The sequence below is a fragment of the Calonectris borealis genome, chromosome 4 (assembly GCF_964195595.1).
Source record: "Calonectris borealis chromosome 4, bCalBor7.hap1.2, whole genome shotgun sequence".
NCBI classification, from domain to species: Eukaryota; Metazoa; Chordata; class Aves; order Procellariiformes; family Procellariidae; genus Calonectris; species Calonectris borealis.
In genome coordinates, this window is record NC_134315.1 from 37,034,717 (window position 1) to 37,156,612 (window position 121,896).

Here is a 121,896-nt window from a genome sequence, read left to right on the forward strand (position 1 = left end):
CCGGACATGCTGGAACTTCAATACGAACTGGAGTCAAAGGCAGCCAAGTGGTACGCCACCATTGATATCGCTAATGCATTCTTCTCCATCCCTTTGGCGGCAGAGTGCAGGCCACAGTTTGCTTTCACTTGGAGGGGCGTCCAGTACACCTGGAACCGACTGCCCCAGGGGTGGAAACACAGCCCTACCATTTGCCATGGACTGATCCACACCACACTGGAACAGGGTGAGGCTCCAGAACACCTGCAATACATTGATGACATCATCGTGTGGGGCAACACAGCAGAGGAAGTTTTCAAGAAAGGGGAGAGAATAGTCCAAATCCTTCTGAAGGCCGGCTTTGCAATAAAACGAAGTAAGGTCAAGGGACCTGCACAGGAGATCCAGTTTTTAGGAATAAAATGGCAAGATGGACGTCGTCAGATCCCAACAGATGTGATCAATAAAATAACAGCCATGTCTCCACCAACTAACAAAAAGGAAACGCAAGCTTTCTTAGGCGTTGTAGGCTTTTGGAGAATGCATATTCCAAATTACAGTCAGATCGTAAGCCCTCTCTATCACGTGACCAGGAAGAAGAACGACTTCAGATGGGGCCCTGAGCAACGACAAGCATTTGAGCAAATTAAACAGGAGATAGTTCAGGCAGTAGCCCTTGGGCCAGTCCGGGCAGGACAAGATGTGAAGAATGTGCTCTACACCGCAGCCGGGGAGAATGGCCCTACCTGGAGCCTCTGGCAGAAAGCACCAGGGGAGACTCGAGGTCGACCCTTAGGGTTCTGGAGTCGGGGATACAGAGGATCCGAGGCCCGCTACACTCCAACTGAGAAGGAGATATTGGCAGCATATGAAGGGGTTCAAGCTGCTTCGGAAGTGGTTGGCACTGAAGCACAGCTCCTCCTGGCACCCCGACTGCCGGTGCTGGGCTGGATGTTCAAAGGGAGCGTCCCCTCTACACATCATGCAACTGATGCTACGTGGAGTAAGTGGGTCGCGCTGATCACACAACGGGCCCGAATAGGAAACCCCAGTCGCCCAGGAATCTTGGAGGTGATCACGAACTGGCCAGAAGGCAAAGATTTTGGAATATCCCCAGAGGAGGAGGTGATGCGTGCTGAAGAGGCCCCACCATATAACAAACTACCAGAAAACGAGAAGCAATATGCCCTGTTCACGGATGGGTCCTGTCGCCTTGTGGGAAAACATCGGAGATGGAAGGCTGCTGTATGGAGTCCTATACGCCAAGTTGCAGAAACTGCTGAAGGAGAAGGTGAATCGAGCCAGTTTGCAGAGGTGAAAGCCATCCAGCTGGCCTTGGGCATTGCCGAACGAGAAAAATGGCCAGTACTTTATCTCTATACTGACTCATGGATGGTGGCAAATGCCCTGTGGGGGTGGTTGCAGCAGTGGAAGCAGAACAACTGGCAGCGCAGAGGTAAACCCATCTGGGCTGCCGCATTGTGGCAAGATATTGCTGCCCAGGTAGAGAACCTGACTGTAAAAGTACGACACGTAGATGCTCACGTACCCAAGAGTCGGGCCAGTGAAGAGCACCAAAACAACCAGCAGGTGGATCAGGCTGCCAAGATCGAAGTAGCTCAGGTAGATCTGGACTGGCAACATAAAGGTGAATTATTTATAGCTCGGTGGGCCCATGACACTTCAGGCCACCAAGGGAGAGATGCAACATATAGATGGGCTCGTGATCGAGGGGTGGACTTAACCATGGACACTATTGCACAGGTTATCCACGAATGTGAAACATGCGCTGCAATCAAGCAAGCCAAACGAGTAAAGCCTCTTTGGTATGGAGGACGATGGTTGAAGTATAAATATGGGGAGGCCTGGCAGATTGATTATATCACGCTCCCACAAACCCGACAGGGCAAGCGCTATGTGCTCACCATGGTGGAAGTAACCACAGGATGGCTGGAAACATATCCTGTGCCCCATGCCACCGCCCGGAACACCATCCTGGGCCTTGAAAAGCAAGTCCTGTGGCGACATGGCACCCCAGAAAGAATTGAGTCAGACAACGGGACTCACTTCCGAAACGCCCTCATAGACACCTGGGCCAAAGAGCACGGCATTGAGTGGGTATATCACATCCCCTACCATGCACCAGCCTCCGGGAAAATCGAACGATACAACGGGCTGCTAAAGACAACACTGAGGGCAATGGGTGGTGGGACATTCAAGCATTGGGATACACATTTAGCAAAGGCCACCTGGTTAGTGAACACTAGGGGATCTGTCACTCGAGCTGGCCCTGCCCAATCCAAACCCTTACGTGCTGTAGAGGGGGATAAAGTCCCTGTCGTGCATATGAGAAATATGCTGGGGAAGACAGTCTGGGTTGCTCCTGCCTCTGGCAAGGGAAAACCCATCCGTGGGATTGCTTTTGCTCAGGGACCTGGGAGCACTTGGTGGGTGATGAGAAAGGATGGGGAAGTCCGGTGTGTACCTCAGGGGGATTTAATTTTGGGTGAAAATAGCCAATGAACTGAATTGTACGATGTTAGTTATTACATAGTACTGTATGTCATCACTTTTATGGTTACCATATGCCATATTAACAGTATTACAGTAAGAATCACCCAGATTAATTTAGGATGAACGCCGATGAAACTGAGCAAGGTGCAACAATGATAGAACCAGACGAGCGCCCAGAACTGGCCTCCGCATGCAAGAGCCCGACACCACACACCATCTCTCCTGCCCTGCAAGACTGTTACGACAGGTGGAACCCGAAGTCATGGACTAAATGAACTCAACGGACGTTTTAGAGGGATGGCCCATGGACTAAGGGAATGATATCTCTGTGTGCGTATATATCAAAAGGCAGGGAAAAGGAGCGGTGACTAATTGGAATGTATGGGAAAATGTGAGACCTGGGCATGATGTAGATGGTATAGAATAAGGGGTGGATATTGTCCTGGTTCCAGCTGGGACAGGGTTAACTTTCTTCCCAGTAGCCTGGGGGGTGTGCTGTGTTTTGGGTTCGGTGTGAAAGGAGCGTTGATGGCCCATTGATGCTTTGGCTGTTGCTGGGTGATGCTTGCACCGGGAGGGGGGAGCACAGCCGGGGTGGTGGACCCAGCTGGCCAATGGGGTATTCTATACCATGTGACATCTGCTCAGTATAAAAACCAGGTGTGTGGGGGGGCTCGCCCCCCGTTCGTGACACGCGGTCGGCGGTCGGTGAGCGGTTCTGTTGTGCATTGCCTGCTTTGTGTATTCTGTTATTGTTGTTGTTCTCACTGTTATTATTACTGTTCTACTTAGTTTTATTTCAATTATTAAACTGTCTTTATCTCAACCCGGGAGCTTTCCTACTTGTGCCCTCCCAATTCTCTCCCCCATCCCACCGGGGGGGTGGTGATCGAGCGGCTGCGTGGTGTTTACTTTTGCTGGCTGGGGTTAAACCACGACATTCTTATTTTTACAACTTGAAGGAGCCCCTGTTCTTCTCATCCCCGGCAGCATGCAAACAGAAAGCAGAAAAGAGAGTCCCTCCCCTCCTCAGATAAACTCTGACCTAATTTGGGCTAATCCTGGGAAGGGCAAGTGCTGCCGAAAGCTGCTGGGGGGCGTCGAGAGGAAGAGGACACAGAAGAGCTTTGTGTGACAGTCCGACGCAAGTCAAAGCTTAGTCACGTATTAGCTCAGCGTTGATGACATTAGCCACTCTACGTTCAGCCTTAGCTTCACTCCTTCAGATGTTTTATTGTTTTGGAGGGTTTCTCTGATGGAGAAAGATCAGATAAAACATCAGCTTCAACACATCATTCTGCTCAAAGTAACCAAAAATCCCCGTCCTACCAGTAGTTTTCGCCTGAGCATGGATATTGCAGACCTTTTTCTTGCCAATTAGAAGAGAGAATCTTTTTTGCTTCCTTTTGTTATGATCACCGAACAGAGGTGAATGAGCACGTTTTGTGCCCTGGCTCCAATTATACTGTGGCAATCCTGAAAGGCTGCGGAGCGCACAAAGGTCTGAGCGTTGTTTTAGAAATAAGAGGTCTCGATGCTGAGGTATTAGTAAGCAGGGAAAGGCCAAGGGTTAAGTTCATCACACTGCCGTGCACTTGAATGTGAGACCTGCTAGCTTTGATGCTGAGTCGACAGTGTGATTCAAGTTGTGGTGTCCCTACGTCATTTCTAAGGATGTCTGCAAGAAAAGAAATTCAGGAGTTTGTTGAGCTGTGAGCAACAAGAGAGTAAAAAAAAGTCTGTGCTATAGTGGGAAGACTAGTTTTTATTGACTACTATTGCAATAATCTTAAATATCAAATACATTTTATACAATGAAAAAGGTTGAAGCTGACAACTACAAAGTAAACTAGAGTACTGACATTCTGCTTTAAAAATTGTTTTATCACTTCTTGTGTTTTTAAGAAAAGTACTTGATATTGGGAAATGAGTAAAACAATGTTCAGAGAATGGGTGGTGGTTTCTTTTTCTTTTTTTTTTTTTTTTTTTAGCCAGTGACTCAAGAAGTGCTAAAGGGAGTTACGAAAATACCAAAAATACCAGCTGCAGCAATCCGTCCTGAGAGGAGCAGCGCAGCCAAGTCTGGGGAAGGAGTGTTTTGCCAGGGCACTTACTTACCAGTGTGGACATGGCAAGACTCCTTATTTTTCTGGGTGAAATAAACCATGCCAGCTCTTTTGAGTGTCGTCATGTTGACACCAGGGACCCTTGCCAGACTGTGTTGATATGGGATTGTATCTTTTGCCACCTTTCCCTGAATTACATCAGGGAAGTTTTGCAACATAGATCTGATCTGTTTAATTTGAAATAGAAGGAAAGATCCTTGGTTTTTCAGGCTTATTCTCTAATAGTAGGGACCGGAGTAACAGCGAACAAATACATACTTTTATCTTGCTACTTTTCATTCAAGCCTTAGTAGCAGGCACAGAGGCAGAAATATTTCTGGGTTTTGCTCATATTCTTGGTATTCATTTTGCTGTGTGGGCAAATCAGTGCACTTCTCTTTGCCCTTCTTTCTCAATCTGTGAGATGGAGATAACACTGCTCTGAGATTCGAGATGGCTGGGCAGTGCCATTGCAGGCTAAATCCCAGGGCAGTTTCAGAAATCTAAAGGAGTCAGCATCACTGTGACTTAGTTGGGAACAGTCCTGGTTTGGTCTGGGTATGTGTCAGCAGAAAAAATTGACCTCGGGAGGGTAAGTCTGAAACTGTGACTTTTCTACTAGTGATGATAACACCGTGAAATACGAGGGAAGATCTGCATTGTTAAAGGAGATGTGCTTTTGATGTAATCAAAGATGTAAATGTCTTGTGGTTGGTTCTGTGGTAGCTGTAGATCTGGAAGGAAATTAGGAAATGTGGTTGTGAAAGAAAAAAAGATGTTGACCAGAGCACTAGGAGACGATTACCCTCTTTTCTATAGGAAAACAGGAATTGACTGTTTTCTTTAATGATTGGAAATAAGATACACTCAACTTCAAAGGGAGTTCTTGAAAGACTGGCTCAGTTATACCAACCTCTCTCTCCTCAGTCACACTCCAGCTTGCCCTCTGGGCAGCCTTGTAAAGTTGTCCGTGGTTTTTTATAGCCCCACCACCTCCGGTCTAAGACTGGGAGGAGATGCTGGAGAGATAGCTGAACCTGCAGGCAGTACCTGCACTGCGGGAGATCTTTCTGCCAGAGTGGAGGCTCTTAAGCTCCCATACTGTTGCTCTCGTTTCTCTCTGCTTTGAAGGGACAGCAGGTATCTGAATGACTCCACTTGCGTTATATGCAGACTGTATGGTTTCTTAAAACTACCCTGGCAGCAAAACCAGATCAGACAAAATCTCTGCATAAAAGATTTCATGTACTGTAGGGCTTTGGTCTAACGTGAAACGTTACATGAAAAATACAAACCCAGAGAGCATTTGTTGGAGAGACAGGACAATGGTGTCCTCGCAAGTACTTGTTTCTAGTCCTCCATTGCCCACGCAAGCCCTGCAAGGACTCTGTGCCACAGCTTTTGCTGCGTAGCCGCTGGCTGATGTAGCTGGTATACTCTCAGTTTCTCTCTGAATGGTGCTTGGGGTAGGAAGGGGTCGTCAGAGAAGCGATGCATACAAGGAGTGAAATTATAGCTGAAAATTGTCTCCTTTCACTTTCAAGTCATTAGGGTTTGCAGGTTCCCATTGACCACACTTGGCTGGCTGCACAGCCCCCAGGAAGTTTCTTAACAGAAACTTGTGCTGACAGAGAATGGGTCAGGACTTCCTCTGCTCCCTTACTGCGTCACATGCGTAAGAGGCTGATGATCCGTTGCACCATGCTGTGGAAGCTGCTGCAGATCTGTCTCCAGGAGCTAGTCCCAGAGTTACTCCTGGGTTGTACCTCCGTGCACCTCAGAGCTCGCCTTGATGCAGGATGGTATGGACCAGAGCCTGTCCTTATACCTCTCTGAAAAGGGAGGAGGGGGACGTGTAACCTCACTGAATGTAGGGCTCTGGTTTTGTAAGCTGTAGCACAAAGGAGAACTGGGCTCGGGGAGCGCGCTGGAAGGAGCGTCACGCTAGCGCTCATGCTGTGGATTCTCCCCACCATGTCCTCAGGGCTTTGACTGGGATGTGCTCGGTCCCTGCCAAGCAGAGGCCAGAGCTGCTGCTGCTGAAGTGCATCACATTGGTGTCACTCTTGCTCCCAGAAATTTGTAGTTCACATTCTGATCTGAAGTGGGAAGGGAATTAGTGATCTTTTTCTTGGGTGTTTATTCTCCCCTCTGTATGTCCGGACTGCTCTTAGAGCAAGGGACAAAAGGGTTTTATAGCCTAGATGTGTGCAAGGGTCAGGTACTGCCCCATCTCCCAAATTCCTGATTTCTGCATCGGGTGTTATTGCTGTTCCTGTTTCAAAACTGTAATAAATACTTTAAAAAACAGAGTCTGTGCACTTATTTCTCAGGTGCGTCCAAACTTTTCTGACCTTACTGCAGTGCATAGGTGTCTTTTGCTTCTTACTCTGTTCATCCTTCTCTGATGGCATTGAAAGCTTTCTCCCTTCCTCCTGCACTGATGTGTAAATTAGCTGAGTTTACCTGATTGCTTGAAGCCTAGTCAGGACAGTTTGGTCTCGGGATTGCTGTAGCAAAACTTAATCCAGACAGACCTCAGACCCCTGGCTTGCATCACAAGAGCTCTCGGAAGCAAAAGGAGTTCCTCCTTAAAGGCAGCTGTAGTATTAGTACATCTTTGTAGCACAGAGGACAGCTCAGGACTCCTTGTTTTTGACACGTCCTTGAACAAACATGCCAGTGCATATAAAAACCTGAACAAATACTATTTTTCTTGGACTTTCACAGGGAGCACGGACGAATGCATGGCTCAAGCCCTCGCTGTATCAGACTGCTCTGGTGTGAAGTGCATGGCAGTAGCATGGCTGTAAAGTGGCAAAGCTATGAAACACCACTGCAGAGAGAGGTGGTGGATTCAGAACTTGTCTGCTCCATCCTTTCTGAAGAGATGTCAGCCCTATAAACAAATCTTTCAGCGCTAAGTTCCTCTCTCCAGCTGGGAAAGGGAAGGAATAGCCCGCCTGCAAACAAATTAACCCTAAGCACTTTTCCGCTTCCCAACTTATTAACATACAAAATTCTTGAACTGACCCCAAAGTAGATTTTTTACCCAGAAGAGAGGACCAGTGCCAAGGGTTCAGTGGACTTTTACCACTAGTGTTGAATTTATGTGGAAGATGGTCTGGTTTTGATGGCTGTGATCAGAAACGTGAGAGAGATGCCTTTGGACGTGGTGGGTTTAGAGTTGGGGGCTAAATCTCTGATGAAGTTCCTATCACTATGTGCACCTGTGTAAGGAGAAAAGCAGCAAGAGGTACGTAATTACAGTTACAGTTAAAAATGGAAAATAATTTCCAACCCATCATCTTTAAATTACTTTGTAAGCCTTGCAGGTTCTCAACTCCGCTGTCTGTAAACACCATGCCTGTGTGGTGTGGATGTGAGTGGGTAACCATAAAAAAGAAGCATTAGTAATCCACACTGAATAAGCTGATAAAGCTAATCCAGGGGATTAGGAGCTACTCGAATACATTCTTCCAACATATTAATGTAGCTAACATTTTGTTTGAGTAGTCATGGAGTTTTTCCTGCTAGCTGGGCTAGTCAGGAGGTAAGAGACGGACTACTGTGTACAGAATGATGTAAAAGGGTAGATCAGAGTTGCGGTTGCTACCTATGGAGACTAAAGGCTTGCTTGCAGGTGTAGTTACAACTGTCTTCACTCTCATGCTCTCCTCTCCTGTTGTGCTCTGGCCAATTGTATGTGATGGACTATGTTACAGCTCTTAAAACATTGCTCCCCTATCACCTCGAGGGTATTGCCTCTAGGTTTTTATGGTTTTGCAGTGCTGTCTCCCCCAAGGGATAGTGATCAAGTGCCCTGCCACTGTTGAAATGCCACAATCAGCTGAAAATCGGCATTGCTTTTTCTCTTGTTCATCTCAACCAAGCCCCAAGTGCTCTTCCTCCTGTGTGCTTGAGATTTTGGGTTGTTTTGTTTAAAGTGATAACGTCTTCATAATAAAATCGGGGCTTGCATTTTAACCCGTTAGGACCTACCATAGAAAGGAGGTCCTAAATAATTATGAAGATTGTTGATGGTTTGCTAAAACGTAACACTGTCAGAACAGCCCTTCCTATGAGTCAGAAGGCATCTGGGGCCATCTGTCCTCAGGTCTAACCCAGCACTATAGCACCCACTCCTGCCTCACTGGGGGCTTAATACTTGTGAAGTGCTTTGATGGTAAAAGACTCTAGGTGTTTGAGATACAGGTATCAATATTATACTCAGAAGTCATCAATCATCTGTCTGTAGATGCTTTGCGCTAGTTACTTCCTAATGAAAATGGAAGCGCATTTCCTGGAAAATGGTAGCATAACTGGTAGGGGAGTAGAAAAGGAATAAGGAAGCTTGCCAGCAAAGCTCATGAGTCCAGGGGTTGTTGAGCCTTGCATTGTATAATGGAAGTTGATGCTGGGTTTGGATGTGCTGATTGAATGTGACCTTTCACAAACAGATGTGAAGAACGTGAGATAGCAAAATATAAATATTCAGGTGAGCTAATATTACAGTATTTCCAGCAAAATAATGCTCAGACACTTGGTCCTTTCAACAGGTGAGCGTGGCATGCTTGTGCATGTATGAGGTTTCAAAAATTAAGTTGTTGTGTAAGTGAAGCTGGGTAGGGGATTAGGGAAGAGTAGTCTGTTACTGCAAAGGGTTGGTGTCATTACATATGTCTTTGGAGGCCGGGGGTGATTGAGCTTCGCGTTGGGCTCAACTCATTGTGTAGAAGAGAGGATTGCTGGAAAGAACAATTACTGATCCTAATTTCTTTTAGAACTTAAAGTTTAAAGAACAAGTTTAGTCTGTATTCTCATAAAAAAATGTTTGCAAGCTTTTTGAGGAGAAAACTGCATGCTTTCTTGAAGGAATTGGGGAGTAGTCAACTGCACTGACATACAGTATTTGGCATTCCACTGTGCCTGAAGGCACTGCAAGGTGTGGGATGCTGCAGAGGGTAGACCATGTTGGAAGAATTCCCTGCAGTTGGAGACACCTCTGCTTTTCCCTTCCTGCAGGACAGTAGGGATGGCACTAACCAACTTCCCATCTTCTAATGGCCACAGATGACAACGAACAACCCTCTATGCTCGTGCAGTGGTGCTGGCTTGGAACTCAAAGCAAAAGCAAGTCTTTGCTCATGGCTCATCTGCTGCTGTTCCCTTGCAGGTGATCCACGCTCAGTTCTGCACAGCCTGCTACGCTGGGTCTTGGATCTGCCATATTGGAGGAGAATAAAGCTAAAGCATGGTCTGGGGCACAGGGACGGTCTGAGGAGCTGCACCGTGCCGTGTTCTGCTGCGACAGGGAGATAAACGGCCACTGAAGGCTGAGCCTCTCCAGCTCCTAGTGACTGCAGAGAGGGAACTGTGTTTGTTGCGCTTCTCAGGTCATGCTCGTTCTACGCAACAACACTGGCTAATCAGCTATTCAAAGCCATCTGGACTCGTTTGTCTATTTAAGTAGAGTGTCAGCTCTGCGCTAATCTTGCCAATCATCTAATCATCTTGTGCCACTGAGAGCACTGGCGCAGAGATGTCTCTGTAGCGCTTATTCATTTGGGTGGTTTTTACTCAGTTTATACCTACGCTTCCTTTATTTTGCTGCACCATGTGAAGATGCATGTGAGCTGCCTGCAGGACCTGGGCAGACTGAGCCTGAATGGAGAGGCTCTGGAAGGCTTCGCTGGGTCAGGGTTTTGCACCCACAGTGCAGGATGGAGGCTTTGTCACGAGAATGATGATTTTCCCCTAGCTTGCGGACAGGTCCTTGGTTTTCTGTCCTTATAACCTTGTTTAACCCAGCAGCTGCTCATGAAGGTTTTAGTTTCTGATTTATCTCTCCTGGCTTGCAGCCACGCTCCTGAGAGCCAAATTGGGAGTGATTCCCAGTCCAGCTGTGGTAGTAGCTCTCTGGGGAGCCCTGCTGCAGAGAGAGAAGTGGAATATATGGATGGTTTTAAGTAACCTGGTGACGTTGGTCTCAGAAGTCCTTGCTGGCTTGCTCTTTTTATTCAGTCTGGGATTTGGATTACCCAGCAGTGCATGTGTCAGCTCAACCCTGTTACTGGTTACATAGCATAGTCCCCTACAGAAGCCTCAGATAAATGTTGTTTTAAACACTGCATCTTTCAACTTGGTCCACAACTTACCAATGTGATATACAACCTGTGTAAGGTTGATCATTACTAACGCTATAGAATAAATGTTGATGCCAAGACTGGCCCATTGTCCTGGTGTGGGAGATGTGGAATAACTGTGCTGGGGTAGCAGTGCAGCGGAGGAAAGGGCTCCTCCTGGAAAATGCGGTCGTGGTGTGACAACAGCATGCAGACTGTCAATGCACAGACTCTCGCTGGAACAAAAAACAAGTTAGGAAGTAATGATTACGATATTAAAACAAATTTTCATCAAGTAATGGGTTTACCCTGACAATACTTTCTTCCTATCCACAATCCAAAGATTTTGCTGTTGCTATTGACTGTACCTGGAAAGCACTCTGGATATTATCAGGACAAGCAGCCTGATGAAATTTAGGATGGATATACTGTTAGATGCCTGGTGCTTTAGTTATGATGTTACAATACTGATAACGTGTGTAGTCACTACATCCTGTACTTATTTGCAAGCCCGTTCAGTCAGGGTAAGATACCGATTGCATGCTTCTGAATTGTGCAGAGATCTTTTGATTAAACATCTCTCCATAATCTTTCTGAATTTCATTCGCACTATGTACTTTCAGGCACTGTACATATAAACGTCAGTCCCTTGACAAACCTGGATATTGGTTGAACATTTTTTTTTCTTTCCACTCAACCCAAATATTCTTGTCGCTTGTGAAATTTTTAGCAAGTCTAATATTATTAAATACATGTAGATTTCTGAATAAGTCTACTTTAAATGTATGCACACAAACTGTGTATGAATAAAACAGATAAAGGAAAATGGAAGTCTAAAAGATGGCATCATGTTGAAAATGAATGTTTCATAACCATCCTGAAACACAGCGTATGAGTCCTAGACTTACTTCTAATACTTGCAAACAGGGAAGAGAATTACTAATCCTGACTAATCTATCCCAAGCAAGTGCTTTTCTATGACCTGAAGGACTGAAATAAAATCCATTTGTTTGCTTGCTTTGGAAAAGAATCACTTTTTCTGTGTGGAAGGAGGCAGGACAGAAATAGCTCCCGGGGAAGAAAGGGGAATTTCACAAGGCTGCAAATCCCCCCTGGTTCTCCCCCTGACCACATCTTCTCACTTTTGGCTCTCTTCCTACTTTGCAAGAAAAAAAAGAATCCTAATACAAGGTTTTATAAAAAAACCCCCACACTTTCCCTAACTGAGAAGCTGGAACACTTTTGTGCCAGAAAGTTACTGAAAGAAGGAGCAACCGTACATTGAGTGGAGCAAGGGTGTCTGAGGAAGAAGAATGAACTCTTTTTTTTTTTTTATTAGGGATTTAGGTCTGGATTTGGAGCTGCTGGTTCAAAGAGGAAACATTAAGCAAATTGGAGATGGCCTTCTTTTTACCAGACCTTACCATGTGGAAAACCAGGGGAATCTTGTCCTGGATTTCGGTGGAAGTAGGCTCAGAGAGTCAGACTAACCTGAGAGTCCCTCAGCACCAAAAGTCAACTTGTTTCTGTTGGACTGTGAGTCATTTGTAAAGAATTTCAATGCACAAAAATAATTACATAAATCTTAATATTGGAGTGTTATCTGAAAGACACAAGTAGCTTCCTATAAATTTGAAACAGTATTTTTGACCTTTCACTTTGATTTTGTTTCATGTTTTTATTTCTTAAGGATAATTAACATTACTTCTACAGTTGTGGTCTCAAATGAGTAAAAAACAAGTCCCTCCCTCCAAAAAAACATAGCTAGAGTTCTGCTTCCCAAGATTTAGACTGCTCTTTTTCTAACCAGAGGTGCTACACAATTGCAATTTGGTGAGGAGGCCCTTTGGTATTTGCACGTCCTGCAGAGAAGTCCCTGCTTGGCGGCAGGGTGCTGCTGCTCTGCCAGCACGCCACAGGCTCCATCAGTGGAAAAGCTCAGTAATGGGTCTCTCTTGAGAAATTTTTTTAATATCATGAAGAGTTTGGATACTTGAAGTTTTTAAATTGTCAGGGACACTTTGGTCAAACCCATTTGCTTTGGTACTGTAAAACTCTGTGGGAATCCTTTATGGATGCTGAAGGGAATTTTTTACTTGCTGGAGAACTTGCATTTTAAGACATACATATTCTTAAGTTATATGCACCTTTAAAATCTGATTGTACCAAGGGTAGATACGAGTGTGGAAAACCAGTCAGCCATCTTACTGTAGATAAAAACTCCCTAAGCAGCAATAGATCTTCTAGGCAGTACACTGCACCTGCTGTGAATTATTAATATCCTCATCTAGATTCTGTTGAAGCTAGGGGAAAGATTTTCATCAACTCCAATGAAGCTCTTAGCTGGCCCCAGTGTTCATGTGCGTACATAATCACGCTAAAGGACTGCTAAAAATTGAGTGCTGGCTTATTAGTTACTATAGTGACAAGGAGGAGACCATTGCTGTATATGGCCTGTTTGGACTGGTTGAAAAAAGTTGAAGACAATCTCTGCATCCCCCTCGGCCCGTTGTATTTCCATTTCACAATTCTTATCAAATTAACCTATCAGAAATGTCCTTGTGGTTTGCCACCCTATGCTAGAGTGGGTGATAACAAATTTCAGGAAACATCTGTTGCCATGCTTTAGTTGGGCAGATTTTCCTGAAGTTTAGGATGATGTAGCTTTTACTTTGTGTTCTGAATGACTGCACGATGCTGGACACTGACACATTTTTGTGGTGTTCGAGGCAAGCTCAGACCACCTTCTCATGGGAGGGAAAACTCCTTCTGCAGGGGGCAAAGCCATGCCCTCCACCGCTTTCTGGGAACATGGTAAAGGTCCTTTCATCCCTGTGAAAGCAAGATCTCTGATAACTCAGCATAGTTTATGACTGTGGTTGCTCCAGGGTTTATAGCCTGGGCTTTGAAAGGTTTTTTTCTGTGCTTAGTGGAAGCACTTCCACTCGAGAGGAAGTTGCATTCTTCAAGTCTTTGAAGGGAAAAAAGAGAATACGGAGTGTACCGAAGGAACGTGAATGAACTCATATTTTTACAAAGCTAAAAGATATCTTTCAGCTCCAGCAGTTATCACCGACGGTTCAAGATGAGTCAGTGCATAGTAAGAGGGACTGGCCACAGGATGCGCCTGGTGTAACACTGCTTTCTTTCCAAAGGCGGTACAGAACGTGAGGACCTTGCGTGCTCAGCTGCAGGGCGCCCTGCAGCCCCGGCCCGGGAGGCCGCCCCGCCAGCTGAAGGCAGAGCGGAGCTGTGACGTTACAGAGGGTAAAGCAGTTGCCATGAGGGGAAAAATATTATCCCACTTTCTGGAAAGGTTACTAGCTCTTGGTTTTTTTTTTCCTTTATTTTTTGTTAACAGCTGATTTTCAATTTCTAAATTTTCTAATTTGTTCCCAGCTAATCTCTAAATTGTTATCTAAAGGGTACCTCTGCTTTATATTGCCTGTGAAGGTGCGTCAGTCAAAGAGAGCAAAGGGAAGTTTGCATTCGCACTCTTGTAATGTGAAAGAGCCTATCCAACCTGCACATTTGCAATTTTTTTGTTTTTAATGTCAAAATCTGAAGGGGAAGTATAGGATGCTGAACTTTTTACTACATTTGAGGTTTGCTAAACAATTGTGAAGTTTGTGGTTTCACTCTAAGACACCGTGGGTTTAGTGAAAAGAGCAGCACCTGTATTTAACCTTGTAGGTGTGCAGTTAATAACCTAAACACAGAAACGAGTAAGCAAAAGCTTCGTTGTCTGGGCTTATTAGATAATTTTCAGCTTGTCTTTAACTCAGTCAAGCCAAACTGATATCTGCTGCATTCCTCAGTGATTTGTGCCAAATCATATGTTTCAACCCTTAGTAATTTCAGCTGCAAGTCTATTTTAATCTTGCTATTTTTTTTAAATGTACTCAGCGCTCCACACTAATACCCCTGGGTCCTCGTTCTCCACGGTCACTTCAGGCCCGAAATGCGTGGTTTTCTGAAGTTCTGCCAGCAAATCCTCATATAATGGAAACCGCAGCGGTACCTGGGAACGCGGATGCAGTTTTTGCTCCCTGGCCAGCTGGGGGGCACGGCTCCGCCACCGCCTTGGGGCGAGCGTTGCCACCTGTCGCCCTCTCCGGGGAGAGGCCAACAGAGCCCAGGAGGGCGGTGAAGCACCCTGGCAGAGCAGTCTGGTTTAGAGTACACAAAATGCTTGCGACTGGCACAAGAACCCCGGGCTTCGCGCATTGTGACGGCGGGGAAGAGCCCCTGCCTGCTGGCCTTGCACGTGCCGGCCCCCAGGTGCCTGCATCCAGCACTGCTGTTACCACAACCAGATCCGGCAGGCACTGGTGCTGGCTGCTGCTGCAGGGAGCATAGATTAAAATTGCTCTTTCAAATTGATTGGTTGGTTGTATGATTTCTCTTTAAACACCTTTATAATGTTAATTAACTTCAAAATACAAATAATGAATGGGGGATCAAACAGGAAAAGAAATTGTAAACTGTCTATGTATCTTGAAGTAAGATAATTGCTTTTAGTTGAGCTAATCTAAACTTAATTTTGGCTTAATCAACTTAACTTAAATAATTTTTATTTAACATTAAACTTCAAGTTTAAGTCTGAACTTAAAATCGTTGCTCTTTTCACCTACTGTATTGATCTATTAATTTCTTAGCTCCTAACTCTGTTTCTCTCCTCAGTCAGGGAGAATATATATACCTTGCCATGCTGTCTTTGCCTTGTGGAAAAGAAAGTCACTATCTAAATAGTGACCCAACTGCTGGGGTGTTTGGCCTGTATATAAAAATTCAGGCCAGTCACTTGTTTTCAAAGGTGCTATATGGTTTTGTTGAGAACAGGTCCTGGCCACTGAGAAGCAGTGATTGTACTGGGTTGTTTGGTGATATCCAGGACTCACTAGCCCGTTCCAGAGGCTCTAGTTCTATTTCCTTAATTGGTATCTTAAAGTTTGAAGAGTCAGGGACCACCATCCTTACTGATTCTTACAACAAAAAGATTCAGGTATCATAAAAGCAATGAAAAAACTAGTATGGAGAGAGCCTGGTTAGGATTTTGAGGTGCTCGCATGTTGCTCCAGCCAGAAGCTGGCCGGCGTTGGTCTGCCTGGTCTGCTGGCGGACGGCACGGCACTTGCAGCCAGAGGAAACCTGTCTGTGTGTTCTGTAACATGCTGTAAGTGCCATTGTACTTCATTTTAGGGTCTCTGTGTACTCTATAAATTCCAAATTTATGGTAGTGATTAAAAGACACTTTTTTTGAGAGAAATACATGAGAGATGTAGTCATATAAAATGTGTATTATCACACAGAGGTTAAAAACCTTGAAATGGGATCTGTTCATAGCAGAAAATGTAAGGAAGGAACTTAACGTACTTATTTTTGAGATAGAACAATTTAGGTTTCTTTGTCTCTAGTAAAGTTGCTGCTAGGTATTTCTAGACAGAGATTTTGGAAAACCAGATTTGTAAAGTACCAATATGTAGATGTCCACAAATGTTACATAAAAACAAAGTTAGGCACTTCAAATAATAATGTTTAATAACATTAAGCAGTTTGTCACATGAAGTAGTGCTCAAATATTCCTCCAGGCCCCATATCTATATGAGAAATAGGGATTTCATTACCCGGCTGCTAATAAAAGATATTTTTCCAAAGATAAATACCTACTTAGTGCTTTAAACAGTGTTGGATGTAGCTGACTCTAGGAGGTTTGCATCTTAAAATGTAAGAAAACAACATAGAGAATAAACTTAAACCATTAAAATATCCCTAGACACATTCATGAGCCTCTCCCACAAGACAAGAGGTTGCACATCACCTCCTCACTGAGTGACTCCTCAGCAGCGACCGCCGATGTGCAGCCTCCTGTCTTGCATAGGGTAGGAGATAGGAAGCAACCCCAAGCAGCCTCCCACGTGCGTCTGGGCAGGAGCTTGAACGCTGGCGAGGGGAGGACAGCTGGCAAGGACAAACGTGCTCCTGTGTGGGGCAGAGGCTCCCGCATCCCGTTCCAGGGATCCCTCTGCACCAGCAGGTGCTGCGTGAGGCGACGGAGGGTGGCACTGATGGCAGGCTATGGCTGGAGCCGGGGAAGATCAGGGGTATGATAAAGTGAGGTCTCTGAGGTGGGTAGTTGGGGTGGTAGGTGTCATAAGCATGGAAGTGGGACGGGCTGGGGAAGCACCAGGTCAGAAGTGATGGCTTGACCGGCTCATGCTGTTCAGGAATGGGATAGGGGAACTTCATTTCCAAGAACGACTCAGTATCCCAACTGTAAAGCTTGCTTGGGTCCATGCACTATGGCAGAGGGCACGCGAGCCAGTGCTCGCCGGCAGGGAAACGGCGCCCATTACCTCGTAGCTATTTTGTGTAGACAACTGGATATATGCTTAACATGTAATTTCATTAATGGTGGTTCCTGATAACATGGACATGGCCAAACAATGCTTATTTTCCACTTATTAACACCATTTTACCAAGGAGAGGCATATTTAGCCTGCTTTTCACATCTACTTCCTATAACTGCGAGTTTGCATAGGAAGGTTTGTTATTCACAAGCCAGACCTATTTGTTTTCCTGTGCAGCGCAACTCAGTGAATCACACCATCCCAGTGTGGAGGGTGGAATTGTTTCCACCCATTTCCAGAGACAATACAGGTGATTTATGATGAAGGGCCTTGACAAGTTGTTCTTTTAATCCCTGGATTGGCTTTTATCCCAAATGAAGATGTAGTTTACTGACGTACCTTGTTGTGGAATACTTTAATGGGGTGTATGTTGGCCATGCTGATCTTATCCACGTCCTACGAGCTTTTTATTAAAAATATTCCCAGGGCTCGTCTTCCCCACAGCGTTAACTTGTGTGTTGGCTCTAGCTCTCACCCTATCTAAACACAGCCTTGCAGCGAAGCGTGAAGGAGTGTGCAACCTCAGTTTTGTAGCCAAGGAGAATTAACTAAAGCCTGAGCTACTCCAGCTGCCAACCTGAGCTCCCTGCACTTAGTCCCCCTTTCCCACAGGAGCCAAGCACTGGAGCAGGGCTTGCCACACGTGGGAATCGTAAGGTTTTTCCAGAAGCCTGTGTTTCAGCAACTTTTTATGCTCAGTGGCTTACATGGGTGGCTCCTGTGAATCTTCTCCCTCTGTTGAAGCTAGGCAGTTGATAACCTCCAAGGCCTGTTCGCCCATCATCTTGGACTGGCATCTGCAGGCTTGCCTTGTTCGGCACTTGATGGGCTCGGGCAGATGAGATGTGGGGCCGTCCTTTCAAAAGCAGAGCTCTGTTCACACACATGGTTTAAGCATTGTGACATAGGCGTTATATGAAAATGCAAATGGCAGAATTGGTGTACATGTTCCAGTATGCAGACGTGTTTTGTAAGAAATAAGGTTCGTTGAGGCTTTTTTGAATGCTAGGCATGAATTTAAAAACAGAGCATCAAAATCACTATGTACAAGCTCTTTGGCTTTTGGAAAGGGTTTGGTCCTCATTAATTCTTTCTGTGTTCCGTTTCTGGCCCCTGTAGGCGCTAACATTGAGTTGGAGGAGCCCAAATGAATCGTTGCAGTGTTGGAGCACACTGGTTAGCTGGCAGGTTTGGGGAGGTGAGCACACTCAACTTGAGATATCCTTTAAATGCAGATGTTCCTTGCCATGACATCTGGCCTTCTCCTGGGGCTGAACTTGTGCTGGTGCACCAATACCCATTAGAAGTAGTTGCGAGGAGGTGTGGGTATGTGAAGAATGTGAAAACATGCATTTGGAAGTCATTGCTGGCGAGGGACATTCAATATACTGTAGTCTGGCACTACTTGGAGCTCCGCTGTTCAGTTTTGTGTTAAACGTGTGCTAGTGAACTGTGAACTGTAGCAAATAAAACAACTTACTTCTTTTGTCAGCCACAAAAGGTTGTGCTCAGCCGAAGAGATGGTATTTTATTTTTTGACACAGACATTTTGTTTCTTAGTTGGAGTTTGAACATAATAAATATTTAACTTCTGAGCTTTCTTGCTCTGATTATCTCTGTGTAATATTTTACTTACTATTCAGTTAAGCAAACGGAACTTTATGTATTTCTGTAATGTAGCTTTATACATTGCAGCTTCTGTTCTCATGTAGATTTTAGAAGTCAAGAATGTAAACTTTCATCTTTTTTGTGTGATGCCTTTGACGCTCCTCCAAAGGATAGATATGCAGAGGAACGGTGATTGGGGAAAATATTTTACAAGAGGAAAAGTGAACAAACGGGCACAGTTGGCTTATTCTTATTGTGCTGGCAGAAACAAACAGCAAAACATCCTTCTTATGTTTGTGGGTTTACTTAAATAACTCTCGAATTTGAAAAGCTTCATGTTGATCATTTGGATGAAGTAGTAAACTTGCTAGTAAACTTGCTCACATGTACAGCTTGGAGGAGGAAGGGGGGAAATGCAGCCTGTGACCCAAAGTTCAGAGAAAGAAAAAGGACTGGTGGCAAACGAATTGGCTTTAGCACAATTTAATCTGCTGTTGCTTTATGCTGACTTTACATGCTTTATGCTGTGTCATTACGTAGGTACCTTATCATTTGAGGAATAAAATTCTTGTTAGCCTGCCATAAGCAAGCTGAATCAATTATGGCCAGGTTGTCTTCTTTTTACTGGACAGAAGACTATTTCCATAGGACTCCTCTATCTCCTTCCTATCTTCTGGGGCTCAAACTGACACCCCTGTGCTGTGGGAAGGGCAGTTCCTGTGTGCTGAGTGTGAACTAAAAGGGGTCTTTGTCAGTTCCTACCAGCTGCTGGTCATGAGAAGACCCCAAAATATAAGCTACGTGTTTTTCTTCGAGGGAGTAGGGGGCAGGAGAATGAGAAATAGTTGATAAACAAAGACAATAACAGAAAGTGGAAGGAATGGTAGGCATAGCTAAAAAATCCTTTCTGTATTTAAAACCCCCACAAAATCCTCAAACCCCAACAAAATAATCGCACGTTTGAAAACATATATTTGCTATTTAAGTTGGCTTTCTAGTTTGTGTATGTATGTGTATATATATTGCATCTCTTTTCTGGTTTGCAATAGAAGTTTTTTTCCTGTGCTTTTGTACAGAGGATTTCATAAACACTTTATTTTTCTGGCTAGATATCTCAATGTTTAGAAGACCTGTATTTAATGGAACTCATTGCATTCATGACTTCCTTACTTCTGCCTTTCTGAATTGAAGAATTATGTAAGGTAACATAACAAGTGTGACCAAAGCATGGTTTAGGCTGGCCCTGTGCAGACCTTCATCTGCCAGTACAGTGCATTCATGAGTTTGAGTTTGCGTTCATTCGTGTGTAAGGAAGACAGATGACTATGGTCTTCGGGAATCACCCCAAATATATTTTTCTCTCTGACCCAGGACAGAATTTCTTACTTCTGGGAGGCTCTTACCTTTGGGATATTTGCTGCTGTGCCTGATACGATGTGTTGTTTTTTTCAGGTGAAAATGCACCTGTATAGTGAGATAGACTTGGAAAAAAATGGCATAGAAATAACCAGATTCAGTTGTCCTAAACAAACCAGTCATCTGTTGCAAGCCCACAAGATCTTATTCTAGTCTCTTCTTCACATAGTACCTTTTTGTCCAGCTCTAGCTGTCTTACAACCTCAAAGAAGCTTAGGTCCCCATGTCATCACTGTCTTTCAATGTGTGGCAGGAATACTCTGGGTGACATGCAACCAGACACACGCCATATAGTTTTGTAAGAGCAGGGTGCACTGGTGTCTCTGCCAGCCCTGGGGACACCTGAAGACCTTAATGGCCCTGAGCAGTCTCGCCTGGAACCCCCACCCACACCCCTGCCCAGTGGTCCAGGGGCTCACTTAAGCTCAGGCTTGGGCCATGCCATTACCGGCACTGTTCCTTGCTCTCCCAGCTTCCTGATTTGTTTTTCCTGGATGGAGCCTGGAGGGACATTGCAGGTAGCCTGTCTCCAGCCCTGTCTCCTGGATAAGCCCTAGACATGTGTCCGAGCCTTGTCTTCAGTCCTGGTGCTGGCTCCTGCTGCTCCCCACTGGGTCTCTGTGTGGACCCCAGCCCTGACTCGTTACCTCAATTTGCCGGGGACTGTCAGCAGAACCGGTCGGTGTCACCTACATGGGTGCCCTGCGACTGCTCCTTGGAGGAGAGCATCGCCTCTGCCTCGGCTCCTTGCTCACTCCCCACTATGAAGTGACACCATTCCGCCTTCCTGCTCCCTGGCATTTCCTATCAGGATTTATATTCCCTTTCTCAAGTGTATGAAACAGTTATGAATGCAAAATGAACATTATTCCATTTCGCACTAGGAAAAGGGTGGACAAGACATAAGTAACTGTGCCTGCTCCACGGACCCGGTAGTTCATGTTTTTTAGTTGCAATATATGCTAGACATTTTGAAGTGCTTATTTACATAACATTTCTTTGTTTTTCTTCCCTTGAGATTCCACACAAGTGTTAGCAGATGCAGATGCAGTATGGTAGAAGGCTAGGCAGTCTGTTTTGTATAAAAATAATACACTTGGGATGGCTCTCAAATGGTACACTTGGGATAACCCAATTCAGTAGAGTGATGTGCATGCCCTGTAAATCAAAATAAAAAGAACGCAGCTAAGTGATTTTTTTCCTGGCAGATGCTTGATTTACATTGTTAATGATAGCCAATACATGTATATAAAATCAATACTTCAATATCAGTATTATTTGGAAAAGCAAATGCTGGTGCTGAAAATTCTATAATATCCATACATTGCTGAAATGGAAATCCTATGTTTTGGGTAATCTATTTACAGGATAATTGCCCTGTTAATTAAATGGCCCTAGGGAGAAGAGAGGTCCAAGAAAGCTGGTTGATTTTTCAGGGATCACCTTCTCCAAGCTCAACAGTGGTCCATCCCCATGTGCAGTAAATCAAGCAGAGATGATCCTTCCCCTCTACTCAGCACTGGTGAGGCCACACCTGGAGAGCTGCGTCCAGTCTGGGCTCCCCAGTACAAAAGAGACATGGACTTACTGGAGATAGGCCAGTGAAGGGCCATGAATATGGTAAAGAGACCGGAGCTTTCCTCATACAAGGGGAGGCTGAGCAAGCTGGGATTGTTCAGCCTCAAGAAAGGAAAGCCTGAGGGTAGGGGGGATCTTGTTGGTGTGTATAAATACCTATTTTGGGCATGGGGGGGGGGGGGGAGACGGAGGCAAACACTTCTCAATGGTGCCCAGTGAAAGGACAAGAGGCAATGGGCTCAGAATGGAATACAGGGAATTCCCCTTAAACAAGAAAGCCAGAATCTCCTTTTGGATCTCTTTATTCACTTATTTGGTTTATCTGATGTACTTAATGAGAGCAGATTTCCCTAGTGAAATGGGTTTAGAGCCTGTATGCCCTGTACATTGATAAAAAGAGTTGATGACATCTGAAATGCAATTTAAAATGCAAATGTAGTTCTTAAAGGGTCCTAGCCCACGCTGATCCCCAGGAGCCAGGTTCCTTAGCTGCCCTGTGTACGACAGTCCAATATTGTCATTGTAGATTTTGTTTATGTACAGTTCCTACTTCCCTCTTTTCCTGTTTTCTATATATGTTTGGCTGAGACTGGGTCCCTCTCTTTTCTGATCAGCTGGAAAAAAGCCAATTTCAGAAAGTAATATAGTCCCTGGATGTATAATCTGGTGAGTGTCCCGGAGAAATAGAGAGGTGATACCTTGCATTAGTGAGATACCTATTTAAATATTGCATAGGTGGGACTTTTGCAATTTCATGTTGATGACAGCATTCATTAAAAGGTATGTACAAAAAAGAGAGACTTTTTAGAAACCCTCTTTCCAGTGAGAGGCAAGAGAAAATCAGTTCACTGGAGTTTCTCTGAAAGAGGGCTAAAACGTGGTTTATGGCCTTTAGAAACCCAGATGTGGAGAAAGGTGTGATAATGAAGGATTAATTAGCATAGTAGGTAAAATCATAACGAGTTTTGCTGGTTGGCAGATGGAAGCTAGACGCATTCGGGACAAAACATGGCGTCGCCAGTGCCTGAGATGGTGTATTTCTACATCACTTGATTCCTTCATCCAAAACCCTGGACGTGATGCGAAAATCACTTGACAGGGTCTGGCTGTGTCTACATGAGCACGAAGTGTGGTGCAACAGGAACAAAGCAGCAGAGCCCAGCCGTGGCAGAGCAGCTGATGTCCGTGTTGCCTGTGCTTTGGGGCTTTATTTGGACTAGCTTTAGTGGTGCTACGGACTCTGTGCCTGTTAGCAGCTGCAGTCAATCCGATGCACTCCTGGATTACATGCTTCCATTTCCCTTCCTGAGAAAGGAATTTATTTTCTATTTCTGAGCCCCTCCACAACGTGAACCCAAGTGCGATTAAGTGGGGACTATCAGCAGCTTCGCAAGTGCCCTCCTCCTTCAGTGCTAAAAACTGAATATAGTCTCATTCCTTTGTTAAAAACTCTGTTTTGCAGGAAGTCCTATGCCTGGTACACTACAGTATAAACTGAAGCATCAGGAAGCAGCGGTTGCCTTTATGTAAAATAAAAGTACCTCCAATAATTTACAGAGTATTATATATATATGAATATGTATAATCTCAACCCACACACGCTTAAAATAACCCAAATAATATCCACGAAACACAGGAAAAACTATGCCAATGCAGAGCGTGCAACATAGCGGGACTTTGAGATGCGGGTTGATGATTTACAGGTCGCACGGACTGATGGAGCACACAGCCAAACCAGTTAAGATAACTGTGAGGGGTCACTGACATGGCCCCAAGTGCCTCTGCCTGACCAGGATGCACCTCAAACCCACAGCCCCCGCACAAGCAAAGTTTAGTGGTGGTGAACAGATGACTCCTCGGATTGCAACACGGTCATCGTCCTCTTCCAGTGCTGTCACACTGAAACGTACGTCCTTTTAGCCTATTTATACCGGATGCAGACGTCTTTTGCAAACTTCCCTTGCCAGCTGTCATCTCCGATTTGTCAGGTATGAGGCGATGCGCCCTGCAGTGCGTATGCTCTTCGCACTTGCTTGTGATTTCCCTGTCATTTGTGCCCGCACGTACAGGATTTCCCCCACCCTCACCGACGCTTTGTATGAATTACGGTAGCAGACCTGCACTCCCAGACGGTGCTACGGGGACTGCCCGGGCGGCAGGGGGGCGGACGCGGAAGGCGGTCAGGCGAGCGGCCGGGCCGGGCCGGGCCGGGGCAGGGGCCGGGAGGGAGGCGCGGCGGCGGCGGCGAAGCGGCCGGGGCTGGCCGGGGCCCTAGCGCCCGCCGGGCGGCGCGGGCGGGAGGGCGGGCGGAGGAGGCGGGCTCGGCACACGCACACGCCGCTCCCGCCGTGTTCGGCTTAAATAGGGCGGCGCCGGCGGAGCCGCGTACAGCCGTAGTCGTTGTCGCCGCCGGGAGGTGAGCGGGGCTCGGGGATGCCGCCGCCGGCCGGGGACGCGGGCCCGGCCGTGCTGAGGGGCGGGCGGCGCTGGCGCGGGGCCGGGGGCTGTCAGGGACGCGCCGGCCGCAACCTGCCCGGCCGCCGCTGAGGCGGGCTGGCTGCGCTGGGGCCTGCCGGCGCCGCTGCCGCCCGGCCCTTCAGCGCGGGGCTGGGGCGGCCGCTGTCACCTGCGGGGCCGGGCGGTTGGCGGTGAGGGGCGGCGGGTGCCGGCGGGGCGGTCCCGCCGCCGATCCCCTCAGGCTGCCTCTGAGGCTGCGGGTTTTCCCTTCCGCCCCGCGCTGGGATCAGCGTCCGCTGGAGCCGGCTTGGCTTCCCCTCGCACAAAAGCCTTCGGGAACGCGTAGCCGGCTGTCTCCGGCCTCCCCCCGGCGCTGCGGCAGCTCCGGCTGGCAGGGCATTGTTCCGGCTCCTGCGCTGCCCTCTCCCCCGGCACGGCCCGGGCCGGGGTAAACAACTCGGGCCGCGGGGTGGTCGCCCCGGCCGGCCCCGCTCCCGGCGAAGCAGACCCCGGCGCTGCCCGGCCGAGCAGCAGGCAGCAGACTGGGGAGCGCACTGCTGTGTATTAACCTTAGGGGTTTAATGTTTAGTTGCTGGACCTTGTCTTCAAGTAGGTTGTTCTTAGGGGCATGAATGCAGCATGTACTTGAAGCAGCTTTTTTTTTTTTTTTTTTCTTTTTAAGCAGTTGAGAGCGTGTATGGAAATGTAGTGTGAGGCAAACTGGCCTAAAATGGAAGGTTGAGTGACTTTGACTTTGTAGGCCTCCTCTGTGCTCTTAGGTAGGACTTGCAGTGCTCCAGCGCAGGGATTCAGCCTGGTTACACGATGCTTTTGTTCTAGGATGCATATATTTCTCGTTCCTGTTGAACAGGAATTGCAACACTTGAAGCCTTCTGAATTTCTAAAGGGCATGTCTGTGAGCTGTCTGGGGTATTATAGACATCCTCTTGGACCTAGTAATCCATCTAAACATACCCCTTGCTTGGGTTAGAGTCTGAGATATGATGGTCAGGTCCTGTGATAGGAAAGAGTGACATCTAAAGAAACTGCTGTTGAAACCCCATGGTTCTATATCTGTACCTGGACCACAAAGCTATTCCGTGTGGTGTTAGATTTTTTTCATCCACATTGCTTTACAGGGAACCATGCAGTCTCCTGAGCCTGCTCAGGAGTGTTTGCAGTCCCCTCTCTGCTTTGGAACATGCTTTTAAACTCACAAGCTGCGATTTCTCAGCTCAAGAGATTTGGATCAGATTTCTGGGATCAAGAAATTCTGAGTGTAAGAAGGCATTGAGTTTACTGAAAAATACCTTTCTTTTCCTCTTGCAGCAATAGCAGTATTAATAATGCAAAACCTGAAATACAAAGTTCCTCATGGAACCATACTGTGACTGCCTGGTTCTTTAAAGTCCAAGGATATCTTGCTTCCTTGTATTGGAATATGAAAATGTCTGACAATGGCTGATGGGGAAAATCTAAAGCTTGTAATTACAAGTAGCTGTTGTGTGTAGTGTACTCAATTCAAGGTCTTGAGCAAACGGCCTTAGCCTATTCTGAGGACTGCATGATTATAATGAATTTAAAAGGCAGCTTCTAAATTTGGTAGATGCTGTTTTACAACTACAAATCAGCCAACATGAGGTTGGAAGTAAGTCTTCAGTTCTTGAGAAGCAAACCCCCAAGTAGCCTTTTGCTTCAAGGGCAAGTACAAGGTTGGTATCAGTGGAAAAACAAAGCCAGTAATTCAAAATGGAAGGAAAGACAATTTAAAATACTTATCTGGTAAGTGACTCTCCTGTTTCTTGAGCAAAGTCTCTGTAGCTGACTTTCCTACCTCATGGGATTTTTCGGGGGAGATAGAGGTGGGTTATACCTTCTCTGTCCTGGGTGTGTTGATCTCCAGTGGGGAAGAGTAAGCAGTTTCTTCTCTCTCTTCTCTCCAAGAAAACACCACTTCGACTAATGTGAGCAATAGAAGATAGTAGTAGGTTATTGTGTTTTGTTTTGGGTTTTTTTCCTAAATCTTGGTACTACAGTTGATAGAAATGGGTAGACTCAAAAAGGCTAATAGCACCAAATTTTTCAAGTGTGCAGCAGAGAGGGAGAGAGGTTCTGGCCCAAGGGGATACGTTGCTTGATAAATTGGGCTTCTGGTAGTCCAATGAATAGGCTGCCTGCTACCTTCTACTTCCCTGCTGTGCTAAATTACAAGTTCAGATATGTTAAATATTTTAATGTGTTAAATATAACCAGTGGTAACTCTCCAGAAATCCTCACAAATAGGAGGGGCGGTGATTTGGTCATTGGTTTTGCGTGGACGTTTACAATGCCATGTGGCTGAAGGAAGCACTGCTGTCATTGACCTTTACAGGCAGTAGGCTGAACTCTGGCTGCAGAAGGGGGGCTTGCATTTCTGCAGGTCCCGCCTGACTCCTGAAACAAGGACACTCGATAACACAAAGCTTCTGCTCTCTCTTGCTGCCTTTCATGTTGGGAGATACTCATCTACAGAGAGTAAAATGGGATAATAAAATGCTCCTTTTTGGTTAGGATTTGAACCTTAGTAGTACTGGTAGTTTGTCCAGAACTGACTGAAAACAGCTTGCATGGTTTTATAGAGATTAGAGGAAAAATGTTTTTTGTTTTTGTAGTTGGACCGTTTAAGGGTTATAGCAGAAGTGCATGATGTCCTGTTTGCAGAAGAGGACTTCTGGCTTTTTATATGAATTATTGTTCTTAAACTCAGAACTGTGAAGCTTTTTAGTTTGATACTGAATGTGTCTTGTTTTGAAAACTTGGCCTCTACAATTGGGCCGCATTAATAGCCTGGTGAGGATGGATTAGTTTCCTAGGAAAGCTGGAAGAAAATGCTTACCATCACTGACTCAGGGGAAATACAGGGATACCTTAATACCGGAGATCAAGAGGTTGCTTGGTTTGTCATACTCTTTCTTGTGATGCTGGTGTTGGGAGGTCACTCGGTGAACCAGTTGTTTCTGGTAAGTACTTACTGATTTGTCGAGTCTCATAGTGTTAAGGGTTATGTCTTTTTAAAACATCATTCTGAATATAAACACTATCTAGTGTGATGCAGTGTGGCTTAGTGTGCCTGACCCAGGTTGCCTTCTGCTAGACTTCAGGTGACAGAAGTATGAGTAAGAAACTCATTCTTGCAGAGTCTTAGGTGAGCACTTGAAGCATGTGTTAACTTGATGTTGCATATTGGGCTTCCTGAATAGTAGCCCTTTCCTGGGAGGAGTAGAATGAATAAGTTGGTATGATCTACTCAAGCTGTTAACGCTACAAGAAAGCTGCTGATTTGCAGCAATTTGCTTCTGTAGGATGATTTTTCATTTAAACTGTATTTGGATTGAGGTTAAATTAACAGAGTAGTGCCATGATGTACTTGCAAATCAGTTGTAGGGATGCAATTCTAATGGATAGTAATTTAGGCTGCAAAATAGAGATTTGTAAGCATCTTCTGTGGTCTTTGAAGATGAGAAACTGATAACTGTTTAGTGACACATTGTGTGTGTATAGGCATGGATCAAAGGAAACTTATATCGATCACTGTCTCAAAGGTTTTAGTGGGAAGTATTGGGTTTCCTTAATATACAGGGTTACCAAGTGCTGCTGGAGGACTGTAGTTGCACAAAAGGCATTGAGCAGGTTCTTGTCACGTGGTTCAGCTCCTGAACTTGAATAAACTCCAGTGACCTCATTGGTGTGCACTCAGATTACTTGTTGGACATCATTAAGAGGCAAGAATCCAGGTGTTGTTCCGTTTGATTGCAAGAGAATTGCAGCCAAACGTCTGAGGACAGGGCTGTGACTTTCTTTGTAGATGGGGACAGAGCCTTGACAGATCAGTATCAGATGTAGTGCTCCTTAAAGGTTGCAGCAAGAGTCTTAACTTTAGTTGCAGCTTATGAAGTAAATCACCATGGCCCAACTGATAGGTTTGAATCCAGCTTCCATGCTGCTTCCCTCTGGTCCTTCCTTGTCCCAAATGCAGGAACAGAAACTGAACTAGCAGAGGCAACCTGAACCACTGCATGATGCCCTGTGGTTGCTCAGAGCCAGACTGGGGGGGCTAAAGGGTGGCTGGAGATGGGAGGTGAATATTAAGGACCTGCTGGTTCCTTTCTGTGCATGGGATGGGTTCCTCACTAACAGCTTTTTAGTTCCTCCCTCTACTGCTGCAGAAAAGTGAATCTGTCAGTTACTGCTTTACAAGGAGGGTTTATAGCTCTGAAGCCTGGCTGGGCGATCTAGGTGATTCTGGGTAAGATGAGACATTTAGTTTTTTAATTATGGGGGGTGATGGAGGAGGAGGGCAGAGTGGTGGATTAGACAGTTCAACAGTACTTGGTTTGTTTGGGGAAGTCCTTTGTGGCTAAGGAGAGACTGTCATGCCATACGTGACACAACAGGCTGCACCACAGGAGACATCTTGCTGTTGAATTTGTGTTACATGAGGCTTAAACTGAGGATTCTCCTTCATAAGTAGATTCTCATTCTACCTATGCTCCTTTGCTGTATCTTGAGAGTTGTTGTGATTTCCTTGCTGGTTACAGTTTGGCTCTGTCACAGGTGGTTGCAAGACCTCGGTCAAGTTACTGCCTTGACTGCATGGTAGAGGGAGAAAATCCTGGGAGGGCTCGCATGCAGTGTTTGGAGTTGCATGCTTAAGGTGTAGTATTATGACAGTCCATCCCTTTCCCCAGCTGTGCTGTCTTGTTTCCTTCTGGGAGCTAATGGCTCTCTGGTCATCCAGACAGGAGTTGATCAAGCTGAGAGCTAGCATCAGAACTAGCCCAGGAAAATTGCCAGTTCACTCCCCTAGTGTGATGGCACAATGAGATGAGAGCCTGGCCAGGATGAAGAGGGTTGTGGGAGGATGCATCTGGGACAGGTTGGACTGACTCAAATTTAAGCTGATTGTAAATGCACTCTTAGATTAGGATTATGTATTTTATTCAGACAAAAGGATTTCTCTTGTTAATAGCCAAAGCTATTTGTTGCACCCTCTTTTATACTCAATATTAAGGAGCTAGGACATGATTCTGCACTTGATCTTTCAAAGGATGAGTGGAGAAAGACTTAAGTAAAAAGATCTGTGGGAGCTGTGCAGCGTAACCTGTAACAGTAAGAAAACAACAAACTGCAATGGCAAGTAGCTGTCAGGGTAACTCAAAGGTATATAGGTGGCTGATCCCCTGCTCCAGCATATCACAATGAAAACATCTTAGTGCATTGCTCATAATAAGAGAGAGCTTCGAGACAAGTTGCCTTTCTCCTGCCTGTAGAAGTAACACAGCCACTTCTTTTACACAATGTGATGGACCTGCCTTTATGGCAGGCCACTGCAGTGCTGGTGTGCTGTCCATCTAAATATTAGGATAGAGAGGAAGAGAGGCTGTTGGTTCTTGGGGTTGTTTTCTTGGCAATACAGAAGCTGACGGCTGCTCTCCTGTTCTCTTCCGTTGCACTCGAACGATGTCTGGCTATGGATGGACAATAGGCAGGCTGCTGCCCGCTGTAAATAGCCCATTGTACGCCAAGAGTAGGAGCAGCAAAGAACGGTGGAGTCCTGCCAACTTGGGTTGTTGCCTTGAGATACTGGCTGTGCCGTAAAGAATGAGTCTTGGGTGCTGTGGCGTGTGTGTGTGAGCAGAGAGCTGGCTTTGTCTGAGCCGTACAGAACTCCTTAACTGAATTGATACCATGAGTTCAGAGGGATGCTTTCATGGGCTGGATTTTAGGAACTGTAGTTTCTGTGGAGGTGGCCAGGACAGGTAATTATCTCTGAAGCGTTTTGCCCTGTTATTAAAACTACTCTCCCATATCTGTCTGGCTTTGTTTCTAAACTTACAAACAAACAAAGGTCTGCTGTTGCATTGAGGAAAAAGTGCTTTTGACCTCAAACATCGTCCATTCTGCTCCAAGTTTTTTGCTACAGGTAGCAAACTGAGTATCACAGACTGGTACTTCTCTTATCCAGGATCTTCTTCCTTTGGGTCTCCAGCTGTGACCTCCAATCATTTGTGATGTCCTGTCTTGCACGTTCCTTGCGGTCCAGATCCAATCTGTATGAGAAGCAATTGCAGGACCTGAGTTTGTGAAGAGAGCATGGCTTTTTTGCTTGTCTTGAGTGAGTGGAGTTAGCTGGGTCCTTCCTTGAGGAAAAGGACTGAAAGCCAGATCCTAGCTCCACTGGGCAGATCTTTGTATATCAATCTAAAGGCTCTAAACTGCGCTCCGTGGTCACGGTAAAGATCCTGGATGTCTGATGTGATTGGAGCATGAGCCAAGTAAACACTGAGATGGATCAAAGAAGGCTGGGAGGCATTGAAGCCTCCTTTCTTGATGGGGCATATTTGGATGCATATGTTAAGAATGTGAATTTATTCTCCCTGTTGCATCTGGGTTTGTCTTAAATGCAGAAAACAAGAGTTGACATGACTTAGCAGATAGTGTTAAAGCTAGGAATTGCTTAATCTTGTAGAAAACTCTCTCCTAACCTTGTTTTTTGTGCTGATGAGGCAAAAGATGTAATAAAAAAAGTCATCCCTCGGTATAAACCTAAGCAGTAAAATGTATCATTACGTAACTGAACTTGCGGTATGACTGCTCAAGAAAGGTTTTATGTTACAGGCTGCTCTGTAAACAACTGGCTGAGGAAATGAAAAGTAGTGGTGAGCATCTCTTTTCACCTAGGCCGAAATCATAGCAGCTCCTTGACTACAATGGGACTCGTGTGAATGAAATGATCATGTTTACTTCAGTTCTTGTTAGCTGCAATGGAACCACAGCCTTTTGAAAAAGTAATTCTCTAATTACATTGCATTCGTAAATCATATAGTATGTGTGCAGGACACATCATGACTAATGCAGAGAGGAGAGCAAGTATCTGTTGTTTTAAAAGTTAAAGGTGCTTACAGTGGGGCTTGAGGAAGAAAGAGCTAAGCTTGCTCTTAGCCCTTACATACATTATAGTCCCCTTTTTTCTAGTTTCATAACATGGTGTCTGTGATATACCCAAAATTAACTTGTAAGCCAAAACTTCTTTGTTGGAATGACTTTTTATTCTTCCTGTTAATCTGTGTATATGAAAACTTAAGAGGTAGTTTTCATGCAATGCTAATAAGTGTGATTTGATGAAAGCAACAGCATGGTAATCCTAACTATTAAGTCAGTAACTGATTTTTTTTTTTGAGTTTTTTTATGCCAAGGGAAGATTGAAGAGGTTCCTTGTTAATATAGTCAGTTCTTCTCAGCCTTCCATTATTACAGCCTGATGTGTTGTGGATTTTGAGTATAGTCTGCTGCGTATCACAGCGCAAATAACCAAAAGGCATTTCTGTAGTGGCCCTGCACTGCATATCTAGGTGATGGAGTCCTGTACCCTGAGGCTATGCCATAAGAGCAAAGAAAAGGGGGGAGGACGGGCAGTGCCTGCGGGGTGGGGAGCTCTCGATGGGTCGGGAACCCTTCCAGAGATGGAACTTGATTCCATCCTGGCGCTGCCCCCATCTGTGACCTTACTTCAGCCTGTCCTTCTGCTAACATTGTGAAACCATGGGCCCTTTGAACTATTTTTATGGCTTTTTTGCTGTCTATAGCAAATCCTTGTCCAAATACTAGTTTAGACTTTTTGTGAACTAGACAACTCTTTGTGTTGCCTGGTTGAATAACTGATTGCAGCAGTAAAGATTTCAAGGGCAGACTGTAAACTAGAGATTTTCCTGTAGAAGTATGAAATTTTAGGCTGGTATGGTTGGCTTTAAAAATGAAGAATATAATTTTGCCTGTTTGGATTTCAGCGTCTCCTGCGCTACCATCCTGCAGCCGTGTCTTGTTACACAGTATGTTCTAGCTATTCAAACACACATTTTGACATTCTGTAGGTCCTTTGTTAAATTTTGTTGTCCATAAGAAATGGCTGGGCCTAAATTACCTGCGTAAATACGTCTCGGCTCTTCAAGCAAGTAGGGCTTAATACAGGAGAGCGTTGCTCCCCCCCGCCCGACAGCGGGCGTTGTCAGCGGTGGCTGGGTGGCAGGAGGCTGAGCTGGTGCCAGGCGCCTGTGAGCGCCGCTGCCAGCCGGGCGGGCGGGGCGGGCCGGCGCCCCTCAGCGGGCGGTGGGGTGACGGGGTGCGGGTTGCCATTGGCCCCGGGCAGGCCGGCTGCCTGCTGCTTACCTCTCACCTAGTGGGCAGGAGCTGGTGGCTCTGGCATGTGACAAACGTCCCCGGAGACCTTGGCTGTAGAGAGCAGCAGCTGAGCTGACTGCAATCGCCTTTTTCCGCAGCTGGTTCTTGCTGTGGAATATCCATGTCAGCGAGTGCTGGCGGGGAGCAGCTTCTTTCGGCTCTTCCTTCTGTGTGAACATGACAAATCAAATGTGCTTCCTGCGCTTGATGATATTGCTGTGGGGCCTCCTTAGATGCTGCTGTAGTCTGCCTCATGACCGGAGATAAATTGCTGGCATGGTGCTGGGAGAAATAGGAAGCTTGCTAGCGTAGAGGAGCTATGGGAGGGTATCAGCTGTGAAGGCAGCTCGCTGTAGTGAGCTTTCTGTGCATGACTGAAGGCAGAGTAGAAAAGAGAGAGTGAATTTATTTAATGGACTTATGAGACAAAAAATCCTGCTCCTGCTGTGCTACTATAGGATTAGGATGCTCTCTGTTAGGTTAATGCAGGCAAGTTAATATCTTATACCCCAGCCCTCCCTCTCCCTGACTTCCCTGTTTGACACGTACTGTTTAAACAGTCTTATAGTATAGCTACTCTACAAATAAATATTTAGCATTTGTGAAGTGCTGTCCTTAACAAATCTTTTGCCTTTTTTTTTTTTTTAAAATGCACTGTCTGTTAAAAGCAATATTAAAACCTTGCAGAAATTGCCTCCTGTCAGCCCCACCTGCTTTTCTAGAGTATGAACTAGTAATTGCTTGCTTACTTAGTTGCAGCACTGAAGTCTAAAGGTATTGCCTGCCTAATGGCAGATCAAATTTATTTTGACAGTGGGAAGCAAGCAGGACAAAGCATACATTGCTGTCCTACAACAACAGTGAATTGAAAGGGGATTTCAAATTTTTGTGTGTAACTTTATTTCATATCAACAGATTCCAGCATCAGGACAAGTGCACTGAACTGCAATGCAAGCACATGAGTTGTTTAGATACCTACGAATGCCAGAACTTGGGGACGTCAGACAGTATGTGCGCACCCTTCCGACAAATACGCTGATGGGCTTCGGTGCTTTTGCAGCTCTCACGACCTACTGGTATGCAACAAGACCGAAAGCACTAAAGCCACCATGTGATTTAGCAATGCAATCTGTGGAGGTAGAGGTAAGTTACACTTAATGGTTGCTGTCCTAAAGGCAGCGTTGAGAGAGACCAAATGCTGATTTACATAAGAGTGTTTCTAAACTCAGTTTTTTGGCTTTCTGAATTTGAAAACCAATTTGAGGGTTGAGGTTGTTGTGATGTTAACTAGCACGGGAGAAAAAGACTTTGTGCTGAGAAAACTGAGCTTCTGATCTGACTGGTGGGAGGAAACTTGCGAATGTTAGAATTAGCACAGTGTAGTTTTCGGTTCCTGGACATGTGCTTAGGTGATGACCTATTAAATTAGGTCTTGGGGTCAGAGTATGCATGCTGGTGCATACTGATTAGGCTAATACTTTTCTGTTATAATACTTAGTTTATAACAGCTGACAGATGAGACTTTATATTGGGTTACAAGCATGAAGAGGGTACTAGCTGTCCTCAGATGGCCTGTGGAAAGATATATTAGTCCTGCCGAGGGATCCCAGCCGTAAAGTAAGTTGAAACTAAAGCAACCACCTGCTAAACTCTGGATATGCTAGCTTAGCTTTTGTTTTATGTTTTTTAGAGGCAGACAGAGTTGCTGTTAGGTGGTGGGTTTTTTAATAGTGAAGTCAAGTATGGAAACAGTCTGGCTGGGAGGAACTGTTGCTTAGAAGCAAATATAGACAACTGATTACATGGCTAGGGTTTGCTGAGCAGCAGTTGTATCAATTTACTCATTTGCCACAGAATCAAGATTTTTACCACTTATTTCATTCTTTCAAGAGTGCCTGTGTATTTCTTCAGGGTAGACAAGGTGTTTGCTTTTTTGAAGTAAGGAGACAGCTTTGAAAGGTTGTTATCTTCAAGAGAGATACTTAAAAAATGTAGAATTGTAAGGCTGCCAGTTTCTTGCATTATTCTTGATAGTCAGAAACTACCACTATAGATTTTTTTTATATATACTTGCAACTGAAGTCCCCCTTTACAGCACATTCTTCTGTGTGGATAGACTGCATCCAGTTGTCCTGTATCAAGTGCAATTAACATGGCTGCTTCTTGTGCTTAAGAGTAGATAACGACTACAAACTGATTTAAACAAATGTGGCAGAGCAGTTTGAAATTGAAAAGTAGGTAAACTTTCATGAACTTTAGCAAAGCACACTGTTATCATAGCCTCAAATCAGGCGCAATGTTTCATGATACTGAAATTGAAGAATGAAGCATTAGCTGGCCCCTCCATTCAAAAGTTCAGTTAGTACCACTTACTTCCTAATCTTCCCAATATGGTATACAGTAAGCTTACTGACACGTCATGTTACTATAGCAAGTAATGATCTGCTATTAGAATTACACAAAGGGGAAACAAATATGCTCTGGCAACATGATAATTGCCAAAAACATCTCTTTTCAAGGAACACATGTAGAGTAAGGATCCAGAGGTTATATCTTACTTCTCTTGGTAAGCTTTCCCAGTCTTGACAGCAGCCACTTAGACAGTGGGTGGAATAGTCTTGTAAGGCAGCATGTTTTTGTGGCTGTAATAAAGTAGCGGTGAAAGCTTTCCAGCTGTGGAGGAAAAGCTTCCATTTCTATACTCACTAGTCAGTATAGACGTCAGCGGATTTGGGGGGCTTTGCATTGGAAGATGTTAAAACAGTGGCTCTTAACTGGCCCATGAAAGCAGTGACAAATGCTTATTTGCCTGAGACTCTTGACAGCAGTCTCAGTTCACTGCCTTTATCTCTTCAAGCTAAATTGCTTGGCACTGCTGGGTTCTGTGATTGAAATCATCGTTTGGTAGTATGAGACTTCACTAAACCAGTTAATGTGTCATTGATCCATATTGTACTAGTTAACATCATGTCTCTGATCGGAGCAAGATAGGTATAACAGCATTTTTTTCATTGCCTTTTCAGAAGATACATTTTAATAGGAAGACTGGACAGTAGTAAAACTTAAATGAAAAACAGCTGAGTGTGTTAGCATGTCTTGGTGATGAGAGCTCGAACTTTGAGAACATGTTGAAATGACCAAGATTTATCCAGTTTTGTTTATTGAGAGTTCAGATACAGCCCTTATGTAATTTCGTAAACTGTACCAAACTGTAATCAAATGAGAATGTATGTTTTGAAGCAAGTTTCAAGTGTCTTGTTCGAATTGGTACTTTTATAACAGTAACAAGAGTGTAATACAGTGCTTGGGATTCAGTTTCTCACTACATTTCGCCCAAAATTTCACTTCACTTACTCCATTCTTATACATGTGTTAAGATGAATTGTCACTTCCACAGAACAAAAATATCAAATACTGCTCTCAAATTATGTCTTAACATTTTTTCTGGCTAAGCAATACAATATTAAAAGGTCTAGGGAGTAAGCAATATGCTCCAAAAAAGACATGGCAGACTGCAAGTCCTCTTCTCTACCGTTTTAATATCTAATCTACTTGTTCATTAATGATAAAAATTTTGAACTATAAATAAGCTTCTGCTTAATTCTTACTTGTGACTTATTTCCTTGGCCTCCTACAAAGTTAAATGAAGTCGGTGACTGGAGTAGTTTTCTACATGTTCTGATAATAAATCCTCATAACTTTACATGGGAGGAAAAAGATTCTATTTAATGCTGTTCCAGGTCACTTCCCATCTCTGGAAAGCTTTGATTTGGTAGGCCAGCACCCAGTGACCCATTTTAACCATCACTGAGTGAGCATAAAGGTAGCACGCTTAGTTGAATATTGGTACAAAGAATTATTGAAAGTATCAGCTCTTCTAGAGTAGAATTAAAAGATGTGGAGTACGCTCTTAAAAGTATGCATACTATAGTTACATTTAACTGAAAGAAATCCTCTTGTCTTCAAAGGTCCCAGGCTGATCTCTCTTCAGGGGAACTTCTCAGAGGTATAGGTGAAAATCTTTCAGGAGTGACTTGAATCCCTTGTCTGTAGGAGGGGAGACAAGATTAATGAAGAGGAATTCTAAATAAAGTCTGACTAGTGTGAGACTGCATTGCTGAGATTCATGCTATACTCAATCATGCACTATGTTGTTAAGAATTTCAGTGCTACAGTAATGGTAGAAATAGGGCATTGAGTCCTGTGGTTTGCAAAGCTTGTGCATCCTTAATGTCTGTAATTGTAGGCACATCTGGATCTGTCTGCTTGTAGATTGCTCTTTCCATTGGTGACTGATAGCTGAACAACTTTGGCTATTGATTTGAGTGCAGGTGTATGGCTGTCAAATATATTAAATCTTGCTTTAAAAACCCAAATACTTCTATTTGGCTCAAGCTCTGCTAAAGCATATAGAAGGATAGCATATAAATAAACAGTAGGATGTCAGTGTTTTCTAGTAGTAAGAATTTGGATTTGTGACTCTGACTTTTTTCTTCCCTTAAGAAAAGACATTCAAATACAGAGAGAAGTATTCAACTCATGAAAACTTGTAAACTTGCTTGCATTCTCCTGATACGTTACCAGAACTTTAGCTTGCCTTGTCTTTCAAGAATCACTTGATTAGACATGTTCTTGTCTCCCTATTAAGTGATCAATTTTAGCTGTTGTGTGCTTACCTAGGGATTAGCATGCTTAAAATTATATGGCTGGCTTGAAGACTATAGTTTATACTTCCTGCTGCTTGGAATATGCATGTTGGTGACCTAAGCACGACTTGCTGGTGTACTTTCCCTCTCAGGAAAATGGAAATTGGGTCTCTTGCCTCTGAGGCATGGTGGAGCCAACAGTGTGTTTTGACATTACTGCTAATCCTAAGCAGCCTGTGTCAACAAGAAGCAAACCCACGGCTTGAACAAAAGCAGCTCTCTTGTGACGTGACCCAAATAGGCATTGATAGAGTAATATATGCCTCTGTTGTAGAATAAATTTGTTTCCTTCAGCTGCTGCTATTCTGAAGGAGTGCTGAGGTTTTGCTTCATGTCCAGCACTTGCTGTGTAATGGGTCGATTTCCTGCAGCTCCCTGAGCTGCTGCAAGGGCTGCCTTACATTAGTAATCAGAGGCTGTTCTTGCATTAGTAGGATTTTATTGCCTAGCTCCTTAAGAACACTTTGGTAAAACTGACAACCCTTTTGAGTGCTTACCTTTGTTCTGGGCAGATCTGTTAGATCCCATTCAAATAACTTGTGTGAAATCAGCCAAACATTCCAGTCCTGAGATTCAGGTGTTTGGTGGTTGTAATGACTTTCCCTAATATTGCACAAATATTCTGGATAAGGACCCTTTGGACAGGCTCTTAGAGTAGCAAAAACTACTATTTTCAAGCAACGTGTAGACCAATACCATAATATTGCCCAGTAGATGAGTTCAAACTGGGAGCATATGGTAAGGTCTAAATGATCTTCAGCATATCCAGGTGTATTTCACTGCATCTCTGAAGAATAACACTGAACTCCTGGTGGCCTTCATACAAGGAGCTGGATGTTTTTTAGCAAAACTTGCTCTAGGGCTGTTGAAAAATTCAGTTAAATTCACTTTACTTTGCAAAAAAGGATAAAGTAAGCAGAACTAGAAGTTGGTTATGTTTCCCTTTACTGAAAACTGATGGGAACTGATGGGGTCTTTGTGATAGTAGTCTGTTAGAGTTTCTGGTTTTTTCAGAAGGACAGTGCAGTCAGTCTTGTATCTAAGCAGTCTGCTGTCTGATAAGTCTCATCCTCAAATTTGGTTAGTGCCTCAGGCCCTGCAAAAACAGCTTTTGTGGTGCTGAATAATAGGGCATGTAAACAAAACAGTAGTAGCTCAGTTGAGGAGAAAACAAGTATTTCTTGACTGTTGCCAAGGAATGGCTTAAGATACGATATTTCACTTGGTGCAGGAACTATAGCACATCAAACATGGAACTGATGCATTGCATTTGTTGACATTACCTATGACTGTGGCTACAAACTACATTGTGTGATCTTCCTCAGGTTAGCTCCAGAGGTGGTAAAACTGGGAAAATCTAGAAGCTGCCCTTGGTTATCAAAGATCTGTGAAACCAGCACAATAAAGCAAGCAGTCTTGCCTTTTTCTTTAAAGGCAGAGACGTGTACTAGTGATCTGTTCATTTCCTATAGAGTAGATGTTGGTCTGAGTGCAAGTAAGCTCTTGAATTTCTAATGTTACGAATTTTTAGAGGTAAACTAGTCATTAACTTGTTCTGGGTCATGTTCAGTGTACGTTTCTGCTCACTGTCAAAGGAGTGGCAAGCACTGCATTACGCATAGTGTTTTGCTAAAACAAGTTAGACTGGTTTTAGTGTTAAAATATTTTTCTCCTCTCTGATGTGCTTTTAATGTGCTAGTTCCTTTCTGTGGACGTGGGCAATAGACATCTTCTGCAGATCAACCTGTGTTTATCTAGCTTAAATATGAACAGATGCTTGCTGGTCTTCTAAGGTACTTTGAAAACAGGAAAATAAACCAATGGCTGGGAAAAGCCTACGATTGCATATGAATAGGTTTTTAACATTGTGGATGATGGCACAATTCAGGCACAGATTTAGTTAGTCCAGGATTTGATTTGGTGAAAGAGCCGGGAGTTGACTACAACCACTGATAGAGACAGCATCTTATGCAATGTTTACCCAGGACCCTCTGTTTAACCAGCTAGGCTCTTCCTGCTAAGAACTTGCTTGTAGGTGTTTGTTGTCAGACCAGGACTAATAAATGTGGTCCAACAGTACTTGCATAACTGCAATTTGTGAAACTTGATTGATATAAAATGAGGTTATTTAATTAGTCACTCTAAAAAAGGCGATGTTAAAACTATGAACTATTAAATTCTTGTATTGACTTCGAATTGTAGCCTATGTAAATGCTCACCTGCTGAAAAATGGTGATTTTAATCCTCAAGGTAGTATTATGTTGACTGCCTCTAACTAGATCAGGAGGAAATCTTTTTTGTAAGATGGAACTTTAAATTGGATTAAAGGACTCAATTTTTATCTGGTACAGAGTATTTTACTTACAAGAACACTTGTTTTAGGGTGTTGTTGACCGCCCCTAAAATAATTTAGATTTTGAAACCACAGTTTGAAGTGTGATTGTGTTTTGTAATCTTAATTAGAAAAGGATAACATTGTATCTAGAGACCTCTGAGGCTGGAGTGATTTAGAAAGCTTGATGGAATTAATTATGCTATATACTGCAATAATAGAGTAAAACATTTCTTAAGAAAAAGCCTGTGTCTAGTAAGGACTGTCAGAGGGCCTTTTGTGGTTCTCGTTTGTTCTGTGCTATCATAGGTAGCTGAGGGATAAGATTTTGCCTGACAGGTTTTTAGTAATGCAGGGAGCAGTCTGACTCTAAACAATGTCCAGGGAAACATCACAGATCTCTCACCTGGTGGTGAAAAGAACTGAAGTTCTCTCAAGCAAAATTTGCCAACGCTTATAACAAAACTTAATGGATGAGGTGTTTTTATTCCTTCAGGAAATTCCTGTTCACTTACAACCAACAAGTGTGTCTAACCTTTCTAATTGGTTTTCTTAGGGTGGCGAGCATGCTCGAAGGTCCTCTCTTCTTAACAGCGATGAACTGTTGATTTACTACTACGATGATGTGAGAACAGCTTATGATATTTTCCAAAGGGGTGTGCAAGTATCAAGTAAGTCTAAAACTAAAGATAACTTTTTCGACAATATGTTAAGAACTGAAGGTCTGGGCTCTTTGAAATGCAGTTGAGGATAGGGGATGTCTACCTAGCAATATGATAACTATTGGATGTGAGTTTTCTTGAAGGCAAATTTAACTGTGACCTCTCGTGAAACAGAGTTGTGTGAATAAAGTCAGTGCTGTGTTTCTTAGCCTAAACCAACCTTGTTGCCTCTGTGTCCTTCCCCGACTTCCCTCCCCGCCCCCACTCTGAAAAAAAGGTTTGTCTTCTGAAGGTGTCTGCAAGGAATCTAGAGGCTTAACACTGAGAGTGTAGTTAGTGTGGTGTCAGGACAGAGGAGTCAGGGGTTAAATTTTGAGTAACTTTTGGTTATCATTTTTAGATAATGGTCCATGTCTAGGTGTTAGAAAACCAAACCAGCCATATGAGTGGATCTCCTATAAAGAGGTAAGTAGTCTCTCTAACTTAGTGCTAGACCTGCTTTTGCTTGCTGAGACCATTGATACAACATCCAGTACTGTGATGTAACAAATCTTAATTATTTATAGATATTTTAAAGTAGTAGCAGAATGTTGTAGAAAGATTCTAGTTCCTCTTAGAGTATCTTAAAGTAACAGCCTCAAATAATGTGCAAGGGGGAGAAAAGAATATCTCTTGCACTTACTTGGTTTATTAACAGTTTTATTTCAGAATTTTTTGGGATCATCTTGGCAGCTTTTAGCATCTCATTGCTGAATTGTTTAGAACTTGGACACTGCCTCTGAAGGGCTGCAGCTTTGAAGTAGTATTCAGGGACTCAGGCTGCTACTGCTTTAGGTGCTTGCTTCTGAGGAGCTCATTTTACACTAGGAAAAGTCCTATCTACAGATGTTACTTGTGCTTCTTGACAACTTGTCTCCATAGTGCTGAATGATGGTTGTATAGAGTGTTAACATGTATGCTTCTAACTAGTAGCGCGCTCCTTCATGATTGCTAAAAATATCTTTATGCAGATCTTTAACAGCTGTGCACTTTCAGCTTGTTCCTGATTTAATCAGTTATTGTCTTCAAATTTGCATAAACCTTGCCTGTTGCATACTATTAAGGTCATTAAACACCTTTTGTATGTAGCAGACCTCACTTTTTCGGAGGTGATTTAGCTGGGAACTTCTTAGGTGCAACCTCTCTTTAATAAAGCTTTTCTGTTTGAGTCATGTGACTAATATGGATTCAGGTCATGTGCTATATGGAAAGAATTTAAAGATTGCCTTCCCAAGCTTCATTTTATAGAACTAGCTGGGTTTTGCCTCCTTATTCTCCTGCTTTTTGAAGGGAGAAACGCTCTTCCCATAGGCACTGAATGAAGGAGGAGGATGGCATATGTAGTGCTTGTGATTGAGCAGAAATATAATGCTGAATCATTCCAGGGTCACTTCTGGGGTTTAATACAGATACACAGAAAAGGCTGTTTTGTTTTACGTGAGCTTAACATTTATACTTACACTTTCAAGTCCAACTGGATTAAGTGTCTCTTCTGCTGTGTATTGAGCTGCATATTGAGTGCAAGTGTAGTATCTACAATCAGTGCAGTGCAATGTTGAGGTTATCAAAGTCACAGAGGACATCCAAAATAGCCTAGAAAACTTCTGCCTACTTCATACCAGTTATTGGCCTTCTTTTTGTAAGTCTTACGGTAAAATAATGTTGAGGGGTGTCTACTGATAAGCTTGTTCTCAATTTTCTTTTGTCTTGTCTCTTTTTTGCCCCTCCAGGTTTCAGATAGAGCCGAGTGTGTGGGCTCTGCATTACTCCACCGAGGCTTCAAACCATCTCATGTTCAATATGTAGGAATATTTTCACAAAACAGACCTGAGGTAATTTAGTTGACAGTGTGTGTATTGGTGGTCTAGCTGTTATTGAAGTGGCCCACTCTTACATCTGTTGCTTTTTGGCAGTGTACTGAGCTTCCCTATTAAGAGTCCATTTGGTGTTGGGAAAAGGCTAAAGGCTGATATTGTAGACCCACAAGCCATAGACATGGCATCTTTAGCTAAGAACTAAAACTGTTAGTGTTTTATGTTGGTTTTTTGCTCCCAGAGCTGAATGCAGAAGGCTGGAGAGCAGGAAGAGAAGCAAAGAATCCAGAACTTAACTCATTCTCTTCTCTTTCCAGTTTATAGAGGAGGGCTGTTTAATGGGAAACTAATGTGGTACATAGTGAATATAATCACCATTTGCTTTCTCTTAAAGTGACATTGGAGTACAAGGTAATTGAAAGTGGTTTGAAGTCACAAGGAGATGTTTAGACCCTTCAAAACGCAAAGAAAGACTGAGTGATTAAATATTTGGACAAATAGAAGATGGCTAAAGGTGGTATTCTATCTCTGCCCTTCGCACAAAGATTCTGGGAAGGAGAACTGCTGATGAAGGCAAAAATTGAAAATTGCAGTTTATTAAAGGGGAAGAAAGACTAAAGAAAGTGACATGATTAAAGATCACCTGACAAAGCAAAATGATGTTACAAACCTGAGACAACTATAGGGATATTTAGATTGATTAGCTAGTGTCTATCCATTTTAACCCAGAAGTGGTTCTAGATTGTTGTTTCTAAAAATATTATGTAATATTCAGTAAATATTTGTTCTCTAGACTTGTTTATTAAATCTATTTAATAGGACTGAATTTCTCTAACTTATGTTTATGTGCTTAGTAGCTTGAGCTGGTACTTGCTGCATTAAGCTAGTTCAGTCCAAACCTGTGTTAAGACAGGAGACTAGTTCTTAAGTTTTGTCAATTTTAAGTTTGCTGTCCCTCTTGATTAAATACTCCCAGCTGGATGCCATTATCTAGAGCCATCTACAGTGTTGACAGGGTTAGAAGTTGTGTCAGTGTCTTGGTCATGCTAGACAACAGCTTGCTGTTGGATCTCTTCTGATTTCAGCTTGTCACTGAGCCTTCCCTGCTGTCATTAAAATGCAAGCTGTGTGACAAGTGACCTTGACCTCTCCTTCCTCCTCTCCAACCCATACCACAAAAAAAAAAAACCCTTAACTCTAGCCTTGTACAGATGAAGGAAAAAAAAACCCAGCATTTTTTCCAGACTTTTAAATCTGCAGTAGCTTGCTGCTCGGATTTTTCTGCTGGAATTCCAGTTCTAACAGCTACAGTTTTATTTCTGTAATAAAAAAGGCTGGGATGTCTCCAACTAGGAAGCTGTTAAATGACATGGTGTTACAAACTCTTCAGTTCAGTCTCCTGTGCTTATAACATTGTGAACTGGAAGTAAAAAAGGGAGCCAGATGATAGTGCTGTGCTAGTTTGAACTGTTTTTCTATAGACCTTTGGGTGCAAATTCTTGGGCTGCTGGGTCAGTGGATTTTCTGAAGGAGAGCACTGAACTATGGTCTGCTCTTGGATGACAGAGACAAAATGTGCTTGAGTTGCATTGCTCCAGCAGGCTTTGAGTTGGGTCAGGAATGAGCTAGAACGACTTGTTTAAACCAGCAATTTTAAATCTGGGATTTTCCCTGCTGAAAAATACTGGATGGGTGTTGTGACATCCACAACAAATCACTAATCCAGACAGGAGATTATGTGAAGTTTTTTTTGTGTGAAATGATTCACATTTTTCAGTTCAGGGAACAACTGCTGGGGAAATCCCCTAATGGGGAAAATCCTAGCATGTTACTTGCTTGAATGTTCACTAAAAACAAACTTGGATTTATAAATAACAAAAAATTACTTTCTCTTTGAGTAACTGGAAAACAGATGATCTCTTCTGCAAGCAAGGAAGTTGTGTTTTGGATTGAGAAAATGGGACAGTGAAATATACAGTGTCCATTAATAGAAGATCAGAGCCATGTCAGAAAACAAATTGAAACTTTCAGACTGCTGTCTGTATTCAGTCCTAGTTGCTTGCCTGGGCTTTGAGAGACAACTCAAGTGTCAAGGTTTGATATGGATACTTTGGAAGCTAAAATGGAAGAAAAATATCTTGTAGTCCAGAAAATAAAGATGTTGGTTGTTGTATTGAGAAAGATGGTGTGCAAGAGTTGTTGGAGGCTGCAACAGGAAGCTTTTATCACTGTGTGCAGCTTCTGAAGTCTACTGTAGTAGACTACCATCCTAGTAAAATAACTACTAAACTTCAGGCTGCTGAACAGCAATACAGCTGCCCCCTTGTTACATATACAGGTGGATGCTATCTAGGAAGAAATATTCAGTGGACCCTTTCATGGCTGGTATAGGCATGCCTGCTTAGACTTATCAGTATGTCTAATGTCTGCATGAAAGTCTAGTTACCTGTTAGCTGGCCTTGTACTAGTTTTATAAGAAGTCTTTTTGGACAAAACTTACCTATTGCGTAAATGCTTTCAGCAAAACTCCCCTGTGTTTAAGGCTGTCTCAATCAGTAGAGAAATTACTTTAGGAAACTTGCCTATAATAAACAGTTCATAAAAAATGAGATTTAGCAACTTTGTTAACATAGCCTCTATATTACATATTGCATGGAATAACCAGCTGAATGATGTTTAAACTTGTCATCATACAGGGGTGAGGTAACTGGCTAGTGTCCTGCAAAAACACTGGCGAGTGTGACAAAGTTTGGGGGTGGCGAAGGGAAACAAGCACCCTTGTTAGTGCAATCCTTGTTGAATTGTAAGTTCTGGTAACTTTTAAAGATGCATGTTGTTTTGTTCCTGGAACTCACTAAAGGTACGTGTTTGAGAATTTTTGTCACTCATCTTTGATGGGAAAAACTGAAACGTTCCAGTTCCACTGGCCTCTTCATGTGTCCAGAGGCTCCCGTTTCAGGAGTTGCATGCTGCCCTATATTTTGGCGTAGATAGTTGTTTACAAACTATACCCAATAGCTACTATCTGGAAAAAGAATTGCGTGACTGTTCTACCTTGATAGTACTTTGGATGAAATCAGGCTTGCTGTAAAGCATCGTCAGCTTGCATCACACAATAAGGCTGCAATATCAGTTATGTTTATTGAGTACTGCACTTGTTAGCAGGCAAATCCTTCTTATTGACGCTTGCAGCGATGTAGTTGCATTTTTTATAGAAGTCTTCAGATTAGATTCCTTTAAAGAAAAATGGTTAGTCTTGAGAAATGCTGAAAAACTTTCTGGGGCTGGCTTTCCAAAGGACTTCTGTTTTAACTGCATATGTTATGTGCATGTGTGGCCATTAAATGAGATGCAGATAATGTAGAGGTAAAAATACTGTGTATATAAATTTAATATGTGTCAAGACATGAGCAAGTCTTTTACTGATTCATATACGATGGTAATATAGAATATTGAAGGCTTTGGCTACCTCAAAAACCTAAAACCAAGAAAAAAATATTGTACTCTTACTCAAAGTCTCTTTCTGTTAATAGGTAAACTGAGGAGACAGTTAATGTTAGCTGTTCTTCAGAAGTACTTAAAATTATTCTTAGGGGCAGAGTTGAATTTTATTGGATTGGATTCTTTCCCATAGCTCCTTATTGTTTATTTTTTCTTTCCTCCTTCCACAGACAAAAATGTAGTAGGTCTTCAAAGTAAACAAGAGATACAAACTGCCACTTACTTTCTTTAGAAGGACTTGTCCAAATGAGCTTTGTCCTATTAGCTGCCTAGAATCCAAATATGAGTCTTTCTTGGAGGTCTGTTATGATAAGCAAACACGTAGTGACTTGCATCTCTTCTTTTTGTGCAGTGGGTTATCATTGAACAGGGATGCTACGCATTCTCCATGGTGGTGGTGCCACTCTATGACACACTGGGAACTGAAGCAATTGTGTACATTGTGAACAAAGGTAGGACGCTTTCAGTAGTTCAGCAACTGCATGTATGATGGCAGAGCTCACTGAGGGCAGACCTGTAGCCTTCTTCAGAAGAGTCTTCCATTACCACATTCTGAAGTATGTATGGATCTAGTCTAAACTCAACTTGTCATATTGATAATGTCGTTCTCTTTCATCAGCTGACTTGTCATTGGTTTTCTGTGACAAACCTGACAAGGCCAAACTTCTGCTAACGAGTGTGGAAAAGGGGGAAACTCCAATACTCAACACCATTGTTATCATGGAGTCTTTTGGCATGGATCTTGTGGAACGAGGCAAAAAGTGTGGGGTAGAAGTCTTCAGCATGAGAGAAATAGAGGTAAGCATGCTTAGCCTTTACTGCTTTCATCCCATTTACTTGTGGAGGAGGAAGACAGTGTCTGTTGAACAGCTTTTAGGACTGTGAACAAAATGTAGTGGATTAGTTTCAAAATACTTAACTATCTCTCGGATGGAAGTTTACACAAAAAATATTTAAAAAAAAAAAGAAGGAAGACAACTTGCTAATAGTATTTCACAATGGTCAAAATGTAGAAGTGTGTATGCCAAGATGACGGGATGAAAGCTTGTTAACAGAGTCCAGACCAAACATCAGATCTGAGTGTTAAGGCTTGCCCATGTGAAGCAGTAACATGATAATTAAATACTGTGTATTACTAATACTTCAGAAATACTTATTTCAAAAAGAGCCTAGGGGTTTTGGTCTTGTGAAAAATGGCATCTTCCCCTGTACACTGAATCTACAAAATGTTTTCTCGGGGAGGAGGAAAATGGCAGTAAACTGTTCCAGGATAAGCTTATGGTAGTGTAGGGAAGTGAGACTTCCAGGTTTTGGAAGTAGAAACCATTTTGCTCAGCCACCTGATGTTCAAGTCTTGGTTTTGCTTGTAGTTATTTTGTCTGCATAGATCTCTTATGCAGGTTTATTTCATAACTTCATTCATTATTGGAGAACTCTGTCCCAGGATCAAATTGCATAAAGTACATCTTTACTGTGAAATTATGAAACCGGGTTTAGCCTGGTTCCAGCTGGAGTTCTGGTGAAGGCTTGGCTCACTAGGACTTGAGTATCTCCAAATAAGTGTGCTTGTCTTGTGCAGGTGTCAGTAACTGCTGTGAAATACTTCATTTCACTGAACTTGTTTTCACAGCAGTCTTAACTGTGTTAACAGGGCCACCTTCTGGTAAAAGACATGCTGGCATTTTTGTACCTTTAAAAGATGATTAACTGTATCGTAGCTAACCAGCCTCAGCAAGACTGCCAGGTTGAAATGGGGCTAAAAGTATTATGCAGAGTAAGTGACTTTCATAGTGCTGTAGCTCACTGGCAAAAGGGTTGGGTTAAACTTGGAAAAAGATTGGCCCAGCTGTAAGTTGGTACACTAAAATCAGCTTCTTTCCTTGAGTTGCACTCCAGTTTTTGGCAGAGGAAGATGCTTTCCGCTGGATCTCCTAGCTACAGAAAACCAAAACCAGGGTGAATGTTAGCTTTAAGTTCAGATGCTTAAATAGTGACTTCCAGTAATACTTTGTAGCTCTTACTTACTAACAACACCTGATGTTTGGATTAATGCAGTAACAGGTGCTCCAAGAGCCTCTTGTCTAAACCTTGGAAGTTAGGCAAACTTAAATATTTCCAATAGTGTTTCAGTGAGCAGGAATAAGTTTTGTCACCTCTTTTTTTTTTTTTTTTAAAAGAGGTACAGGCTTTTAGTGTCTCCTGAAAGGCAACTATGAACTATTTATGAGCTTAGATTAGAATGGCATGACTATTTCTAGCTTTAAGTACTTGTTTTCTGGATTTCTGGCTTGAGCTTATTGCTCAGCTGTGCTTTATAGTCTATGTCACCAGTTCCTCTGTGTATCTCCCAGATGCCATAAGCTTGATTTCTGATGCCTAATATCTGTAAATATGCTGTGGTTACTTAAGAGCTGAGTAGCTGTGGATAAATGGCTCTTCAGTAGGAAGAGATATTGGAGTTTTGTTGTAGGAGATCAAAAGAAGTGTGGGAGATCTTAGCTGTATATTGAGTAAATATCAGATCTTACTCAAAACAGGCTATAGAGAAGTATTGAGCTTTTGGTGGTACTTGAAATGCAGATGCTGTTGTTTTGAGCAGACAGCTGTGTTGTCATAGTGGCAAATTTTTGCATAATGGCACTGTTTCAAAAGGGCAAACTTACCGTATGGGAATGTAACTGTGTTGCCAGACATTCCTCTTTTTCTTAAACCTCTGGGTAATCTAAGGGTTACATCATACTAAAGGAAGTCTAGGGCTAGTAAAGGAATGCAGGGTGCTATTGTTGTGTACTTGGAACATAAAGGCAATGGTGAAGTTGATGTGTCTGCTCTCAAAGGGTGCTTCCAAAGCTATACTTAACAAAAGGTCCATTTTAATTTGCTTAAGTCCTTAAGCTAGTATTGTTTCTAGTCTTAAAGAGGCATGACAGTAATAAGTCTTGATTTGAAACTTTAAAGCTCATAGATATTGAACATCAGCTTTCAAGTCTTTCCTCTTAATCACTATATCCTTGATGGTAAAAGGATTTTCTTGGTATCCATTCCCTTCTGCCTAAAGAACTATGGCATCGTTAATGGTCAGGCCTGAGTAATCGTAAGGAGGGAGAGCAAAAGAGAAGAGGTGCTGGTGGAGAGAATCTTGTGCTCTTCGCTCTTCAGTATAAAAGGAGTACAAACCATCAATGACCCTTCATGGGGAAACTCAGTCTTCCTTCTCACAAGCAGTGGTTTTGGTGCAAGGTGCTTACTGAGACAAATGTTGCTTCATCTGTTCAACGGTTGTCAGTGGCACATGTCTTCTGCATGAGGTATAGGATTGATTGCCTGCTGTGGCTAGTCATAGCACTGCTTAACCTTGAGCTTCTCTAGTGAGTGACCTCTGGTTTACTAGCTGGAAAAAAACCTATGAGTTTTAGATTAGTTATCACATTTGTAGAACATGGTAGTTATTCTATATATCTTTAAAACATCTTTTAAAGCCTTTGTTACCCTTTTATAAGTTAGTTACTCTTTTATAAGTTAAAATGCCTTAACAGACAGTCTAAATAATGGAATATGATGGTGTTTAGTAATGTTAGTCTGGTAAATTTAAAGCAAAAAAGGTTACATGCTCATGTCTAAACTTTCTCTCTCCCCTTTCTTTCTTTTCTGTAGGAGCTGGGAAGAGCACACAGGCAAAAACCTATGGTAAGTATGAAACTAGTTCAAGTTACTTAATCTGAAGCTGGGTAGCATTCTGTAAATCAAATTAGCAAATCTCCCTATCTCCCATAGCTCAAAAGTAACACTAGTATTGCAATAGTTTTGTCCAAGAAAAATCTTTTTCCTTGCTATCTTAACCATACTAATACTTTCTTAATTCTCATAGCCTCCAAAGCCAGAAGATCTAGCAGTCATCTGTTTCACCAGTGGAACAACAGGTACAGAATTTATTATCCTGTATGTGCAAAATTAATTCAGAAGCCCTGCTACTTTTTTTTCAAGACTCTCCCCTGCTGCTGCATCTTTTTGGCAAGTAGTAGCTGGGGAAGCTTTATGATAAGGCTCCCTTTGGTTCCCCCCCAACCTCCCCCCAATTGATCAATACAGAGTTGCAGTATTGGAGGGTGGAGGTGTTATATTTTTGGGCTTGGAAATAAGTACTGAACCTATATTTCCATTATAATAAGGACTCTGCATCAGACTTCAGGCTTTCAATTCTTCCATAGTGTTTTTTGTACTGTATTAGCAAAACTTGTTCCTTATTTCTATGCAACCTTGCTGTAAGACCAAAACAGAAAGACTACTGTCTAGATGTCACATGCTTTGACACTTGTGAGTTAATATCCAACACTAGCAGGGATCAAAAGGGAAGAGTACAATGACAAGCTACATTTTTAAAGCAGATGTGAGAACAGAAATTAGTCTGGGTTTTATAGGTGCAGCTTCACAGAAGTGTTGAATTTTGAATGAGAAGCTTATCCAACAAACATGACAATTTCTTAAGGATTTGCTCTCCTTACGAAATTTGAGGACTTCAACACAAACTTACTGAACTGTTAACAGCTATTCTTGAAAGTGTGTTAGCAAGTTCTCTGCCTTTGTTTAATTGATATACAAAGAAAGGTATTAATATCGAAGAAGGGACTGATTGATTGAAATGCTATTAGGTCAGTTTTACGACTGCTTGGTAACTTAAAGGATCTAAAAATTTCACTGTTGCATCCTGATGTGCTTCTTCCTTAGGAAGCCCCAAAGGAGCTATGATCACTCATCAAAACATAGTCAGCAATGCTTCAGCTTTTGTGAAAACTACAGAGGTAAACCGCAAAGGTTAACGTTGTGGATTTGCATGAAGGGAAGAATCTCATTGAAATCTCATTAACGTTTGGATCTTACTAAAAGCTAAAACCAGTAAAAATGTAACTTGACAGCTAAGTCAGAAGTCAATATTTACTGGTTTCTTCTGTCAGGGTCAAAATCCTGAGAGATTTACAATTTGGTCTGATCCAAGCAAAATGTTACAAAGATCCTGATGTAATTCTGCCTCAGGCTTATAGCATTTGTCATTAGTGCAAGCTCTGTATCAGAGGATTTTTTTCCTTTTCCAGTAAGGATGGGAGAAGCAATAATGTATTTTAACCACCCAAAATAATTAATGCCCTTGCATAAATGATCAAGAAGCATAACTCTGTATTTTTACTTGATACAGTGTTAACTTTTGGTTTACAGTAGACTACTAAAGTTCATCTGCAGGCTAGCTAAGACGATGGTTCTAAGTTCTAACACATGCAGATGTAGTTAAAAATACAATTGTACGTATTTTGCCAAGTACTCTGCATATAGAATTGTTTTTAAATTAAGCAATTAAAATTAGATCATATAAGGTACTTTTGATATCAACCTTATGGTAAATTGGATAAGCAAACTTTCTGATCTAAGATGGAAGTGTGTGTTTCTTTAAACCCCTAAGGCATACTGCTTTAACCTTTTTTGTTGCCCCTCCCTCCCAATGTATATAATGGAACTTTCTGTGGTTTCTCTCAGAATTTGTTTCTATTCATAATCATATGAATGATAAGTTGTAATAATCTGGTCCCTGTACTCAACTCTAAAAGACTACCGTTTCTGCAGTGTGTGTTTACTCATGCTAGAAGTCATTGCTGTAATCTTTTTAATGAAAGACAGACAATGCAGCTTCATTACAAACAAAACTGAAGCAAGGGCTGTGCTGTAGAGTTTAGACACTAGATTTCATTGTTCTGTTTAACTTAGGCAAAATAGAGAATCAATGAGAATTAAATTTAATTTTACTAACACTTTCAGAAAACACTTATGCCTTCCACTGATGATGTTCTGATATCATTCCTGCCCTTGGCTCATATGTTTGAGAGAATTGTTGAGGTAAGCATCTGTTTGTTGTACTGAACTATTGAGAAGCTTGCTTTTCTTACAGAATGCATGTCTCTTGAATCCCAGTGATACACGCTATTCCTTTTTGACTCTTGCACATGTGTATGAAAGCTTGAGGTAAGGTTCAGGAAAACAATATCCTATAAACAAAAACAATATCCCATAAACAATATTCAGTGAGTACTGGACAATTGGCTTTCATAATGAAATATGAACATTAACCTTAGAGTAAGGGCTAATAAGAAACTGGTTTACTAGAACATGAGAGAATGCCGTAGCACACGTACACTGCCTAGAAATTCCTTCTAATGTAATCAGTGCACTATTAAAAATCCATGCCGTTCTTTAGTCTGCAAACTTGAAAAATTTATTTTATAATATGGCATCCTGCTTGCTTACACAAAACTAATATTAATTTGGTTGAACTTACCATTGCTTCCAAGAAACTTCAATAAAAAGGGAGGGATTTTATTTCAGTGGAGTTCTCTTCGAGAAAATGAAAATGGCTTCGATGCCATTTAATGACAAACTTTGAAGTTCTCTCGGATAGCTTGTCTTACCATATAGCAAAACCTGGGGCTTCATTTTTGAGGATGAGGGGGCTCAGGTTGTCTGAATACTGGCAGTCTTAATAAGGACCTCTCAGCCCATAGTTAGGTGGTATGCATTATTGAAAGGATGCAATTTCCTCAAACTTCTTATGTACAGTAGAGGCACAGGTATTTAATTACCATACTTATTGAAGTTGAATTAACACCTCTCCCTTAGGTGAGATTGCAGATATGTATGTTGAAGGTAGTCATGTCCAAATTTATGTAGGGAAATAAACAGCCTCCATGCAAGTGTGAAAAGGCACATGGAGCTGGAAATTGTTCTGTGGTTTCAGTTATGAATCCTGAGCTTTCTACCAAAAAAGTCTGTCTATATACACATAGATAAAAATGCATATATGCATATGTGTCTGATTATATGTATGTTATGAAGATTAGGAATAGAGCTTAACTGAGGTGTACAGATGCCCTTAGGCTTTCAGTGCTCTTTTTTTTTTTTCTCCTGGTAACCTGGATACTGGTTATACTTCAGTGTCTGTTTTACTGATGCCTGCCTTGCACTAGAAGGTACAAGCTGTGTAGGTAACAGCTCTGCTCTTGATCATACAGTAGAAACAGGATGGGAACTTGTGTTCTGAAGGAAAAAATGGGAAGAAAGTGTTTGGATCTCAGTATTCCTCTGCTGTTTGAGGTCTTTACAAAGTAGGTGTTTACCTGTATATTTACATAAGGAGATTAAGCAAGGACACCTTTGGTAGGAAAGAGAAAATATTTGTTACTGTTTGGGGTAGATATGAACACAAATTCTGTGAGAAGCAGTGTTTAGAGTTTGCCGCTGTTGTTGAGTTCATGTTTGATGATTTTTGGCTTCCTAAGGAAGCTAGAGGGTCAGTGAACTTGACATGACAAAGGTGTTCCCACTTAGCAAAGGCAGTTGCTGCTCACTGCATCTGTACTGATGCATTGGCAGCTTTTTAGCAGATGGTGGCAAAGCACAGGTGAAGGGGAAAAGTGGCACTTTAGCATGTTTCATATGCAGAAAAGATGAGAATGGATGGCAGGGATTGAAGTAAGAGGTGTTACGAAGAAAGCAGAAGAAATAAAAACTAGTAGGTATAGAGAAACACAAGAAGAGTAGGAATGTTAGTAAAAAGAATAAAAAAACCCAAACAAAATAGGAAGAAAAGGGGTGTATAGGTGTGGGGGGTGGAGCTTCTAGACTGCAGAATATAGAGAATATAGAACATGACAGAATTGAGTCTGCCTTCCTTGGTGCAGGTCTGAAGTGATGCAAAAATAATCAGTAACTCTGCTAGAATCTTCCAAAGAGCATCTTGATCACCTAACAAGTCTGTTTGCATCAGTCTTGTGAAACAGGAAGGAAAACCAGAGTGCAAGAGAATGAAAAGCAAGTAGCACAAGGCAGAAATCCCTGCTGGACCAGTACATAGCATGTGCTGACTTTTTTAGTATATAGCAGGGAACAAAGTTCTAGTATTTTTAAATAAGCCTGATAAATATTTAAAATAGTAAAGTTCTGCTTTTCAGTCTCTTGCTACCTCTGAGTTGCTGGCATGGCCTTATTTGGCCAACTGCCCCTTTTTTGATAGCGGTTTTTGTGCTATATCTCATTCTGTCAAAGTCTTTGGCCTGTGTGCACTAGGCACATCTTGCTACTTGGTCTTTCCAGTCCCATCCTATAGTCTGAGAATGCTGCAGAACTTGTCCAGAAGCTGAGAGGACTTAAGGTGGATACTGCACTGTCCACTCTGCATAGGATTGTCATATACATATAGCTAGAACACATTATACATGCTGTGTTTTCAGACTTTTTTTACTTTTTTCTAACAGTGTGTGGTTCTGTGCCACGGAGCTCGGATAGGATTCTTTCAAGGGGATATCAGACTACTTATGGATGACCTAAAAACACTGCAGCCAACTGTATTTCCTGTAGTACCAAGACTGTTGAACAGAATGTTTGATAAGGTAAGTCTACAACCATGAGTCTAGACCTGCGCAGGGTTTTAAGAGACTTCATGAAGTCTGTGCTGACATGGTAAGAGAAACTGTTGTGCTCTGGGATGTTAAATTGGCATTCTAACAAATTGGTGTATCTCTTCCTAAAAGAGAGCTGAAAATGCAGGGAGTAGTACTGGTTGTATTAGAGCACTTTCAGGCAGCAAATACTAGTGTTGAAAAGCCTGACGAGGAGACCTGATTCTCTCTAGCTTGGTTAATGACTTACTGTTTTGCTCTGAGCAAGTTATTTAAGTCCAGTCTACAACATGAACCTGAGGCTTAGCATCTGCATGCCATGCTTTTAGCATCTGACTCATGGAGTGGAATTTGCAAACGAAGGTCAGGTGTTTGCCTATGCTTGCATGGACACATACAAGTTTCCTACACAGCAGCCAGCATATTCTATCAGGGAGAACTATAAACCAGCCAGTCCAGAGCGCTGGGGAGTGGGTGTGTCGGCAGCCCCAGGCTCTCCTGTGCTTGCTGCATGCCTGCTCAGGGTCATCTGAGGTGGGAATTCAGAAGTAGATTCTTTCTTGAACTTAAGATTTTAAATCATCCTTTTGCATGTGGATGACTGACTCTTCTTAGGATACAGCCAGAGGAGTTGAAGGATACCACAAGGAGTCCTGTGGCTGCTAAAGAAATGACAGACCTGTCTATGCTGTCTTAGCTAGGATGCTGCTCTAATCATGAGACTAGAGGAACAGCAAGTCATGCAAGGTTCTGTGTGGTCCCAGGAACAAATAGTGCAACTCCCATACATTTGGAGGGAAGGAAATTCTAAGCCCTGCCTGTAATGCTTAAAACTTAGCCCCTCATTCTGCTTACACGTTCTGGTACTGGAATTTGAGAAACGGGGCCGAAGCTTAGGACTCTCTTCTTTCATGATGTCATCTTGCTTGTTGACTCTGGTGCCCTGAGGATTTCTCACTTCTGTGGCGCTGTTTCAACCTCACCCAGCCTTGCAGTAACCTAGCATGTGAAGTTAAGTGGGAAACTGGGCGGCAGGGGGGGCCTAACACTGAAGAGCTGCTGGGTCTGTCTCTTTTCAAGTGAATATACTAATCTGTGGTCTGCTGCTGAGTCCACTCTGATGTGCTGAGAACAACCAGAAGGAGCCTTTGAAAAGTGATCTAAAAAGCAAGTTTATATGTGCAAGATGGATATCTCTGGTATTTCTGGAGGGACCTGCATCTCCTCAGAAAACCTTGCGTTACTTTACATATTATGATGGTGTGCTCTTTAGAATATGCTGAGGATTATACTTAATTCAGCTTTTGATCAAACTGGAATAGAAAGGTAAAACATCTACTTTCATTCATACATTTAATGAAGAAACTATACATTGAAAAAGCATCATACAAGAATTAAGTGCTAATTTTGGTGGACACCTCTTGAACTGAGGTGAAGAGGCCAAGATCAAATCCACAAGTATTTCTTACGAGAATTAGAATGCTTACCAAAAAAGTTTTTTTGATTTGTTTGGTTTTCACTGTTAAGAGTCTCTATGCATGCTTCTGTAAAAAAGGAAATGGTAGTCTGTGAGGCTTCTAACCACAGATCACTTTTCTTAATAGATTTTTGGACAGGCAGATACTTCATTAAAGAGGTGGATGCTGGATTTTGCTTCCAAGAGGAAAGAAGCAGAACTTAGAAGTGGTATAGTTAGAAATAACAGTTTCTGGGATAAAGTCATCTTCCGTAAAATACAGGTATGCTTGAAAGCCTCTGAGTCTAAGAGTCTTTGTATGGTGGATATTGGAACTTTTTTATTACATTATTTATTTGCTCGTGATTATTTTGAGAACAGAGCTCCAAATGTGCTTACTGTGTTACAGAACAGCCGTTTGACATGTGTTTTCAATATTGGAAGTGTGAAGCATCACTATATATGCTAGCTACTTACTAGTTTATAGGCATCAGTTTGCAATTGCTGGATTTCATATGAATGGTTATAATCTGGTATGGCTTTCATCACTGATTAAAGACTACCTGGCTACATGGAATAAAAACCAAAACTGTCATATTTCCAACTTCGTTTTTCAGTTTGCTTTGTTCTAATAATATCAGCTAACTATATTAGGGAGGTTTCTCTAAAACAGTCTGGTGCTTCCCTCTTACCACTTCGAAAGCAAACACTGTCCTTTTGAAAGAAGAACGCTAAATGTGACTTAGTGCCACCTGTAGCCCCTACTGTCTCCTCACTGTTGGTCACTAGTAAGTTATGCCTGCTATTATATCTGGCACTCACTTGCTATGGGCCTAACCTTGGTTGTACCACATGCCCATGTGGCTGCTTTTTATAGCATTCAGGATGTATGAGAAGCTGATAGAAGGCGGATAAAAATAGTCGTTGCTGTAAGGCCATGATTTAAGCTCTTTTAGACTTTTGGCCGAGTGTGCATTGCAGTGACACTACAGCATAGTCTTTGTAGATACTGTATGTTTGAGATACTGTTTCTTCCAGCCATTAATGCAATTAAAAACGCTGCAAGAAAGACAACTTGCAATAGGAGACCAAACTTTAATCTCTAACATTTGTGGGTGGCACTGTAGGTGAACAGTGGCTGAGGGTGGGATGGAAAAAGACTCTGGAAACTTCTCTAAAATGCTTTTGGTGTCCACAGTATCTTGTGTCTGTTGTAGGCAAGTTTGGGAGGAAAAGTAAGGCTCATGGTCACAGGAGCAGCACCTGTATCTGCAAGTGTACTGACGTTCTTGAGAACAGCTCTTGGCTGTCAGGTGAGTTTCCTGGCCTTAATCCTAAAACATAAAGATTTTAGTACCTCATTCCAGCTTTGATGTTAGAGCATTTCTAGTAGCCTGATTATACAGTTAACTCTTCTGGTATTCTTCTTGGAGACTATACAAGTGCATACTCCTTTCCAGAGTTTCTCTCTCAGTCCCCTGAGATTTCTATATTCATCCCAAAGTCTCTATTATAACTGAAGTAACCAGCTGAACTGTCTTAAGGGAAAGATTTTTCGGGGCTGCTGTAAGCAATAATTAATATTCTTGGATTAAGTTTCTGGGATGTGCCTTGCTTACAAAAGTATTTATAACTACTGTAGAGAATCCAATCAATGTGATGATATTGTAGTGTTGTTGCTTTGAAGATGAGACTGGGGACAATTGGATTGCACACAATGCATTTGTCTTCAGAGTCTCTTCAAAGTATATGCTTTTTGAGGTAAAATCTGAATAACAATGGCACAGGTTGGAACAAATATGTTGAAATAAAGTTCTAGAGGATAGAAAACACTCTAAAATGTGAGGCTTCTGTGACTTCTTGAAGTTCTTCAGTAGTGTGCTGGTGCAGCAACGCATTCTGCACAGAAAAGGGAAGCCTGTCTTGTACGTAATAATCACAGAGGGGTATAGGGATGGGGTATAGGGATTCCATTCCTAGCTGTCTTGGATGAACCTGTCCTTAAATGGTATAAATGAAGTCATTGCTAGTGCCAACGTTCTTCATTTCTTCCTCTTGCTCCCTCTGTTGCTTTCAGTTTTGATCTATATAGGTGTCACATAGCATGTGAAATTGAGTGAAACTGTGAGTAAATATTGGAACTGAAGGTGAATATTAGCACTTAAAATTGTGTATTGTGATAAAACTCCTAATATAGTGGTATTCTTTTTAGAAGATGATGAGGATTTTGCTAAACTCAAATTTAAACAACTAGAAAAAAAGCAAAATATTAATTTCATTTTAATGAAGAAACTATGTTGAGAAGTAAGAATTCTAAGTAATCTTTTGCTTTCACGTCCTAGTTCTATGAAGGTTATGGACAGACTGAATGCACAGCTGGATGCTCACTGTCACTGCCTGGTGACTGGACAGCAGGTATGGTGTTTAATGGTCTGCCTATCTATTAAATTTCAGGATACTATAGAGGTCCCTGATCACATTATGTAGTCTTCAGTACATCTATCATGAAGCATAAGATTCTGTTTTTCCTCAAGTGAAGTAAAAAACTTTTGAAGGGATCCCTTGAAGTTTCTACCCCTAAATAGCTAGGATTGTTCAGTAATCCAAACTATTAATAGGCTTTGTCCTTGTAAGTAGAAGTGGATTTAGGAGAGGGGAGGTCATAGTATCAACCCTTGTAACTTTTACAGAATAGGAATCTGCTGTGTATAAACACAGTGCTGGAAACTTAAATGGCATTTTCTTGGTGCTGGAACAAACAGTCTGCATTTCTGTCAGCTGTTACATCTCTACTTCCCTAACTGAAATAATACTGATAATTGAAACTATAGTGGGACTTCTGCTACTTAAATATGTCCATAGAATGAGGATTCTGATTATAAGAAAAAGCAAGCCTGAGTACATGGTTCAGCTTGTAACATTCTAGGGATATCTGAGAATTTAACGTTTCAGTCCCAGCCAATTTAAGCTATTGCTGTACTGGTATTGGTGTAGTATATTACCAGAAATCAGTTTTCAATCTCTTACTTTAGCATGTAACCAGCTTATTGTTTTAAGAACCTGACTAAAAAGCAGTTCAGCCTATTGAAGTGTTACTCTATTTCATAGGTCATGTTGGAGCACCCATGCCATGCAGTATCATTAAGCTTGTTGATGTACAAGAAATGAATTACTTGGCTGCCAAAGGAGAGGGTGAGGTAAGTAATTTCAAAAGGTCAATGTGAGCGTCTTATGAAATCTTGGAGAATGTTTGTTTGGTGTTTTTGGTTTTTTTTTTTGTTCCTGAAGTAACAAATAACTGCCTGAGTTTAGTAAAAGTGCTAAATGTGACCTGCTACCTAAAACCAATACCTGCCTTGCCTGCATGCAATGTCAGCTAACAATTCACAGAAGCAAAACAGAAAATAGTGGATTGGAGGGGAGAAAAAGCAGCTTACTGTGGGATGACAGATTATTATGTGTTTATGATTGTATGACCAACATGGCATCTTCCAGCTGTGGGATAGCTGAGAAGCTAGCTATCTCATACTGCATTTATCCTTCAGTAAAATGCTAGCAGAGGGCTTCCCCCCCACCCCCACTGCCAAGTGCTGGAGAACAGCTGATGCATGTAGCTTGTTACCCAGCTTGTGATGTGTGAGATGGGGTAATTTAAAGTGGCTGGAACACCATTAAGAGAAATGGAGATAAAATGCCATGAAGGCTGCTAATGATTTGTGACAACTGCCTGCACATTCTTCTGAACTTTTTTCTGCAGCCTGCACAAATCGAACATGCATGTTTTACAAATTGCACTTTGAGGACTCAGCTTTGTATGTAATGCTATATGCTGTCTCTTTCAATATTTTTTCCAAGTAAAATATATACAGCTTGAACTCTGTGTATAGACTTTGAACAGCTGTCCATGTAGTGACTTTTTTCCCCGGAACCCTGGAAGCAAATTAACTGTGGTGTTTTTCATATGCTTTCGAGAGGCCTTGAGGGCAGTTGGGGGTGAGAAATGGGTAAATAAAAAGTAGCTTAAGCAAGTAACTGATTTGTGACTGCAAACGATATACAATCTTTATTTGTTTTGGTTGTCACTTGCATGATACTAGAGACAAATCATTCGGCTTTAATTCCCAGAAATACTTGAGGCTTTAGTTGGGCTTGGTGGTGGGAAACTGTTTGCAAGTGGAGAACAATGTCAAGATTCTTCCCTGTCTTGCATATGACCTCATGTTTAGTCTTCATCAGCAATTTTTGCTTCACTTTAAATATGCTTTTAAAGCTTGGTCTGCTAGAGGAACTGAGTATAAATTGTCATAATGGAAACAGTTAAGTAGTTTTTTTTAAAGACTTCTAAAAATGTTTTGCTTGCACTTACTGTGAAAGCTTGCTGCTTTAGGAGTTACTTTGGACTTGAATAAATATGGTGGCCCCTTAATATATCAGGTACCATCTTAGTCTTTCAGTCCTAACTTCCTCAGTGTGAACTATTCTGAAATTAACAAGTAAGTGTGGTAACTTTTTTCACAGAACTGAAGGCCATAGCTATAGAATTGGGTCTCATTATCCTTTGCCTAAAATAGATCTTCCTCCTCATTGTCTGTCTGCTATTCAGCTGGATTAAACACTCTTAGTTCTCCTTTCTGAGAGTAAGCTTTCAATATTCTCTGTTCTCTCGGCCTTGCTTTTCAGTTTTGCCAGTTATCCATGTTCAAGAAAGATAAATTTATGAATAGAATTATATATGCTCATATGCAGATGAGGTCTTAGTGCCAGTTAGCAGGATACAAATAAATGGTTTGCTGTCTCTATTGGGAAAAGCTGTCACCTACTGCCATCCTGTGATTGTAGGAGCTATGAAAAATGAAATGTTAGATCAGTCAGCCTTTGACTTGACTGGGACATAGAGAGTTCTCCTTTACTCATATCCTTCCAGATAAACTCTGTTTTATAGCAGAAATGACTTGGTTCTTAGAACATGACCTCAGTTTGGTCACGAGTTTGGTACTGTCTCTACAAGGTCATCAGGACCCTCACTAATACTCTGATCTCCCTCCTGTTGACAACATCTCCTGTTCATTGTATTGTAGTTCATCAGCATGCCTGTATTTTATGCTGAGGTAAGCACTGAAAATACTTGGGATGAGTTTTTCAAGAATTGGTCTCTGAACTACATTAGTAATTCCTTCTAGTCTGAGAATTTATATTAGTGCCTGAAGATTCTTTAGCCAGTTCCTTGCCCATTTTATAATGGTACTAATCCCCTAGACTAATAGTTGGCCTAGTATTTTATCAGCCCCTATTGATATTTATTATCCGTTTTGCCTTAACTTAAAAATGGATTTTCTATCCCATTCTTCTGGATTTGTTCTAGATCCCTGATACTATTGCCCAGACCAGACTCTTCTTATTGTCTCCTGTCATCCACGCATGCCAAGCCACTCCCAAGCTGGTGGTTTGAATCCTTTGTTGCTTCTGAGGTCTCTTGCATAGCGCTTTCAGGGTTTTTGGACTCCTGATTCCCCAACAATGGTGTGCAGTGGGCATCTTTAAGTTTCGCTTCAATCTTGTTTATCTTGCCTATCTCTCTGTCCTCATTTCTAAGGAGGCATTTTATTGTCCTGCTGATCCTTAAGTAACAAGAGTCCTGTCCTGTGTCCCCCCTCTCCCCACCAAAGAAAACTTACACAACCTTGGGTGTTACGTTGAGAAGAAAATACTTAAATCTGGGATCAACTCTGGATACTTCAGGCTCTATCCCATGTTCCTGACTAGTTGCTTTACTTTTATGTTCTCTTACTGACAAATACTCTTCTAATTGTTTTAATTTAGCTTGTAAGGTCTGACCTGATTCTCTGGCAACCTCTTCACCTATAAACCTTTAATCTTCTTGGTCCTTTTCTCATACCTTGTAAGCACGTTTTTTGATCCTATTAATGCCTGTGCATCCGGTTATATATTAAGTTGTTCTTAGTTTTCTACTTGGTACACAAATCCCAGACAACCTTCAATTTGAAGAAATTGCAGGTTTCCATTATAAAGAAGTCTTGAGTGCTCTATGCCCTAAGGTATTAACTGGTTTACTTTTGGACAACAAACACGTGATTGCTTGATATACAGCTTTTTCTAGTTGTAGCAGAATGCCCCTGCTGCTTACCAAAGCTGAAACGAACACATTGCCAGGCTGAGGGGTAATATTTCTGATCCAGCAGAATTTCGTCAGATAAATAAAAATAATTTCCTCTAATAAATTCAGATTATTCAAATAGCAGGTAGGAACACTGCTGCTAGACTGGAAGAGAACAGATGCTTCCAACTGCTTCTTATTATACTTTATACCAATGGAAAATGTTAGGTCTCCAAAAACCATAAGTAGAGATTTCTGTACTAATGCATAAACTTCATCTTGGCTTTTTAGCGGGGGTTATTGAGAACCATTGGAGAAAGCATACATTGCAAATAGTGTTTGCAAACTTCCCTTCATAGTAGCATACATTAACAAATGGCTGTTTTCAGGTGTGTGTGAAAGGGCCAAATGTATTTCGTGGCTATTTGAAAGATCCAGAAAAAACAGCAGAAGCTCTGGACAAAGATGGCTGGCTTCATACAGGAGATATTGGGAAATGGCTGCCAGTAAGTTAACTTATATAGCTGAAATGTGCTTCTGTAGTTATTAGCAGTAACTTAACAAATAAAATAGAAAATATTTGGTATTAAACACAATGAATTAGGTGGAAGACAAGTAATTTTAGGAGGAGGATAATTACTGTTGTAGATGAATCTGTGTGCCTGGGGCTAAAAAAAGGATTAGCAGTGCCAATCTTGAGGCTTTCTCTAGTTTAGGTTAGATGTGTGCAGAGCCTGTTTTCTTCTAACATTAGTTTGACAGTACTCTGGCTCTAGACCTATTTTACTGTACCTAATCTAACTTAAATGAATAGACTGTCTTGGATCATTCACAGCATGTAAGTTTGTATTAAGCCGGAATTCAGGCAATAGCACTTCTGGCCTGTTGTTGAAAGCTTAACAAAGGTTGCACAGTAATATCTGAAGTAGAAATACATAGAAGCAAACTGTATGTTTTAATTCTGGTACATTATGTGATCTAGTGTGGCATGCTTAAGCTGTGTAGATTGGTTTTTCACTTGAAGTGCCTCTTCTGAGTGGAAGTGATTTCTGTCAACAGAATGGTACACTGAAGATCATTGACCGGAAAAAACACATATTTAAACTAGCCCAGGGAGAGTACATAGCACCAGAGAAAATAGAAAATGTGTATCTGAGATGTGAAGCACTTGCTCAGGTGTTTGTCCATGGAGAGAGCTTGCAGGTAAGCATTCTTCAGGTAATTTTAAAAATGAATGCAAGAGGAGACCGCAGAAAAGAGTTTTCCTTTCCTCCCTCCTCCCACCCCAAACTTTGGGACTGAAATCTTATAATTTTTTAACATTACACATTTTGGTTCTGAATGCACTTTCAACTCTGGATTTCATTTCAGACCAGGTAGTAGAGCCAGATTGATCTAACTGAGTATTAATGACTGTACATAAGTTGCTAACAGTGTGCAGGGAAAATAGAAAAACAAACAAACAAAACCAAACCAAAACCAAACCAAAAACCCCAAGATGTCAAGATTTTTGCAAGTGTAAATTGAAATGTGGGTCTTAACAAGAGTAATTCTCTTAAGTGCAAGCTTCTGAACTGCACTCCTGTATTCAAGTAGCAGAAAGCGACTGACTTCACAGCAGGATCAGATTGCTGTCCAAAACATAACTCTGACTAGTAAGAAATGTGTAGGAACTGAAGTGTTGAATTTAAAAAGAAAAAAAGGTTGACAAAAATTCCTTTTTAGTCCTTCTTAGTAGCTATTGTGGTACCTGATCCTGAGACTTTGCGCAAGTGGGCCAAGAAAAAGGGATTTGAAGGCTCATATGAAGAGCTATGCAAAAACAAGGTGAGTCATATCTAACTAAACAGTTAGCTGTTCTGCATCAACTGTTTCAAGCTATACAATGTATTCCTGTATCCACAGGACCTCAAAAAACACATTCTGGAAGACATGTTGAGGATTGGGAAAGAATCTGGTTTGAAGTCATTTGAACAGGTGAGATGCTAGGGAGAACCGAATACCTAATTCTTTAAACTTCTCAATACCAATATAATATGACTCTGCACAAACTGGTTTTAACTTGCATCTGGGAAATCTTTAAAGTGATGGGCTTTGTTATGATATCTCGGCAATCTTTTTAATAGACTTGTCTATTCCAAGGAATGCAGCTTCGCTAGTAACTGTTTATTTTCCAGGTCAAAGACATTCTCATGCACACTGAAATGTTTTCTATTGAAAATGGCCTGCTGACACCGACACTGAAGGCGAAGAGACCAGAACTGCGAAAATATTTCCAGTCGCAGCTAGAGGAACTTTATGCTAATGCCAAAATGTAACTGAAATGGACTGAGGAAAGTGGCACACATCTGATGTCTACTGTTGGCCTTCGTATCTGTAATTTGACTACAGCAAACATAGGGAAGGAAACTGTGCAATCATAAACTTGTACAAAAATGGGTACTTGCCATAGGAACACTGAAGAAATGGAACACTGCCTTACTGTCAAGTTGTGTTGCATACTGTTTTTATGGTGACCTACAATTTCCAAAAAGAGCCTTAACTATAAATGGTAACTATATGTAAGTTATTTAAGACTTCCTTGGCCAAAAATGGGACTCTCCTTCACCAAGGAGCTAAGGTTTTCTTATTGCCAGCATGTTTGCTGTCTGCAGTGTATTTTGCAGTTGTCAATTCCACAAAGGATTTGGCAGGTTTGAAAATGCCTCTAAGTATCTTGCATCCTCAGAAGGATTACTTAATCTGTTCAAAAAGAAAACCAACCACCAAAAAAAACCTCTACGGTTGTATAGCTGGTATCACATCTTGCATTAGTCCTAACACTAACTGGGGCAAGGCATCTGAGTGTTTTTTCTCCCTTCTATATCTGCAGCCAGTTCTGAGATGTACTTTTATAAGGTAGAGTTCAGAACTCCACACGAAGGAGACTGATAAATGCAAGTTCCTCAGAGTAAGTCTGCATATGGTGGTTCTGCACTGAACGTGTGGATGCAGTTAATTCAGCAAGCGTAGCCTTTGCTATGTTAACGCATATCCAGAGGAATGCCAGCCCTGTAAATGAACAGATCCTAACTGGCAAGAACGCTAGAGACCTAAAAACAGAATCATTCAGGAGGCTGGGCTATGCTAACAGTCAGGTAAACATTGCCCCTGTATTAGCCACGTTTCCCTGTAATGAATGTGTATTTAAAATGCATTTTTAAAAATGTGCCAGGTCCTCTATAAGCAGAAGAGCTTCTGACATAACCTCTCAGTTTTTTGTGTTTTATGTATGAGCCACTGAGTATTCTTCACTGAATAGCCAAATAGGTCAGGTAGAATGTTTTTGCCTGATGCTTTGCAGCAATTGGAAGTATTTAAGTATGCCAACAGAACTATGTGTTGGTACAGGATAGGTATTTGTTCAGGGATAAAAACCTAATTCCCAGATAAATTACAAAATAACTGGTTACCTTTTGTTTGAGAAATCAGCAGAAATAAGCCTTATTACAGCGTAAGTCTTGCTATCCTTAACAGAGTTGGTTTTGCATTAGCATTCATTGCTGTTTTTTGAAAACATGGATATATGTAAAATATAAGCACAACAAGGTTTGCACTAAGATTTGTGTGTGATTGTAATGCACTACTCTGTAGCGTAATTTCATACATGTGTGCAATTAAGGTACACAAATCCAAGTCAACTGTTAAAGCAGTAGTTTGTTACATTGGAATTCAAATTTTGCTTAGTGTTAGCTATTTCTATGTTTTATAAAACCAAAACAATTTTCGAAACCAATGAAGGAAACTAAAATAAATATTTCTGCATTTCAACTCAGTGAAGTGTTTGTTTATCAAGGAAAGATGCTGCTGACTAACAAGCCGAGGTGTAATTTGGTAACTCTGACAAGCAGTAAAATCCACTGCTACAAACGTACTAAATAGAGGAGGTTGTTGACACATTACTTCTGGAAGGTAACTTTCTGCTTTGGTATTTATGTGTAAGTTTTGGGCCGATATCTGTAAGAAAGAGATGCTGTTTTATGTAACTTGCTCCATCAGTAGTCTTAAACAACCACAAAAAAAATCTTTATATTTGTCTTCAGTATGGTTTCTGACAGTTAGGTAGTGTTCTTACTATCATCATAAACCAACTTTTGAGTGAAATGTGGAGTTTTCTTAAACTCTTATGCTGCTTTTGGGTGGTGGTGGTTGTCCTTCCTGTGTTATCATCATTCCTTCCCTTCCCCCTTACAGAATCCTTATACAATGCATCTGGCTTTAGTCAGTGGTATGGTATGAAAGATTTTGTGGACAGATTTATCAGACCATGGTAGATGAAGCATCACCACCAAGACAATGTTTAGAGCTGTCTTGATGTTACTGTGAAATAATAACACACTTCTGTTCCTAGTCATAATAGATTTTCTCCTTTTGAGTAATTTTGTGTGTTCCCCTGTACGTTCCTTCCCTACTTGAAGGAACTCTAAACCAAATTTTTCTCGCTTATTCAATACCATATTCAAATACATGTGTATGCTGCTTGGAAAGACAGAGTGAAGTGTCACCATGCCCCTCCTCACAGGGGTGGCTAAGAGGTGGTTGAGAGCTGGATCTAAGGTTTGTGTTCTTAATGCATCCCATCAAAGAAGGCTGTCCGGAAGAGCCACTTACCACTACAGAAACAAAGCTGTGCTGTATGTAGCCTGTACTGTTGCTTGTTACCTTCAGCTCATGGACTGCTAAGTGGGGCTGGGTGCTGTAGCCAGCAACTCCACCTGTTAATCCCAAAGTGATATTTCACTGGGTTTTAGCTTATTTGGTTGGGGGGGGGGGGGGAGGGGGACAGTAGCAAATCACTGGAAGAACACCCTTGCCTGGGGATGAAGAGGTGTGGCATGAAAAGGGCCCTTCCAACTAGTAAGACTTTTGTTGACAAATTGCTAAACCTCTTACTAACAATTAAATTGCTGGGTAACTAAATGCCAGAGATCTGGAATTACTCTTTTGGGCACGCTATTATAGCAAGTAATATTTTTGTATGTTTTGAATAGATTTCTTAACTGCTTCAAGTTTTTGACTTAGATGTCAGGTTATTGTCATAGAAATAATCCTGTTCACTTGTTTTTCTAGATAGGTAGGACAACTGATGTCATTTGACATTTGTCATGCCTTGGCCTGTTCATGTAACGCCACCCGTGCAAGCATGAGTTCATGGCTGGGGGGTGGGGTGGGGGGGTGTTTGGTTTGTTTTGCGTTGTGGGTTTTTTTTTTTGTAGTGTAGTTTGTAGGTAAAAATGGTCAGCAGAGCAATGGTCTAGTGAATTCTTACGGAACACTGAATCCAGAATGTGCTACTGCTCAGCACACAACTTGGATACGCTTGGGCATATGCTTGGAAAAAAATTCTTGATAGTTGGAATGAGGCAGTAGCTTTCCCCCTCATTCGTCTCTTTAAAATGAAAAAACGCAGCCGCTGGTGCACGAGTACCTGGTACTCCATTTTAAAACGACCCGTGAGCACCGAAGGTAGGCAATCCCCTCCCACGGGCGCCCTCCTTCCTCCTGGCAGTTGTTACCTGCCGGGGGCCGGCCCTGCCGCCGCACGGGAGGGCCGGAGCGGGAGCCCGCGCCGCTTTTCTCCCCTGCCTTCCCACCCGGGCCTCAGCGAGGCCCCGTGACGGCTGGGGGCGGCGGCCGGTAGCCGGTAGCCCGCCTGCGCTCGGAGGCGGGAGGCCGGGGGTGGAGCGGGTCTCTCTCAGCGCGGCGGCGCCGCCTCCGCCGCTGTCCCGGTTCCCCTTCCGGCGCTGCGCCGGCTCGTCGCGCCTCCCCTTCCCGCCGGCTGCGCGGCCGGTTTGAATCGCGGCGGGAAGGCGGTGCCGCTGCCGGCGGGTGGGTCCCCCCTGAGGGGGCCGGGCCGGGCCGGGCCGAACCGAGGGGCGCCGGTGTCCGCGGGGAGCACACGCCGGGCGGCGCGAGGCGGGGCAGGGGGAGCGGTGGGGTGGCCGCCCGCCTTTTCTCCTGCCGAGGCGGCGGGCGCCGGGCCGGGCTGGGCCGGGCCTGCCTGTCGGGGCCCGACCGCCTTCGGGCTGCTGGCGCTCGGGGAGGCGGGGACCTGCGTGAGAGAAACAGCAGCTCTGAGGCAAAAGTAGAGGTGTAAATAGCGTTGTGTGTTGTCCTGCTTTATCTTTTCAATATGTATGTCTTGTTACTAACTTACACGCGCTGCGTCAGGCGTTGGGCTGGTCTAATGAAGTGAGTTTTACTACTTTTAAAGTGAGTTATGCATCACACGTTGAATTGACAAAGATTTCCCGTCCTCTCTCAGGTATTGAGACAGGAAGCAGATTTGCATCGGGAACAATCTTTCCATAACTTTATCCTCGGTCGTGTATCTAATAGTATATCCTGAATAGTGAAATGTCCTCAAAGAAGAAAATGAAGAGAAATCATCCCGGAAATAAATTAAAGGTAAGTTTTGCTCGTTTGAGCAGAATTAAACCAGCAAGTGCGTTGTTGTTTTACTGTGCTTTTGTTGGCATCGGCGCTGGAGGTGGCCGGGCAGGTGTTGAGGGGGGACTTTGTGCTGCGCAGTCCCGGTGCAGGTTTGGGGTGCGTGGGTTTTTTCTTTTTCTATATTTTTTCTTTTAGGAGTAGTACATCATTGGGCAAAATGGGCCATTGACTTTCAAAGAGGCAAAAGTTTGAAAACAGTCCTGTAAATTTACAGAGAACAGCTTAAAGAGGAAACAGTTGATGTGTCTGTATTTGGTACCATAGCAAAACTTGTGAGGCGGTGCGAAGTGCTAGTAAAATTAAAAGCTCAGGAAGTTGGTGTTTTCTTCTTGTAATTCCCTTTCCATGCACACACAGAGAAATGAGTGAGGAAATTTACTCTCACACTTAGGGTGTGAATGACGCATTTACAAGTATTTCATAAACTAGTGCCATTCTCCCCTACCCGTCTGCTTTACAGAAGTGTCTGTTTAATAATTGACTTATAAATTCCACCTTTTATACGAAGTTGCACATAGCTTTTCATTTTTTTTAAAGTGAGAATCATTAAATTGGACAAGGATGGACATTCACATAATACAGAGATGAAAGAAGAAATATTTTAATGCCAGAAAAGAAAAAGGCCACAGAGCATAGAAAACGTAGATACTAGACCATTATAATATTTCTAAGCTTATACACTTAGTTTTATAAAATAAGACAAAGCTACAGTATAGTATCAAATAGCAGAAAATATCAGTTTTATACTATCACTTCTCTTAAGGAAAAAAAAAAGCCTGAGGAAAAAACGCATGCTTCAAATACTTGATGTCATAGCTCAGTAGTCAATATGGTCTGGGTTAAATGTATTTCTAATCAAACGTTCTTGAAATTCATTGTCATATTTAATCTGTTTTACACTCAAAAAGCTGGATGAACTAGTTATTAATGTCATGCCCATCCAGGCACACAAAGCCAACACCCATCCTCGCTGGAAATTGCTTCCACTTGAGGAACCAGATGTCTCAAGGATATTGAAGGTAACGGAAGCAAATGAACTTGAGGAGCTTGACGATTCATTTGGTTAGTATTAAATTCAAAGTCATTTAATGTATGATTTTCATGAACAAACCATCCAGGCAAAATATTTCAATGCTTACTTAGGAAAAGGTATTGGTTTTTTGCCAGAGAAAATTATGGGCAGGAGAGACAGAGGGTTTTTTGAGAGAGGTGTTATTTTCTGTCATTTAGGAAGTAACAATAATAACGCTGTAATATGTGCAAGTAAACATTGATAGGAAAATACTGGCTATTCAAGTTCTATAGTCTGGTAGAATTTCACGCAATATAACATTGCAATTGTGTAAAAGTTCACATTTTAAAAGGAAAGTTCAGTATCGTAAGTTATTCTCTATTAAATTACACAAATTAAGAAGTGAAATTTTTTGCTATTGTAAGAGTATGCATGGCAGCAAACTTAGACGTTCACAGGGATGTTGTTCTACTTAAAAAGTAACATCATAAAAACATACTATTTTTGGTGCAGCATTAAAACCACTTTCATGCTCCATATGGGATTTGTGCAATGAGGCCTCAGTATACTGGAAGAGAATCAGTTTAGATGGAATATATGCCCCTGTGTGAAGTTCTTTGTTATTAAATATATATAGCTGTTATATGTCAATATCGGTAAGAAAAATCTTTGAAAAACTGTCCAATTAAAAGTTACAGAGAAAATGCTAAGAGCTGTTTCTCAACTGTAATATTTATTACTCTAAGAAGATAATGGAAATATACATGTAACTAGTAGAAACAGTTGAAAATGACCTATAAAAAACAATATAGTAAAAGGATTGTCATAAGGGAAAGTCTGCAAAATGAAAAGCTCTTCTCTTCCTCACTTCTGTGGTATGTGTTAAAAACTATAAAAAGGATGCCCACTAACACTAATGTAAGCCAGCGCTAAATTTTTGCGTCAATGTGCTTGAAAAAAGAAATAATACTTTGGAAGGCAGGCTAAAACCTTAAGGTTCTCAGAGTTTTAATCTATTCTAGTAGCTAACTTCAAGAATTCTACATTTACAAACTTTCTGTAGCAGCTGGAACTGTCTCCTTATAGCATCCAATAAAGCAGCTAAAAATCCATATTTTAAAAAAAAAGGTAAAATTTAGAAAGTAGTTGTTTAAATGTATGGAAGAGTGATGTATGCCATAGCAAAGAGACTTTAAATAAACTGTACAAAATGTTTTGCTTGCTATATGCCGTATGTATATGCTGACCTGAGCTTTCATGCATCTTTGGTTTCTGTTTGTAAAGAAATAGCAGGTGGATGAGTATAGAAACTATGGAGCTTTTTGCTATATATGTTTTTCCTAATCCTCAAATAATACTTTTAACAAGACTTCCTTTGTATTAGTGAGCAAACCACAATTCTAACTAAATGCTGAATGGCAGGCAGTGCTAGCATGTCCCTGCTCTTTGCCTGAACAGATGGGAACAATTTTCATATGGCTTATTTTTTGTTCTTTATAGATCACCCTTTGCACAGTACTGCTGTGGATGCTTATGGAGAGGAACACTCACAGAATGAGTCACTTGGTCATGTTTCAGCTCCACAAAGGAAAAATACAGATAAAAGGTCTGGTGAAATATAATTGCCAGCACTTACTTTAATCTTTAGATTTTTAGATTAAATGGGAAAAATGTTCTGTTTGTCACGCGTCCCTGGTTGCTTATAAAACAGATGCTTTAACATAAAATTTCCCAGATGAAAAAAAAACCAAAAGAATAAGTAAGATTGGGGAATGCAGAAAAGAAATGGGAGAATAAATTACTGTGTACCTTCTGCAAGTAGTACATTGATTTACGTACTTGTTGTATTTTTTTTTCAAATTAAAAGATTTTAAAATATCTCTGAGATATTAATTAGTCCTCTAAATGATGGTGTCTTTAAAGTTAAAAAGTCAAAAAAATGAAAAATAGATAAAAGCCAGTTAAACTATATGTAAAAAAGAAAATTAATTTAAAAAAATCTTTTAATACAAGTTTTAGTATGCTTCTCATTTGTTAAATCAGCTTTGATTTAAATCTGAAATAGTTCTTATTTGAATGAAATAGCAAGACAATAATAAAGCTTGTATGAGAGTGTGTATTTTTTTGTTTTTTTTTTTTGATTTCTACCCCTGCCCCACCACCAAGAAAGCTGCCTCCTTTCCTACTAAAATATCTCAATAATAATTTTGTTTCTGTTTTGAAGTTTCTCCTCAAAACAACATGGCTATCCCAGTGGTCAGTTAGTAACGGCTTTCTAATTGTCGCAAGGGTTGCCGTTGAGGGATAAAGATTCTATTCCCTTTTTAAGCCATTTGCAAGTTTTTATGTAGTTGATTTAGGAGACACAAACTGAATGACATAACAATACAAAATGTTCCCCAAAACCTAAGATTTTGTTGTTTATATGGTTGAAGATGATTCTTTCTCAGTGTGTAGTGGATATACATGTGGATATTTTTCTCTTCCTAGTAAAAGACCGCATCGCTCGAAAACATCTGATGGTGATGTTCAGAAATTCAGCACAGCTGATCCTGAAGATGAGCCCCTTAAGGAGAATGTGGTATGGAGAAAGTTGCATGAGTGTATCAGTCAATCTAATTTTAACTTACTTCATGCCATGCCTGCATCAGAGAGGAGGGGAGAGCAAGACCTTTCCTTTGTTTCTTAGTACTTCCTTAGTACTTAATTGTGTCCCAAATAATTAATCCTCAAAGTATTCCTGTAAGATGGCCAAGTGAAATGCTTAAAGCTACAGTCATCATGTCAATGGGGAATATGATACCTGGGTGTTCCCGTGTTCTGTAGCCCGTTCTCTTGCTCATTTGGGAATATGTTCTTTTCTTCTTTCAAATATCTTCTTTATATCTGGAATATATGTTTTTAAAGAATGGCATACTAAATGGAATATAAATCCCTCGTACTTGTTCAGTATTGAAGTAAAAACATATTTATGAGAGAACTGAATTTTTCATTGACAAAATTAATTTTGAATATATATTAGAATTAGACAAAAAACACTTGGTTTTGAATGAGTGTTTTTCCACACTTAGACTGCAATTAGTGTAAAATGCTTTTGGCCCATTTAGCTTCCAGGTGTACAGAGGAAGAGTTAACTACCTGCAGACTTGAGAAAGTATGCCTTTGGTAAAAGAAGATATATAGTAGTTTGCATAAAAGTTTTTTACATATTGAAATTCATTGGAATTGTTGAAAATCCTTTTGTAAAATTTGGTACAGAGTGGTAGTCTCTCACCAGTAAACTGCATGTATGCAGCACTCTTGTGTTGGTGTCACAAAGTAGTCTAAGTAGAGAAAGAATTGGGACAAACGTGGGTGAAAAGGAAGGTAAGGAGGCACTGTTGATCAGAGAACTGTTAATACTGGGCGATGACTATGCTGAACTGAGGGGCCCTGTGCTGCTTAAAGTGTTCCTCCTGCTGCACGGCCAGTGGCAGACATGTCAGTCGGTCAGTGCAGTCAGGCAGCTGCTGTCCCGCAGCAGTGGGATCGCTGGGCTGTGATTCTGGCAAAATATCCCTAAGTAAATCTTACTGACGTTTCAGTCGTGAAAAGCTGAAATACTTCCATGTGTTCTGCCATCTCTCAGAATTTTAAATGAGTAAACCTAGAGGGTTTTTTGAAGTTAATCTGCTTTTTGTATCACAGAAGGCTCTGAATACCACTCAATGCCAGGCAAAAAAGAAGCAGCGGCCTTCAGAGAAGAACACATCAGATCCTTCTGGTAAAGTAGACTTTTCAAAACTCCCGTATGGCTTTTCCTCATTCAAGATGAGTGCTTTTCCGTAACTCAATGGTTTTAATTTCTGATACGTAGCAGCATACTGCTTCTAGAAATGGGAGGGTTTAGTTTCAGTTTGCTCTAGACACTCGTTAGCAGTGGTTAAATTGAGGAGCTGGTGTGCCACACAGCTCTGATCCCCATGGTTTGCAGGCCTGGACTTGCCTGTTACTCCCGTGAAGGGGAGAGCATAGGTGTGCATTATCCCTCGCACGCAGCCTGGTGCCCTTCGGAGGGAAGCCTGGGTCCATGGGTATAGAGCTGTAAGACACTTCAGTATGTTCCTTGGTCTGGAAGCCTGGAGCACCAGGCTGCGGGGCAGAGCTTGGAGCACCCCTGACTTACAGTGTAGGCACAGCTGGTAGTGTAAAGGCCTTTGAGATAAGGAGCTTCAAGACAGTGGCGTTTTTTGATATAGAGAAACTGTTTCTCGAGTGTCATCTTGCTTCCTTTGAACTGTACCCCGTCACATTCAAGCACTAGATTTACATTTGGGAGTGTGTGAAGAAACATGGTTTAAGGTTTTGTGGAATTAGCTAGTAATACTGTTGCAAAGTTTAAAGAAACATATTTGTATATAGCTTTTTTTGAAGCATATATGGTATTAATACAAAATGTATACAAATATGATATAACAACTCATGATTCTTTGAGTAATGCAGCTTGCCCAAACTCAGGCTAATAGTTTTTGCAGCACAAACAGCTATATCTAGAGTACACCGTATAGATTATCAATTAGTGTAATAATGTGCTCCTGGACTTGTTTGAAATGATGAAGAATAAGAAATAAGTTTTATATAATTGATCATCCAAATTCCAAAGTGTTCCCAGGTAAGTCTATCATAGTTGCTCAGCCAAAGACAGATGAAATAATTCATATTTCCCTCTTCTCAAGTTTCATATTAAAATATTCATAACTTCTAGATGGTTATTTTAATGGTGGGCACAATAACTTTTCTATTATTTTAGAACATGTACATGAATTGTACAATGCTTATCTTTATTCTGTCGTTTCAGTGGATAGCCCATGTTCTGTACAGGTTTGGTGTCCCAAAGAGCTGAAGAGATCTCCCAGAGATATTACAGAACTGGATGTTATTCTGGCTGAATTTGAGAAGATAGCAGCAAATTACAGGTAAATATTCTGCTTTTCTATGGCTGAATACTCAAAGTTTTAAAAACAAATTACCTGTGTTTTTGCTAATGGGCTGTCCTTTAGGGAATGTAGTATTGCATGGTTACATTCTGATGTTATTTTAATGATTATTAGGTTTCTGTGATACAAATATTTTTCATACGTGATCTTGAGGTGGTCTCCAGGAATTTGATATTTTTCCCAACGTAAGAACAACACATCTCAGCTGATGTTTTTCAATGTAGAAATTAAGCTATTGCTAGTACATGAAAGATCCGCAGTTGCCTGTGCTACTAGCTGCTTAACGTTGGGTTTTATTCATTACTCAAAGGAATGTTTTTGGGTGAGATTTCTCCTTTACTAGACCAAATGGATTGTGTTTTGTCCCTCTGACTTCTCCAGACAACGCATAGAATCAAACGTTTGCAGAAAAGCTATCAATGGCTTCTGTTCTGCTTTCAAGGATCAAATCACTGATCTTGTAAGTACACCATAAATAAAATAAATTTTGTGATTATAGAGCTGTATATTACATTGTAGTCAAAATGCCTATGGTTTTATATTGGATACTTTAAATTTTCTAATCTCTTGTCAGGATAAATCATATGAAAACAGTTTGTTGTGTGCAGCCTCTGTGCTGGCTTTGATGAGAATTGTCTTTAGACACAACACTGCTGTCATGCAAGTAGGTTGCAAAATTGTCAGCTTTTGAGAATAGGGAAACATTAATATTTGTCATATCTAAAGCATTGTGTAGTAAAACTGGAGAGCTGCATAATTTGAATGAGCAAACACTTACGTAAAACACTTTCAAAAGCTCAAGGACTAGAGTTTTAAAAGGTTGATGATTTAATCTTTATACTGCGTCTCCGTGACTCTTGTGTAGAGGCCTCTAACATATTTGAGGAAAAATCATCCTTTTTTAATTAACAGTTTGAACCTAACTGTAAACAGCTTATTAGCTTGGAAGACTAAGATTTCTTGTCACTGATTACAATGGGTAAAATAAACTCAGAACATTGTAGGAGTTGTGATAAGTACAACGGGTAAGTACTAAAACTATAGTTCTAAGTGATTCATTAGAATGGGCAAGTTTTAAAATGACTAGACTTACACATTTTGTATAAAGTTATATAAAAATTAAGCTAGGTAGTATTACATTAATTGGTACAAGAAGTATTACTTGCACTAACTGGTGCAAGGTGACTAATTTTGTGCAGCAGTCTTCCTCTGGCATGAGGAGAGAGGAAAGAATTGATACACAACTTATACACTTGTAATCTTCCTTTGAACCAGTGTTGTTTTTTTTAAATAGCTTTTTATGTTATTTCAAAGTAATTCTTGCAACCGTGTTTTTAGGAGGATAGAGATGAACTCAAGATCCACAGTCAATCTGTAATTCTTCTTTTCCTCTGTAGATAGTGGAAGTCCAGGAATTAAAGAATATGAAGAAAAAAAATGCTAAGGTAAATACATATATATCACTAGACTGTACAGCATACAGAAGTGGGCATTGAAATTTCAAGAAGTTGACTAGAATAAATAAAATAGTTCACAAAAAAGTGTACTGTACTACAGAATCAACTGCACAAAACCACCAGGGGTTTTTTGGAAAAGATCTGAGTAAATATGATTGATCGCAAACTCCATACGTATACTGCTATACTGGTGTAAAAAGAAGGAGTGCACATTAGAATGTGTAGATATCTATGCATGTGAATTACTCTTTTTTTAATGAGCACTGGTGAGGCATCTGGAGAGCCGATTAAATAGTGAGAGCTAACCTTTAAGAAACATAGATGAATATAAAAACTAGAAGACCAGAAAAGATGGCGACCAATGAGGATAGAATTGGATTGCTTAGTTTAAAGGAGAGAAGTCTAAGGGAGCTGCATTCCCTAAATATATGCAAAATTTTTGTTCAGAGGAAGGCAGTTCCTCTATTTATTCAGAGTGAGTAGTAGTTGACTGAAAATGCAAAAGGGGAATGTCAACGGGAGGAGGACATAGTGTAAGAGCAGAAAAACACAGTGGTTTCATCAGGAGAGAGGTGAATGCCCTACAGCAGAGATATTTAAGAGCAGGTTAGGCACTGTCTGCCAGACGCTTTCTGCCCAGATTAACCTCTTCTGCAAACTTTTCGATGACAAAATAGCTTTTAAGAAGTAAAGGCAGAAACTTTATTCTGGGAGATAGCAATTAATGTGCTAAAGTCTTCTTAATTTGAGGTGATATGGTAAGCTACTCTGCATGTAAAATGAAAATTTTAATACACATCTAGCAATTCAGAGTTATCCTTATTTTGCCTCTTTTTTTTAAAATCAGATTTGTAGGTGCTAAATTTAAATTTATTATTAATTTTGTTTTTTGTTTTTTTTTTTTTAATCGGATGTTGTATTAAAGAAATCTTAATTATGCTTAGTTCTTCAGTTATGGCAATCATACCGAACATACATCTGTATTCGTCTGCATTTTTAAAACAGAAACAAACAAAAACCTGTTAGAGTTGGTCATGTTTGAGTTCAAAATGTCATAAACTCCTTTTGTATGCTTGTAAATCCAGTGTTCCTTGAGAGAAATTTTGCATGGAGTTGAGAGTTTGACATTTTAAAGAGCTTTAAAATACAAATGTAAAATACGGCAGTTTATAGGGTCTGGTATCTTGGAATCATCCACACCCAGAATCAGAAACATAAAACCTCAAAGAAAAAAAGCTGATGAAATTTGAGTTGTTTGCCTTTGAAGTTACAGAAACTTTCAAAGACTTTCCTCACTATTTTTTTCAGGTAATAACAGACATCAAAAAGAAAAGGCAGCGACTGTTGCAACTCCAAGAAGAGCTATTTGGGTACGTTTCTAAAGATGCATAGTAATAATGTTACCTAATGTTGCCTAATGTTACTGTTGGGATTGCAAAGGTGATGAATCATAAATTTACAAAGGCAATACAGAGGGCTTTTTTGGGTTTGAGGCGGGAGAACGTACTTCACCTCTGCAACTTGGCAGGGATGTCTCCGAGTACATGGTTTGCTTGCTTCCATCTCATGTGGCCACACAATTCCCCTTCTGTAACTTGGCATTAATCTTAAGTATCATTTAGATACACAACACAGAAATGATGTTCTTTTGAAGAACCATTGGACTTCCCCAAATCCAGTTGGTTACTAGTGACAAGCTTTATGCTGAAGCTGTGTGTAACACAGACGCTGTAAGTTAACTCTGTAGGGAACCACGGGCTTGGATGCACAAAGGCAGATTAACCCTTTCTCCATCGCCATGAGAGTCTTGTTTTCTTTGCAGTATTATGGACAAACTTCACTCAAAGAGCCAATTAAAGGCATCCCTCAATATGGGTTTGAACCCCCTTACAGATTGAAAGCTGTCTTCACATTTTTTATTTGTTGTGTTTTAATCCTTTGAGCATCTTAAGCAAGCTTTTTTGCTATAACACTGCTAAAATGAAAATGGCAGTTGATGTTCATTTTTCGAAGTGCTAATTTAACAGATTGAGCCCTCCAGTTTACTTAGCAGAGGTGTATCTAGTTTGTAGACCCTGAGTATGCTTCAGCATAGGCACTGAACACCTCAGCCTGCAAGCAGATGTGTGCAGAGCAGAACACCGGGTACGTAAGAAACTTCACTTGAAAAACTTAAGCGCTTAAGAGAGAGTGACTACTTCGTCAGACTCAAAAGTGAGATGTGGAAAAAAGTTCAGGGTTTTTTGTGGATTTGGACCTGTGCTCCTGTTTAAATAATATGCTAGTTATTCTAATTTAACAGTATGTTATACTAACCTATGCTTTGTATTTCCGACCAACCTTTCCCTTAAGTCTTCTTCAGAGGAAATATGTTCATAGTACTCACGAAATAAATATGGAGATATAGTCACCAAAGCCTTGATCTTTTTCAGAGCTGAACCACAACTGATACGACTACAAAGAGAATATGCTGAGATACAGGAAAGGAAATCTTCCTTGAGGCAGGCAACTGAATTACTTACTGATTTAAAGGAGCTACAGCAAGACTGTTTGGATTACAGAGAAGAAAACCCAAAAGAAAAAGTGGTAGTAAGTACCTATTTTGTGTGTTTCTGAACTATTCTGGATCAGCTCCTTCAGCTCCTCCCCCCCCTTTATTTTTTCCTGGTCTAATGGGCATTTCTATGAATGTTTAACTTGCATTGAATAGCAGTATTTTGTTAATTGTCTTTGTGGAAGCAACTTGAGATTAACAGTGGGAAACAAGTAATCAGTCTCTTTGTTGCTATTGTTCAAAGGTAGGGAAAGCTCTGGTACTTGCATGTCTGTTCTGTAAGGTATTTAATACTAAGAACAGCGCTTGTATTTCATGACCAGATTAACTTCTCATGTACTCTTAGAACTCCTTCCCCTTTTACCGTGGCTCATGACCTGGTGTGGTGGTTTCTGTTGCTGATGCTACACACCTGCCATGCGTAAGGAAATCCTATCATTTCAGAAGACTCTCTGATGTTGGCTCTTCTTCACTCTTCAAAGTCGCGTTGCATCATTTCAGATAGAGGAAAAATAAATACAGATATGTAAGTGATTTTTCCAAGAGTTAAAAATGTTGCCTTGTAATTTTGTTTCCTTAACAACAGTATGGAACTTCCAGCCTACCTGCTCTTCTGGTGGAGTCACGGAGAATTCTAGGGGCAGAAAGACACTTTCAGAATATTAATACAAAACTGGAAGAGGCTCTGGCTGTACAAAGAGGGAAGTTATCGAAGAAACATTAGGTGTTTTTTAGTAGACTTTTTGACATTCATTAGGAACAATCATTAGAATGGTCAGTGCTTAAAGCTTGTTTAATCATTGTTGCTGTGTTTTGTTTCAATGTTTAAAAGAAGTCAGTGACTTAATCAGAGATTGTATCTTTCTATTGTCAAATAGTCTGTGTGAGAACTTACCTCAGAATGTCAGTGAAATTAATGAAATGGCAATTCCAGTTAAAGTAGTAAAACTTTTCTGTGGTCTGTTAACAATGTTGGTTTTTAATCTTGGGTTATTAAAGTAATGTGATCTTGAAAGCAATATAAACTTTTAAAAGAGAACACATAGACATTGGTTGAACTATTGATAGACAAATATTTTTATTAAATTTGTATTTGAAATAAGTAATTTCCTCTCATTTCCGGAAGTAAAGAGATCTATTTTACTTGGCTTATCAGAAAAGCTTGGACATACAGCTAACAAAATAGAAACCGCACAGCAGTGAGTGTTAAAAGTGCTAAACTTGGAGCAGCATTCACGACGAGTTTTCAGTCCAGTACTCTTCAGCCCCCGTATAACCTTCCATGATCTCTTCATGCTTGCTGAAGATCACCCAGTTGTGAAGATTCTTACTCAGTTCTTTGTCTTACAGTTCTGGAAGAGCATTTTTGAACTACATCGCAGTACCTTTCACAGAAGGCATGCGATACCCGCATTGTGTTAAAGCAGGTTTCATAGCTAGCGGTCTGTTTGCTAGCCAAGTCTGTGGTTAGCTGCTGCCTGTATTGCAAGTGTCCTGTTTCCTTAAAGCTTCCAAAAGAACTTCATCAGGAATTTCTTCCATGGCATAATTCAGACTATCATTTGCAGCTTCAGCTAGTTCCACATCTTCAGTAGCTTCTAGGAAACAGGCATCATCGCTTGCATTGTCCCACTCACTCTCTGACAACAGGAAGTCTGGAGACAAGCTTTTTTCTAGAGATACTGAGCTTTTTGACAAGTCGGACACATTAGAATGTGGTTTTACTTTTTCTTCTGTGTTCCCCCTTTCATCCATTAGTGTATACTCTTCTTCCTTTTAGAAACAAGAATACTATTTATTCCATATGAAAATGGTCTTCATACCTTTAACTGCTCTGATCTGGAAGTTTGAAACTTGTACTGTCACATATAATGGATACTGTAGAAAACTGGCCAACAAGACAGATTTTCCAGCATGTTTATTTACAGCCACATTACCCTGTGGAAGCCTATTTTAATAGGAATAGAAATTTGCTGTTTTTCTAGCAAGCTACAAATAGTCTGTTGTATACAGCTTCTTAAAATAATACAAGGTTAAAACTAATTTTAGTGTCTGTTTAAAGATACCGTCAGGATCTGAGAATGTATTTAAATTACACCTTCTATGAAACAACACTAATAGCTATTGATGATCTGATGAAGTAGAGCTTAACGTGCCATTCTGCAGTATGAAATTTAAACGTGTAAAGTGTAAATTTAAAAAGTTGCAAAGAGGCCAACTCTTATTGCCTACTCAGTGGAAAAACTATTGTGTTACGAGTTAGAATCTAGGTGCAGTATCAGGTCAGTTTAAATATTCTACCCGTGTGGGTAAGTATAACTGCTTCAATACACTAAAATGGAGTTAAGTGAACTTCCAATCTGAGGGTCACTGACTTCAGTGTGACTCTGACTGACTCAAGTGTTCCAGGAGCACTTCTGTTTTAGCTGGCCAGCATGAAGTCAAACATGCACAGCAGAGCTTAACCTGGGCAGTTTTTCCATTCTGCATCCATAGTGGGCTTGTGGTTTATGCACTGGGAACTGCTGTTTGGACCAAAACAGAAGAAAATCTTCAGTCCCAGGTGAAGTCAGGCTTTTCCAGCAACAGCTTTATCTGTGCTGACAGTTTTTGTGCTAGATCTGCTGCTGGAGAACTTAAAAATGAATATATGGAGCTACCACACCAGCACGGCTGCTCTGGTGTGGCTATAGCTATTGTACACCAGTGTAACTACTGTACGGAGCTCAACAGACTGCCTTAGTGGGGATTGTCGATGATTTTCACAGACAGCTTTACTCACAAGAACTTTCGTGTATCAGTAGGACAAAAACATACCTCTTTGAAAAGAAAAGGGAGACATATCCGAGGTGGTAATGGAAAACCTAAATCAAATATATGGCATTAATTAAAGTTAACATTCCAAAAAGTGTTAAGTATAATTGCTCTGAAATCACAGAATACACACTTTGTGATTTGAAGTTTTTTTCTCTGCAGACTGGATCGTGACACTTTTGATACCAGACTTCCTTCTTTAGATCTACCAGAATCCTAAGAATGAAATAATTTAGTTTTTAATAACAGTACATTAATGAAGTAAATGCATACAGTAGGAAACTGACACTAAATGAACAGGTGTTGTTTGTCCCCATCTATGGGTATTGCTTTCATACTCTCACATACTTGTATTACATACTTTTACATGCTTTGTACAGTGGTTTTTTTTCAATAAACTTCAGGCTTCTGAAGTTAAAAATATATTTCTTGTAAGACTAACATTCGAAAGTGAAATTTAGTCAACTTCATTACATTAAGCTTGGAAGAAAAAGTCATTAAAGTAAGATTACTATATGGGACCTAAGATAAGATTTTGTTGCTGCTGCTGTTACAGATGATTTCATTATAAAAGCCAGATAAAATCACTATTTCCTGTCAACTGATTCCTGTCAACAACCCAGCTTTTTCAGCTGTGCTTTAGAAACACCAAGTTCATCTAGCGTAGTGGCTGTGGTGTTTTTTTTAATACCTGCATTTCTCAAAAACACATTCCTTATCTTTCAGTTGTTATTTATTTAAAATGTTATGTAGAATTATTTTTAAGTTAAAATACTTCTACTAATGATATACTGCAATTCTAGCATCTAAAAAACCTGACTTTTTGACACTTATTTTGCTAAAACTGTAAAAAGAAATCCGAGTCCTTGTAGAGTCACTAGCAAAACTCACCTTGACTGAAGTAGTGGCAGAAGTTACCTTTGTCATTTTATTATGTTATTAACATGAGAAGGTAATTTAAGAAGCACTGTAAATTAATTTAAAAGTGGTCTGTTTTCTTTATTTTATTTCTGATTGTTCAGCTTCCTAGCTAAGAAGCATCAAAGCATAGCTTTAACATACTCTGAGTTCTATGTTAGCATCTTTAGGCATATATTTTAAATAGCATGAAGATTACTTCATAGAGATATTAGAAATACAAGTTCAGTTATCAAAAAGTAAATTGGGGGGAGGGAGGTGGTTTTTTTTTTTAAAAAAAAGCATTGTATCCTCACAGAGCAAGAGAGCAGAAATTGTAACAGGTGCTGATTCTATCCATAGGAGTTTTTCAGCATTTTTGTAGAATAACAGTTGAGCAGGAAAATAAATAAAGCTGTTTTAAAGTAAATAGTGAATAGTTAAAGAACATACATTATGTTGTTACTTTTGTGAGCTCTTCCAATATTTTCACACCAACGGTAACCAAAAATATCATATACAAGTATTTCTTCCACAGAGAAATAATTCCATCGTCGTATCCCTGGGGGGGGGGAAATCAATTAATTCTTTAAAAATACTGCTGCAGAATACTCATTTGTAAATAGTAAAGTGGTCTTTACCTCCTTGCACCCTGTCTTTATTAACCAAAGAACGAACAAAATAATCAATTTCTGGATATGGTGAATCCTGATAACCTTCCATGGAATCTGTTAGAACAAAGACCACAGATACATACCATTACTGGTTTTGTCATAATATGTAATTGTTACATTTTCTGTCTGTGGTCTGTATATAATGTATGTGAACTGCACCACATCGTTAAATCAAACTAGGGATAAATCCAGTGTTAATTTCCTGTAGATCTTTAAACCGCAACCCCCCGCCGCCCCGCCTAAGGTACAGAGGGAACTGGGACAAAGCATGACAGCTGTGGGAGCGGGAGAGGAGGGTAAATGGCATTCAAGCGCTGCAGAGCATCCTTCAATACAGCTGTACTCTGCCTCCTGCAGAAAGCTAGCTGAAGAAAAGCTCTCCTAGAGGTTATCGGGTGTGTAAATCACAATACATCTAATTTAAGAGTACTTTTTTCTCTGTACAGTAGAAAAGACTTGAGGTACCTCTACTGCTTCTGGTAGTTTTACTGTTTAAAAAAGCAGACATTTTTCTCTCCTCCTCTGAAAAGCCAGATGATAGAACTTTTGTGTCATCCTTCGCTCTGAAGAAAAGAGAGAATACAAAGGAAAATGTGTGATTCTTACAGCATAACATCATATGTTGTAAGAATACATACTGTAACATTCTGTAACATAACATAGTGTGGCATAACATGATATAGCCCAGGGCCACTGTCTCTAGGTGGCCCTGCTGGCGCAGGGGGGTTAGACCAGACGACTTCCAGAGGTCCCTGCCAACCTCAGCCATCCTGTGATTCTGTGTGCTACCGTTCACTGTCCCTATAGCATTTTTTCTTCTCATTTTGACAGTTTCCTCTGACTTACACTAGCAGAGGGCAAGGTTTCCTCCTTCAGAACAGCAAAATTTGTTTCCTGGCAAAAATCCCAGGACCCAGCCATTTAAAGACTGCTGGTCCACACTCAGTCTGTGGCAAAAATCCCAGGACCCAGCCATTTAAAGACTGCTGGTGCACACTCAGTCTGGTCCGCTGCAGTATTTGCTCTAGATGTAATATTTATCCATATATACCCTTTGAAAGGTTTCAACCTTTTTTTGTTTTGCTTTTCCTTGCCATATTACTAGCTGGAAGCCAGATGATCACAGAAGACTAAAGTCAACAGAGCAGAATTTCTCATCCATATATATGACAGACTCAGCTGACACCTGTGATCTGAATACCCTACACAGCTTATGCTACAGCGCTAGTGGCATCAGTTCAAGACAATGAATGTTTCAGGATATAAAAACTGAAGTCATGACAAATATATGTTTGTAATAAAAATATTACACATAATATCATGCAGATGGATGTACCATTTTAACCTTCTTTCTGCTGCAGTAATGATTAGGACTATCTTAAGATACAATCAGTGCAGGGCATGATATATCGGAGGTTTAGATTAGATACAGAAAACTTGATTATTGCATGTACCAGTATCTAGCCTAAGGAGGTATCTGTGCCAAATGGGAAATCTGGTATGCAAGTGAACATGTACAAAAATCCTTTTTATATTTTTTCATACTTCAGAAAATATTTAGACACTTTATATTTAATTGACTGGGAATCTGTAATTTTTCCTTTCAGAACTATACAGAATCTGACCAAACTTAATAATGGTTAAATTTCAGCATTTTCAGTGTGTATAGAGAAATGAGGCACAACTCAGAAGCTGTACCATGTTCTCTGTCTTTAAACATTTGAAGGTAGGTTTAAAAAGAAAAAAAAAAAAAAGTCCCAAGAAAGCTTTTCTTCAAAAACAAGGAATTCTACTGGAAACTCCGAAATTACACTGTAACAATGTTCATGGAATAACTGCCCGTTGATAGTAGTTATTCATAACTGCTGCAGGAGAAAAATCACCAAAATATGTATCTAAAAATATTTTAAATTCCACCTGAATTAAACAATTACCTAATGTTGCAGATCAAAGAGGAAAGAAAATACGCTTCTTCCAAGGAAACATTCTCTTCACAGTTAGGGACAAACTTATTATCCTCTGCTATCTTCAGAATCACATTTTTTCCTGCTTTTGATGATTTATACATCCGGAAATTTCTATTCCTTGTATAAACTCCTACAGGAAAACAAATATTTCTTAACATAACAATGATGGCTAGGACTTAAGATACTTAGTACTTGCAAATTAAACAATTTTCCTTAGACCCAGCTAAGACTCTAAGGAATGGACAAAAACTCTTACTGACTTCAGCTCACCTCCCATAGAAAAAATGCCACAAAGCAAGATCATGCACACATGTACATTTTTATGTTCTAGAAGAATTAAGACAAACACTCAACACCTCTACACAGGCATTTAATCCTTTTGCCGTTATCATTGCTAAAAGCTTCTTTCAGTATATAAAAATGGTGCTTTCACATTAACTTTGTGAAATTCAGCTAAGCATAAAAAGCCACACAATTACTTTAACCGGCAAGTACTTCATATTCATCAAACTTCCTGGTTTTTGTGTACCAGACACCACTTGTGTGTAGCACGCTGTGAATTTTGTATCAGGAAAATTTAATTCCAATCTCAAAAACAAACAACAAAAAAATGAACAGGTATTGTAAACATTGCCTGATCTGTCTAAGAATGTATTGAGGAGGTGGGTGCATTATTTCTGGGCTACATTTAGTTTTCATGAAGATAAAGAAATAAAAAGCTCTCACACAACAAGAATGACACATCCCTTTCTATCACTGCAGCCTCGTGATGTAACTCAGTATTCCAGCTATTTTGATTTTAGCCTTCCAGTTTTGAGGTAATGTGTGTAACATAAATATTGAGGACGGTTAATTTTTGGGGACTAACATCAAATTCTTAAAAGGTGAAGCGACACAGTAAACAATTTGTGGTTTTTTTTATTTCCATTCACAAATATGCTTGAAGGAATTTTGAACAGTAGGTGCAAAGTAATCCTTCTGAATCAGTAATGGAGAAGCCTAATAGAGGCCCAACTTTGGGATTTATGTTTCAACAAATCAGACACACTGAAGAGGCCAGCAACAAAAGTGATCCTGAATTCCATGAGAACATGGAGAAGTGGGGGTTCTTCAGAGAAGTCTGAGGAAAAACATGATAAACAGTCCTCAGGTACATAAAACACTGCTGTACAAAAGCGTGCTAAGCTATTTCCATTTCACTGACAGAGGGCAAAAAGCAGATATGGGGATGGAGAAGGGTGGAACTTTCAAACTTTAGTTTGACCATGGGCGTTGTGCTCCTGGAGATTTTTAACATTTTAATATCATGAATAGGTTACGCGCAACTGGGGCGTGAAGTTTTTGTTATTCTGTCATTAACACCCAACAACTGCCATTCCAAACAGGGGAAGAAGGCTCAATTCATACATGTAGAACAATACAGAAGGCCACACCTGTACGACTTGGTCCATAATTAAGCAACTTCTAATTCAACTGAAATGACAAAAATGCAGTATATACTACCCTCTTTTAATCCAAATAGGAGCACAAAGTTCTTAGGAACAAAATTAATTAGAGAGTCTTGTGTGGCAAGAGTTTCTTCAAACTTCAGAACAAAATAATTAAATGTAATATAAGAAGTTCCATGGACCAAGAATCTGAGGCGCCTTCGAAGTACAGCATTTATGATCACAGTTTCAGCACGTATTGTATTTGGTTTAAATTCTGACCGTAGGGACAACAATAAGAACACTGTTGTTCTTACTGTATGTAATCAAACATTAAGGAACATCTCATTTCTTAACCTTTGTTGCATCCCAAAAAGGTTTAAAGTAACTTCTTGTATTTACCTAGATCCACAAAAAGTTGCTTGTCTCCTTCTTTATCATTTACTATTAGAAAGGAAAATTCCGAATTTTCTCCCTGGTGTGATGTATCCATCTCTTTTGTTTCACGAGCAACAGCTGGCCAGCCTTTGGAAGCATCTTTGACAGCTGTGAGGTTTGTAAGAGAACCATCTAATCCAACTGCTTCTGCAGAACACTGGAAAATATGTCCTGCTCCTTCTTCTGGAATTACAACAGCAGCTTTACTCTCCATTAACCTTATGGCAGGCTGCAAAATGGTTCTCACAAAGTTACCTTAAAAACAAACAAACAAAAAAACCCCAAAAGCAGATAACGTCATTTATTAGTCAAGAAAGAACTTAACAGTTCCTATGCAAACATTTTTCAAAACAGCCAAGATGGAAGTGGTTGGAGGTTGGGGGGGGGGGGGGGGGGGGGTTCCCCTTCTGGATTTTTTTAAAAAAATCTTTTAGAGCAGCCCAGTGCACAAAATGGTTCTGGTTAGTAACTAAGAAACCCATGCTTGGCAAGAAGTTTTACTAAAGTGTTTTTTTTTTTAAGATACAAGAAAATAAATGGTTGTGCATATATTAAGGGTATCACACAGCCACAATCTTCCCCTTTGCAATTTTACTCCTGAGAACAGAGGGAACTGAGAATCAAGTTGGCTTGGCAATCACCTCATTAGAAATAAAGACAACATAACGAAACAGAAATGCATAGGCTGTCACTACAGTTTCCCAAACTAAATTCAAAGTCCCAGATAAAAGTGCAAAATTGAAATAAATGTCTTTTGTATCTTTCAAAATAACTACTTCTAGCCATCACATCACCTGTACCACTGCCGTTATTAAAGCCTCTGACAGACAAGATCTCAAGCTGCTCCCATGCCTGGAGCACAAACGATCTTGACTTAATGATTAATATGAGGAAAACTTTTGCACTGAAATTTCTGTGAACCTGAATTTTTCCACTAGAATGTCAGAAACTTACTGAACAAGTTCAGTTTGGGTCTTCACGCTAGCTTCGCAGGAACATTTCTGCGTATGAACTGGGCTGTTAGACTAGATTTATTCAAATGTTTAACGTAGGACCACTTTGTTAATGACAGTGATATAAAAAAAAAAGTACTCAAGGTCCTTTATAAAATGTAGTTTGATTTAATATTTCAAGTACCACTTAGTGAAACTCTTCAATACATGAATAAAGCATTCATATAGCTTTGCTATTACACAACTTATTTTTTTATCCAACCATAGGCAGTTTTTAATCATTTAGCTGAATATTTTTGCAGTAGTTAATGACAGCATGCGATGACATTAACAACCTCAGATTTAGGATTCTGAAGAGCTTGTGATTGTCCCTCTCACTACTGCTTTCCTTAATTTCACTTTCAGAATGATTAAAAAGGTTTACTTGCAGCTTCACAGTGTGTTAACTGATGTAAGAGTTTGACCAGGGCTTACTTGAACAACAAACTACTTTTACAAAAGTATTGTGTAATGACTTTTCAAACTCCCAGTATTGTAATTCAACTCCCATTGTACCTCCAGGCTCTGCTAGATGGTAACCAAAGACAGACAAATAAAAATCACGGCCAAATCACTTGCAGAAGAGAACAGAATAAATACAGACATGGAAGAAAAACTATGAGGTGGAAGGAATACTGGCAAGGAGGATTCTGCAGTTGTTGGATGAAGCTTCAGTGGGGAACCTGAAAGAACATGAAGTATCAGTCTTCCTAGGCCACAGATCAGCAGAATGACTCAGGGTATCAAGCGTCAACATCACCATCCTCATAATTCATTACAGGACTACTGAGGCATACAGATGATTCATAGTCACAGACAGCGTTTTAACCCTGTGTGCTCAAATATGCACACAGAACTTCTTAGGTTTATAACAATAGTTAGTCGGATCTTCAGTTCAGGGAGAATATGTACCTATTTCAGAACTGAAATTTATTTCAAGTACCATAAAAGTTAAAGTATCTTTAAAAGTCCTGGGTGACCACTTCCTTTTTTTGTGTGTGTAATTAAGTAACAATCACTCTGGTGTCAGAACAGCAAGGGTTCTGTCAGTGAAAGACTATTTTGGGAGTTAGTTCTTTATCATTCACGCACACCTTTGTTTTCTCTCTTCCCATTTCTTCTAACTGGTCAGACGTGGGAACCAAACTCTACATTTCACACTTTTGATCCTTGACTGTATTTTGTATTTTTATATTTGGGATTTGTCAATGTAAATTCATTGGTCTCCACAGCTTTCCTGTGGACCTACATTATCTCCTGTGCTTTCTTACATGAGCTATGAACTCAGTCCCTGTATTTTAATTCTAACTAGTAACCAATTCCAAATATTATATACTAAAAGTTTTTAATCATATTTAATTTTAAGCCCATGCACTTTGTGCATGACTCCTGACATAAAATGCTTATGATACAGTATCATCCAAGATGTGATAGTTCATATTCTAGTTTATCCCACATAAATACCACTAACTCATCTTAAAGTAATTTTCATTCACCACAATTATGAATTTTAAAAAAAGACAACACTTGAATGTGTCTGAAAAATATACTAACCCTTTTAAGTTTAATATTAGACAAAACCTTTCCGTCACCTCAAAGAATATATACATTTTCATAGAGATTCTGTGAAATTAGTTTATGAAGTTATCTGCATTCTTAGTTATTTCCTACAGCAGAATATTTTGCACAAAGTACAAAGCTATTAAACTTTAAGCCAGGTTTGTCAAGCACATTACTAAAATGCATTAATGAAAAGTCTAGAGTATAATATTATTGGTAACATGCACAAATTTAACGCTGACATTTACATAACTCTATTAAAAAAAAGTTTTTACTGCAGCTTCAACATCTTTTTGAAAAGGCAAAGGCAGAACACGATTACACAATCTCTAAATATATTTTAAGTCTGACAGTAAACATGTCAAATTCACACCACAGTGGAGACGCAGAACACTTAACTAGTGGACTAGAATAAACAGTTCAAGCTTCTAGTGAAAGAACTGACTAATGTAATTTAGTTATCAAGATCACAAGCTAAAATTGCTGTCATACCAAATTATTTATCATCCATGTTTTATAGTGGCAGAGGAGTTAAAGACCGTACTTTTGAACTAAAAATTGCAGTAATCCCATTTAAATCTTTGGGGTTTGCAGCTGTTACCACAGTGTCACTTAAGCAATAACTGCTCTGTGTCACGCTTGGGGCTGGCAGCCAATATTATAAGTATTGGCTTATAACTTTGACAATCTGCTTAGCTTGCCATGTGAGCTATTCCTCAAAAGGTTTAGGGACACAGATTCCACTGCTCCTAAGAATGAGAAATACGTTTTTTAATGTCAAAAAAAGCTGAAAAAAATTGGTTCTGAGAAATCCTATGGCCTCTGTGTTGGAGTAATGATTTGAATTTCGGCCTGAAGTGATGCTTAGGCCATGGACCACGTGCATATATTAAAAATATTTGGGGAAAAAAATTTTGTACATGCACGCAGGCCTAGAAAATCCAGCCTCTCCTTACAGTTTGCTCTACTCCTCCAGCTGTTCATGCTGATGAGACCTTTCATAGACGATTCCTCAGAGCAACACAAAACGTGTCAATCCTACACAACTTTAATCCAACAGTACATGTGTTCTCCCCATGAAATAACTAGGCAATTGGAAAGGAAAATAAGATTTTCTCTAATGCTGTACTGGGCTAGAAAGTAGCCCAGCACTGTGTCATTAATGACAGCGTCACTATGCATTAAGCACTAAAAGCAAAGAGCCCATCTTCCCTGTGCTCTCTACAATCCCCTGCTAGGACATACACAGTGCACAGTAAAAAGCTACTTAAAAACACAGGAGGTATAAAAAAAGAAGAAATACAGTATAAGCTTTACTCAACAGTGGAATGAGGGAAGGTGCAGAGCTAGAAAAAGAGGTAAGGGTGAGAAAGGAAAAGAAAGATTGGGCATGAAGACAGTCAGACAGATTGTGACCAAGCAGACAGCAGAATAATAGTGGGAACCTGAGTGGGACCAAAATTATGAACCCAATATCCTCAACTCTTCCTATTCTACTGCCAGTGGAAACCCAGTAACAAAGCACATAATTTCTTTCTCTCTGATACATGTAATCCTGCTGCTGTTGTCACAGTTCCTCCTGAACACAAACAGTAGAGCTAAATGTCACAAATCTAAATTTTACCCCTTCTAATAACCCATGAGATTATTAATATGGTACTATATAACAGCATTTCTGCTTCCTCTCCCTCACCCTATTTGTTTGTTTGAAACAAACACAATAAGGAACAAAGGTTACAAAATCAAACACTCAGATTTAAGAAATGACAAAACCAAGGCTGCAGGTGCAATGTCAAATAACCCAAACTTCTGCATTTGTAGACTGATAGAGATTTTAATTCCACCACTGGGCAAGCTGTTTCCCGTAAGTTCCTGCTTCACTCAGACAAAACTCAGCTGATATTCAGTGCCCTCATTGTTCAATGTATGTCTATAAGCCTGCTTTACTGCACACCATACAGAATATATATACAAGAAGAAGAAATTATGAATTTCAACATTAACTTTTCTTAATGCTCACCACTAGCACCTCAATGCTTCACAAACAGTATTTTAAAAGTATGTTCAAAATACTTTTGTGACGTGAGGAGGTATTATTATACTTCTTTTAAAAATGGAGTCAAGACAACCCTGAACTGTCAATTCTTTGTTTTGGAGTTGCCATATCCCATGAAATCCCAACTTACATCAACAATTAAAATTGCTTTTGGCTTTCTCTTAATCATGTTTATGCACAGGTGGCTTGAAAGCATCTTTGTCCTGCCTTTCCGACCCCGTGCTGAGCACAAACCAACCGTATTTAGAGCCAATAATTGTAGCTTTAATTGTTAAGACTGACATTAACCTGAAAATTAAGGAGTCATAGTCACACCGTAAAACAATTTTCAAGACAAAAGCCAGTCTTGCCAGTAGTTTTGTAAATAAAACATACAGGCACAAAAAAGGTTACATTTTTGCAAACATAAATGCTAGTTATAGAAAAAGGAAGTAGAAGATGAGTTAGGTAGGTAGTCATATCTGCAGGGAATACTTATTTGTTTCCACATATAATTCCATTAAAATAAATATTCAAATATGAGATGGCACTGTACAAAGTCAAAACTTCACCTTTTATTTCTAGGTATAAGAGAAAAGAACTCACTTACCAACATGAATATTATCCTTAAATACAGTCTTTTGGGGTAGAAATATCAAATGTCGACTAAATTTTTCATCAGTACTGGAATCTAGATTCAAGACATCTTTGGCTGAACAATTTACATCATAAAGTTCCTTTAATTTTTGGCTGACAAGCTGAAATTACAAACATTGATTAGGCTATTTTCTCTAGCATTTTTAATAGTGGTATCTATAAAACCTAACACAAATGCAGATTCTACATCTTTTTTTCAAGGCTTTTTTTCTCATTTTGAGCATACAATTAATTTAATTCAAACTAGATCATAACATAGCAAATTTTAACCAAATTTGACATAGACTGTATTTCCTGAAATAAGCAAGTCACTGAATCACTCAGTGATAAGCTAAGCAGATTTTCAGTTTTTCAGGTCAAAGTCTAATTTAGTGGCTTTATCTTCTGTTTTTTTCCATCACAAAGCAGTTCACACCCACAGTGACAATGTTTGTAATGCAGGCTTACCTAGAATGGAAGACAGAGGCTATCAGGATACAAAGTGTTGGTAGGCTAATTCACTGTTATGATTTAAAATTCATTGGTACTAACTAACTAAGCAGAAAACATAAGATGTCTGGCTCTAAAATAGATCAAAAAACGTTCTATAAGCTAAGCTTGTGATTATTCATGTTTAAGACTGGGACTCAGAATCGAAGGGTCTGGGAGCTTAGGATTTTAGCATCTGAGATCCCCCACCCAGCAAATCCAAAGTTCTCTTCTTAACCTGAGGAATCTCTAGATTTCAGAATTGATCCACAATGGAGTAAACCCCTCTGGATTCTGTATCAATGAAGGGTTCTTTATGAAGCAACGACTTCAATCATCTTTTTCTTTCTTTCCTTTCTAGCTAGAGACATGTAAGCATCAGAAGTCTCACAAATAAATGGCCGCTCACAAAGAGATTTTATTGGAACAGAAGATATTCTTCTAAAAACCTGCTTTATCTTCCACCTCTGTCATATTGAATTTGCGGTGGAGCTCATTTTTCAACCAAATTTGCAATAGAATGGAAATTTGCCCATTTAATAAAATTGATAATTAGCAAAGACATTTAACTTTAGCTACCAAACTGGTAAGTGCAGCCACCTGATGTTCTCTACATCATCATTTAACTCAACTATAATGAACTGCCATCTGAAGATAGCTAAAATCAGGAGGGATTTATCTAAGCCTTGATATATGACTGCACCAGCTGGCAAAGGAAATGAACTGAGGAATATCTGAATGGAACTTTTATTGATGCTATTCTGAAGAATACCTAAACATCCCTTCAGTTTTACAGCTTAGAAGTGGCAGAGCACATAAAACAATCTGCAAAAGCAAACTTATCATACCAGTAGACCTACAGTGAATACAAACATTTCAGCAACAGTCGTTCTCTATTTTTTCCTTTCACTTAAAGGAAAGAACCTTTGCTTTAATTAAAACAGTACTTTTTACTTCATTAAAAATAACCACTATGTCTACAATTCTTTTTCATTTTACTACAGAATAATCAAGATAAAGTGGTAAATACGTTGGTTTCATATTAAATCAACAACAAATTCACATTAATCTACAACATCATTTTGCTTCAGTTTACCTCAATTAACTTCGCAACCATACTCTTGCCATCTGCACCAGGATTTGCTGGTTTGTAGAACTCCAAATCAAAATAAAGTTTGCAAGCATCTTTTTCAGGAATTACTTCATAGCAATGCATAAGACTTGTTTTATAACCTTTCCTAAGGAAAAACAAAAATCACAACCTTTCGTGATAAACATTATACATACTTATCAGTTGCCAACAAGGATCCCACAAGTTCTAAATATTCTTTTATCTTTCAGTCAACCACCCATATTTAAAAATGCTTTGAAAAATTTGTAACTAACTTCAGCATCAATTATCAACAAAGATATTTGTCTGGCCTAGAACTTAAGTTTGTAAAGTTTTCTCCTCCCCATCCCACCCAAGTTTTACAATAAATACTGACAACAGAAATGCTGTTGAGAATTTAAGGAATGATGGACACTACAGTAGAAAACTTACTAAGTTATCACTCATATGTCTTAAGCGCTAAAAATGAGATTACATAGACTTTTCTCCTACTAAATTAAAAATTAATCTCATTTTCAAATTGAGGGAAAAAATCAAGTTTACTTTCCATATAAAAATTGACTCTTGGATTTATTGTAAAACAAAACATTGGGAAAAAAAGTTCAGTGCATGATCAAATTGTCGATACTTGAAACTACATCATGCACATACAAAACCATAAATCAGTAACTGGACATTTATATTAATGCCTATTTAAACTGATATATGACTAATCATAGAAATACGTTTGTGTTGGTATGATCTCCTGAGGAAAGCTGTCAGCGAAAGCAAATCTAGTGCTATTAGATTTAAGTTCAGTAAACGGGGCCCTTAATTCACAGGAAATAATGGCAGTCTGCAACTCAAAAGAAAGTTGAAACCCACTATAGAACAGATTGGTTTGTCCTTATGAAGATTTTCCCCATGGCCAAGATCAAATGTCAGGCCACCCATTACAGCTCTGTGCTATCAGAGCAGCAGATGGCTACTGGGAATAGCTATCCAGTAACAGCTACTACTAGATAACAGTATATCCAGTATACTACTATCTTATAATAACATATAGGGTACCTTTTCAAATACTCACGTGTAATAAAACCAAAGTTCATTATATGTTGTCACAAGGTAAAACCTCTGTCCACTTTGTATGTTCTTTTCTAAGGCAAATACATGAACATCCTTTTAAAACAAAAACATTGAAGTTTTTTTATTCAAAGAACCAGTTAAAGTCTTCAGAAGTTCCTATCTGACATTAATTTCTTTGGTCAAAGGTCAATAGATATTAGAATACTGTAAGTAGATCACTTATCCTTTTTCAACCCAAGTAGCATCTGTTTTTAATTAAGAACATCATTCTGATTTCAGTTACATGAGTAAAAATTGAAGCTTTTCTTTGCTGTGCATTAATGTAAACTCTGTTTTCTCTGTAAAGTCATCTTTCTTCTGATCAGTGGCAAGTGCATCTAACAGCAGGAGGAACAATGTCCTGAAAGGAACAGTCTTATGAATATGATGGCAGCATATGGCTTTATAGCAAACATTCTTTACACTCTGTATTATTTAAATCCACAAATGGAAATCTGAAAAGAAAACAAAGAAAGAAACCCACTGCCAAGCCAGTGAGAGTGCACTTTGGAAAACAGACTGTCAGGACTGCTTAAACGCCTAAAACAGTGGGAAGAAACCCTGCTACTTTCTTTAAAAGCAGCAATCAATTTGAAAAGTATTAAATGCAGAGAACTGAAAAGACAGAATACATTTTGCATAATATTTATTTAGCTCATCACTTCTTATCATCTGAACTTGCTACTCTGATGCCATTGGTGAGTTGTATTGTTTTCATTTTGTCTCTGCCTCCTGTTTCTCTCTTTTTCTTCCTCAGTTTTTTTCTCCTTTCTTCCTACTCAACTCTCACTACCTTCCCATTCTCCTGCCAACCTTGACCGTTTCCTTATCTTCAAAAGGAGCAAATCTATCACTACAACGTTACCAAAAAGCTCCTTTACTGTTAGATGTCGGCACCACATACCAATTCGTATGTTAGAACTAGTACTTCTTAGAGCTACGTCCAGTGTAGCATGATCTCCTACAAAGGCAAAAAAAAAAAACCAACTTGCTGTTTCAGGATTGTGGAGAAGAAAAAAAAAGAAAGAAAAAAACCATCTTGCAATCTCATAGACTTTACTGTTAACTAAGCTTTTAAGTTAAGTTCAACCTTGAAAGTACCCAAAGAGTAGAGACATTCAACTAACAAATAATTTACCTCTTTGCAGGTTTTTACATAATTGAAAGCTTCAGCCTGACGACAAAATATTTTCCAAACAGAGGATGGCAGAAAGGGTTTGGACAGTTTTGGTCTATAAACTGGAGGAAGAGGGTTTCTTTCATAGTGAGATGCTAGTTCTTCCACTTTCTTCAGTCTTTCTTCCCATTTTCTCTTCATTTATCCTAAAGCAATTACAAATAGTCAAATCAGTATCAACTTCTGTTTGTGACTCACTTTTAATATCTTCTGTGCTCATCACTACTTTTGATTCTGGTTTTGTTGAGCGTACTTCATCTATTAACTGAGAGTAGCCAATATTCCAAATCAACACCCAGCCTTGGTGATACCTATGACACTCATTTTAACATTAAGTCTTTCCACACAGATTTGGAAGTAAAAGATCTTCATATTAATACTATCAAAGATAAACACAACAGAATAGACACATTAAGGGAAGGCCTAAGAAGTTTAATTTTTGTTTACAGAATGGTATTACATTCCTCCTCAAAAAGTACACAAACTGTGTTAATTAGCCACACAACATTAGTAAGGAGTGAAAAAATACTATTATTTCTGCTTTATGGTGGGAGAGACAAATGAGATCATTAATTTGTATGGGTAGTACAGCACTTGAGTTCCTGAGAAAAATTAAGATTTCAGTGACTCTAGCTCTGAGCTCTGCATCTCAAAGTAAAAGAACTGAAATCCAAAATGAGGGCTCCATTCTCCACCGTTGACCTTCGCTATTGATCAGTAATACTTTCGCCTGCTTTAAAATCTCATGTACTTTCTTGCAAACTTAAGATAGCAATCTTATCTCTTTTCAAGAAATAGCATGTGATGCGGTAATGCTTGCTATCTTGCAACTTTTAAACTTCAGTCACATAAAGTAACCCAAATGCTACAAAGTAATGTAGTAAAGCATAAATGCACATTAACACTCATATAATTATTTGTAAGTATCATCAACTTTTTTTCTGGGAAAATTCATTGCTCTCCTGAACACCTGCAAATCAGTGAAGAGCACTGCTCTCCTGAACACCTGCAAATCAGTGAAGAGCACTGCTAACAAACTGTGAAACAGAGGCAGAGGGGCAGAAAGTGAAAAAAAATGAAGATGCGTCTTTTTGTTCTGCCCAGCGTAACCAGTTACCAACCCTTGGGTCTCAAAACCACCTCCCAGTTGCAATGAAAGATAAAAATGAAACTGACTCTACTTAGAAGTATTCAAACCTTTAGCAAGCTGGATCCACAAGGTGCGTTTAAGTATTTAAATACTCTTGTGGGCCCCAAAGCCCAAATTTTAGATCCTCTGAATCCCCCTACAAGTTTTCCACAACAAAGGTTCCAGGACACCTCCATTTCTGCCCATGGTACATCTAAGCCTGCCTGCGTTTGATAGTTTAGTGCCTATGTCAAGTCTAAATAACAGAATGTTTTTTCTCTTACAGGGGTCAAACATACTATATCTATATATTATCTCCTGACCTGTGAACTTCCTCCACTCCCTTCCTTTTCTTGCAATTAATTTCTTCTTTGGGAATGAAAAATGAAATTATAGACAGCAATCAGCATTTCTCAGAAGTGCTAGCAGAACCCTCAGTTTCATTTTGATGCTGTTCGCTCTGTTGTAAATTAATTGGGTGCAAAAGACATTCCCTACAACAGCACTCTCCCACAAGGTAACCATTAAAAAGAAGGGAAGAGAAGGACAACTCCCATAATTCTCTACTCATTTTAAACTTCCTAGTTAGATCAGGACATATTTTTGCAGAAACACAGCTGGGAGGATATCTGAACCTGGGAGAAGGCTGATGACCCTTTCTTTAAACTGAGAGATCTGTCACCGTTCTTGCAGGCCAAACACTCTTGGATTCTCAGCAGCCCAACGCATTGGGTCTTTTCAAGGTAACGTCAGTTCCTGTACCAGCTATGCCTATCACAACACATCTATTTAGAGCATGTACAATTCACACCTACAGACGAGGTGTAACTACAGACTAGCCTTACTGTGAAATTCCCACTTCATTGTCCTCTCTGTTGTCCCACCAGAAGTAAGGGGAGTTAATTATTTTTATTTTATGTGCCAGAAAGAAATTTTGTCACCAGCATGTTTGGACATCAGTGTTTTTGACTCAGCAGGATGATCGCATGAAGACTCTGGGAGAAATGTTATCTTGTTATAAGAACTTGCTATTTTATTCCTCCTCTTTGATGGAAGACTATTTCTTTTTTAGTGATGAGGATAGTGGACATCTTGTATTTTTATACCTTAGATGGTTGTTGGTTGGTGGGTTTTTTTAAACAAACGGATTCACCATTTCAGAAATGGCAATTTTCTCCCTTGTGCTACAGGGGAAAGACAAACACAAATGCATGATTTCATCATATGTGTCCCTACATTTTTGTTAAAAAAAAAAAAAGCATACTTAAACAATTATGGACAAAACACACTATCCACACCTGCTGAGAAACGAAGCTTAGACATGCAAATCAACCACTGCTCAAAATAACGTGATAGTTGGTTTCCTGGCCAGTATGTATCATGCAACATAGCTCTATGGCAGAATTCATGCTCCTCAACGCTAATGAGATTTTCTCCCAGCTACTGATTCAGCCTTAGAAGAACATACTAAATAACTTTCTCCCTAGTGCTAAATTTCTTAACGTTAGTGAAAATTGGCTTAGTTATCCTTTTATGCTGAGCTGAACCGTGGCATACTGACAAACACTACTCATCTTCCCTCAACAAAACCAAGGAGCATCAAATTTTCATCTTGTGCTCCTACTAGATTTGTAGTATCTACAATTAAGATTTGAGGAATTTCGTGCAAAATGCAGGATATTAGATCTGGCGATAAGACCTCAAAAAACAGTGCCTGTTGTGAGAAGCTGGAAAAATCGGTTTCTAATGTTAAACTTACTCTGACTCCTGCTACCGAAGGTCAATGTACAAATATGAAACTAACTGACCTGAAAGTTGATGATGAAGCTGAAACCAGCCCTCAGCTCCAGAGAGCCGCTGTGTAAGGCTGAACGGCAGGGCAGCAGGACGCTAGCAGGAAGGTATATTCAGGCCACATTTGCCGGTCGGCTCTACGATTTCCGAGCTTTCATCATGCAGTGGTGGGAGATAAACCCCGCCGTAGGTGGAAGGCCCTGCTCTGACACAGTCCAGTACATCCGCGCTTACCCAGCTCGCTGAAATCTGAAAGATAGCCTCTCATTTGGTAGTCATCCCCACAGATCACCCAAGATGGCGATTGTCTTTATAAACCACCATGCTGTCAGAAAGGTAAGGTTTTTTCAGCACGCAGAGGAACGAAAACAAAAAAACAACAGGGTTTGGGTTACACGAAGTCAAACGTGACAGCATTAAGCGCGGCGTAACGCGTCGCCCTCGGGCAGCTCTAACAGGCTCAGCACTCAAACCCACTTAAGGCTCGCGTGGGCACCCCCACGCGCGTGGTGCGGGGGTAATCGGGGCCTAACGGCAGTCCTCCCTGTGACGGAGCACACCCGAGGAGCCCGGCCCGGCCCGGCCCGGCTCGCTGCGGCAAGCCCCGCGCTAGGAAGACGGGGACCGGCGGGAGTAACGGCACCGCGGCGGCCGGTAAGGCCGCGGGGAGGGGAAGGGAAGGGAGGGCAGGCGGCCACCCCGCGCGCCTCCTCAGCCATGGCGCCCGGCCCGGCCTCACGCCGCCTCCCCTCAGGGCCGCGAGCCGCCTCCCCTCAGGGCCGCGAGCCGCCTCGGGGGGCATGGGGACGGCAGTCCTCGCCGACACCGACTCACCACCATGGCCCGCGCGCTGCCGCCGTAGGCGTTTGAGCTACGTGCCGTTGGGGCGGGCGGGCTCCCCCGCCCCGCGCGGGGAGGAGCCAGAGGGGCCGCGGGGTCATCGCGTCCACCGGCGGCCGTCCCTCTGTGCCGCGCCGAGCCCCGGGGGAGGCAGGTCGGAGCGCGGCGCCGGTGGAGCGGGCAGGCGGCACAGCCGGTGGGTGGCGGCTGCGGGCGCGGCGGCTGGGCCGAACAAAGCGGTGGGGGGCTGGGGTAAGGCTGGCTGGCGCCTGCCCGGGGCTGGCTGTGGCTCTCGGGCTCCCCGGGGCCTCGGTCCTGAGCGGGCGGCCGCCCGCGCCTCTCCCGCAGGGAGCCGGCTGGAAGGAGCGGGAGCCTCCCCGCACCCGGATGGGACGGGAGCCGTGGCTTGCCCGGGGCGGGACCGTCTCTGAGCGCCGCCTTTGCGCTCTCCTGGCTGCTCGCGGGGCTCCTGCCACCGCGGCGACTGCAGGGCGGGTGGTTGTCGGGGGCGGATGTCCCCCCATCCGCCCGCCGCAGCGCCTTGCCCTCTCGGGCGCGGCGGGAGCAGACCGCCAGCGGCGCCGTCCCGGCGCTCGCCGCTTCGCCCTCCCCGGAGGGAGAGCGCGGCGGCTTAGCTGTTATCTTAGTTATTCAGAAGCTTAAAGGCTGGCTGTTTGCTAATTTAAGCCTGTTTTGTGGAGAAGCTGACTAAACAAAAGAAAAAGGGAAAGAAAAAAAAAAAAAAGGAAAAAAGTGCTTTCATTTTAAACTGCTTTCCGGTGTCCCTCCGATAGACTAACTGGAAACATAGGGCCTGGAACTGCATTTGGATCTACCAAAACAAAGCTTTGGATACAGCGGGTTAAACCTCAGCTGGAAGATGGCTCTGCAGCGACCCGCTTGCTAACAAAGAGTGAGCGGGCGGCAGCCGAGAGGCCTGATCCTAAGGTGAGGGTCACAGGGGCGGTGGTACGGCCGCTTGCCTCTGTTGTACTGATCCTGCCGGTGCAGGGAAAGCATACTTGAGGCCCTCACAGGCACTGTGACTAACTTCTTATAGCATGTAGAAGGCCCTCTCCAAGGTGTTGTCAGTCTGTTCCCTGCTAGGTTGAAGGATAGTGCTGGCAATCTAGTCTTTCACCTTCCAACCGGTAATTCTCTTCTGTAATTATCTGGTTCTTGTCAGTTGGTCGATTTGAAAACAACACACCTTGCCCTTAATAGCATTGTCAGGCTCCTTAATATTTATTGCAGTGGTGATGTGGTTAATAGGTATAGATGAAGGAATAAGGAAGGGTCCCATCTACTCTCAGAATAAATTCAGGTCTTGCTGATTTTGCAGATTAATGCTGACTAACTACAAGTCTGTTTGCTTTTGGAAGATCAGAGTGCTGGCCCAGTGTCAGTGCTTTCCAACAACCGCATCCAGACCAGAAGTAATGTGAAAGGCTGTCACAGTATTGGCACACTTCCTTCAGTGGTAGTAGTATTTAATAGTGGGATAATGCCACATAGAAAACGTAATGGTATATTTCGAATGTTTTTAGTTTTTTCATACAGTCAGCTTCTATATTTTCCTTCCGTTATTAATTAGATAATTATCAGTTATCATTATACGTTGTAGAATGGAAAATTCTTAATTTGCATGTCTGCATTAGTATCACAACGTGCCATTTATATATTTATGTACATAAAATACCTTCTTTGAACGCTTGACATTTTCTCTTGCAGTCATGTGTGGTGGAAAACTGCCCTTTTCTAATCTTTAATGTTTTATGATACTGCTTCCTGTTTTGGACATGTATTTTAATACTGCTACAATCATTGCTTTGTAGCAGCTGACACATACTGAACATGTGTTGTCTTGTCTCCTGTGGTTTGCATATTTCAAGATACAGTTGGTAACTAGAGACAATTCAGTTATTTGCTTCCTTCCCTGTCCGAGAAGCTTTGGTGTTATTTTTATCGCTATATCATTAATTTGTCTTGTGTGGTTCACAATTCACGTAAATATTGCTTTAAAAAGAAACTTGATGACTTTTATGGCAGCGGTGGTATATGATGATGTGAATGTATTTTCATTAGATCCAGGTAGAATAAGTAAATCCAGGCTGGAATGGAGTAAAAGCATTGTTTTCTTTATCATTTTCCTATCAAAAGAAAAGCATTGGAACAATTGCATTTATATAAGGCAAAAAATATTTTTGCTTTTATTGCTATGCAGAGAGACTTTGGTCATTTTTGATAGTTTGCTGAGCATAGTTTTGGACCTTTTTGAACCACTTTGTTTTTTACTTAGTACTTGTAAAAATCATTGTAGCATCATCTTTATATCCGCTATCTCTGTCTCATAGGGTTTTTTAAAAACTTTTTTTTTTCAAATAAAATATTGTAAAATAAGCTTCCTCAAACCTACAGAACATATTCTGCTAGATTAGAAAAACGGTGTTGCTCATTTCAGCTACTTGTTTTTTAAGTTTCCTTACAGTTGAAAGCTCTACTTACCTAAGCTTTCAGAGAAAAGAATATCAAGGAGCAGAATAACAATTTTTAATAAAATTCTTAATGCATTGTCCTGATTTTCTTCCCCTATTCCTAACAGCATGAGATCATCCTCTACAGGGAAATGTGTATTCTGCTTGACAGAACATGACATCATTGCGTTACCTAAACAAGATGAGGCAATTCTTAGTAGTCTGTTAGAATCAGCACTGTCCTCCAGAGAGCGTTGCTGTTACCCTGACTAGTGCTTTAGAGCAGAAAACATACTGCTGATTAAAACGTGCATTTGAGTGCCTAGCAACAAAACAGATATATCTTTGTTCATGTCCTTTGTTCTTTAAGGAAGTGCAGGTGACTTGGTGCACTAAGGTGCTCAGAAATTGATGGATATTAGAGGTGAGTTACAGATTCTATTCTGAAGATAAAGCATGCATATTTTAAATACCTAACGTATCCAGTTTTTCTTCACTATCTCTTTAGCTTCTGTAAAGACTCTTAGCCAAGCTCGTGATGCAGTAGAATGCAGTAAGCTCTAACACTTTGTTAAACAATGGAAACTGTAGGCTGTGAGCTAGGCTTGCAAAGGCTTTAGTAAGAAGTATTTTTATGATATGGTATTTCAAAATGTGTTTTAAATTTTTCAGAAACAAAGTACTTTTAGTTCATTGTAATTGTAGGTTTTGCTAGCCACTTCTTCGAATTTCATTGTTTTTTTGGCATTGGATCAAGGACAGCAGTTTTAAAGTTTTAAGGTTGCAAAAGGGTCAAGGAGATAAGTCTTAATTTAAGGTCACTTAAATGTTGAAGATCTATCTTATCATTTGCAGCATGCTTTAACATTTGTGTTATAGAAGCATTCAGTGGTCCCAGTCTGCTAGGTCTCCAGTTTGCCTACTTAAGTCTGCTGCTGTTCGCTGGTGTTATTCCCAGCTTACTAAAACCAGTCCCTAATGGGATGCAGCAGTTTGGCTGGAGCACACCTGATGTGAACCCAAGGCAGCCTAATGATCCACTTACCCTCGCTAATGATTCCAAGGTTTCATCTGTTGGCCAGAGAGTCGTTAGCTTTCCCTATACTTTAGCTGAGTCTTTCTCTAAGTAGTTAGTGGTAGCCCAGGCTGGCTCATATGATAGTCAGGAGGTGACCACAGCTCATGTAGGCACATATTTACTAGTTTACACTAGCTGGTTCAGGTACTTGCAGCACTGGCACTGCAGATCTTCACAGTGCCAGACAGCTGGGATAAACACCTGGGCTTTTAGCAGAAGTTGAATTCCATGCTGATATGGCTGCACTGCTCTCAGTACACCTTCTGGCTAGTTTTGATAATGGCATTGGTACGTGATACTGTGCTTTTTTATATGGTGTGGTTCTTCATTACTGTTGGCAGACAAAGAACAAACAAGGAAGAAAGTTAACCATTTCCCTGTCTCTCCTATTAATCCCAGCCACAGTGAAGGGTTTGGGTTGTGCTTCTGCACATAGCACTTCTCCAGAAGAAGGAACAGCATGAGTTGCATCAGAATTGTGGGTCAGTCTGGTTGGACGTTTTCCTACAGCATAAACTTTTGTTCAAAAATGTCAGGCTGAGAGCTCAGGAAAGCTGGGAACCAACCAAGGATGATTGTGATAGGGACAGGGTTGAAAGAGACATAGAAACTCCTGGAAGCTGGCTCTGCTGGAGCAGGGGAACTTCTAGTGTTCTTGTCAACGAAAGCCATTCTTTCCAATTCCTAGGGATCAGAAGCCCAGCTTTTCAGTTACAGCTGGGTGGACACACTAATTGTCACTCTAGACTAGACTTTGTTGTCAATGCAAATGCTCCCTGCCCAATGATAAGGCACAGGGTTGGTTCATTGTCGTGCCACAGGTCTTAGGTGCTTGAATTATCCTTTGTAGTTTTTTTCACATAGGGAACTTTTAAGGAATTAGACTTTGAAGTTAGGATGAATGAATCCAGATCATGGTGCTAGGCAGGCAAGTTCAGCTTCGTAGATGTAGTTCCTGCCCCATGATACTGTCTTTAAAGTAAATTTATAAAATATAAAGCAATAATGTATTTTAGAAATTTTATTTCTAAAATACCAAGCTTATTTGATACTTTTGTAATTTGGTTTTCAGGAAGTTTCCTGTGTGCTGCTAATTTACATGATACAGTTCTCAAGTCTGGAATAATTTTGTGAGCAAGATTTCTTAATTACATCAGTGCTCCAAGATACAAAGAAATAGTATTCAGAGTAACCTTGAAGATCTTTTGAAGTCACTAAAAATGTAAGTAAATGTCTTTTTAAGAAACAAGGAAAGAAGGAAGTTGTTGTGGTTTAACCCATCAAGCAGCTAAACATCACACAGCCGTTCGCTCACTCTCCGCCCCGCCCCACAGTGGGATGGGGGAGAGAATCGGGAAAAAAAAGTAAAATTCGTGGGTTGAGGTAAAGACAGTTTAATAGGACAGAAAAGAAAGGGAAAATAATAATAATAATATTAATAGTGATAAAAGAATATACAAAATAAGTGATACACAATGCTATTGCTCACCACCCACCAAGCGATGCCCAGCCAGTTCCCAAGCAGTGGTCCTCCCCCACAGCCCACTCCCCCCCCCCGTTTATGTACTGACCATGACGTCATATGGTATGGAATATCCCTTTGGTCAGTTTGGTTCAGCTGTCCTGGCTGTGTCCCCTCCCAGCTTGTTGCTGGCAGGGCATGCGAAGCTGAAAAATCCTTGACTATGTAGGCCCTACTTAGCAACAACTAAAACATCAGTGTGTTATCAACATTCTTCTCATACTAAATCCAAAACACAGCACTATACCAGCTTCTAGGAAGAAAATTAACTCTATCCCAGCTGAAACCAGAACAATATCCACACCTTATTCCATACCATCTACATCATGCCCAGGTCCCACACTTTTCAATATATTCCAATTAATCACCACCACTTCTCCTGTCTTTTGTTATATACACACAGATATCATTCCCTTAGTCTGTGGGCCATTCCTATAAAATACCTGTTGAGTTCATTTAGTCCATGACTTTGGGCTCCATCTGTCATAGCAGTCTTTCAGGGCAGGAGAGGTGGTGTGTGGTGTTGGATCGTTGCATACTGAGGCCAGTTCTGGTTCCACTATCGCCGCGCTTATCCGGTTCTATCATTGCTGCACTTTGTTCGGTTTCAAAGGTCATTCTTCAATGCAATCTTATGCATTGATATGGCATATAGCCACCACAGAAATGATGATGTACAGTATTATATAGCAATTAACATCATACAATTTAATTCATTGGCTATTCTCACACAAAATCAAATCCCCTTGAGGTACACATTGGACTTCCCCATCCCCAGATTAGTGCTTCTGATGCATCAGTAATTGTTGCCACAGAATATGGATATTCATGGTGTACTAGCTAGAGTACAGACATGAAGTTAAGAGACTTACAATAATAATAATTTGATGGTGTGAGGTGGCAAATATAGTTTGCCACCAAAGAACCTAAGCCTTAAAAAAGAATCTTCAGCAAATCTTACTGCTTGGTCTGGTTATTTATACATGCCTATTTACCATAAATATTCCTGCTAAGTAAGTTTCTTTAAAATTCTTGCCTTGTAGTGCCTTGTTTGTTTCTTGAGGTCTAAGCATTTATTTCACTTCTAAGCATTTAATATTTTGTCCTATCTGGCGATTTAACTCTATGATGCTTAATGATCCTTTTCTGAATCCTGAGTTAAAGGTAACTTGTAGTAATGTGTTCCATAAGTAATTGGGAAGGAGATTTATTGCTTTTAAATTGATTTCTGGCTTGGTATCATTTATCATTTCTTGTCCTGTGTTCTAATCAAAAGTAAATAGCAGCCCACAGCATACAGTTCATTTCATCAACTATTTAAAGTTATATTGTTGTGGTTTTATGTTATTTATATTGCAGTTGCCTTCACATACACCAATTAGGGTTGGATGCAGTGATGTTTCACTGGAAACGGAATGCAGATAAATTATTTATTTTTCAAAATACTATGACCCAGAATCTAATCTCCTATGTTAGTCTTTGCATACATCCAATAACTTGTATTGCTTGGTTTTGGATCTCAGTTTCTGTCTTACTGAGATGGAAGAATCCATATATGACACAATATTCATAACACTAAAATGCTACTAATGCATGTAGGGACATTACAATATTTTAAAGATTGTTTTTTATTTGTTTGTCTCTTATCCTGCTTTTTGTAGGCATTTTCAATCATTTGGTCACAGGGATCTGCAGATTATTTTCCCCAGAGTTGTTTTAGAACGCAATAATTTAGAAAAATATTTCATGTTCTTCTTTCAAATATAAGATATGTAGGGATTACTCAGAAATGCTAATTTTTGCCTACCAATACTAATATTCCTAGACTAAAGTTACTCTGGGTGAATATCCCCTTTTAACATTCCTGTTTTCTCTATAATTCTAAAAAATTGCTCTCTGATTGTGTAAGCCTTTAAGGAAACCTAACAAATTAAGCAATCTGAAGATATTATTTCATATGAAAATTAACTGTCATATATTTCTATTTCCTTATGTTTTCAAGCTGATAACTGAGAGCCATAATGGCAGACATAGGAGATGGACCACATTCGAGGGAAGATCTGACAGATGCAAAATCTATTCCTGGTTCCAAAGGGTAAGTGAGGTACTTTTGGTTTAAGTCTTCAATTTAAGTCTTGAGGAATCTTGTGCTGTAACAGAAGGCAAGAGCCATAGGAGAAATAATGCTAAAAGGAAAAGTTTCAATTATGGTAAATTATAATAATCATAAACAACTATTAGAGTTGTTGTACTGACTTTGAAAAGATGCAGTCTCTGACAAAACAGGCCATATGTATGTACAAGGAACTAAAATGCAAAATACTTGAGGTGCAGTTAGACTTGGCTTAACAGTATTATCACGTGGTTAGCTGATCTTGAAAAGAGAATTCTCTGCCTCACCCTGGGCTAAATGTTCATCCCTTTCCTTGAACTGCTTCTAGAGCTCACCTGAACCTGTGGCAGCCAGTTCAGCTGCTTGAGCTGACCTGCTGTAGAGTTACATGTGCAGAAGCACAAGTGTGAGGGGAACTTACAGGGGTGGAAGGGAGGAAACGCAGGCCCGTTCTTCTTGGTGACAGCTAGTTGTTACGCTGGTGTAGCACTATCATCAGATTACCCTCTCTCTGGGAACTTAATTTGTTTCTGAAGTCATTCTTTTTAGTATTTCAATGAAAATTAGATTTAAGAGCATTACAGACTTTTTATTTGTAGAACACAATATGATAGCGAGCCCCAATCTTGTAACCGCTTACCCATGTGCTTAAATGAGAAAATCCATGCTGACTTCAGCATATGTGGACTGAGTAAAATTGACAGCCGTTGCAGAGTCATGAGTGGGGGTGTAGTTGGTGTGCTTATTAAGGCAGAATTACAGCTGCATATAGAGTCTTGGTCATTTTCTAGGTTTTGAATGTTTAGTTGTGAAAATTCAATGGTCATATGGCGTTTGGTTAGAATTCAGAATAGATTTACAATCTCAGAGCTCATCTTGCCTCCAGGTACATAGCTTTCAAAAGATGATAGTAAAAAAACCCGACTGATTTCTTTTTGATGTAATAATTGGTTTCCTTAAACTAATTTTCGTATTCTCCTATGCAGAGGCATTATCATTTTAGACACAGTTCTTCCTTGATTCTTTAAATTTTAAGCTTGTTACAGGTTGCACATAAGATTACTACAAATACAAATGACTCTTCACTTTTTTTTAAATTATTTGTGTATGTGCACATTTTACTGCACTTGAAACAAAAGTTTTATTTGGGAGCATAACTATACAAAGCAGTTTTATTTATTCTAACCTCTGGGGAAGTACAGTCTTCACTAGTCTTAGGTCAGATCTACCAACTGATTTCACAGACATAACTTAAAATCATAGGATGGTTTGGGTTGGAAAGGACCTTAAAGATCATCTAGTTCCAACCCTCCTGCCATGGGCAGGGACACCTTCCGCTAGACCAGGTTGCTCAAAGCCTTGTCCAGCCTGGCCTTGAACACTTCCAGGGTGGGGCATCCACAACTTCTCTGGGCAACCTGTTCCAGTGTCTCACCACCCTCACAGTAAAGGATTTCTTCCTAATATCTAATCTAAATCTACCCTCTTTCAGTTCAAAACCGTTACCCGTTGTCCTATCACTACACTCCCTGATAGAGTCCCTCTCCATCTTCTCTGTAGGCCCTCTTTAAGTACTAGAAGGCCGCTATAAGGTCTCCTGGGAGCCTTCGCTTTTCTAGGCTAAACAATTCCAACTCTCTCAGCCTACCCTCATAGGGGAAGTGCTCCAGCCCCCTGATCATCTTCGTGGCCTGCCTCTGGACCTGCTCGAGCAGGTCCATGTCTGTCTTATGCTGGGGACCCCAGAGGTGGACGCAGTACTCCAGGTGGAGTCTCACCAGAGCAGAGTAGAGGGGCAGAATCACCTCCCTCGACCTGCTGGCCACGGTTTTTTTGATGCAGCCCAGGATACGGTCGGCTTTCTGGGCTGCGAGCACACATTGTTGGCTCATGTCCAGCTTTTCATCCACCAGTACCCCCAAGTCCTTCTTGGCAGGGCTTCATCCCTTCATCCCTCAGCCCGTATTGATACCAGGGGTTGACCCGACCCTGGTGCAGGACCCTGCACTTGGCCTTGTTGAATTTCATGAGGTTCGCACAGGCCCACATCTCTAGCCTGTCCAGGTCCCTCTGGGTGGCATTCCTTCCCTCTAGAGTATCAACCACACCACTCAGCTTGGTATCATCGGCAAACTCGTTGAGGGAACTTCTAGGGAACCAAGTGGCAAACCTTACCATTTTCATTGGTTTTGCTAAAATAACCTTACTCTATTATTATTTTGAAACTAAAGAAGAGAGATCAGAAATTGACCTAAAGCTTGTCTGATTTCTATACAGAAAGAACCTACCTGCTAGCAAGTCTATGGACTCTGGAATTCTGCCAGACTACAGTTACAAAATGGATTATCCAGAGATGGGGGAATGTGTAATAATAAACAATAAGAACTTCCACAGACAGACTGGTACCACTTTCAAATTTTTAAGTTTTCTCCTTAATTTAGATAAATTAGTGGCATGTCTTATTCTTCAAAATTAAATATGCAGACCAATTTTGATTGCAATCTAAAATTAAGTGGTTTGAATGGGTGTGATTCATTTCAGTACATTCTTCCAAATATGCATAGAGGGAACACGTTAGGGTATAGCAGTAATGGGGAGAAAAATTGATAGGCAGTACACGTCCGTCTTGCCTTTCAGTCGTGATTTCTGTTCTGCAAATGAAATCCTTTTTTATGTCTTTATATAAATAAGTAGATATAAAAATAAGGAGTAGCTAAATCTACAATTTAGGTACAGAGAGAGGGAGATGGTGTGCATGTATAACAGTGCAATGTTTTTTCTGCTAGAGTGGATCTGGAATAATGGAATAATATTCCAGATGGATACAGGCATAAGTGAGAAAAGACTTTGGCTCAATCAGACCATGCCATCTATATCATATAAAAAATAATACATTTCTCTTATGTATAGGGATGTTACCCCGATCGGGTACAGATGCGGATGCTGCAAGTGTCAGAGAAGTTTTTATGAAGTTGGGATATAAAATAAAGATCAACAATGATCTTTCATGCGGGGACATTTTTAAACTATTGAAAAATGGTAAGTAATAACATGTTCAGCATGTGTATTAAATCAACCACTGTTTCCAAATACGTCTCTAGCCCCCACATCTCTTCTTCCCTGGTTCTTGTAGATGATATTTCACACCTACTGGTTTATTGCTAAGGATGACATGTACATCATGGTTTCCATGTTTATTCATCTTTGCTGTCTCTCCATTTTTTGTGCCGTGACTGTTGTCTCCGTATCCTTTCTCATCTTCTAAAGAAGGCTGGAAAAAAGGCTGAAACTTAAATGCAGACTGATTTATATTCTGACCCTGGGATCACTGAAGCTCTGTGAGTTGGAAAGAAACCTGCTTATTTGTGTAGAGGGGTTCTGTGCTATTTACTTAGTGGTGTGGCCCAGGAGGTGTTCTGATCCAGGGGGGGTTCTGATCAAGGGACCAGAACTGCAAGTGTGTGGACTGAATTACTCTTTTAGAGAAACAACTCATGTTTTGTTTGACTTGTGAAACAAAACACCCTTCCGTCAAGTGAGAGCTTTATCCTGCTGTCTGTGTTAGTCCTGTGTTGTTTGGACTTGGCTGTATTTAGTCCAGTAAATTAAATGGTGCCTGGAGGTATCTGTAGCCTGGAACACAGTCTATTCTAGTGCACTCTTGGAGGGTTCTCTGGCATGACTGTGGCTCATGTCTACTAGCACTCTCCCAGACTGTTCCAGATCACAGTGCACCAGTAAAAGTGTTCCAGGGATTATTCCCAACAGCCAGTTAGCCGGCAGCAGTCCTGTTTGGTTTTTCTTTTTTAAATGTAAGTGTTTGCTAACATAGATGTAGCTTCTTTAGTGCCAATTAATGTTTATGCCAGAGAATGCTCCCAGGCATGGTTAATTTATTAGTATAGTTGCAGCTTGTATGTTGACAGTAGCTGAAAGTGTAAAGGCCTCTGTCTTACCTGTGATATAAGGCCTCCAAATAGACAATGTAAACCACAGACTGCAGTCTAACTAGAGAGTCCCAAAAAACAGCCTTTCCTAACTCTTCTAGATGCAGTGCTTGTTCATAGGTTGTAGAAATGCCTGAATGTGCATCACCTGAGAAAAATCTAAGTAGTTGAGTTTTTCCAGAATAGAAATTCAGTGTTTTGGTAAGCTCTAAACAGAAGACTTCAGCTTTTGTGACTGTTGCACTTTTCATCTACAAACTGTTGCATCTTCTTGAGTTTCACACTCAGAATTCCTTTTGGATCCTTTCTTTTAAACCATTTTTGTATCTTTTCATATATTTTAAAGAATCATCTTGGTCCTCAAGTACAATGCCCACAATGTCAGGCAACAAAAGACATCAGAGAATATCTGTTCTATGCTCTTTGCATACCACAAGATGGAAAAAAAATATAAATCTACAAACACTTTATATAAAGCTTAAATGTCTTTAAGTACAAAATTCAGAGGTTTGAAAAACCTTTCTAGCCCTTGCTATAGAGCAAAAGTGAGAGAGGGGGGTAGTGCTAGTACCTAGGTCTGTGCAGCAGCAACAGCTTTCATACTGCATTCAGTTCCCGTGTAATGCAAGTAGTTGAAGCATCTCTGATTGGAAAGAGGTAAGACTTCCCCATCCTTTCCCAAAACTCGGAACTTCCCGTCAGTCCAATCCCAGATCACGAAACTCTTGACCATTACTGCATGAGCGAGGTGTACCATTCAGACTTTGAGACACTGTGGGAATACCCTCTTTGTCTCCTCACGGTGTTCCTGGCCTAGTTCTGTGGCCGTGTCTTAGAATGAGTAGGGTTGGCCTTCCATTTGGGGTTTTCTGTGTCCGACCTCCTGAAGTAAAGTAGGCTGGCTCCTTTTGTTCAGAAGTGAAAACTGGTTGGAGCTTTTTAAACATGGGAATTAGTTCTTAAAGACTTCACATAGGAAGCATCAAATGTTCAAAGCTTTTAGGGAATGCAAGAAGTTAAGATAATTCTCTTTTTTCTTTCAAGTTTCTGAAGAAGATCACAGCAAGCGAAGCAGTTTTGTTTGCGTGTTGCTAAGCCATGGTGATGACGGATTCATCTATGGTACAGATGGCCCTCTTGAACTGAAAGCACTAACAAGCCTTTTCAGAGGTGACAGGTGCAGAAGTTTAGCAGGAAAACCCAAGCTCTTTTTCATTCAGGTGATGTATAGCTGAACAATGATCATCAAATCAGCTGGATACTTAAAAAAAATAGCATTTCCCATTAATATTAGTGCAAAAAAAAGTTAATTATGTCTAAAATTGATTTAAATGGAATTACTTTCAGAGTAAGATTCTCTTCAGGTCTAAAAGTGGCACAGTCTGCCCTATTAGGTAGGCAGTATTTGTAATAGCTGAGATGGCGTTACCTTAATTCTATGGATTAAGTAAAATCTTTCTGAACACTAGCCAATATTTTAGTGAGTTTCTAAATGCACTTTTGAATTAATATCTATCTTAACGAAACTGTGTAGTTGATTTAAATAAATGCTAGTTACTTCTGAGTCTGTCTAATGGAAATGTGACATATAAATTCTTGTTATTTTTGCAGTTTTTTAATTGGGATAGTACTGTCTTTAAAACGGGAAGAAAAATCAGTATTCTGATCATGATCACTGCCTTTATTTCTCGTTTATTTTTTTATTTTATTTTCCATTCTTCTTTCCACCAAGTAGGCTTGTAGAGGGACAGAATTAGATTCCGGTATTGAGGCAGACAGTGGATCAGAAGAAACAATGTGTCAAAAAATACCTGTCGAAGCAGACTTCCTGTATGCATATTCTACAGCTCCAGGTGAGAGACTGGCAAAGAAATTTTTCTTCCTGAAATTGGATCTATATATCAGCTTGTATTGATACTGTAAATGACAATTTGCAGTTCTATCTGGTCAGTGGGTGACTACTTCATGTGTTCTCTTTCATGGAAATACGAATTTTCTTCCCTTAATTGTTTTTTCTCTCCTGATTTGATTTCTTTTTGAGATAGCTGCTATTCTCAATTCCTACAAAAAAAAACCCAAACCCTGAATATACATCTTTCTCACTAGCAAACCCTTAAATGTTCATCTGCTATAAATTCAGTTAATCTGAGTTGTGCAAATAATTTAGAGGCTCCTATATCTGATCAATTTGACATCTGTCTCTTCCATAGGCTATTACTCCTGGAGGAATTCAGCTGAAGGCTCCTGGTTTATTCAGTCACTGTGTAAAATGCTGAAGGAACATGCAAGGAAACTTGAACTCATGCAGATTTTAACTCGTGTAAATCGCAGAGTGGCAGAGTATGAGTCCTGCTCAACTCGACAGGATTTTAATGCAAAGAAACAGATTCCGTGCATTGTCTCTATGCTCACCAAAGAATTTTACTTCCCTTGCTAAAAGAATTTCACCTTGTAATTTTTCAGTTCCTGTTTTTATCTGTAATTTATATGCAATGTTAGTATGGAATACCACTTCTAAATCTGAATTACTGTTCACTACTGTGTGTGGCATAATGAAGTGTCTCAAAGTTAGATATGTCCATTATTAGAAGTAAAACATAGCATGGCTGTGTTAGAAGTGCAAACTTGAGTAGCTGAAGTACAGGCAAATTTGAAAGTAGTGCTCTGAGTATCCTGAAAAATTAGGAAGAGGAGACTGAAGAAAGGTCAGATCACTTATCAGATCTATTTGGGGCTACATTTCACTTTGCTGAAGGGGCAGAGAAAAGAAATAGTTCTTGTAAAGAGTTTGGTTTCATGTCTTTGCCAATAGGAAGAAGATTCAGAATGTGATATGCTTACTAATGATGGTAATGTGCTAGTAGTGTCATCATACATTTCTTCTTACCTCGAGATCTTAAACTTTAGGTTATAAGCTAACCTAGACTGTTTTTATAACTGTGGAAAACAGCCATTTCATTTTTTACGTACAATTAGGAAGCGTATTTAAAATACAGTCAATTTTTTCCTGATCATTTTATAACTTTTTGTTATTAGGCGTATTAGGTAAAGCAATTATATCAACATGGGTAGCTGACTTTGAAGCTGAGTGACTAAAGGACCAGTCTTCCAAAATTTCTTTTTCTGCAGCTCCCTAAGCTGACATTGGGGCATATTTTGGGCTATAAGAATCAGTGCAAAAGAAAGTCCACATACTGAATAGTCTGTTTTCCTCTTTCTGGCCATAAATTAGAGTGGGTTTGCTTTGTGCTATGTGCGTACCACATTTAATCTGTGTGGAAACCTAGATTTGTGGTATTGGAGAAATTTCACTTCTTAACTCTAATATCATTTTGAGTTAATTACAAGACTTTAGCTAAAATATGTTAACAAATAGTAAATCATATCTCTGGACTCTAAATTTTGTGGAACAGGCTTTTACAAAATTGTAAAACATCTTTGTTGATGTTTCAGCTTGTGGCTGTCTTTTTAAGATTAGAGGAAGACAGAATAGTAAATGACTATAGGGTGATTGCAAAACAAGACTTAAAACTCTTTAAATTGTATAGCATAAACAATGTTAGCAAATTGATGTTCACTTCTAGAGGCATTTGGGGTTTTTTTAACTTAAATTAAACATGTTTCCTAAATTGTATCATGCTTTTCTATGTGTATTATTTGTTTAGGATCTGATAGCTTTTGCAAATTAATTTGAAATTTAATTATGTCCCTTTTTCTCAAACTACTACTTTCCCTTTTCTTCCCATCTGCCTTAGCACCTGAAGTTGAAAGCAGCTGCTTTAAAGTATTGTATACCATATAGCCAGGTAATAAGAGTAGTGATTGAGACATGGGAAATGCAGGTTCAAAAGTTATGCAGAGGAGGCAATTTGAAACATTGCAGTTGAGTTCTCTGATGCTGCCTGCTGAATAGGAGGAATCTTGTCTATCTCTTGTAGAAATGTTTTGTGAGAGAGAGTTAGTCTATTTTAACTGATTGAAACTTCAGTTCCAGGCAGATTTATTACCCGTGCTTCTGTAGAAAAACTAAATAGGCCCCTGTTAAACATACCTAAAAAAAACATTTACAGAACCTATATGTAGGTTTCTTCATATAGGCTGTGAATGACAACAAGCAGCTGCACAGTTATGTGTTGTAAATGACTGACAGGATTTCTGTTAATCCACTTCAAAGTAATTGGGAATAGGAATGTTCCTTGAATTCTTAGTTATTTTGCTGTAAAAAAGTCCTGTCACGGAGTTTGCTTTTCCTGTAAATTTAATAGGTTCTGGTCTTGATCCTTCTTGGTCCTTTAAAGAAAAAATCATTCTACAACTTTTCCAATAGTCTTTAAAATAGAGCAGAACAAAATCAAAGCTAAGCTACAATGAGTAACAAGTCATTTAGGAAGACGTAGAGGTAGAGCTTAGGGAAAGAGGTAATACTCCCATCAGTCCTTTCCTCTTAGGACAAGAGCTGCATTTTACTCCAAGTCAGTAAATTCCTTCAGAGTGCCAGGAAGGCTCCTGGGTGTGCTGGTGTGCCAGTCGGTGGGACTCGCGGGTAGAGACGGGGCCGGTTGGAGAGGGGGAGGCGAGAATGTCCTTGAACGCTCACTCAGTTCAGCAAGGAGGTCTGCCTAGAGCTGGTGAGCTAAGCTCATGGTAATTGGGAAAATGCGATCTAGTTGGAAGGTTGAATTTGGGGAAGAGGCAGTGGGATGGAAGGTTGTAATAGAGTAAGCATTTAGGACAGACTTGAGGAAAATAGGACAACTTAAATGGTTGTCTGTAGGTGATGCTCAGTGTGTAAGGACCACACAGAGAGAGATGAAGACCATAGTATAGAGGCACAATTGTCTCTCTATATATTGTTAATCATTGCTGTAGGTTTTGGCTGGATAAATCACAGAAAATTGGAAGATTAAGGTAGAGGAGTGGAAGCAAAGTGAAAGGAGTGGTTGCACGATGTAATGAGAAAGATGCCTTAGTTTGAGTGAAGCTAAAGGAGAAAGGAACAGGTGATTTATGCTAAAAACCGGGCAGAAAGCCCATGTCAGTTTTACAATAGGAGCAATTGTAAAGGTAAAGGAGCAATTGAACTACCTTCTTATTGTTGGGTTATGTGATAAAAGGTCGTCTGCACACCTACAAAGGAGCATAGAAAGACAAGGGCAGGAGGGGAAGCCCAAATAATAGCCTGCCCTGAAGGGCTACTCCCAGGCCCATCACGGGAGCCATCAGCCCATCAATGACCCATCTCCACAAACCCAGAGGTGTGCAGGAGCACAGGGACAGGCAGGAACCCAAATTAAGGACTTGGAGGTGGGGACACCCTGTCGGCTCTTCCCAGGGCTGTCCCAGGGGAGCCTCAGCCCCAGGACCCAGGATGGTGTGAAACCCATCGAAGTGAGTCAATGCAGGACCACCTTTCATGTAATTGTGGGACACATCATGGGATGCAGGGGAAGAGCATTTTGAGGTTGCACGGGATTTATTATGGGATGTTTAGGGAAGGAACCAAAGGCAGGGAAAGGGATGGATTTAGGTGATTTGTGGAGGAACAACTGTGGGGAAAATAGAGGTGTAAGGAGCTAAAAATGGCTGGTCACATGTAAATAGTTGGCTGGTTGTTATGCCCATCCGGCCATGCCCTGAGCCTGACCAGCGCAGTCTGTCCTGACTTCTTACTAAACTCTCTTTCAACTATTCTTCAGTGGGGGGCTCTGTTTTGTGGGTGTGCATGGGGGACTGAGTGCCACCAACTGGAGTCAGACCACAGGTCAGAGCACTTGTGTGTCTGTGGTGCAGTGACTGGAGTGAGTTGATTTACGTGCCAAGTAGCACCTTGGGTCACATCAAGTGCCAGTCCCAGCGTCTGGAGCAGGTGTGGGTGTGCAAGTGTGTGTGTGTGAGCACCAGCGAGGATCTCGCCGGCCGAGAAGGTGATGTGGCCTCAGGGCTGGTGGTGGTGGTATGTCTACAGGCAAGGCCATGGGAGGAGCTGGGTGTGGGGGCGACCAGGAGAGTCCTGACCAGCTCCCTGCGTGCATGTGTCTAATGAGTGAGAGAGTTTGTACCAGCAACTGGAGTGGGGCTGTGGCCTCGAGGGCTTGTATGTCCAGGTGCCAGCAACCGGGAAGACTGGGATCCAGGGTCAGCTACGGGACAGGCTGAATGTCTATATACATGTATGTTCCCACCAGTGGACCTCCATCCTGCTCAGCCAGAGAGGGGAGCAGGATGAGGCCATTGATGCTCTCTGTTCATGTGAGTGCTCTTGAGTCTGTCTGTGTTACCAGTGTGCGTGATTACACACGTGGCCACATGTATGTATACATATGTGGTGTATACGTCTGCTCTGTCTGCGTGTGCCTACTGGGAATACATCAGCCTTGCTACTGGTTGGACCTGGGGACATGGAGCTGCAGCAACCTTACCTCTCTTGGGCTGTCGGATACAGGCTGATGCGTGTTTTTGCTAACGCATGTCTTTTGAAAAAACAATTTGGGAAGACATACTATCCAACAAACTTCCAAAATGTGAGGGAGACAACTGTTTCTTTTTCCAGAGTGGGAAGGAAATAAGTGATTTAAATATGGACACCTTCACAGAGTCCAGTGGTGAAAGGCTGGGTGAAAACACTTGCACGGAGGTGTCTCGACTATACTGGCGTAAACAGTTCTTCGCTTCCCTGGGGAAGGCTTCACGCCAAGTGTAGCTGCGGTTTCCAAGCTGAGCTGGAAAGCACCCAAGTTTTCACCTAAAGATACAGGTATTCGCACGACTAACTGGATCATCAGCTAAATTGTGTCAAAAAGGCTTTTTAAAAGCCTGACCTTAGTTGTTTTGCTGATTTGACAAGCCATCAGAATCACAAACTCTTTCATAAATCAATGATGAAATTAACAAAGGCGGCATATGAGACACCGAATCATTTTTACTAATGTTTGCTTTTCTAGCAAAACTGGAGAAAAAAAAAAAGTTTTTTTTTTTTTAAAAATGTGTTTGATGCTAGGCAATGGAAGGATGAAGCAAATAAAGACCCAGGCTGAAACCGGGGAGGCAATTCACGCTGCCTGGTTTATACCAGGTCAAGCGCTCCCTTCTGGCTAAGCAGATCCTTACGTTCAGTGCAGTCAGTCTGCCCTCTTCCCACAACAGCCTCTCAGAGTGCAGATTCCAAATCTGCTTTTGTTAAAGGAAAAAAAGGCAAGTCCTGGTAAGTCCCATGGAAACAGTCTGTCCTTGAGAATAGAATCCACACTTTTGGTACTCTGCTCCATAACAGAAGAAACCTGTGCAACTTACTCAAAATATACAGTGGTTAACAAGTTACTAGGTCCTTTTTTATAATTAATGCATTCCTCTTGGAAGTATATATGGTTTCTCCTGACATTTTAAACTAAATTATTATCATTCACATGCAATTTATATTTTTAACTGTAATCTCACATTATTTATTTTCTGCTAAAGCCAAGCAGTATGCATATGAAATCACTTTTAGAAATATTAACAGTAGGAATATTAATGGCTAAATTATAACAGTAACAGCAGAAGACTTGTCTCCTCATATCCTATAAGGAATGCTTCTCCATGACCAGGAAAAACTACCTTTCAACTACTGCTAATGACTACAGGCAGCAGGACAGTCACAGCAGAATTCTCTGGTTTTTTGAGATAACAGGGTCAGAGATAAACTACTGCTTCATCACCACAGGGTGTCACTGCAGATAGCATAATCATCTCCAAAACTCACATCGATGAGGAATTTAAAACCAAAACCAAAAGCCTCCTGAATGAAGCAACCCTTTCACACCTCTCGGTGGTTGTTTGCTGTCTGTCAGCTTCAGTACTTATGACATCCTGGGACTTGCATCCCAAAGTACGTGAGAACATTGCAGTGCTGCTTCCCAAGAAAACCTCCCCGTCTTTCTCATTGCATATCAGAGTAAAACAGAATCAGCTCATTTTGAGGCAAAAAGGGTTGTCTCTACTGTCCTAGACCTACCCAGAGAACACTTCCAACTATGGAGCATCTCCCCCTGCAGATCCCTGCCGTACCACTGACAGTCCTGTAACATTTAATAAAAAAACCGCACAGCATCCCCCAAAAAGCTTCTGCCATACCTGTGGTGATGGTCTTTAAGCAGAAGGGTGGTGCAATAGCTTGCTTTGCCTGCATCATGAAAGGCGATTATTGGAAACAGAACAACTTGCCTTGTAAGCTCTTAAATTTTATTTTTATGTCTTAAAAATCGAATTTTGAAGTTGGGATTTTCCTGGATAATCACAAAACAAAAAATTAAGACCTGACTTTTCCAACCAAATGAAACATAATGTTTTTTTCTTGCTAGAGACCAAGATGTTCTGTCATGAAGGCAGACGCATAATTAAAGCACCTAGAAAGAAAACAAGGTGCACAGCAGTCATTTTCCAAAAGTGTTTTTGTTTAGTGTTTGCAGGCAAGATTTGGCATCAGATTCAATAGCTCACCACAGCTGCCCCCAATGGCAGGGACCAGCGATGGTGCTCTGCCTCTGCCTGCTGCGCACAAGACCTGAATGTTTCCACCTAGCTGAACATGGTGAGCTTCATAGGGACTTACCTAGTGAAATGCAATAGCGTGGGGTGTGTAGAAGACCAGCCTAGATGATCTAATAGGTCCTCCTGGCTTCAAATTGTATACAGAAAGGGGTTATGCAAAGCCATCTCACTACCTCTAAAGCAGGACCAGATAACAGGTTTTCATGCATATGCATAAAACTGTAGTAATATTATCTGAGCGGTTTGAGAGTATCATCTGATGCAAAGATGTACCTATGGATGAAGGGTGCCACGGCCATTGAGAAAATATTAGTTCTATTTATGTAACCACAAGACCTATAAAGAGAGCAGCGGAAACAACCAGCTCTGTGCAATTTACACTTGTCTGTACAAAACCATAATTAATACTAAACTTTGACAGCTAACTTGCAGAGGGATTTCTTTTTGTAGGATCCTTCTTAACAGACACAAGAGTTTCCTCTTTCTCTCCCTATCTACTTCTTGTACTAAAACCAGAACATTTTGGGTTCCCTTTTACCCCATTCAGCTAAAAGCAGCTTCCTCAAACGCACAGCCCATACCTCTCCTGCATGATGCAATGCAAAAAGGCCGGTTAAAGGCAGATGTAACCTTCTCTGGGTAGAGCGGTTCTCCACAGAGCCCCTTCACCCTTCTTTGCCTCCTTGTCCTCAGCTGGTTCCCCCTGCTTAGGTCCCCCACTTTCCCTTGGCTGAGGCTATGAGCTTTCTGGGTGAGGGCTGACCTTCAGCTGATGGGGATGCTGCTGCTGCTGCAGGAGGTCCTGAGCCAGGACGTGCACTTGGATGACCATGGTTTCCTCACCCCACATGGGTTCTCCCCGTCCGGTTGGCCAGACTGCCAGTAAGACTGGTAACCCCATGTGTGGGGCCCTCTCCGTTCAGCCTGCCTGTTGTTAATACTAGGACCTCAGAATGGCAATAAATAACCCAAAGTGAGCTGTGGTCTCTCCGCCCTTCAGGCCTGACATTTAATGCATAGGTTCACCCAAAAGTCCATAATTCTTGGTTAACCTTTTCTTGCCTGGGACAGGGTCTATACAAGATTACATGACAGTATTATAATAAAAATGTCTCCTGAGATGTATGGAAGATGGGAGAAGCAGCAAAGGAAGGAACCAGCTTTACCAAGTCTCCAGCAGCACACCGGGAGCCGGTACCACCTCTGCCATTGCTGAAGTGCTATTGAGTGAAAGCATCTAGGGGTGAAATGAAAACCAGACTCTTCCCCCCCTTTCCCTAGTCCCCATATTTTATGTTTGCAATCCTCCTGGGGGCTGTACGTGATGTATAAGCCCCCCTGGTTGGCACCCTGCTCTAGTGGGGCTTCCTGGTCCCACTGTAGACCAGCTCTAAGGGCCAGCGCTGCGCAGGGCTCGGTGGCCTGCAGGACTCTGGGTTTCTGTAGGCAAGCCCAAAAGGTGGCACTGGCTTACTTTTGTTATGCTGGGCTTCTTTTATGCAGGTTTAGGGTGAGCCACCGGCACAGCTCAGCTGTGCTGGCTGCAGGGGTGGCAAGGAGGAGGGTGGATGCGGGTGGCCAAGGGGACGATGACCATCTTTTCTGCAGCCAGCATGTAATTGTTCCTCGCCATGACTGAGACATCTCTGATGACCTCGGTTGCAAACCTTATGGAAAAACAGTGAGGTTTGGGGTCATGCTGAAAACGGTTAGAAAAAGACACGTGGCTTAGCCACCCAAAGTGACCTGGGTCTGTGATGACGGCAGGGACAACACCCACCTACTGCTGAAACCCCGAGCGGCAGGGAGGGACAGGAGCCCGGCGAGCATCGTCATCTGTGCCGCCGGTCCCCAGCTGGGTGCTGCGAGGGCTGCATCCCTTCGGGGCTGGATGCAGGCTGGGTGAGCTGGGGAGACCTTGCAGGGGGGCTTGGCCTGCTGGGCCTCAGCTTTCCCCAAAGGTACCTCTGTGGGAGGCAGCGGGGGGGCCAGGGAAGCGAGAGGGGCAGCAGCAAGGTGAGATGTGAGACCCCAGAGGGAGGTGGCACCTCCGACTACAGCTTTTAAATACCGCCCAGCAGCTCTGGAAACCTCTGGGGGAGAGGAGGCTTTGCAGCAGTATATCAGCTACTCTGAGTCTTTTAAGTTGGACGTTGACCTTAGGAATGTAATCAGAGAGCTGATTATAAATAGTTGGTGCAGTTGTTGATGAGATTAAAATGTGCTGCGGCAGGCGGTTGGAAGCGGAGGGTTACTCCAGGGTGTGCCTGGGATGCTGTAGCCTCAGTCATTTACGGCTGCACGGCAAGCCTGAAAAAGGGAAGTGGCTAAAAAAAATGCTCAGAAAATGGTCCCAGGGAGGGGGGGAAGGAGGAAGCAGCCTGGCTTACAAAGCTGGGGGTGAGGGACAAGGGGGAACGGGCCAGGGAGCAGAGAAATTTAAGGAGGAGGGACGACAGTCACTGCGACTGATCGTGGTTCAGGCATGGGGTGGACTTAGAGCTACCACACAAAACCGTCCTGCAAGGAAAAAGGCTAAACCAGCAAAACCCTAAAACCAGGGGAATGCCCAAAATAGCAGAAGTAAAAACCTCCAGGTAAACCATCGGTGCTAATTTGTGTTCAGATGGCAGCATGTGATGGACCTTGGGAGAAAGAGAGGGCAAAGGAGGTGGAGAAGAAGTGCAAGAGGTGGGTGACCCAGCAGGTCGGGGCATCTGCTCTAGCTGAGACCTGCAGCAGCACTGGAGATGGGCACAAAATGTCCCCGGGAACGGCAGATTGTATCAGCCGCGTGTTTGGGCAGGAGTTGCTGCCAGACCTGTGCTGCCCTGGAGAGTGGAGGAAAGCTACCGCCTCCTGAAAAGCCCCAAACTTTACAACCTCAAAGACTTCACAAGTGAAGGACAGGGAAGGAGACAGCAGGCAGGTCCAGCGGGGCAGGAAAAGGAGGCAAGGAGATGGTGCTGGGCAGTGTAAGAGGCAGCGGTATCAACCACTGTGGGGTTTTCTGCAGTTACGATGAAGAGTTTGAAGGAGAAATTGGAAAGACACGAAGAGCTGTGCAAGGTGCTGATCATCCAAATGGGCTGGCAGCTAGGAAGAAAGTGGAGGAGCACTTGTTGGGCAGCAGGGCAAGGGTGGCTTTGATGGGCAATGGGGACCAGGAAAGGCCTTGAAAGAAAAGAC

General features: G+C 41.1%; 4 protein-coding genes across 20 annotated transcripts; 3 read left to right on the top strand and 1 right to left on the bottom strand.

Annotated features, from left to right (window-relative positions):
- Positions 1 to 24,039: 24,039 nt before the first annotated feature.
- On the top strand, positions 24,040 to 65,282 carry ACSL1 (acyl-CoA synthetase long chain family member 1). The gene is made up of 21 exons (XM_075149233.1): positions 24,040 to 24,151; positions 33,325 to 33,552; positions 40,004 to 40,118; positions 40,510 to 40,574; positions 41,879 to 41,980; positions 45,816 to 45,915; positions 46,083 to 46,261; positions 49,118 to 49,150; positions 49,332 to 49,383; positions 50,189 to 50,262; positions 51,269 to 51,346; positions 53,758 to 53,892; positions 55,506 to 55,640; positions 56,575 to 56,670; positions 57,700 to 57,772; positions 58,466 to 58,554; positions 61,862 to 61,978; positions 62,532 to 62,675; positions 63,198 to 63,299; positions 63,378 to 63,449; positions 63,650 to 65,282. Exons 2-21 carry the CDS (start codon positions 33,358 to 33,360, stop codon positions 63,788 to 63,790), a joined length of 2,097 nt encoding a protein of 698 aa, XP_075005334.1. The 5' UTR covers positions 24,040 to 24,151; positions 33,325 to 33,357; the 3' UTR covers positions 63,791 to 65,282.
- Positions 65,283 to 67,360: 2,078 nt separating this feature from the next.
- Positions 67,361 to 88,143, top strand: CENPU (centromere protein U). Of its 4 annotated transcripts, XM_075149249.1 has the most exons (12): positions 67,361 to 67,604; positions 67,777 to 67,919; positions 68,909 to 69,026; positions 70,477 to 70,582; positions 71,467 to 71,557; positions 72,664 to 72,739; positions 73,814 to 73,931; positions 74,334 to 74,412; positions 75,350 to 75,397; positions 76,718 to 76,779; positions 77,842 to 77,998; positions 87,695 to 88,143. In XM_075149249.1, exons 2-12 carry the CDS (start codon positions 67,869 to 67,871, stop codon positions 87,857 to 87,859), a joined length of 1,071 nt encoding a protein of 356 aa, XP_075005350.1. In that variant the 5' UTR covers positions 67,361 to 67,604; positions 67,777 to 67,868; the 3' UTR covers positions 87,860 to 88,143. The 4 variants fall into 4 exon arrangements, with proteins under 4 accessions (XP_075005350.1, XP_075005351.1, XP_075005353.1 ...); XM_075149250.1 differs by lacking the exon at positions 67,361 to 67,604 and having other exon boundaries at positions 67,644 to 67,919; positions 72,667 to 72,739; XM_075149252.1 differs by lacking the exons at positions 67,361 to 67,604; positions 87,695 to 88,143 and adding an exon at positions 78,550 to 78,954 and having other exon boundaries at positions 67,647 to 67,919; positions 72,667 to 72,739.
- Positions 79,017 to 99,119, bottom strand: PRIMPOL (primase and DNA directed polymerase). 10 transcript variants are annotated; one of them, XM_075149238.1, is made up of 15 exons: positions 99,042 to 99,109; positions 98,222 to 98,456; positions 97,520 to 97,597; positions 95,246 to 95,430; positions 94,070 to 94,161; positions 92,989 to 93,130; positions 91,378 to 91,525; positions 86,145 to 86,435; positions 84,283 to 84,445; positions 82,814 to 82,911; positions 82,316 to 82,402; positions 82,128 to 82,236; positions 80,911 to 80,993; positions 80,781 to 80,827; positions 79,017 to 79,736 (listed from the first exon to the last, which is right to left on the bottom strand). In XM_075149238.1, exons 4-15 carry the CDS (start codon positions 95,423 to 95,425, stop codon positions 79,431 to 79,433), a joined length of 1,746 nt encoding a protein of 581 aa, XP_075005339.1. In that variant the 5' UTR covers positions 95,426 to 95,430; positions 97,520 to 97,597; positions 98,222 to 98,456; positions 99,042 to 99,109; the 3' UTR covers positions 79,017 to 79,430. The 10 variants fall into 10 exon arrangements, with proteins under 10 accessions (XP_075005339.1, XP_075005340.1, XP_075005342.1 ...); XM_075149239.1 differs by lacking the exon at positions 97,520 to 97,597 and having other exon boundaries at positions 99,042 to 99,119; XM_075149241.1 differs by having other exon boundaries at positions 79,017 to 80,488; positions 98,222 to 99,060.
- Positions 99,120 to 99,134: 15 nt separating this feature from the next.
- Positions 99,135 to 113,815, top strand: CASP3 (caspase 3). 5 transcript variants are annotated; one of them, XM_075149259.1, is made up of 8 exons: positions 99,135 to 99,243; positions 103,672 to 103,821; positions 106,124 to 106,216; positions 108,512 to 108,636; positions 109,145 to 109,273; positions 111,226 to 111,401; positions 111,917 to 112,034; positions 112,392 to 113,815. In XM_075149259.1, the coding sequence occupies exons 3-8, from the start codon at positions 106,143 to 106,145 to the stop codon at positions 112,616 to 112,618; spliced, it is 849 nt and encodes a 282-aa protein (XP_075005360.1). In that variant the 5' UTR covers positions 99,135 to 99,243; positions 103,672 to 103,821; positions 106,124 to 106,142; the 3' UTR covers positions 112,619 to 113,815. The 5 variants fall into 5 exon arrangements, with proteins under 5 accessions (XP_075005360.1, XP_075005362.1, XP_075005364.1 ...); XM_075149260.1 differs by lacking the exon at positions 99,135 to 99,243 and adding an exon at positions 99,607 to 99,995; XM_075149261.1 differs by lacking the exon at positions 103,672 to 103,821 and having other exon boundaries at positions 99,158 to 99,243.
- Positions 113,816 to 121,896: the final 8,081 nt, after the last annotated feature.

What these genes read in the sequence shown, in the direction of transcription:
- ACSL1 (XM_075149233.1), top strand. Translation starts at nt 33,358, where the DNA reads ATGCAAGCACATGAGTTGTTTAGATACCTACGAATGCCAGAACTTGGG. An exon ending in TGTGTACATTGTGAACAAAG is followed by an intron (nt 45,916 to 46,082) that starts GTAGGACGCTTT and finishes CTCTTTCATCAG; the next exon opens with CTGACTTGTCATTGGTTTTC. An exon ending in TGAACAGAATGTTTGATAAG is followed by an intron (nt 53,893 to 55,505) that starts GTAAGTCTACAA and finishes TTTTCTTAATAG; the next exon opens with ATTTTTGGACAGGCAGATAC.
- CENPU (XM_075149249.1), top strand. Translation starts at nt 67,869, where the DNA reads ATGTCCTCAAAGAAGAAAATGAAGAGAAATCATCCCGGAAATAAATTA. An exon ending in AGCCCCTTAAGGAGAATGTG is followed by an intron (nt 71,558 to 72,663) that starts GTATGGAGAAAG and finishes TTTGTATCACAG; the next exon opens with AAGGCTCTGAATACCACTCA. An exon ending in AAGATAGCAGCAAATTACAG is followed by an intron (nt 73,932 to 74,333) that starts GTAAATATTCTG and finishes TGACTTCTCCAG; the next exon opens with ACAACGCATAGAATCAAACG.
- PRIMPOL (XM_075149239.1), bottom strand. Translation starts at nt 95,425, where the DNA reads ATGAAGAGAAAATGGGAAGAAAGACTGAAGAAAGTGGAAGAACTAGCA. An exon ending in TAAGGATAATATTCATGTTG is followed by an intron (nt 86,436 to 91,377) that starts GTAAGTGAGTTC and finishes TTTGTTTTTAAG; the next exon opens with GTAACTTTGTGAGAACCATT. An exon ending in TCTTTGATCTGCAACATTAG is followed by an intron (nt 82,912 to 84,282) that starts GTAATTGTTTAA and finishes TCTTTTCTTCAG; the next exon opens with AGCGAAGGATGACACAAAAG.
- CASP3 (XM_075149259.1), top strand. Translation starts at nt 106,143, where the DNA reads ATGGCAGACATAGGAGATGGACCACATTCGAGGGAAGATCTGACAGAT. An exon ending in TCTATTCCTGGTTCCAAAGG is followed by an intron (nt 106,217 to 108,511) that starts GTAAGTGAGGTA and finishes ATTTCTATACAG; the next exon opens with AAAGAACCTACCTGCTAGCA. An exon ending in GAACTTCCACAGACAGACTG is followed by an intron (nt 108,637 to 109,144) that starts GTACCACTTTCA and finishes TCTTATGTATAG; the next exon opens with GGATGTTACCCCGATCGGGT.